This window comes from Pagrus major, chromosome 22 (assembly GCF_040436345.1).
Source record: "Pagrus major chromosome 22, Pma_NU_1.0".
NCBI lineage: Eukaryota > Metazoa > Chordata > Actinopteri > Spariformes > Sparidae > Pagrus > Pagrus major.
In genome coordinates, this window is record NC_133236.1 from 29,392,844 (window position 1) to 29,509,974 (window position 117,131).

The 117,131-nt window shown below is 43.7% G+C and overlaps 4 protein-coding genes across 5 annotated transcripts; 1 reads left to right on the forward strand and 3 right to left on the reverse strand.

Moving 5' to 3' along the window:
* The first annotated feature begins 499 nt into the window (after window positions 1-499).
* On the forward strand, window positions 500-75,882 carry disp1 (dispatched homolog 1 (Drosophila)). 2 transcript variants are annotated; one of them, XM_073493156.1, is made up of 12 exons: window positions 500-670; window positions 4,214-4,300; window positions 21,852-21,931; window positions 51,918-52,650; window positions 66,532-66,561; window positions 67,232-67,355; window positions 68,055-68,182; window positions 70,593-70,687; window positions 70,957-71,054; window positions 71,338-72,927; window positions 73,068-73,331; window positions 73,504-75,882. In XM_073493156.1, the coding sequence occupies exons 4-12, from the start codon at window positions 51,959-51,961 to the stop codon at window positions 75,319-75,321; spliced, it is 4,839 nt and encodes a 1,612-aa protein (XP_073349257.1). In that variant the 5' UTR covers window positions 500-670; window positions 4,214-4,300; window positions 21,852-21,931; window positions 51,918-51,958; the 3' UTR covers window positions 75,322-75,882. The 2 variants fall into 2 exon arrangements, with proteins under 2 accessions (XP_073349257.1, XP_073349258.1); XM_073493157.1 differs by lacking the exons at window positions 500-670; window positions 4,214-4,300; window positions 21,852-21,931 and adding an exon at window positions 44,601-44,842.
* Window positions 75,883-81,027: 5,145 nt separating this feature from the next.
* Window positions 81,028-86,781, reverse strand: LOC141018127 (toll-like receptor 5). The gene is made up of 5 exons (XM_073493022.1): window positions 86,566-86,781; window positions 85,280-85,339; window positions 82,042-84,325; window positions 81,881-81,969; window positions 81,028-81,708 (listed from the first exon to the last, which is right to left on the reverse strand). The coding sequence occupies exons 1-5, from the start codon at window positions 86,746-86,748 to the stop codon at window positions 81,472-81,474; spliced, it is 2,853 nt and encodes a 950-aa protein (XP_073349123.1). The 5' UTR covers window positions 86,749-86,781; the 3' UTR covers window positions 81,028-81,471.
* Window positions 86,782-89,749: 2,968 nt separating this feature from the next.
* Window positions 89,750-91,789, reverse strand: thbd (thrombomodulin). The gene has a single exon (XM_073492926.1). It carries the CDS (start codon window positions 91,693-91,695, stop codon window positions 90,043-90,045), a length of 1,653 nt encoding a protein of 550 aa, XP_073349027.1. The 5' UTR covers window positions 91,696-91,789; the 3' UTR covers window positions 89,750-90,042.
* A 333-nt stretch (window positions 91,790-92,122) lies between these two features.
* Window positions 92,123-96,522, reverse strand: LOC141018540 (thrombomodulin-like). Its single transcript, XM_073493543.1, has one exon. It carries the CDS (start codon window positions 96,445-96,447, stop codon window positions 94,831-94,833), a length of 1,617 nt encoding a protein of 538 aa, XP_073349644.1. The 5' UTR covers window positions 96,448-96,522; the 3' UTR covers window positions 92,123-94,830.
* Window positions 96,523-117,131: the final 20,609 nt, after the last annotated feature.

Here is a 117,131-nt window from a genome sequence, read left to right on the forward strand (position 1 = left end):
AGGAGGCTAGGAGGCAGGAGGCAGGAGGCTAGGAGACAGGAGGAAGGAGGCAGGAGGCAGGAGACAGGAGGCTAGGAGGAAGGAGGCTAGGAGGCAGGAGACAGGAGGCTAGGAGGCAGGAGGCTAGGAGACAGGAGGCTAGGAGACAGGAGGCAGGAGACAGGAGGCAGGAGGCAGGAGGCTAGGAGACAGGAGACAGGAGGCTAGGAGGCAGGAGGCTAGGAGACAGGAGGCTAGGAGACAGGAGGCAGGAGACAGGAGGCAGGAGGCAGGAGGCAGGAGACAGGAGGCAGGAGGCAGGAGACAGGAGGCAGGAGGCAGGAGGCAGGAGACAGGAGGCAGGAGGCAGGAGACAGGAGGCTAGGAGACAGGAGGCTAGGAGACAGGAGGCTAGGAGGCAGGAGGCAGGACACTTGGGCACTCGGTTTCCTCCTAGTTCCCTCCGAAGTTCCCTCCTCTCTCCCAGAAACCAGCTAACGGCTCCGGGTGCAAACAGAAGTTAGTGCGCAGCTGCCCGCTCAACACGGTCTGATGCTGGCGGAGCGGATACTTCAGCATCCGGCGAGACAAACAGCCCAGTGGAGGAGCGGGGACACTTTGTCACCGTCCGTTCAGCTTGTCAGCGTGTGTGTCGCCGTCCTGCCCGGCGTGTGGGTCCGTGTGAGTCCGTGTGAGTAGCGTGTCTTTGCTGTTGTTCAGCCAGCTGTTTTGGTCAGCGAGGTTAGCTGGCGGCGGCTAGCGGCTAACGTGAACTTAAGCTAGCATGTCGAGAGCAAACATCAGTGTTTGTGTGTTGTTTCGGCGGTAAAACGGAGCTGAACGATCGGAGTTAGCGGCTCTCGGTGGTGATGAGCCGCGGGAGGTGGACCCGGTTCGGATAGTGAAGCCGTGGTGTTGAAAGGTGAAGGCTAGCTCGGCTCAGACGGGTCCACTGTGATCTGATATCACGTTAAAGGCCGAAGCTAATATCGATAACGTCATCTTAATTAACACGAGAACACACACCAGCCTTTAACCAACAGTGACAAACTTAAACACAACACGTTCACACGCATGCGAGCGTGTGCGTGGTTGTAGTTGTTACAACTAGCCGGTAATAAAAAGTGTAGAAATGTCGATGTATCGATCATGTAGCAGCTCTCAGTCTACTTTCCAGGCTCAAATGTTGAAAGTGCTATTGTGCAAACTCTTCCTGTGCTGTGCTGTCCTGCTGGGTCCTGCTGGGTTCGGCTGGGTTGCTCCAGAACATGTTGGCTGACTGGAAACCGAGCCTGCTCCCACTCAGGCTTCAGTTATTTGAACACCTGCATGTGGGAGCAGGACTTGTGTTTGCAGGAAAGGGAGGTCCAACTTCACTGTCTGCATGTGACTAATGCAACTATTTGTCGATATTATACCGATTCTTTGGACAACGATACGACATTATACCGATTCTTTGGACAACGACATGATATTATACTGATTCTTTGGACAACGATACAATATTATACCGATTCTTTGGACAACGATACGACATTATACCGATTCTTTGGACAACGACATGATATTATACCGATTCTTTGGACAACGATGCGACATTATACCGATTCTTTGGACAACGGTGCGATATTATACCGATTCTTTGGACAACGATGCGATATTATACCGATTTTTTGGACAACGATACGATATATGACGATATCACAAAGTCTGCATGATACGATTCGATTCAATACAGGCGCCTGTGATCGATATGAGATGATATATGCTCAGGCCTTTTAACAAAATAATAACACAATGAGATTTTTGATAAATCATCGTCACTATAATGGATTTAATCATTAATCATTGGAACAAGTAGAACATTCTGGTGAGTTCAGAAAATGGTGTCACTTCACTGTAATGCAGCCGTTAAAACCAGGCGAGGACGACACTTCTGTCATATCACAATATAATGAACAATATACAGTCTCAGATCATTATGATGGTTTAGTATCAATGTATCCCCCAGCTCTGCTTTTAACGGGGTTGTAAATTGCAAGTTTCATCACGATACGATATTATATTGATTGGATATTTGCCGATATCACAAAGTCTGTAGGCGTATCTTAGCGATGGCGGCGATATGAATCGATGTTTTCACTCTGCATCGATGCTATTGGATGGTTGATCATTGAATCGATATATCGATCCAGATCGATGTATTATTGCACTGCTATTAGCCACTAGATCTACAGCAGTCTAATTAAACCCACATTATGTAGGTCTGCTTTTTTATTGTCTTTCAGTCTCTTAAAGTAAATAGTTTTCTTGACTTCTTCTCTTTTTTCCTAATACCTGCAGGCTACAATTTTTTTTTTTGACTAAATACATTTGACCTGCTCCATAATTTCTCTCTTGCCCTTTTAACCACTCTCTTAAATAATGTGTGCCGCTTGCCTCCAGACGAGGGCTGCAACTACCCACTATTTACATTGTTGTCTTCGACTAATCTGCCAGTTATTTACATGACTGAAGGATTAAGTGTTTAATCTATAGAATGTCAAAAATGTGGAAAATGCTCGTCAGAGTCCACAGTGACGTCCTCAGATTGCTTCTTTTGTCCAACCAACAGTCCAAAACACAAAGACTCTTCATTTACTGTCATAAATGACAAAGCAAAGCAACAGGTGTTTGTTTTTGCTCAAAAAATGAGTGAAATGATTAATAGACTATTTAAAAAGTTCATCAGTTATATGCTTTCAATCGACCAATCTATTAAATTAGTCATTGTTGCAGCTCTACTTGCCTCCAAACACTCCTAAATCTGCCCCATTATATAACATGTATGTATCCATTGGCTTCTAGAGATGTTGCATTGCACTGAGGTCAGTACTTGAGATCTACAGTCGTGGTCAAAAGTTTACATACACTTGTAACGAACATGTACATCATGGCAGACTTAAGTTCAAGTGATTTCTACATCAGGCTAGAATGGAGGTTTTGGAAAAGTCCTCCTAAAGTCGAGCAAGTGGACCGTGCTGAAGAAACAAGTCCGGTCAGGAAGCTAATGGATTTAACTGAACTTGGCTGATTCTGTCTGGAGAAATCAGCCAGAGGACGACCAGAAGCTGGTGGATGTAGATCAGAAGCACCTAACTGAAGTGAAACATTTAACCAAATATTAGAATTACTGTCTGTATATTTGGTTACATTTTCAGAAGACCTAAAATAAATTAAATACTGAACCAAACTTCATGAATGTTTTTGTGACAAAGTAGTTTGTGTTCACAGACACGAGAGCTGTAGAAATCATCGGGACTGAAGACTGACATGACGTCCATGTTCTTCACGAGTGTGTGTGAACCTTTGACTGTAAACAGCGACTACTTTTAATATGAAACGAAATCTCATTCAAGCTTCACGGTCGCAGTCAAGTTAACTTCAGATTTAATTACAGAGGAAAAAGTAAAAAGACTTCTAGTACTGTGTGCATATAGACCGGTCACTAAGCTCTGTGTCTGTAGTTTGTTGTACAAGTTTTTCTCTCACGAGCATTAGTGAACTAATCCTCTTCTTATAGCTTCTCAGCATCATATGAACGTGACCAGGAGCCAAACAACTGTTTAGGAACAGAAGTGGAAAATGAAGGCAAAGAGCACTGGGTCAGTGGGTTGGACTGAGGGAAAATATGTGGCTTCAGCACAGCATTAGTGCTGAAGCTGTCCTCTGGTCCGGAGTAAGATGTTGATTGGATTCGATACAGGAGCCTGTGATCGATATGAGATGATATCATATGTCCATTTAACACAATCAGTTACATTTATATCAACTCACAAAAAGCAACTAAAATATGATTTGACAGTTTTATTACTGAACTCTTCCGTGTAAATGTTATTTTATCAGTGGGTCCAGACATTTAAATGGAAACAATCTGTTGTCTTTAATAAAAACAAAGCTCTGTTTAGAAAGGAGCTGAGCATGGAGGGAAACGTGACACAGGCGTGCCGTGGGAATTTCAAAATAAAGGCGTATCTTAACGAAGGCGGCGATATGAATCGATGTTTTCACTTTGCATCGATGTTATTGGATCGTTGATCAATGAATCGATATATCGATCCGGATGGATGTATCGTTACACCCCTAACTTTTAATATGAAATATTTTATTAGGCCACATATTGCTGCCTTGTTTCTAATGCAGGTCTTAGGTAACAGTGTTTTTCAGTGTTTTGTCAATGCTTTCCTCCTATCAGAGCTTCCTGGAGGCTGCCAGCCGAGATCAGCACACTGTTGTCAGAAACAAGGAAACTCAAACACCAAACTCACCTGAAGAATTTACAGTAAGTAACACACACACACACACACACACACACACACACACACACACACACACACACACACGTCATAACTAATGGGATAACTGTCCGCCATCTTACCTTGGTATCCTTTACAATTGCCACTTATGGGCAGTAACTGTGGTTGTGCAGCTAAGTGCTTTACAAATAGGAAAGGACTGCCTCCTCATATCAGTACAGAGTAAATGAGAGGTTTATCTTTTTATTTACACGTCAAATAAAACTAGATAATGTAGGTGCCCCCGCCTCTTTGCGGCCAGATTATCCACCCTTTGACTGGAAAAATGGACTTGGAGACGCCCTAACCGCACTAGCATCTTGCGTCAAATAGAAAATAATCCTTTCTCTGTTCTTTCTGTACTACACACACACACACACACACACACACACACACACACACACATTTAGGCTTAATTCATGTTTTCTGAAATATGTGAGAGCATCAGAATGGCCTCCATGAGATAAATACTGTATGTATTTGTCAGTTTACACACAAGCTAATTGCAGCCACGTTTTAATTGAATTCTGCTTGTTTTTCATTACTTGGTAGTGACAAATATTTTTTTTTTCCCTCATCATTTCATGCATTTGTACTTTCTTCACTGAAGCTGGGCTGACCTCAATCTCTGTGATCCTCTCGTAGTTGCATGCATAGTTCAAAAAAGGCCACTAAGGGGCAGTCTTATGCTTGCTATTCCCCAACATCAGCCCCGTTGTCCCACTGTACAGATGCTTTCCTGTCATGTTGTGTGTCTCATGTTTGATGTATAGAAGAAGTTTGTGGACACAAGGCTAATCTGCGAAGTCTTTTAGCTATCTAGATGCCATTGTGCAAGACTTACATTTAAGTCCTTTTACTAAAATGATAATATTTACTGTAACGTATGTCGGGCCACGAGGGCTCTCATTCAGCACCATGTCTGTCCCTTGAAACTTTCTGTTTAAGAAACTTGTCTGACGACTACAGCAGCTCTGTTGTTACCTCAGGAAATGCACAGAAGTCCATTATGTGGTAAATGAATTTTGTCCCAGCAGATGATATTTTGTGGCCAGCCTCCCGTTGAATGAACTCTGTTTGGTCTTTAAGCCATCACGGAAGTGTTTTTACACGTTCCATCAGTTTTGGCTTGTTTAACAAACTGTAACTGTAACAATCATCTCATTGATGTTTTGTTGTGATTTGCTGCTTTTTTAAACACCGTATAAGGAGCTGGAGTCTGTTCTCAGAGCCGTTATCTGTTCAGTTTCTGCAATTTAAAGAGAAACTGCAATCAAGAACAGAGCCAAGTCTGGCCTGCTGATTCATACAGATACATGTGACCCCTTCCTTTGAGTGTGCCATGGAGAAACTTTTAACTAAATCCTCTCAGCTCTTTCCACCTTTCTCCCTCGCTGTCTCGTCAGCTTGTTATAGCTTATCTACACCCCCATCTGTCCCCCCTTTTTCTAAATGTCTCTGAATCCCTCCATCCTGGCCTCCCTGCCCTTATGAACAACTGGCCCGGACAGCTGGCTTTAACAGCTGCTTGCCATCTCATTTTTGGCCTCTGTCCATCTGGGCAAGATTTTTCCATGGCGTTGTCTTTTTGTAAGCCGGCGTTTCTGTTTCTAAATCAGTCTTTATTCTGTCTTTGTGTCACCATTAAGAAAAGAGCACACTGAAACCAAAATCTAGACTTTTATGTGGTTATTTTTTGACATTGGAACTATTTCTTGATGTTCAGCATCTGTTGTGTTATCTGTGTTTTCTCTCGCTCTATTAACCACCATTACCTTTTGCTAACAACACCAGTATTCATCTCCATTGCCTCAAAATGAATCCCATGTGTCATCTGCACTATAATAGCCTGGTCTGAATTGTCTTTTGTCCATCTGCTGATAATATGCTGTAATCTTTCCTGATTGTACTTGTTGGCATTTAGTTGGGGGGAAATTTCCCTGAGCAATGGCAGTAAAGCAAAGTGAGGGAACGCACGAAACGTCTGCAAAGTTTTTATTTTGTCAGAGTTGGGAAAAGGAGGCAATAAAGTCAAGCTTCAGCTGCATCTTCACATCAGATATCCATATCATCAGCCTCTTAGTTGAATAACGTATGACTATAATGTAAGGACAGGTGGGAAGATGCTGTAATATACATTTGTTTTGACTTCAATCTAAAACAGTAGTAATATAGATTGGCAGAGGTTAAACAAACTGTATAAATTGCTTCAAACCAACGTTATAGTTGAGGGATTGAGTCGTCAGATGACCGGCTGACCTCGGTGACCTTTTGTCCTGTTGCTAATGTGCAGTTGTTGGTATTGTAATTTATCTGGCCTTGCTATGAGCTGTATCCTGTGTTTTTTCTCCTCGGGCTGGCATGGGGGTAATCGGGCCGGGAGTTGGTAGCCACCAGAGGCATGACTGCACATTTGCTGTCTATAATTCAAACTGTTGCGCTGGGTTCTTTGATGTTGAGCTGAAGGATGGAGACACTGGTGAATCTGTGGACCCCTGTGGCACCAGCATGCCTAATCTCTGTCCGTCTCTGCGAAGACTTCAAAATGCTACATCGCATGGATTTGTGTCTTTTGGTGCTGACAGGCCGGACAGATCCTAGGAAGATGTCCTCCATGCTCTGAGGAGATAAAGCCTGTACATATCAGGCCTGTCAGGGACATGGATTTAGATTAGTCTGAGATAAAAACTTTGCTTTCAATGAGGATGAAATTCAACCTAGAACTCATATATCAAAGCTTTACTCTTTCCATGGGAGAACAGTCAAACCGGTCTTTGTGAAGATCCTTTGGAAATAGACCAGAAGATCTTAGTTTAAACCTGCAATAGTTGATCCTTTGTCCACTTGGGGGCAGCGGAAACAATTTGTTGTCCCTTTTAATTTGATATGGCAAACCTGTTAGCAAACAGTGTATTTAAATTTGTTTTAATGACCAACTGGATATAAATAATAAATAATAAATAAATATTCACTTTCTTAAAGCCGTTTTTGTCCTCTACCAACTCAGTGTTTGCCTATTTGGCTGCTTAATGCTCCACTATGTTCACCAGCTGGCCTCTAAGTGTGTCTGTCTAGTGTAGTGTTGGGTGCTGAGCAGGTAGTGTACAGCAGGTTTTTTTTTTACTGGAAACAGCTATGAGAGTAGGGAGAACTGAACCAAATCACAAAAGTTGCAGCAGAACAGCTAAACGATGAGCTGGGACTCACTATAAACTCTGCAAATCTGAGGGGAGCCGCAGATTAATGTGATCATTGCTACAATCGACCCTTTTCCAAGCCTCATTGTTTTCATGTCAGGATTTGATACATTGCTTCTATAGAAAGATATCAGTTACAGCTACTTTAAATAACATAAGCATATTGAGATTAGCTCACAAGTCTAAGTTGTTTAAATAATAACTGTTAAATTGTTAATTTAAATTCAAGAGTTGGCTGGATGATAAATTAAAATGGGGACTGCCATTCAAATCTCTGCTGAGTGTAAACTGCAAAACCAAACAAACTGGTCTTGAATGTGACTGTTAATTGAGATGCTCACTAAACTTAAAAACTGTAACCTGCAGTCAAAGATCTAATAAAGTACATTCAGTTTCAAGACCTCTAAACAGGAATGTCATTTCATGAGAAATGAGATACCATAACTCAAAATGTTATGCTATTGCAACTCAAATTGCTACAGGGGTTATAAATAGCTGCGTGTCACATGTTTCTTAAAAGTCACGAGGTGAAGAGGAAAAATAAAGAGTGACTAAGAAAGAAAAAAGAAGGCGTGTAAAGAGTTTCTCATTGTCCGTGTGTGCTAAAAATGGACGCGAGTTTTCAATGCTAAATCACCGGATGACTTTCTAAAATAGTTTTGACTACTGACTGCTGATGCTGGATTTATCTACCAACATCCGCCTTTACTCACACGCTCACACAGTGATTTAGAGGAAACTCAGCATGCAGGCGTCAGCTATCATCCTGTTCGTTGTATATCCTCTGATAAGATTTATTTCCCTGTGATCAGATGAAGGACCAAAGGTTATTTGGTAGTTTTCAGTTCACATTCATCCATAAAAAATAATATTTTAGCCATTAGTGGCTCAAGTTTGTCTTTTGGTCAATCTGTCTGTCCGTCAGTTGGTCTGCTACTTTAGGTTCATGGTCCCCTGAGGATGAATCCTACCCACTTCACCTCTGCCACCATCAGCAGGTTGACCTATCTGGCTTTTATATCTTGACAACTATTTGTGGCATTGCTGTGCATAGTAATCATTAAACCTGCTAAACGTCAGCATATTAGAATCGTCTTTGTGAGCATGTTAGATTGCCGATGTCAGCATAGTGCCTGAGTACAGCCTCACAGGACGACTAGCATGGCTGTAGACTTAGTCTTGATTTTGTCGTGCTTCCCTCTGTCCCTTTTGAGAATTTTTGTTAATCAGTTATAGTCATCTCTTAGACAAGATATGCTTAAAGCCACCCAGGTATGAAGAGGTATACAAGCAAATACTCAATGGTCAAACCGGATCCTTCCTATGACTTCTTGATTACACCGCTTCTTTGATTGTAGCTGGACTTAAGTCTTGGGTGTGTCTCTGGCATGTGGATAATCCCATCAGGCCAACTTGAGCCTGAGCAGACAGACGCATGGATCCTATCATGGCATCTCACAAACCATCCATCACATCGACTCCTATCTCGGTGTCTTTATGGACCTCGTAATTGAAAGCAGACTGGCCGATAGGCACTTTTCTTTTTGCTTCCTGGGCTTTACATTAAAGAAATCAATAGCGCCTGGTGCTCCTTAAAAAGCATATGTGAAATATTATAAGCTCTGGCTACTGCACTCTGCTTTCAGCTTTTGACCTAGAGAGGGCCTTGTGTGGGAAGAAGTGCTCTGAGAAACAAGCCCCGTCTCTGTGTTTTGCATCACATGGGCCCAGAGCCTTGCCACAGTATCACTGCCTGCACCACAGCTGTCACTGTTTGTATATTTGATATACTGACGGATGCCAAAAGGGAACAGGTGTTGCGTATTAGTGCCACTACTTTATTCAACCCCTGTCTGAAAAAAAGTTGACTGAGGTCGACAGAGTTGTCAGAGTGTATCATTGTAATATATATATCAATCTGACTTTTAGACTGAGCTTTGCTACAAAGTTTTCCTGAGGAAAAGGAAGAGACGCAGAAGGAGAACATGAATTAATGTGGTTCAGGTGGACTAAACCCTGTTGGACCCCAACGACAGATCAGGAACACGGGAATGTCTTTGAACATCGACCTTTTTCCTTCCCGCTGTCTCGGCTCAGGGAGTTCTGTTGGTCTGTATTGAGTTTGTAGGAATACCAACCACAGATGGAAACTTCAGCACGTTTGGTTTTGACATTTATGTCCAATATTCTTTTGTCAGAAATGGATATTATTCCACAACCCTATCTGATTCTTTTTTGAATGATCCCTGGACTTTTTGTTGTCATAGCAGTTAAATTCAATCATTTCTTGAGCTCCACATTAATCTCAAACATACATTACAGACTACCTAACTTTAGGATTTTTGAATCTGCTTGTTCTTTCCTGACCTACTGTCAGCAGCTTTACCAAATAGATATTTTGTCATCTGCCATCACATATCTGTATTTTCTGCTTAATATTGAATATAACATGTCTTCCATCACCTCACCAGTGTTGGTTTGTGTGTGTGATGCAGTGAAGTTGGTTGCTTCACTGCATCTTTCCTTGGTTGTTTGGCTCTTCAGACAAATCCCAGCAGACAGGGCCCTGGTTCCCCCCACAGAGAACAGCCTCATTAGGATTTGTTGCACAAACTGGAGAATGTTGACTGGCTGAGAGAGCAACAAGGCCTTCCCTCTCAGGGACACATGTTCCTTGCTGCGGCCTGACCCTGGAGCTCTGGGCCTTGTCGAATCATATTTGGCTCATGTGCCTCCTGGTCAGGGGCTCAGTTACCCCTGGACTAACCTTATCCTTCCTCGCTGGGACCTGTACGCAGAACGAACTTAAGGTTTTAATAAATGGACAGCTTGTTGATGCAACACAGAGGGCTGATGTTGCCATCACGAGGTATGGAGTTTGGTGAATATTGCACCCTGTACTGTTAGGCTGCTAATTTAGTGAATCAAAAGTTCAGAGAGCAAACTGCACTGAAGCGCTCTATTCACACCGCATGAGAGTAAAGTGGCACACTTCGGGTAATTATGTGACTGTAGAAGCACTGTGCACCTGGGATACATAATGAAGCATACCATGCAACAGCAACATTTGCAGTTATAATTAAGATTTAGCACAACGAATTAACGTCCAACTAAAAAACAACCTCACAAACACAAACGCTGATCTGGATGTGAATCCGTTTAGAAGTTATGTAGCCACACCACCTTTTTGCCAATTGGCCCAAACAGTAAACCAGCTGTCCTTCAGCTCATGACCAGCCTTTTTGCAAAATCTTGTGCAAGTTTGTGAATCCATCTAGAAGTTATGTGCCTATTTGTGATAGGCCTCTGCCATGGTCACGCCCCTTTTTGTAGCCAAATGGCGTGAACAAAAACACACAGCTCCACACACAAAAACTTTACCTCCGTGCCAAACGCCTCAAAAATTGTGGCCACTAAACGGTGGGGAAATTTTTGTTGACCGACCGACTGACTGACTGACTGACTGACTGACTGACTGACCGTAAGAGCCACCTATAGAGCTGCTGCTAGCAGCTAAAAGATAGTCTGTTAAAGGAGACCTATCATACTTTTTCGCTTTTCCCCTTTCTTTCATTGTTTTATATCAGTTCTTGTGCATCTAAAAGATCTTGGAAGTTAAAAAGGTCAAAGTCCGCACCAGCAGAAGCTCCTCTCTCCCACAGAAAACGCTGCTCATAAGCACCTCGTCAGTAGCCTTTAATTCCTTCACTTTGTCACAGAGTCGCACATTTGCATAATTTATGCCTGACAGCTAGTTTGGCGAGTAGGAGTTGATTTAGCGCAGCTGCTCTGTTGTTATTGTTAGCGGTGCTGGGTCAGGCATGTGTGAGTTGACCAGTCAGAGAAGACTGGGTATTCAGGAGGGGGGGTCCTTAAAGAGACAGGACCGTAGCACGTAGCACCTTTTTAAAAGGGTGGATTTTAAACATGTGAGTCAGGTCATGATGCAACTCTGTAAGACAGAGGTAAAGCTATTCAATTACTCAGACAAGCCACCCAATCTATTTTATAGAGGGTGTTCTGTTTATCACTTCCCCCTTCAACCGTCTCAGCCTGATGTAATATCATCGTCGCTCATGTTTGGCATTGACAGTCTGGGATCTGATTAAATGGGGCGGATAATTAATGAATTGGCAGACTGTAGTTCTTCAGTGTCACCTTCACCTTGGATTAGAAAAAGGACTGAAACAAAAGATCGACACAGCGGGTGAACATAAACACTATCATGGAAACACTCAGTTGTTGTGCAGCAGACACAAATGTTATGTATAATCACAGAACAAAGCCACACAGATCTTGATTGTTCGTTTCAGCTCCCACCTCTGTCAGCTCAGTTTTTCTGTCTCTTGTCCTTTTCCATGCCTGCCTGTTTCTCACCGAACAGCGAGGACTTAATAAATGTCACTTCCCGGCTGACCTTCTCTCCGACACTTTTGTCATTTCTGAACCTCCGCTCACAGCAGCTGCATTATGTGACTGAACCCTTTGCTCCGAGTTCTGTAGTTCATTTTTTTTTTACACCGTAGAGACCCATAATACCTGAGAATGTGCCCTGCGACAGAACTGGATGGAAAACTGGACCTTAATAATCACAGATGGAGAACTGGCTTATCCAAACCCCTACAGAGCAAAGCCTTTTCCTCCTCCGGCTTCTTTTATCACTGCCAGGACATTGGTACGTTCAACAAGTGGTTTGCCATGAGATTTTTGCTTTACCTCATGCTTCCTATGCTACTTCCCCAGGAACAATGATATTCAAAGTTGGACTTTACCATTAGGCAAGGTAGGCAACTGCCTTGGGTCCCCAATTAGAAGGGGGCATGAACAGCTATGGATTTTATTAGGTTTAAACAATGATGTTACTGTTGTAACTCGTATATATCCTGTAATAACTTGTTGGCTGAATCTCTGGAGTGTAAACCTGGAGGTAACAAACACGAGAGAGGAAAATGTGCAGCATTGCTGGTTCCAGTGGTGGAAAAAGTATTCAGAGTAATACTGCAGAATAGGAATTAGGGAATCAATGTATTATTTTACATTCAAAGCTTCTATTGAGGATTTCAACTGAAGCTCAGAATGTCTGTCTTCATTTTATGAAGACATCACCCCAACGTCGTAGGCTGTGCTCCCAATACCACCACCACCACCATCATTGTAGATGACCGTTTTAAGAGAAATTGCACAGAGTTAGTCTTTCCTCTGACACGTGTATCTCTCTCACTCTTTCTCTTCTTCCTCTGCTTCATTCTCCTGAAAGGCGTCCAGCAGTCTGAAACCTTAATTCAATAAGAGATAAATTGGAAAAATGTGCAAATGTAAGGCATAATTTCAGCTCGCCGGCCAGAGGAACATTTTGGGAGTGCATTTGGTACTCCCCTTTTTTTTAACATAACTGGCCTCTTCCCTCCTTCGCTCTCTTTTCTCTGTGTGCTGTAAATTGTCCCGGGGATCCATCTGCTTTCTTGCTGTGGAAGAGTTAAGAGTCTGTTCATTAGACTGACACAAACCAGAGAGGCTTCATAAGGGTGGGAAGGTGCACCCAGGGAGGGGTGAGGCAAGGGAGGGAGAACGAAAGAGAGCAGTCTTGGCCCTGGCCCAAGCCTGCTGATTGGGTCACAATACCGAGGGGGATGGATAGGTACAGATGGAGTGGCAGATGAAGGAGGGTCAGCCTGATCCATTTCTTTTGTTTCACTTAATGAAGACCTTTGTGGAGCTTGGGCCCATCCATAAATTTGACTAAAAGGCTGTAGAGCTGCTGCCAAGCAGAGCGATTCAGCATGCCTCCCTCCCTCTCTTCGTCCCTCCTTCCCTCTCTGACTCCTTCTTTCTTTTCCCTCTTTTTTGCTCTGCATCCTCTGAACCTCTCTCTACCTTTTTATGTTATCTTGCATTGTCCCTCCTCTTCCTTTCCTCAGAGAAGTGCTGCTGATCTGCAGCCAGGGTTTTACTGCTCATTTACTGATTTAACTGTGTTTAATTTTGGTCACATTGAGTTCCATGTCTGTTTGTGTTTTATGCTTTTTTAGCCTACTGGTGTGGAGCCAGATGTTTTTTTTTCTTCTCAGCCAGCAAGTTTGCCTTCTTCCGTGTTGATTAAACTTGACAAAAACCATGTTCACTGCTCTGCATACCAGTTTGATAAAGCTATATGGACACACCTGCATCCAAACAATCACACATGGCACATATATGCACACTGTACAGGTCAACATAGCTGAACTACAGCAGCATTTGGCTTGCATTTCCTTGGCAGCAGCGTCTTTGGAGTAGATTGACTGGGAGCAGACCTTCAAAGCTGTTTTCAGTACAGAGTTTTACTGATGCTCATTTTGTTTTGGAGTAGTGGTGGACGCAGCGGCTCTGTGAGCAGAGCGGACTGGTCCTGGCAGAGCTGGCTGCCTGGCTTCTGTGTCTGAGTGTGTTTACTAATGGCACTCACTGGGCTGCTGGCAACTCCTCTATCCCCACTATCGTCTCTGTGGTCCACACTGCACGATTGTGTTGGGTAGAGGCAGTATGTGTGGAGCTGCTTTTGAACACAGGCCTGAACTATAAGAACACAAGTGAGCGACTCTTGTTCATTTCTTCTTTTAAATGCAGTCTCCAGTCAGTGTTTTCACCTCTGTTTTAATTTCCTTCAGTGTCATTGTCACTGATAATAATTGTGTACTACCATAACAACGTGATATTTTCTGAGACGTTATTGTGCTTTGAAAATCTCGTCCCGTTTCAACCCTCTTGAGAAAACACAACTAGTGGATCTTCGATATTTTTGAAAATACGAACTAATTAATAATCAAAATAGCTGTTGATTAATTTCCTATTAATCAACTGATCAGTTTATTGACTCTGTTACAAAGTTTTGTCTATCATTGTCTGTTTGGCTCCAGTTGGTTTCAGTTGTCTGTGTGAGCTGCTCATGTGCTTTATTAGCATGATGTTTAAAGTGTTTATCATGGCAGGGCAAAACGTACGTATAAATGAACATGAACAAAGCAAATTCCACCAGAATTACGACTTAGTAGAAGTAGTAATGGCACATTTTCAATTTTCAAATGAATTCGACCTGTCTTTCTCCGTATAAAAAGGCTTTGTATGTTGCTCAACTTAAGATTAGTTGGTTGTTCTGGTTGTCTTAAGAGGCCCAGGCCTTTTAGGACATGTGGCTTGAAGCCAGACAGCTCCCTCTCTGAAAGCATGGGAGTCCATACACGTACAGATGAATACACACAACTCAAGTCTGACGTCACCCGGTAGGACTCTACTCCCGATCGTCCCTGACTGCCAGCACAGCAACGAGCCGCTCACAGGATGTCCTCAGCTGTCAAGGCCAACTCAAGAGCATTGCCCTGTGACGCGTTTTACTACAGCTCTGTGTGTGTGTGTGTGTGTGTGTGTGTGTGATGGGATAGCTGTCCTTGTGTTCTCTCCTTGCAGTTTCTGTATGTGAACACATACTACTTGCTCGTCCTGTTTTGTGTTTTGAGATGAATAATCGAGGTTGAAAGAGGAACTGGACTTTTACTGTTTGATTTAAACGTATTTCTTTGTGTTCCATAGATACCATGTTATATAAAAAACTTGAAATACACAATGGTCTTTAGATTAAGTAAATACTGATACTATGCTCTTTAAAATAAGAAGATAGTATAAATGTTATTCTTATTTGCAATAAAAAGAAAAACAAAGATGAGGTATTTCTCATTAGTGATCAATGGAATAGTTTATAATGAGGTCACTGTTACATTTTGGTAATAATCACTGGACACACACCTCTATCTGTGCCTCATTTTCCCCAAAAATCTAGCAGCTTGTTCCCTCAGTATAGTTTGGATGGATCAGAGCTAAGCTGTGCTGAGACGTATTTCCAAAACTTACCAGGTAGTCAGACTTCCTCGCTCACTTCCCGCCACGGCAGCTCCTTATTTGTCCTGTCTGTGTACGAGTATTTGTATGTGTCATCGTACAGCTCTGGGTGTCAGCAAACGGCCACGAGTAGGGATTATTATCCTCTCCACCGTTGTTGTTCATGTTCGATGTCCGGACTTCAGCGACGTTAACGTAATGTAATTCTTATTTGTGCATTGTGATGGAATACAGTGAAACATCCAGAGAAATCTGCTGCTTCATAGCGATCACCTGGTTTATATGTTATCACTGGCAAATTACTCTCTATAAGAGTTTACAACTATTATGTGCCTGATGGTGGAGTATAATCCTAATGACAGATCGTACGTAGAAATACTGTTTGTCTCTCATACGAGTCAGGCTGCAGTCGGGTCTGGTCTACGTCAGCTGTCAACAGTACTCTGGCAGGTCGGACCTGAGCTGTGCCATCCCTTCTGTAACTGTTAGCACAACAGGTTTATAGACCTCAGTAGACTCTATGTAGAGTTTCTGTCTCTGGGGTCAGTCACATTCTCATTTATTCAACAAATATGCTTTAGGTTAATGCTGCGATTGCTCTGGCATGTGATGGATCGGTGGATTTTTCAGTGACTTCGCTTTTAGTCTGATTTAAACGTCACACCCATTCTCTCGTCAGTTTTTGTAGATGCTGTCCGGTGGGAGAAACTTTGAAAACATGATGAATGGATAGGTGCTGATTTCAGTTTTGGAGCAAAAGCAGACACCACATAATATACAGATTTCACATCCATTGCATGAAAACATTGGCTTAGCTCCTATATGCACATCTGTGTCTTGTTTGGGTGTGTAGTCTTCCCAGAATGCAGAACTATTAGTTCAATTGTCATGAATTATTCAAATAATGGCGTATTGCTGCAAACCTGCTGTTACGCTTACTTCTCCTTCCATACACTTCCATCACACCCTTCATCCTCTCTTCTTAGAGAAACAGAACTAGCTTTGTTTTTGTAATAATCACTTGGGCTAAATCACATTTCCAAAGCTTCGAGGTCACAACAACTTCCCCTTTGGGGTTTGATTTAAGTGGCACTTAGGCCCGCTACTGTAGCTAATCACAAGGATTTATAGAGTGCATCACCAAGGGGCCGGACGACCAAGGAATGTTTGCTGGCACCCTGCTGCAGGTGTTAGAAACCTCTTTTCTTTCGTCCTACCTTTCTTTCACCTTGTCTATTATAGCTGCTGATGGAAGGCAGCTGGAAGACCTTGCTTGTTCTCCACTTGTTGGGTTAAAAGTGGGGGTCTGTTGGTGGAACATAATGCTGGCAGCTACCTCCTCCTCCTCCTCCTGTCGCCGGTCACTCCCCAGTCTGGAAAGTCCTCCACGTAAAGCTTTCATAATTACATTGATCTTGAGGGGGCCTTTTACGACCTGCTGACGCATTCAATCACATTTCAGCTTGGCCCTTGTTAAGGGCTCCTGTGTTTTGCATATTCCAAGTTCATGTTCAACCATTAGCACTTCTCGTGTTTCTGTTAATTGGGAGTTTTCACATGGCCCTTAAGGAGAGAGGTAAAGGATGAAGGACATAGGGAAGGACAGAAGGAAGAGGCAAACAAGAGGGGGAGGGAGCAGCGTCGATGCAACGAGAGGGGGTTGTTGCTCTGAGAAAGAGAGACTGTCAGAAACTCCAGAGGCATGTACTACAAGATCCAGATGTTGTAACCGCCTAACATACACCCAGCCCCATCACCCTCATGTCCACTGTACATAACCTTAGAGATGGATTACATTGCTTCGTAGGCATTACAGCACTCTTGGACAACACTTGTGTTTGCACTATTGTCCATGGTGCCTCTCTGTTTTGTTTTCCAGGCTAAATACAGGAAGTCATTATTCGGCTCTGCCTTATCCAAGGAAACGTATCTGTTCCCTCGCACCCCTCCCTCCTCCTACCCTCTTTGAATTTCCACCCAAGCAAGTCTTTGGTCTGGTTTGAGTGAACGCAACAGCGGGCCAGAGCTAATGAGCTTGCTGTGATCTAAGAGCAATGCCATCTATAGGCATTCTCTCCGGCCTGTGCTAAATGCCAAACACCTAGCCTGGAAATACACTATATTAGAACCTTATTTGGGGGACTTGAATCTGATTATTTTGGTATTAATAATTGACTAAAGGAAGATTAATTGCAATACAAAAGTGTCAATCCAGAAAGAAGTAGTCCCAAGATGGATGATGAGGTTAAATGAAAGTGAGGGGTGACGCAGGAGGTTTGTTCTTCGTCTTAACTCTCGCTCACCTTCCCCATCCTCCTCCTCACTAAGTAACCTTTGGCATGAGAGGTCAGCGGTGTGTTCCAGCACGGTGACCTTTGGTAATGAGAAGGCAGGTTAGTGGGCGACCTGGAAGTGCTTTGTCCGCCTCTCCTGGGAACACAAACAGTGACGGTACTAAGGCACACAGGAACAGCTGCAAGGCCGTCGTCTTGTGTGCTCCTGCATGCTCTGATGCCCATTTGTCATTTCACTGGAAAAACAGAAATATAAACAAAAGACGAATCTCCTTGACTGATTCTCCTCAGGTGTCAGGCCACTACCTTCACAACTTCACAGATTCTACATGATTTTTAGCTGAATAGATTTAGAGTTGGCTTTGAAAATAGTGTTAATAATTAATTTATCAGTAATATTCGGTGACGTGTTTCCTCCTGGCTAACATACCAAGTTAATGTCTTTGTCATCCAGTCTTTGAGGCTGACTCACTGCCCAGTTTCCAAAGACTTCTATTGATCTGTGATAAGTTGCACCTTCCTACTTGCCCCTCTGTTTATCTGGGTAAGATGCTCTACTAGCACTGGAGTAATTGATCCACCCACAGAAGAAGGAGGTGACAGGTGTGAATGTGGGTGGATGTGCGCTTGGACATTTCGGACAAAGTATTCTGACAGTCTGAAAGAGGACGGTTCAGTCAGGCGGCTTTTACACTTTGTAATTGGATTAAAAATTGAGGCTTTCATGCGTCCCTTTTTAACCCCAACGACCTCATCCTGTGATCATTTAATTTCTTAAGTCTGCATTACCATTGCCTGTTTTGGTCCTGCTATTGCCTTTTGCAACTCTCTCTCCATACGCCACCGCTTTCATCACTGCAGATCTCCCATGTTGATATCCCTATGTCATCTGATACGGGCTTCATTTTTTTTTGTTGCCTTTTAGAAACCGACTGGCCCTGTATGAGCTCCTGTGTGACTTTCAGAGGCAATTTACATATCTGGCATGAAATCGAACAGCTGAAAAAAGACACAAGTGAAGAGTTGAGTGGGTAGGTCCTTCCTGGCTGCCGTCCATGAAGTACAAAGATTGCTAATCTGCTTGCACGGCCCATTCCATGTCTTTTTTTCTTTGACTTTGGAGTACTGAGGAAAAGGGCATCCTTCAATGCTCTTTAAAGTACACATAGTGTTTTAGTATCATGTAAATTCATGACACATCATTGACCTGCCAGTGGAAAATATCAGGGAGGGCCAGAGAGAAAGGGAGAATGAGCACAAATGGCAAAGCGCCACAATAATTCTTGGCATTGATCCCCTATTAAACAAGCAAAGTTTTCTCAAGGCTGCTTGAGTTTGTGTTGATCCCATCGTAGACAGAGCGTGCTCTGGCTTTTCACGCTTTTCATTTTCTTCTCGAAAGCGATGCAGTTATGAGGCTACTTTGATCCCTTACAATTGGGAGAGACTTCCACTTGTGCGGAATGAGACAGTAAGCCCTCTGGAATCCTATCGGCACAACATGATCTTTGAAAATGATAAAAGACCAGGGATTAGGGCATGTTCAAAGATAAGTTGGTGTCTTCAGATGAAGTTATCGCCTCGATAGCCATTGATTGGGTGCCGCTTATTATGCAGACAAAACCAACAAGCGATGAGTGATCGGCTTTCATCCATGTTGAGTCTGAGGTCACTGGAAAATATAGTTTCATGTAAGTGTTTGCATGTATGAATGCTTCATGCCATTACATGTTTGCTACTCGTTCTGAATCAATGGTTAGGAAAGCAGACGACGTACCCTCTGACAAAGAAACATCAGTGTGTAACATGTCTGCAGGACAGTGGCTGACCTGGAGCCAGAGGCACGGGAATAAACCAGACTTCAGTGCTGTCTTGTCTGTCTGGAGATTGCTCTCACTTGGAGGAAATGAGTCTATGATACACAGGCATTGCTCAAATTCCTCCCCTTGTGTCATCGCCGCTAAAGCAAATAGTGGCTTAGGGGAAAGGATTCTGCCACTGAATCAACAGATTGTTTGTGTCTTCACAGGCTCAAAGGGAACGTTTTCCGAATTGTGGAAAGGTAGGAATTTGAGCAGCAGTTCCTTTTAGCCTAAGCCTATCATTGTGAAACCAATGACTTGAGTTTCTGATCGGCCCCTTCCATGGAGTAGTGCTATTTTCAGAGCTTAGTGTCTCTACCTTTTACACTTAAAGTTTTGAAGCGAGTTCTGTATTGGGAGGGAGAATTTTGGTCTTGAATCTCCAGAATTTGATTGACTCTTTTGGAAACGAGAGCAGACCGTGACTCGAGCCATTGGATTAATTGGTGCACGCATGCTTGACCAGAGCCTACCAGTGACCTGGGGTAGATGGGAATTGTCTGTGAGATGGTTGTGTGCAAATTAATTAGGGTCAATCTGGGCCTTCCTGGAAGTAAATCAGAGTGGAGGCCAGGGCCTTTCCACAATAACACACTACTTATTTCATGTAGTAAGCAGCACTGAAGAAGTTAGAGGAATAAAGATGGAGAAAATAATCCATATTAGCACTTCTGTATTACTCTGAACCTCATAAGTGAGTCCCTGCCTTTAGTTTTTCTCCTTCCTTTTTCTTATCTTATTAAGCCTCATCTTATTTATCCATGTTATACACTTTTTCCATCCTTCTCGCCTTCAAATGTTTACACTTCCTTCATTTTACTGCCCTCCACTACAGGCAGCACTTCATCACAAGTACTCTACCCAACATGCTGATGTCCTCCTGCCTTTAAGAAACCATTCATCACCCATGCAACAGTCGGGAAGACAGGGACGTTTGCCTGGATATTGAATGTAATCTTGAGTACATAGTTTTCTTTTAGCTCACTGTGTTGCGTCAGTGATGTAAAACTAGATTTATTTTTCCTTGAAATACAGGCCACATGGGACACATAGTAAATGCTTGATGTGCGTGGAACATAAAGTCATATCTGAAGGGTTTAAAAAAAAAACAGGAAGCATGTTTTTGATTAAAAAGTCATTTTCTATACAAGCTTACATTATATGCTTGCATTTTGTGTGCCAAGAGGCAAACTTTGTGTGGATTTGAGAAGTTGTTTCTCCCAAGGCAGGTCTCAGTGGCATGTTGTCTACGTGTAAATTATTTTATTTTTCTAGTTTGAATAATTAAGTTGTCCACACTTCCAGTGTTTCAGACAGGGAGCCGGGAAGGTACCCGGAGACATTATGTTTGGTGAAATCGGCCCCTCTGACCTGTGGCTGTTACTCTAAATTGGCTAAAAGTCCCTCCTCTCCTCATATGTCCATATTTCAACTCCCTCTGTGGCTACCACCCTCTTCATCTTGTCCCTATCGACACTCACCTTAGTAATTGGTGATGTGGACCATATGTTGGGTTTGAATGGCCTTCTGTTCTGTTGAGCCATTAGACATTCTCAAGGACATATTATAACCTTGTTATTAGGCTACCTGTACCTTCCTGGACTGGCGTCACAGGCAGGGAGATTAAGTCTCCTAGTTATTTTTCCTCTTATCAAAGCTTCCCATCTCCTCTTCTCTTCCACCTGTCAAATCATCACCTCTTGCCTTCCGTGCAAGTGCAAAATACTCTTCCCTATACTGTGCGAGTGTTCGGTCAGTGTGTGTAATCGTCACCATTAAGTGACCTCCTCAGACCTTATTAACGGGCTGAGCGGACCCAGCAGAGGTGTGACCTTTCAGTCGGAGGGTCGGTGTGTTTAAATAGAGTGGTAGAGGAAAAAGACTTCCAGGTTTAGTACGTGTGTGTGTGTCTTTGTGTTTTATTGTTGCTCTGTGTCTGTGCATTGCAGCCACCAGGCTCTGAGGTCTCTGACAACTTAGCGAACACATTCTCAGTCTTTCTCCTCACTTCTGCCAATTAAAACAACTTCTCGTCCATCACTTGTTTTGCAGACTAGTCTCTGTAGCTGGAAAGTTTTGAATTGCTAATTTCCAAAGGATTTTCATGGAAAATTAGCAATAGGTTTTTTTTTTTCCCATTTAAGAACACAGATGCACCCATTGTAGAAGTCTTGCTTTTAGCATTCTTGCTGCTTCTCCAGGGAACTTTCTTTTTTTAAAGTTGGTCAAAGTCCCAGTCCTGATCCTAATTATGATTCTGCTCTGCCCTGAAAAATCCCAGTGACGGATGAATGTTATCTTTGTATCTCTTTCCAGGTTTACCTGTTTTCTGTGAGGAGTTTTGAGAGTCTGAACGCATGAATAGATGCAGAGCATGGTCCTTTGTCATCCTACAGGTAAGACATGTCATACTGTGTTCAGACATCAGGTGTCTAGTCTCTGAGCAAAGCAAAACATCATGCAGTACATTTGTTCACACAATCCAATTCAGTCTGAGCTGCTGCCATTCGTTGGTGCAGTTCAATGAACACATCTCTCCGTCGACATAAAAAATGCTATTTAATTATTCACATTTAGAGCTAAAGAGTTGGTTTTATGTTGGTTTTGATTTATGTATTTGATGGAGGATGGATGATGAAGACTACCAATCTTGAAGCCTCGAGTTTGGCATTATTCCATCACCATCTTGTTCTTTTGGAGCCAGAAGTGACCATATTTGGATGAGAGGGTGGAGCTGGGGAGGATATGCTGATTGGATCTCACTATGAACCTGATGACATGCCGTGAGCCAGCCACACCCGAAAGCATTCCCTGCTTAATTGTTCATTTTACGGATATATTTATGATAAGAACTAGATTCTGAACCCAAAGATTGGCCCCTATTTAGTCCAATAAGAATTGCTCACCTGGCACAAACCCCCGAAAAAACAGTTTCTAGCTTCCGGGTTTACTTCATGTTTATGCGGCCCACTGAATATGTGCAGAAGGGTTTCTTTCGTGGGTCCCGACCACAAGTTTCCACTCAGCCCATAGACTTCACATTGAGATGACATCAAAACATCTACATTAGGTTAATTCTCCAGTCAGTGCCTTTGACCATGTGACACAAACACAGACTCTTCTTCTTCAGTGGGTCCAACCCGAGGCTAAACAGGGCTTTTAAATGCTTTTATTTTCTATCGTCATTTTTTGCTGAAGACAGTCATGATTTTGATGTTGCCGTTTGATGTTGAAATGTCAGTAAGCCTTTGAAGAACGCAGTTATCACAAAGCCATCATAAAATCATCCCTCCCCTTGGCTCAGCACTGTAGAGACTAACTTAGCCGACGGAAGTCAGTATCCCTTAATCGTTGCCCCTTGATCACAAGCAGCCTAATAAAGAAAACATGCAGCAGGGTGAAGAACCGAGCAGTGAAGCAGCCCTTCCTGGTTCTCCTCCTTTCCCCCGTGCCTCCGTCTGGCAAGTTCAGACAAGCCTCCGGTAAAAGGTGAGGATGTTTGTTCTCCACCTTGCTACAGCTGGGTCAGTGAGCAAGGTAAATGTGTTTACCTACGGCTCATAGCTTGCAGTGCCTTCACAGACCTTTGAGATGGATTCATACTTGGAAAGAAATGGCTTGTATCAGGAAATCATACGTCTCTCAGCAAGCACTTTCTATTGATTATGTGTTCTTATATATATTATTTTACTCTGAAAACATGTTTGTTGGATGATTTATGGTAATAGCAGTGTGTGGGGGTGCACGACTGTTCACAAATTATCCCCACCAAGAAAAATAGTACTAACAGTTCAGGGTGAGCTGTGTCCCTACACCTCCTCCAACACATGACTTCATGTTAAAGTATAAATCTACACTCAGGCAGCAGTGCACGCTCAGGTAATCAGCAGCACACACACACTTCTCTCACTAACCCAATCGCTTTTGACTCGGTTTCAGACACATTTCTCTCTCACACTCACTCAATATGTCTCTCTGGTTCTCTTCGCCCTGACCTGCTGAAAGCCTTTCAGGGCCGCGTCAGTCAGCCAACAACTCTCTGCTCAGAGGCTCAGCAGGTTCACGTTGGACGCCAGGCTGTCCTCCCTCCTCATTCCTTCAGATTGGCTGCCTTGTCATGTTGAGGTGTAAGGAACACACACTGATGTGTGTGTGCAACTATGCGTAAAATAGATGTACTCAGTGTATGTGAATATGTTTGTGGTTGTATTCCTGTTTGCTCACCTTTTCATGCATGCGTGTATGCACATGAGTAAAGGCTCAACTGCGTAATGTGTGCGTGCCTGGATTCATTTATTATTGTGTGTGATCATTGTGTGTGTGTATAATCATGGGTGAATTTGGAGAGCAGCTAAAAGGAGCAGCTGTGGCTGCTTTGTAACATGGACAGCGTCTGTTGTTGATTCTGCTGGAGGCTACAGAACTGGCCAGCCCAGCCTGTTCTGCCTGCAGCTGCTTGGACTCTCCCTCTAATAGACTTCACCGTCTTTGAAAAGGTCCTGAGAGCCCTAAAGGAAGTAAACACTGACCTTAGTGTGGGGCTAACTCTGCTGAAGCCAGGTCAGAGAGAGGAACTAACAAATAATAACAGTGAATTATTACATTTTTTTGTTGATGTGGTGCTCAACAGTTCTTGGCTTCGTTTAGACTCTCAATACATTTTAAATCAACTTTTCCTCTGCATGTGTTCTCCCATTTCAGTGTCATCATTTCCAACAGGAAATTGTGGTCATAGTCAAGTAGACCAAAATTACAGTGATTAACATAGTGGTGGTTGCATGAGGGAAGTAACTTGAGGTAGTTGATAGAAGAGCTAAAAATAATGCGATCAACACATTATGCAGATATTGGTGGAATAATGAACTTTAATCAGTGCAATGCAATGTAAAATGTTTCTTTTCAGTCACAGTGACTCATTCAGTGGGCTGGTTAGACCGGACAGTGTTCTCGTCAATGTTGGCTTTAACGTATTGCAGAAAGAAACAGAAACAATGCAGTGTTGTCTGATAACACAAAACCTAGCTCAACTGGCGCCATACAACGTCAATACAAAGCGCTGCGGAGGGCATTCAAATAGGTGCACGGTTTAACACGAATGCTGTTTTTCTACTTTATATTTTTCAATAATTGTGACAAAAGATAAAATAGTTGCCGCTGTAAGTTGTGAAATCCTGTGTCGTCGTATTGTAAACCAGGCTACAGTGTTTTGGCTTCTGATAAACCTTTTAAACGTCATGGATCTATTAATCAAACTACACTTCCTGGATCATGTTTCATTTATCACTGGTATCTGAAGCAAGATGATCCCATCATTGCAGCCAACTCGGGGCTGGTTTTTTGTAATTGTATTAGCATCTGTGGTGTTTTTGGTTTGTTTTTTTAACTGTGAAAAGTTATCAGCGGTGCACACATCCAAAAACAGTTGGTGCTGCACAGAAGGAAAAGTGAAAAAAAAAATAGAGTCCGCACACTAGATAATATGAATGTTGCACTCGGTACATATCTATATGAATCTTAATTCTTTAATAACCAGATTTAGATCAGTATATATAAAACAAACCAGAGAACAAAAAAAAAAAAAAAACAATTATTGGCTGTTGATTATCAAACTACTGTAACTTCAGCCCGGTGTTTCATCGACAGTGCTGCTTGCACTTGTGGGACTTGTGTTTCCTGATTGTAACGGATGAAGTGGCTGGCTTTTATTTTGTTTCAACTTGTTTCCAACATTTTTTCCCTGATATTGTGATGTGCTGCTCTGATAAAGTATCACAAAGCGTGCTTACAATGTGTTAAAAAAATCATTGTAGCATGCTGAGATAAGTCAGACACATCTGAGACATCGTATTTTGTAATCAGTTCAGTTACGAAATGGTGGTTTAAGGAGGAAGATCTTACTCACGTGTCATAAATGCTGATATAATACATATGCTAATTTTCTGTTGCAATAAATTTGTAGGGTGGTCCCTATTTTGGGTGAGGCAGCTTGCTTCCACTGTATAGGCAGTACGTAACCTGACACCTTTCTTAATATTATAGTCACTTGAATTACGTAATTTTCACTAGATAAAGAATCAGTCCATCACCAAACCATTCTCAGATGGATCACTGAACAATGCACGTACAATTTGCCAACCGAGCCGGAGGGAACGTAAAAATCATTTTGTGATTTATCCAAATGTTTCTTCGCTTGCCGACTAAAACAAGTCTGCCAGTAACCAGCAACTGATCCTCCCTCCCTGTTCTCCGCTAGCAGCTGTGTTGACTGTCTCGTGCCTGGGAACCCTTGATTACTAGGCTGACTGTACACTTGGGTTGATCCTGGCTGCCAGCTCATTGTGCCTCCCCCTCCAACATACTGCACACCAAACACAGCCTGCTTAACTTTGATCGTGCAGAGTTGTAAATGACTGCTGCTCCATCATCCAAGGCCTCAGGTTATCCAGCAGGCTTTATTAGTCTAATGAATGGTTAGAGGATGTTTATCTATACTACAGTATGTCTGTCTGAAGACGCCTCCAGCAGCCTTTTCATGTCCAATAACCTCATGTTGGCAGACAATCGCATGTTTTTCGCTTCATTAGAAGCTTCAGCTGTGATGGCTCGGGATGATGTCTTCATTAAAGTTTATGATTTGTTGATTTTAATAATCTGTTGTGTTTCTTGATGTGATGGGGTGGCGTTAGGAAAACACCACTCCTCGATATAACAAGACACAGGTGTAGTGAAATGACATCAGTGCATAAGCTCATTGGAGGAGGCGGCTCTCCAGCCAAAATATGATTTAACTTGATATACGTCCACAGTTAGATTTATGATTACCTTGCTTGGTGTAATGAAACCACATATTAATAACAGGGGACTATAAATGTGATGGAGGAATGGCTACGTTGAAAAACTTTGGAATATTTGAATAAAGTCTTGATTAGTGATCAATAACAGATGCTTTTAAAAATCACAGTCTTAGTTTTCCAAATATTTTAAATTTGAAATGGACATTATTGCTATAACCCAACATATTTATCTAATCCTATCAGTGAATCTATGGCAAAACACTTTATGTAGCTCATGTGAAAAAATAAGTACTCATACAAGATGTTGTATCCAGCCAAGTTTTTTTGCAGAGGGTTATTATGCACAATAATGGTTCTGTGATACACATTAATGCACACTTTGGCATGATACCAGTGCTCAGGCTGCAGGGAAAGATACAGGCAGGTTTAACAACCTCTCTAAGCTCACTGTCACCTGATTTTACTGTATTTTGGCTGTCCTCCATGGTTCCTTAACTGCCAGCACTGAGTTGTGACTTATAAAAATGAATGGGAAAAAAATGGCAATTTTGGACTGTTGGTTTGTTTGGTCACTTTGGTCCAGTGTGAAATATCTCAACAACTATTACATAGACTTATGTGTCCCCAGTGGATGCATCCAACTGACTTTAATGATCCACTGGCTGCGAGCGTTAGCAATGCGCACTGATACAGCCGAAAAACTACTCAGGAGCAGCTTGAGGAACATAAAAAAGAGTCCAGTGCTTTGACCTGACCTCCAAAAGTTTGTCCAAAAAAATAGACAGATCCAACATGCATGTATAATTGCAATCGCACTTTATTCTGTAATTACTGCGGGAAGTCCTCAGTCTTGCTACTCAAACTGTCCGGTGGTGCTGCACCGTGCTGCACTCAAAACGTAGCTGGTGGGTGTCGACGGAGCACGGAGCAAAACCGTACAAAAAACCCACATATAGATGCTAATTTTGGTGTAAAAATTGTATTTGACAGTGTAGCTCATAAACACCCTCCCTCCAACTGAGGTCAGTAAAAACTTAAGTCTCTAACTGTCACTCTGTATGGTGTAGTATCTGCTGCTCTCTGTTCGCTCATAGATCCACTCTATGTAGTTTTACCAGTCTCATGTATAATTCAGCCCTTCGTCTGAGAAACGTTTGCTTTGAATTAACCGACTGTTCATTTCCAAGTCTTTCCCAGACGGGAAACAGATCTTATAACCAGGGAACCGGAGAGGAAATGATAAATGAAGGAAAGGCACGGACACGCAGCTTCAGATCAATGCAAATCTGAGCTCTGTTTATTGTTGTAGGTGCTGAGGTTTTGTCAGAGAAAGACTGGCCTTGATCACAGTAGTAGGAAGCCCAGCCTATACATCTGTGTTTGACACCTGGCTGACCTGCTGTATAGTATGTGTAAGTGTGTACATGAAATATTGTTTCTACAGTAACAGATATCCAAACACATGGATTTTTTTTAGCCTGTGATTGAAGTTTCCTTTTCCTCCTCACTGACTTGTAGCTGGGAACTTTAATATTGTTCTGTTGGAGATGGTGAGGACACTTAGGGGGGTTGGTAGGTCTGAATAAGGTCTGTAAGTTTGACCCTGAAGCTCAGGCGAGTGAGGACTTACTAATGTTCTTTTCACTGGATTTCCCACAGCTCTCTACCAGCAGCAACTCTGTTTTCTTTTATTTCATAAGGAAACAAATACTGTTGGTTTGACATAGACAATTTGAATTTGGCTGCCCCTGAAAAGCTCTGTTTTGTTCTGCCTTGGAAAAAAAAAAACCTATTGGGTTTCCTTTGTGGAGAAGTGGGTAAGTAGGGAGATGGAGCCTGCAGGGATGTGTGTATTCATAACACTAGTGCCTCTTTTCTTTTAGGCAGCATTGTCTGGTGTTGTGGATCCTCTTTGCTCTATTGTCTCGTCAGTTCCGCTGGTGGTCTGTCATGTAAACAGCTCTCAAAGGGGAACCTTCTCCACTCTCCTTTTCAAAAGCGCTCTCTTTTTTTCATGGCTCTTTCTGTGGTCGTCTTCTTGACTGTCTGCCGGTCTCTGTCTCTTTTACCCCATCCCCTCTCTTTTCTGTTTCTCCACCTCCATCACACACCCACGCAGACAAACGTCCCGGCTCTAACCATCGCTGGCAGTGGATCTGTCCCAGTGCAGAGCCAAGAGTGTATTGGGGTTTTAGGTGCCAGTGGGGTAGGAAGGACCCTGCTGGCTTGTCAGTGTCTCTGACCCCTCTGTCACAATGGGTCCCTCTCCCCTCCCACTCATTTCCCTGCCAAGCTGGGAAGAGTAAATATTTATCAGCCCCCACAACAATGGCAGGCTCAGAGGAGAAAGAGACTTTGACCAGAGCTCATGCAAGGCCTGTAGGCAATGCTGGTGTCAGCCGGGGCCTAAAGATGGGTTGCAGGAAGATTAAGATGGAGCCTTTGAATATTGTGGAGTGATACATTCCTGAAGTTAGTTGTTATAGTACATCACCATGACTGTACTGAAATCATACTTTCCACAACCTGTCGTGTCCATGGGAGGGTCTGCTCGAGTCCATGTGACGTAAATTTCTTTGTAAGAGCTTTTACATATAGTAGGCTCGCTGCTGTAGTCGGTGCACCTAGTGCACCACACTACTCTTGTGGCTGTAGGGATGGCTATGTTGGTTGATCAGTCAGTCCACCACTTTGGTCAAGACTGAAACATTTAAACAAGCACTGTGTGGATTTCCATGAACTTTGGATCAGATATTGTTGGTGCCCAGAGGACGAATCCTGAAGACCTTTGTTGTCCCCTGACTCTTCATGTGCTGCCACCAGCAGGTCAAAGTGTTCACCTATCCATCCAATATTGTAACTTCTGCAGGATGGATTGGTACAAAATGTTGTACAGACATTCATGATGCCCAGATGATTCGCCCCTATGACTTTGGTGATCCTCTGACTTTTCCTCTACCACCACCAAGACGTTGAGATTGCGGTTTTGAGTGAAATATGTCTTAGATTTGATTTTCATGAAATCTGGTTCAGACATGTATGCTCCCTTCAGGACTAAATTATACTATCGCTGGTGAAACCTTAAACTTTACATGGATTTAAACACTTGTTTGCTCTCTTGCATGAATTTCTTATCACTGATCATACCATTATTCAGATTACACATGAAACAGTTTGTCACTTTCAACATTTTGCTTGATGAACAACAAACTCATAGTAGCTATAGTGCAGTCTCTCTATTTGATGGACTGTCTCTTTTCCCTGCCCTTGAGTTTCTCTCTGTCCGTCCTCTCCTCTGCAGTAAGATTAGTGTCTATTAGATTGCGCCACAGTACATTACAATTAATAGCCACGTGTTGAAGAGAGGTCCTGGCTGTAGCTGCATGGAAACAGACGCTGCTGAAGAGGGTCATTGTTCCCTGCATCACGTGCCACCGCTCTCCGAGTGACATTAACGGCCTGAAGGCCTGGTGACTGCTGCAGAGGCGGGCAGATAGATGGACCCTGCTTTGGTGTACAATACATGCACACAGAGAGAATTTTATCTTCCTTGGCGGCTCTTAGTTTACTTGGGCAGGCTGCTCAAGTACGTATGGGAAACAATGCAGTGACAGTCTTTTGACCGGAGGTGTATCCTCCATGAAAGTTTGCAAGGCATGCTTGAAGGAATGACACCAGAAATAACTTCAACACAACAAAAGCAACTCGAGCTCTGGCTCCACTAAAATCTGAAGCCTCACTATATAAAAGGAAGAAGATGTGCCCTAAATCAAAAGATGCATGAAGCAATCTGTATTGAGTCCGTGCAGGCACAGACTTGATTAATCCGGGGAGAACATGTGAGAATCATTCTTCCCCATCGGCTTGAAAAGTTACAGGTTGCTATGGAGACAGTACTAACAATTTAGCATGAATGGAAAATCGGAAATTAACAAATGCATTCGTAAAATGGTCTTGGCACATTGTGAATGAAAGTGAAGCATTTAAGTACAATGTGGAAAACATCAATAACAGTGTGGGTAGATGGTTGAGCATTTAGAGATCAGATTCAAAGGATGTGTTTGTTTTTAGGGACGCATGATGTGGATTTTTTCAGCCGATACCGATAACCGATAATTACCTGCTTCTCACTGCCGATTCCGATAATAATTTCACATTTGAGTTTTTTAAAAATAAGTTCATAACCTGTAGTTTATGGACCCCTGAGGGTAAAAAGGCTCAGATGTGGCGGGCAAAGATGGATGATGGAAGATTTATTGTGTTAAGATCTTGTGGAACACGTATAGTAAGTTACAGTTGTGTCGTCTTGTGTCGGCTGGCAAACTAACTTTAAAGGTGCATACCACCGCATACTGTGTGTAAATGCTGCCCTTATTAAGTCGACTAAAGCAGTTTGGCTTTGTATTATTATTGGTTCTATTTATCGGCTAAAATGTCTTTATCTGCCGAGAACCATAATGTACATTTTCCATTATTGGGCAGATCATTTATCACATAAAACCCTGATGTAAAAAAAAAAAACACAAACATACAAAAACTCCCCCTCACAAATATCCATGTGATGAAGTGAACCACTCGCAGGCAGTGCTTCTCGAGGTGAGTTGTCCTGCGGCCACAGGCAGGACTTCTTTTTTGTTGCTGTGTTAGCTGTGAAACACACCGATTTCAATTTCAGCCAATTCAAGACTTGGCAGGGCTGGATCCACAACAATCCCACAGCTACAGATACCTCTGGTCCTCCCATTATTATTCCTTGTGGGGGAGGCCCATTGACCCTAAGCATGATGTAATTCCATAAGCCTGTCACTAATAATTTCCCCCTCATTTTTAATGACTCTAAGATTAATGCCAGACTGAGACTGGGCCCCAGTCATTTTCAGGGTGTGGAGTTTTTTCCCCCCTCGTCTGCTTTTACAGCAATTTTACACTGTTTATAAATATTTATGGACATATACAGACAGCTAATAAAGTCAGCATTGGGCGAAAGGAAACCAGACAACTTTCCACTTATTTTCATTTTTTGAGCATTACTGTTCCTCTCTGGCACCCTGCTTCCCTGTGCCAAAATGCTCTACCCACCATTTGACTCATAATAATAACAGCTTGTTTTCTCACAGAAGAAAGAGAAGAAAAATGGCAAAAAGACCTTTGGTCCAATAAGGTATTCATGTACATGCCTGCCGAGGACAAACATACCCTCATGTGTCCACAGTTAATGTCTCCTGTGCGAGTGATGGCACGGACGGACAGGGCTGAGGGATATCGCACCGACAGACCCGTACATGCCCGCACGTTTGCACACAGCCTCACACACGTACACTGTGTCACACACACCTGTGCACACACAGGCACCTGTCGGCCCTTTCTTCCCTCGTGGTACTGTATCAGTTTTCTGTTTGATGTGCGGTTTGTTTTTGGTTGTCGAGGCTCGGTGGCGGCGGAGGAGTCAGATGCTGCGTGAAGTGGACGAGCTGTCAGGAGGAGAAAGGGGCTCCGATATTGTTTCACTGCAGTTTGTTTTTTTTTTGAAGATGAGCAGAGAAATTTCATGAAGTAAGGTTTAGGAATGAGAAAACTGCTGCCACTCTCTTTTTCTTTCATATAGTCCGTCTCTTCTTTCTTACTGCTCTCAGTCTACAGTATCGAACCACAATGTGTGTGTGTGTGTGTGTGTTTGTGAGACAGACACGAGGACTTACATGAGATTATTTCTAGGGTCCATTTGTCAAAGAGCACATTTATCATGAAGTCCACTGGTGTCAGACCTGCTGCTTTCCCACCACGTCTCTATTACGCTGTGCTGGTACTCGCTTTGACACTCAACACCTGACCCGACACACACACACACACACACACACACACACACACACACACACACACACAGTCAGAGACCCAGACGTAGAAGATAAATTAATTCAGATAAATTACCCGACTGAGAGACAGTTCACAGTCCCAACCCTGAAAGTCGAGATGAATTCTCAACATTCCTTTTTTTGTTTTAAAGTTGTTTTGTCATTTTCCCCTTTTCTTCTTTTCTTCTTTTCCTTGCTTTACTTTGATCTGCGGCTGGACCCTACACACCTTGCAGGCTAAATTGTAATCAGTCCCTGCAGTGTATTTCAATAATGAGACGAGATTCCACCGTGTCTATTTACATCATTCATATTGTGCGTTGATTATCATGAGCCAGAACCATGAAGACATCTTTCAGCTGCTGCTCAGACAGACCGGCTGGTCTCTGACCTACCTGTGAAAACATTCAGTCGTCTTTTAACAAGACTATCATCTTGAACATTTATGAGTGAGTTTGGTCTTCGTAATTTTTGCGCATTACTTATCTGAATTAAAAATCCAGTATTTTTTATATGTATGTATGTATGTATGTATATATATATCTCCAGTATTACTTTTATTTTTTTCTTGACTTGTTTGTCAGGCAGTATGACGAGTCTCTCTTAACTCTGATTATGAAAGATGAAGAGAAAGGGAGGGTGAGACAGAGGGAGAGATGAAGAGGCAAGGTTATGAGAGAGATGTGAAATGAACATTGTGTTAGACTGTCGTGTGTGTGTGTGTGTGTGTGTGTGTGTGTGTGTGTGTGTGTGTGTGTGTGTGTGTGAGTGTGTGTGTGTCTGGAGAGGAGAGCAGCTGCAGAGGCCCTGGTTCCCGTCTTGCTGGCGCACACCTCTCCGCAGGGAGCGGGACAGGCTCCAAGTGCCCTGAGCTCGGCTCTAACAGCCCCCAGACCCAGAGACAACACACACACACACACACACACACACATTAATATACACTCTAAGTTACTTGTATACAGTTAGGTCCGGAAATATTTGGACAGTGACACAATTTTCATACTTTCGGGTCTGTATGGCACCACAGTGGATTTGAAACGAAACAATCCGTTTGGATTTTCAGTGTGATTGAAGTGCAGAGTTGTACTATACACAGTCACAGCTGGACAAATGAACATAATCATCATTAAAATGTTCATTTTTGATATTTAGTGGAGAATCTTTTACAGATAATGAAATGAATGATAATGCCTGAAACCTGGAGCTCATTGCTCTTTACTGCAGCTTTCTTCAGCTGTTGTTTGTTCGTGGGTCTTTCTGTCTGTAGTTTCTCTTCAGCAAGTGAAATATATGCTCGATTGGCTTAAGATCAGGTGATTGACTTGGCTATTGCACGTCTTTGCCCTCAAAAAAGCTCCTGGTTTGTTTTCACAGTATGTTTTGAGTCATTGTTCATCTGTGTGGTGAAGTGCCATCACAGCCTCTCTGGTCTTGGCTGTATTTGGCTGAATCCTGAATAAATACTGACCCAGTGCCGTTGGAGGCCCTGCATGCCCATCCCATCACGCTGCCTCCACCCTGTTTTACAGATGATGCGCTATGCTTTGGATCATGCATCTTTCCAAACCTTCATTCGGGTACAAGCTGATCTAATCTGTCTGAACAATGCTAGTCCAGAACTGGGCTGGGCTGGTTTTTTGCTTAATCTTATCAATGATTTGCTCTTGTGAGGTCTGTGAAGATCTGTGCTCTCTGAACATGGTAGACTTGGTTCAATCCGATTTCCAATTTTTACCCCATCCCTCATTTTCGAGTGCCTCCTTGCCCCTCAGGACAGTAACAAGGGGAATCTCTCCTGATGAAATGAGACAATCCTTCATAAGTCATCAGTTGTCATCAATGGCATTTATGTAGACAGATGCTACTGGACATTTCCAATATGCCGTCTTCAGCCGCGGTGATTTCGCTTCTATTACTGTGGCATTCCCGGTATAATCACAATGCAATTTGCCATTGATCTGATGGAGATGGAGAAAAGCATGGATGCAGTTTTACTGTGCCGAGCTGCACCGAGCCGGGCTGGCCATAGACCTGCTCCGGAGTAAGGCCAAACTGCGGCCACCCCGCCTCCAAGCCGGCCGCGGTGACGACTCACTACTGTGACCAACCCGTAACAAGCACCCGTCTCCCCCTAAAATCGTTACTGAACTCACGTCTGTGCAGGAAACCAGAGAGAAAAAGGTTTTTGAAAGTCAGTGTGTTCAGCTCTCAGTACTTCTGCAGCTTCTGACTGAATCTCTTTAGTTTCTCTCGTCCTGTTTGTTCTTTCAAACATCTGCTGTGTTTTACTGTTTCATCGTGTTCACGTTCAGCTGGTTCAGGAGTCGTGTTTAGTTACTGCTGCTGAAAACACAACGTTTCCTGTGATGCTGCTTCATAATAAAAGCTTTTAAATTACTAAATAACAGGGGGCTTTTATTGTGAAGTTATAGGAAATGAAACGTGTTGTGACTGAATTTGCGGAGGCTTTTTTGTGTTGCTGAGCTCACAAGTGTGTTTTTTCTCAGAATCTACCAAACTGTTGATTTAGCCACTCCCAATGTTCCAACATTGGGAGTGGCTAATGATGATTTTTGTTTTTTGCAGCTGAGAACTGCAGAGACATGTCAGACCTTTACCTGCTTAGGAGATGAAGAAATGACAAAGGAACAGCCCACACCTGTACATGAAATAGCGTTCGAGTCCTGTCACTTACTTGTTTTTTGGCCTTATCCCTTCTCTACTTTACTATCTGTGCCCACTGCATGAACAGTGTAACAACAGCATCCAGGGAAGAAATGACAAAACCTGTAGAATGTATCTAGATGATGTATAAATTATGCATCTAACATGCATTTAGAGCAGCTATCTGGAGCCAGAAAGCCTTTTTAGTGAGTCTAATTGATCTCCTCTTTACCCCCCCCCCAAACCCTCAGAGGGCCCTCCAAGAGCCCACTTGTACTTCAGTGAGATGACACAGGATGAAGTCACTCCATGTGCCTTGGCATCAACATCTTTGTTTCAGCGACTGTGGTGATGTGCCAAGGGCTATGTTCTCACAGCACAGCGTCCTGCCCAGTCCTCTGTGAGAGGGACATGGCCATGAAAACTCAAGCATCCTCTGCGTAGAACAACAAATTGCCATGTAGGACACAGCGTGCCAAACCCAACAGGGCAGGAAACTCGTCGTCCAGAAGGGACATTGCACAACTCAACAATGTTACCGGCCAACTTCATCTGAACAGAATAGGGTGTGACTGGAAACTGATGGTTCAACTTTGATGGGTGGTTGTAGGCTTGAGTTCTGATCATTTGTTTATCCAGTTTCAATTCGGTAAAAATATTGGGATTCATTTATCTTATTTAATCTTCAGTAAGTAGGGAACATTCAGCTGGTCATTTAACTTAATTGCAAATTCATATTGTTTTATGGTGGAAGTGCCCCACCTCGCCTGAAATTAAGGGCAATTCATATATTAGAAGAATATGTTTCATATGAAGTTTTATTAAAGCAGCTACAAGAAACTTTCTGTTTTTGTTGATTCTAAGAGCAGCTGTGGACAACCAGTAAGAGCGCCTCCGCTTTCCTGTGATAAAGATCTTGTTCTGGCTAGCATGTGCAGTTTTTGGGGAGCAAAGTGAAAGAGAGACGCGACAGCCGTGGACGGAGACGTTTTGGTTGTCCCTCCACCCAATCTCATGAACACTGTACCTTCAGAAACTCAGTGAGGGAGTTTCTTCAAATTTGGTGGAAACATTTTTGGCCATATCTCAAAAATCATACGATAATCACTAAAAGGATAAAATTGTGACGTTACAGAACAGACTCTGAAGCTAAAAGTGGACCCGACATCGTTACAGAAATTCTTTTGGTACCGACAGTAGAAACAATATCGTGTAGAGCAAACCAAAGCAGATTATGCGGTACTGTTTGGGAATCGACAGTTTGAGTTGGACGTGTAAACAGTAAAAAGACACCTGAGGTCTTTTAGTCATTTGCAGTGGTTACAGCTGGGCTGAACAAAATACCAACAGCCCACAAAACAGCGGAAAACGTGTGATGAACGTCCTGTGGAGTAAAGTTTAGCTCGCATATTAAGCTCATCTGTCTGCGATAAGATCGGCAACATGGAGATCCTCGAAGCTCAGATGATGATGATTGAGATGGACAAAAAGCTTTGAAGTGGCTGGAAGTCACGGACGATCTGTGGACCGGCCCTGTCTGCACTCCAGCTGCTGAATGTGGCGACACATCAGCGACGCTTCAGCTTCAATATTTCTCGTATGTCTGGAGTTTTATTTGGAGAAAGAAAGGGAGAGTGTTGTCTCTTCTCCCCGTCTTCCTCTCCGACACTCCCTCCCTCATCCGTCCCCCTCACCCGAGTGCCCTTTCCATCCTTCTTTCTCACAGCTCGTTCCCCTCAACCTTCGTTCTGTCCTTCCTCACGTCTCCATTTCTATCTCAGTATGTCTAAAAGTTTATGACAGCAGGATGTGATCTCACACCTCCCCCAACATTTTCAACCACACAATAAAATGTCATCATTTTTTTCCTTTTTCCTCCCCGAGGCTATCTCGTCCCCCACCCTCAGAGGCCTCCAGAGAAATTTGACACACAGATGCGATCCTTCAAGTTTTATCACAGTTTTCCTTCAGACCCATTTTTGCTCTGTACTCTTTGCCCCAGTATCCAGGCCTTTGTTTGAGCTCTTGAAATTTAATTTTAAATCAAATCAAGAATATGTTTTCTTATGTTTCCTTTGTGTCTCCGTGTTCACCTGTGTGAAGATGACGGTGGGGGAGACGAAACAAAGTCAAGGGCTCTTTAACCAGACAACATGCAGGCTATTTAAATGCTGTATGTTTTATATTTTTACCTCACCTTTTTTTCTGTGATTGTAAGTATTAAAACATATTTGGGCTCGAGACATCGGTCCTGACAAATAATGGATCAATTCTGGAGTGAAACATCAGTCAAAAATCATTTTCCTTCTCTGAGTAATAACTTAACAGTCATGTGTGAACACACAGCCAGTAAGTTCATATTGATATCATCAATGTGATTTTTTTTTTTGGGACAAGGATAACGTATGTGTTATGTGTTGCCATAAACCAAAGGACACAATAGCACAAAATTCTCATTATTTCTGTGAATGTGGGGGTTTGGTTGGTCTGAATTGAGGGTCTAAAGATAAAGTCGGTGTTCTCTTTCAGCATATCTGTGATTTGTGATATTGGGCTTTAGATGAAGTTGACTTGACTTAACTTCCTTCCCAGAGGTCGGGACACACACACATTGTTTGTTGAGTCGGGGCTGGAGAAGTGCTGAGTGTAAAAAGGCTTCTGGCTCTGTGTATGTTTGGGCAGTTCGTCAAAGGCTGCTCTCCTTATGAGCAAACGTTAACTCTGGTCCCCTCAAAGAGGAACTCTCTTCCATTAATTCACACACACAAACATCTGTCCACCAAATTCCTCCTAAACAGTCCTGTGAATTGTCCGTCTCTGTCTTCTTTGCATGTCTGTCCATCTGCCTCTCGCCCTCCCCTCCCTCTGACTCTCCCTCCTTCCGCTCTGCATAACTTCCCTGTTGCCCTGTTTGTGTCCGAGATCAAACCAGGACTCTGTTCAAACAAATTAAGATCTCTTTTCTCACTCCGCTCTACAGACTCTTCTTCTGCTCCCTCTCAGCTCCCCCACCATCCTTCTCCCTCTGAAGGACAACAGAAAGGAGAGTTTTGATTCAACTGTGTCTTTTCCCAGACGAGGAAGTTGCTCAGGCACTTGAGTGAAGGGAAGAGGGAGCTGTGGAGTGGAGGGCCAAGAAAGACAGGGTCATCTGTGTTGACCAACGACAAAGGCTGCTCCAAAGCCCCTGACACCATGTGAAATCCTCAGGAAAAACAGCCGTAATTAGAAGGCTGGGTCTAGTTTTGCGCCAAAAGTGTGCATGTTTAATGTGATAAAGCAACAGCAGTAAAACAACAGGCCTCTTTTTTCCCATTTTCAAACATTCTCTTGTTCTTCTGCCAAATAATTGCAGCTGGCCAGTATCGATCCTGCATCCAATTTAAAAACTGGATGGTACATTTGGTCTGAGGCTAATGGCAAAAAAAATACATTTCATCTTAAAAATCAAGTATCTCTGTGAGCGGTGCTGATCCACTTTTTTATCTTCAGCTGAAGGAGAACATTTTCCAGACACAGTCTGCAGACGTTTTCACATATGAACTCAACGTCCGGACCCAATTCTTTGGAAATTGTCCGGAGTTTCCCTTTCACGCAGTTGTGTAGCACACAACAGGAGACTGTCCATGTCAGACGTGTTCTCACCTACTGGAAATATCCTGTTTGGTTTAGGCAAAGGGTGGCGAGGAGGAGGAAGAGGAGGAGGACTCATCCATAATGGTGTTTGGATGTATCCGCAATATCAATGAAAGAGTAGAAAGCAACGTACCGGCAGGCAGAGAAGAACACGAAGTAGGTAAACTCAACATCAGCACGCCTACACGCTAGCTGCAAATTGTCCGGATAATGACCTGCTCTCAGGCGTGGGCTCAATCAGGCACGATGCAGACTTTGTACTGGGGGGCTGGCAGGGTGATAAATTGACATGCTGCTCGCGGCTCTAGAGATGGATGGGCCATCAAATTTGATACAAACATTTATGGCGGCCAGATGATGTGTGGTCCAAACTACTGGATGGAGTTCTGTGAAACATTCATGTTTCCCTCAAGATGAACTGTATAACTGTGGTGATCATTAACCTTTCATCTAGCGCCATCATCAGTTCAGGACTTTAATTTGTCCACTACTCTGGTTTTTGATTAAAAACTTAATGACAGTCCCGACTGAGTTAAAGAACGTGGGCATGTTGTCGTTGTCATTGCGAGCATGCTGACATTAGCGTTTAGCTCAAAGTACAGCCTGCTAGCTCTCTAACATCTATTCCTTTAATTGTCTCATGATCCCCTTGGAGAGGTCCTGACCCTCATGTTGGAACCTTCTTTCTTACCTCTGTAGTAATAATACGTAAAAAACACTTGAGTACCGACTTACACAGCTACTTATGATGGAAACATGAACTGTGTAGGAGATCTTATCTTTGATCACTTATGCAGTCGTTTGTTTGTCCCTGCTGGATAGATTCAGTGTTCAGTTAGCTTTTGGGTTAGCAGTGATAATGATACTTTCTTACAGCATTAAACAGGCCAGGTGATGTAAGGGACAGCCTTTCGGCTCCGCTTTGATTTATTTGGCACATTAAAATATTTTCATTATCAACAAATCAACAAGTGTCCTCGTCGTGGGGTTTTGCACCTGCCAGACATTGTGATTCAGACACGGACATGTGATGTCATTCACACCTTTGAGCTGGCAGTCAACACCTCGGAGAAGAATGTTGACTAGACGTGCAGCTAAAGCGCTCTGCCAGTCTCCTCTGAGCCAAGCGCTTTCTCTTCTTTATGTTTTTCCTTCATACTTGTGTGTCATTTTCTTTTATCTTTGTGGTGTGAATGCAAGGAAATAATAAGAAACAGACATCTGGATACAGATGTGTCTCTGCAACAGCGTTCTTACAAAGTAATCTGTTAGAGTACTCGGATTACATTGTTGTTGTTGTTGTAACGAGTAAAGTAACGCGTTAGTTCTGCAATTCAAGTTTTCCTAAAAGTAATCTGTTACTGGAGGGAATTGCTGTCAATTGCCAGGAGTCACTACATCACCGTGCTTCAAAGACCACATATGTCATGAGGTGCACAAGTGAATTTCAGTTTCACTTGGCAGCTCACTGGTGTGACTGGGCCCTGAGATGGGATTTCAGTGCCCCATTTTCAGAAACGTAAACAGTCAAAGAACTTATGGATGTTAGACTCCTGTCTGCTTCATAAAGTCTAAAAGTCATTCCTCTCATATGGAGGGTTAAATAAAAGTGGAGGGTGATACACAGCTAATTAGCTCTGGTAGCTTCCTCCATTTTGGACTCTCCGTTCCAAAGGTCAGCATTTCTGCAAACCACTGATATGTACACATTTGTACGTGTTATACACACCATATTGCGTTCATATCACATTTACATTACATGTTTATAGCCTGACTTTCATATCAGTAGGTGGAGGGATGATGGTGGGGTTGGCAGCATAGTTAGAGACTGCTTTGGACCATGTCTGTATACACACACACTCAAAGGTACAGCTGGGCTCAGAGCGGCTGCTCTACTTGGAAACATAACAAAGAAAGTGTACATTAGAAAAGTTAGTGGAATAGACCATCGACCAGTAAAACGTGCACATGTGCGTGACACATGGCTCCTCGTGAGTGCTAAATCAAACGTTCATCATGCATTTTACATTACATTACATTAATATTTATAGTTCTTCATCAGATTTACAGTAGAGAGCTGAAAGTAAATATTATAAATACAGTATAACACACACAGGGCCTCCTGTTCCTACATTTGATTGTAGGGTAACTCAGACATTAGCTCTCTTTTGGGTTTCAGCCATTCCTCGGCCCCCTCGGGTCCTTCTGGGCAGACGTCAGGGGGCTCATTGCTAATCGGGTGGGAGATGTCCGTCTTCACCGCCAAGGTGTCGAAGGGATAGAGTTTCCCTGGTTTCCGCATCTCAGACCTACAGAAGCCAGCGAGCAGTGAGAGCAGAGAGCGCCTGTTTGCCCCCCCCCCATGTTTCTAGTTCATTCAATCAGTTACATTATCGCCTTTTTCTTTTCTCTGTGTTTGTTCCTTCTTTCCACTTGAGAAATCTTCATTTCACCTTTTTAACGCACTCTTTCAGTGCTCCCTTTTTCTTTCACGGTCCCCCCTCTCTCCTCCTCTTTCTCGTTAGCCAGACATTATCACATGCAGGGGTAGCTGCAATGCTCTGAGGGCTTCTAGGATTACCTGCTGCCTTCCTGCATTTATGTCGAAACACATTACGATCCAGCATCTGCACGCTCTGCCATTAGATCACTGTTAATGTGCTTTCAAATCACACAACGAGTCGGATCATGTTTAAACTTACAGGACTGAGCCTTTTGTGGAGAGTTTTTTTTGCCCTCCCCTGTTTTCTCCTTCTTTTTTTTTTTTTTTTTTTTGCAGCTGTTTGAGGTTTTATGCCCGTCTCTCTCTCTATGTTGAGAAAACAACAATTTTCAGTTTGGGCTGCGTGTCTTTCCTGTGTGCCACATTTGCTCCAGTTGAGAAATCCACAATGAAAGGGACTGAGAGTTATTCTAACCCCAAAATTTGGAATTAGCCTCGGAAAAATGATTTTACAGGAAGTTCCAAGGCGCATTAAACATTATTTTTGACATGCCATGCAAAAGCCCTTCAACGGTTTCGAAACATCTATCCCTCTCTCCCTTATTTAGTTGTCCTCCCTCCGTTTTTTTTGTTGTCCGCTAAACCTGTCACTTTGATGAGTTGTGTGCAATCATCCTAGGGGCCGTTGGGCTTTCACCGGGGCCTCCCTCCTTCCTGGTACAGTGCAACCTTTGATGTGGTTCCCTTTTCAGCTCCATGCGGGCAGACCTCGGCTCTGGCTAGCTGAACCCAAACTCAGCTTCTCTATTGCGTTTTAACACCACATATCAACCGAATGTTGATCTTGGTGGAGGTAACAAGCTGGATACTGGTGTTAGTGCTGAAAAGCCTTTTGTGTTGTTATTTCGGAGGAAGGCATCTTTGTCCTAAGCTGACCGGCCGCATGACCACCATCAGTGGGCCGCCGATGGGCTGTGTTATAACTCACAGGCAGCTCCCTCGCTGCTGCACCCGCAGGGAGCTGGCCCTGAGCCTCAGCAGCATGTTATGGAGGATTTTAGGATCCTGAAAACAACAGCAGTGAGATATTTCTGTGAGGCAGCGGTCTGAAAACAAGGCTACTTCACGAAAATCAGAATGTGTTTTTAAACGGCAATAAATGTCTCTAAATTGCGTGGAGAAGCACATCACAAGTAACAATCTAACAGACAGAATGAGAACTGAACACATTGTTATTTGTATGACCAGAGAGAAACGCAGCACAACGCAGTGACCTCCACACAACTTATTAGTCCCAGGTTATTATTATTAGAGACAACTACAAAGCACTAAATGGCCCAGGCTTCGGCCGGCCTCGGGGCCAGCTGCGAAAGAGTGTCTCACTACTGCAGATGATTACAGCTTGCTATATGAACTGTGTCCTAATCCTGGTGGACAGCTGAAATTAAAGCCAGGTATGGCCCTCTGCCTTCCCAGCATTCCCTGTGATAAACCTCCTCCCCTGCTGAGAAGAATCAGTTGTTTGTGCATCCACAAGAATTTCTAGTCTGGAACGATTGGGTTCTTCTTTTTAGCAAGTCAGAGTCCACTGAAGAAATAAAAAAATAAAGATGACGTGGTGCGTTTGATTTTAATGGGATTTCTGCATTGTGCCCAGTATGAGCTGACAATCTGTGTGTTTGGCACTCAGTAAAATCAGGCATTGTATCGTGCATGTTTCCTGGCTTTGTAGTCTCTGTTACATGAATGATTTAATTCATAATCCTTTAACACTTTTATTTATGTGGCTCTGTTTGGTTGAAACGTGTCAGCAGGTTAAACAAATTCCTCTCAGTCTTTAACTGTGTGATCGTTCATAAAATGTCACCAGTTATTCTAAAATGAAAACACTAAGCTGAGGCTGTATTGACTTGGACAGCAGCGCTCTCTCTGAGGTTTGACTAAACCCACAGTTACGCAGGGCTTTTGTTGCTTTGGGTGGGGAGGTGCAGAGAGGAAGGAGAGCAGCCGACACATCTGAACAGTAATCTGTTATTAAAATAAACTGATGAGTTCAGAGAGGGTGCGGCCTCATTAAAGAATTATGTCCAATTTCACATGATTAGAGGCCGTTTACTAACTCTGTATGATGAGTTGTTGAAAGCCTCCTCTGTTCATTTATTTTATAACATTTATTTTACATTATAACGTTTACCTCAGCTTTAAATACTGTTCAGTCTTTATGTTCCAGTGGTCGATACCTGCCTCATAAAGTAATGTTATCTTGAGACTAGCTTAGCCTGACACTGTGGGCGTGACGGTTAGCTGTCTCGTCCAGAACACTGCTTTTTCAAGGATATTATGCAAAAATATTTTTTTTCCTCTGTAAGCTCTGCCAGCAGCATATCTGTATTCTAGCCTATTCTTGTATAGTTGACTTTAGCAACAGCGCAGGTGAAATGAATCAATTAAACGGTGACGTTTGGTGCGTCAGGAATGTGTTTTGAAGCTGAATTGAACCGTCTCCATTGGTTTGTTTCATGAAGTCCGCATACATTCGCTTCTACATAAAATGAAGTTCTGAAACTGTTTTGGAAAAGTGAGTTTTTGTCAGTAAATCTTTATATCTTCATATATTGTTGTGTTTAACTCTAATTTGTCCAACACGTCCTTATTTCTTGCTCCCTTTTCTTTTTTTTTAAAGAGGTCATATAATGCTTATTTTCAGGCTCATACTTTTATTTGGGGGTCCTTGTAGAACAGGTTTACATACTTACATTTTCAAAAAAACACATTATTTGAGCATCCCTTTTTAACACCGTGTCTTGAATGCCGAGCAAGGTAGTGTGATCAAAAATAACGGCGCTACAGCAGTAGCACAACTCCCAAGGAAGAGCGCCAGGCTTTGAAGCCAGTTTTCGTAGTGGCCAAACCGTGTAATGACATCGTCACGTGATGCTCTGGGACCTCTTCCTATAAGCTGACATTGTGAAAGAAGCGTCTGTAGAACGGTGGATACACTTTTTTGAGCGTCACAACCCCGAGAAATGACTCAGAATTTGAGTCTTTCGGTCTGATAAAATTTGCAAAGTCTAGATTATTTTATCTCCATTCAAGTTAGCTGGGCGCCAATCCGGAAATTAGCCGGCTCGGTCGGCAGAAGTCTCCAGTGAAGACTCGCGGAAGACAGCCGAGTCTAAAGTCCTGGCTACGGCCCTGCCAGCCACCCTTGGTTACTGGTGTTCATGCAGCTGTGGGTAATACACTGTAATTCATAGGAGAAAAGGGCATTGGGGGTTATAAATTAATTAACTAAGAAAAATATTAGTTTCCTGTCTGTCTACCAGCCAGATTGTCACTGGAAAAGTCCTGGAAAGGTCCTGGAAAGGTCCTGGAAAAGAGTGTGACCCTGTATTTGTCAGTAAATGTCTACAGCTTCATATATTGTTGCATTTAATTCTTATTCGTGCGACATGTCTGTATTTCTCTCCATCTTTTTTCACCATATTTGATGTTTCTCTTCTTATAAAGTGGTTGTAATGCGCGTGAGTGGTGGCGTGACGCGTGCCGTCGGTGCGGCAGTGAGCGGGTTAACGCCGGCAGTGTGACCGTCCTATCAGTGCGTAATGGCGCAGTCCCAGCCCACCGCCTCCTGCCTCCTCCGCTCCGTCCCTCCGGAGAGCAGACCGGGGCAGCCGGGGCTTGTGTGTGTGGCTGTTCGTCATTGTGGCAGGACGCGCTCCCAGGAGAAGCAGCCCGCTCGTCCCTGAGACCTGTTGTTGCCTCCCCGGGTCGTGTTGTTCGTGTTACCCCGCAGATCTTTTCATTCAAACCGGAGGATCATTGTTTTGTTTTTTTTTCCTTCACGACGCGCCGCGTGTTGCCGATCCGACCGGCGGTACCGAGCGCACAGCACCGGGAGACACGAGACAAAACACGGTAGGAGCGTTTGAACGCGCAGCTCTCCGGACTGTTTCCGTCCGGTACATTTACTCTGGTGACCTTTTCTGACACGAGGAAGCCGCCTCGCTGAGTTATTCTCGCAGTGTGCGTTCAGATTGTGTCCAGAAGTAAAAAAGAAAGTGAAGACTGGAGAGTTTGGAGCGGTTCGGGTCCACGCGTTGTTCAGCGTCTGGGCCGGAGAGGTCTGTCATGTAGCCTCGACTCCACTGTTGTTTGTGTCAGCGGTGATGCAACAGTGATTTGTATCATCTCGAGACTCCAGACTATATTTTCTGAATAGATTAACAACACTTACCTCCGCTCATCACTGCTGTTCAGACCTCAGCTCAGTCACCGTGGCTGACAGTAGGGATGCAAAGCTTTATCAGTGTCTTTAATCAACAGTCTGATACCTTACCGATCGATTATCAGTTCATCTTTAATCATGTATGAAATATGTCCTCTCTCTGTCTTCACTGACATGATCTCTGTTGATGCTGCATGAGGAGTTCAGAGAGCAGATCAAGTAAAAGTTCCTTCATTGATTAACCTTAATGACGACTGGTCCAATAAAATCAACCTACACTGATAATTATCAGTTTGTATAGAAAGTCCTTCTGTATTTTTCCATCTGATTGTTGATTAATGCATTTTTAATCAGTTAAATTCTTAACAGGGATTAATCATTAATCATTAATCATTAACATCCCTGTGACAGACCTGTTCAACTGGCGGCCCGTGGGCCAAATTCTGCCCTTACAGAACATTTCTCTGGCCCCTTGATTACTTTGTTAGTCGGCTAATTGACCCAATAATTCGTTGTGTCTGTTGCTGAGCACAAATATACAAAAGTCCAAAACAGTCACAGGTCGAACGTGTTGTTTCCTCAGTCTCTCCTGTGATGACGAGTTTAACCTGTATCCATACGTCTTGAGATCTGCACGATGTGGTCAAAAGTCATACTGCGGTTATTTTGGCAGATATCACGATTTGCAATATTTTTCACATCACAATTCTCATTGTCTTTGAAAAACTAGTAAAATCAAGATGATGTGGCGTTTCTCCTGGTCTCTGCCAGACAAACATGTTTTATTACATCTGGGGAACAAACTCTGCAGCACTACAACACTTCATTCAAACACTGTTTTGGACACATTTATCTTGCGTTTTGGATGTTGCACTTAGTCACAATGTGTTTTTGTGATTGATTGTGCAGCCCTACTGAGATCACAAGTTATTTTATGTCATCACCACAGAATAACAAACGTTACTCTGCTAAACAAGCTCTTGTTTAAGTATGTTTGGGTCAAACCGTTCAGGGCTTCAGTACAAAATACTCTTATTTAATTAAAAAGTTTCCTCCCAGGCTGTTTGAAGGAGCTCTGTGTAGTTTTGTAGAATAAATACAAACTCAGAATTTTCTAATATTTACAATATTACTGAGTAAATGATAGAAACTGTTTTCCTTAAGTGAATAAACAAGCTGTTCTCAGAGCAAAACAAGGTCCCAGAACACTGGCTGAAGCTAGAAAGGTGGCAGGGTCCGCCACATATAAACAAAATAAATCAGCATGAAGCTTTAAGCAGGGGTTATGTACCAGAATCAAACTGACAACCTACTTCACTAAAATTTAAAAAGGTGTACTTTTTTCCTTCACTTTGTTTAATATTTCATTTTCAGTTGTAAAAACTAAAAACAAAGCAGAGAAGAAGTTAAAAGATCAGATACCTTTTAACATGTGGGAGGAAATGTGCCACGTCTCGTACGTACGTGCTGCTTTAACATGGTTGCATAGAAGAAATTGATTTCTCTAATTTGCCAATTAAGTTGGCACCTGTGTGGATGGAACGATAAAAACAGCAGGTCGACTCGCTGTGTCCACCTGATTTACCTTGAGACTTCGCTCTGTGGCCTCGAGCCAGCACCGTCAGATTGGTGAGTTTAACAGCCCAGCTGTGAGAGCGGTCCGAGGGGGTCGGACACATCCAGAACCTCTCCTGACAACCAGAAACCTGTCAAACAGTACGAGTCCTAAAGCCACATGGAGCATGGCAGCGCCTCACAGAGATGACTGCCTGGTGTTGTTATCATTATTATTAGGAGCAATGTGGTTATTAACTGTCTCTTGACTGATTCCTGGTAATTACTGCCTATTAGCTGTAATTAAAGGGATGCAGGATGCCTTGCCTTGTGTCTGTCGCCCAAGGTCTCACCATCTCTCTCACACCCCATAATCACCAACTTCACATGAAAGACGGCAGAAGAAGCGCTTCGTCATCACCTGCGTTATTCCAAACCGCTCATGATGGGAATTATTACTCTTGTTGGTTTTTGGTTACACACTAGATAATTCTTCTTACCGAGGACTTGAGTTGAGGCCGAGTGTAGTTCTCCTTAGCGGCACAAGTAATCCCTTAAAGCTGCAGGTTTTATTGTGAAAATGAGGGGGGAAATGACACTTCATCACTTCTGGAAGTCTAGACAGAGTTTGACCTTTTCGGATTAAGTGGGAGTGATTGTTTAGGACTCAGGGTCGCTTGATTTCATGCTTCCTTTTTCATAAAAGTTCAAAGCCAGACAGAAACTGTAGTTTTGGTCGACCAAAGACTGATGTGAGGTGATCGTGCCTTCTTGCTGTAGTGGATTTAAGATGCTAAAGAGACTTCTCCTTCCCCTCTTCCTCAAAGTAAAGTTCTGCTGACTTAAAGTGCAGCAATCCAGATGTTTTAGACTAATCAGAGGTTGAGGTAAAGAAATTAGAAAGCGGTAGGAACTCCTAATTTCTGCCCCTTCATCTTGTACTTTACCTTCTTCTTTTCTGTTGCAGTTAATTACTACCAGGCTACACTCGCTACAATGCTAATGTACTTTAAATCAGTTATCCCGGCGTGTCTTTGATCAGGAACACCAGCTACGTGTCCTTCGTGAATGGATGGAGCGGTGGAAGCATTCACCGAGCCTCAGTTCCAGTGGTTCTTCGTGGTGCAGCTCGGTCCAGCTGTCAGCTCTTATTTTGAAGAGAGACACAAGACCCTGCTTGTGTCCGCACAGTCTGCCCTGGATGTCTCACCTGCCTGTCAACGCTCTGCTGCGCACACAGACACACACTCGTGCGCACACACAAAGCTGAAGCTAAATTCCTTAAAACGCAAACAGCAGAAAGCTCACAGCGCTCACACACTTCACTATGATCTCTGCACTTCCCTTTTTTAACTCATCCATTAAACTTTGGTAAACTTTCATCTCGCCTCTCGAAGTCGTTACAGGCTCCCGACAGCTGTGGGAGCCAGACTAATGACTTCATCTGGCTTTTCCCTCACTGCTCTGCTATTCTGAGCTCTTCAGGCTCCGCAATTATTCTTCCTCCCAGCCCCGTCCTCCCAGCCACCCCTGACCCGACGCTGGGCCTGTCATGCTCATGTTTCACCGCTCATTCATGTTGAGGTGTCACAGAGCACATTGGTCACATACGCCGCGCGTCTTTCGCTCAGTGTCGGGTGGGAAAAACAGGCCGGCGTGATGTATCGCTTGGCGCTCGAATGCAAGCACATCCATTTTGCGGTGAAGTATTTTTCTGGGGTCATGGTTGGGTTGAATGAAAACCTATGTGAGTGTGTGCATAGGTTTCTAGGAAGGGTAAAGCAAATAGTCAAGGTAAATGGTGCTTACTTAGATAATCCAGCCTAAAAACAGTTCTTAAAAAATATAGTCAGTTTTGCAGTTTTTACAATAAGAGATGTGACATCAAAGTTATTTTGAAGCGGCGTCAGTATAAAGGAGTCACATTTCACGGGATATGGGCGCATCGTTGAAGCACTACAGTAATCGGTTAAGGTCTGCAGCATCTGAAACATATCCAGCATCGTCAGCCTCCAGTTTATCTCTCGATGGCATCACAGATAAGAGTCTTCATACACCAACAAGGAGTTACACAATAGGCACAATACCTGCTGAGACAAACTCAAAGATGTGGCATGAAAATGTTCCACGCAGGGGAAACAGAAACGTGTGTGATGCCTCTTCAGTACGTCACACACCAGCTGTCAAAGGTTTGTTAAAAGTTGTATAGTTGTTCTGACTATAGTGACATTTCAGTCTCATTAAATCAACCCAAAATGAAGTATTTGTTTGTTCCAGCTTCAGATGTGAGGACGTGTCGTGGGCCTTTTGTCAGAACTGTTTTTTGTTTTCAGAGACGAAGGATTAATGCAGTTTCTCAAAGGAATAAGGGACAGATTAATTGATAATGAATTATCATTGCATCACTTCATCTCACAGTCATATTGATCGCTTAACGGATGAATTCAGACAGTGAGATCAAAATCATTATAAAAACTGTGAACCGACGCAACATGTTGTAATAATTGTGCCGTGGCTTCTGTGCAGTGATGGAGGGAAACCCTGAAGTGTGTTCGTTCTGCCTCTCGTGCCGTCTCCTGCTCTCTGCGGCTTAAAATGTAATAATCTTGCCCAGAGCAGAGATGGTGATCTGTTATCAGTAACAAACAGCTGTTTGCACTTCAAGTTATTGTCCTTTACTGACAGTAACACAGAGAAATGAGACATTTGGAGAAAGAGAGGGAGAACGACTGTCAACGAATCAAACCCAACAAATATTCACAAGTGTGAAGCTGCGATTATTTTTGACATTTTTGCTTAAAAGTTTCTTCTTATTTTTAAGATTGTTCTTACTTATATTATTAATTATTTCTATTTAATGAGCACCGCTTTTATTGTCGATTAATCTGCTAAAAAGTTTCACGATTAATCATGTAGTTAATAAAATAATTGTGCAAAATGAGCCCAAGCCTGAACAATACTGGATTTTTGTGGCTGATACGGATATTAGTCAAAATAATCCTTTTTATATACAGAATATATAAATACCACATTTTTGGAACGATCCCTCAAATGTGGTTATCAAACACGTATGACAAAGATGCAGATGTGATTGTTGCCAGATATTATATGATGTTATATTAACCTTCAGCTGGCTTTCTTACAGAAACACAGCCACGTTTCCAGCGTTGTCTCATTCGCTCATGTCGGTTTCTTTTGTCAAGTCCGGACTCTGTTCGAGCAACACGGCCCACCTCCACCCTGCGTCACCTATGAAACACAATTCAGCCGCTTTTGAAGTGCGTCAAGCGTATCATGGCTCAAAGCCGCAGCCACACCGTATTTCTCCCCCCTCCTGCTTTGCTAAAATATCCCACAGAATCACATTTTCCCGTTGCGGCCTCCTGCGAGTGTTGTGTAATTGAAGCTGGAGCACGTATAGGGGCTGAAACTGTAGCATAACTTGAACCTTCTGTTTTTTCTCACTCTGTTGGAACCGTTCTTTTAGCCTCCTAATGCAGGAGTGTCTAATGCTTTGTAATCTATACAAACACGGAAGATTTATGCCGGGTCTTATTCGTGCTCCATAAATCATATTGATCTGAAACGGCCCCCATTTGATGTGACTGTAGAGACTCCAGCGAGATGAGAGAAAATCGGTCGAGTTTGCCAAATATTTCACTGGTGATTCAGTGAATCATCAGAAACCTCCTCCCTATCTAACTTTATCTGGCAGGCGTCTGCTGTGTTTGTCTTTGTTTTTCCAGACAACCTCGGCATTTTTCCTGCAGCATCGGCATCGGTTTGGATTTACACCTTAATCATTTACCTGACCTCGTGTACGTCAAACTTTTAAGCTCACAGTACGGGTTAAAGATTAAAATTTAAAACTGTCAAGTGGATTCAGATGTTACACACTAACTCGTGTGTCGGCAAATCCTAGTTGAAAATGCTACTTTTGAGAAGTTAACAAGGCTACTTTCTACTTTTTGTATTTGCTTTTGCATCCATAATGTCATTAGTGTGCCTCCTCAGTTTGCCAAACAACTTAATATAATTTTTTTTGCTGAGCGTACGCTTATACTGGAACACAGTTTTCAGCCCTCGCTCACATGGCGCTGCTTATTCTGAATGGAAACTGCTCCTGCTCGGTTTCTGAGGACCTGTTGTTCAGAGTTTTTATAAGACTGTCCAATCTAAAAACAAACAGAGATCCCCTGTGTGTTAGATTGAATCTCAGATACAAGATTTTACTTCAATATCACAAATGCACAGCATCTTTCCGCTCCGTGTACCTGGATGAAGTCCAGTCGTCCTCTCAGTGCCGTCCTGTCTGACCCCATGTACTTTTGACGTGTATCCTGATAATTGGACGGATCCACGATTTGTTTCTCACTTTATTTAACATTGTGAGATTTTTGGACATTTTTGTTAATTTCTCTCAGGCTTATTTAGATGGCTGGTGTCTGTGAGTAAGAACAACATGATGCAGATCAAAACAAAAATCAGATTTGAATGTTGTATTTGATATTGAAGTTGCCATTCTGGTTTGAGGTTTTTATTTGTGGACTGTTTCTTGCCCAGCAGCAGTAATTTCCTTGAGTCTCTGCTGGTTGCTGGGAAACGTCTGGATGATTAGAAGACTAGAAAAAGTTTTTCTCATGGCCAATAAATAATCCAGCTCATAACTCTGCGTTTAAAGCACAGAAGTTGATCTGGTTTGGTTTGGATTAAACAAACATGACATTAACATTCTGACAGAGCCAGGCCTCCTCTGCCTCCAGCCCCTAAGCTAAGCTAAGCTAAGCTAAGCTAAGCTAAGCTAAGCTAAGCTAACTGCTTCTTATTGAATGGACAGACAGTAGATGGATATTAAAAGCAAATCATTTTAAAAATGTTCAACTATTCCTTTAATATGAGAGCTGAACTATTCTCCTCCTTATTCATAGTCCTATTTACTGCAGTTGGACGGCGGTTTGGGTGTTTGTGGTCCCACCAGTCCTCCAGTCCACATTCTTCCAGTCCCATCCAAACTTTCTTCAAATACTTGTCAGCTTTACTTTTTTTAACTTCTGAGTCCTTTATTTTGAAATCTGGAACCACTTTCACAGAAAGCTACTTTTTGGAGGCCTTTCTCTATATGTGCTCTTGTATATTATATGAGCAGCATTTAACCTGATATTTTATCTCTAGAGACTAAACTTTTCTCTCTGTTGTCTTCTTGTCCCTCAGAGGAGTGACAGTGTCCTTGCCAGGCCCGCTGGGAGAGGACCATGGCCCTGAGCGATGCAAGTGGCGACCCTCTAGCCCTCAGTAACGGAGGGCACCACCCTCTCAGCGCCAACGGAAACGCCCCTTCAAACGCCAGCACACCAGTCAACACCGGCCAGGACCCTCTCACAGCAGCCTGTAGCGGCGACTCCCCGACAGCAGACGGAGAGGAAGACGTCACAGTGAAGGATGCAGCGTGTAAACCGACGCAGCCGAAGCAGCAGAGATCACACGTTACCCAGAGAACGAACAGGCCAAGCCAAAATGGCGGCGTAGTCAAACAGAACGGCTCCTTGAGGAACCTGCCCTCATCCTCCGTCGCCTCTTCCTCCCCGGCCATCACAGACTCCCAGAGGCTGGCCAAATGTGACCTGCCCTCCACCCTCGCTCCGTCCTCCTCCTCCCCTCCTCTCCAGCCCCCGCCGCTCTGCTGCCAGCACTGTCACTTCCACTCCACCCTGTGCTGTCCCTGTGGGCAGCCGGACTGCCCGCTCTTCCAGACTCCAGGCACAGGACCAGGACCCGGCTCCGTCCCCCACCCCGGGACCGCTCCATCCTGCCCCTGCTGCCTGTCTGCCTGCACATACTCTCACCCACATCCCCATCCTCCTCACCCATCCTCTCCTCTCTGTCTCCATCACCACCATCAGCAGCGCTGGCAAGAGCACCTCCAGAACCAGACGCCTGGAAGCAGGTAGGGGGAGGAGTAGTTCTTTGTGATGTTCTCAGTTTATTCAAAAGCATTACTCAGCATCTGTCAAACATGGTGTACGATGGGTTAGCTTTCTGGTGTCTCTCTGATCTGAAATTCAGCTAATGATGCTGCTTAAGAGTCTAAGGGCCCGTGTCCACATACCTGAGAGACAAAATACCTGGAATATTATCGCCTACGCCAGGAAAAAGAAAACGGGTGACATCACCAGCGCCTTTTCAGAAAAGTTGATTGATTTTTTTCAACTCGAGGCGCTCAGAGCAGCCGCACGAAAAAGGTGGAGGCTCGGAAAAAAGTAGCTGGGCTCTCCGCCTTTTTCTCTGGGCGGCTGCCTGCTGCTGCAAATGCTGAAAGAAACGCTCTGTGGCCACAGGCCTGTAGACACCACTTTTGTCTTAGTGTGGATCCATACGTGTGCTCTGTGTTTCTTTGCATACTAGTTCCAGCTTGACTGTGTGTATGTGTGTGGATGATTGTGTATTTATTGACCCCAAACATTTGATACCTGGCTTTTAAAAACAGGTGAAGCTCCTCTATCATGCATCCATGACACACACTCACTGAGGTTTTTGTCTATAGTTGAGGCTGGTGTTTAAAGGCCGGCTCACAGTAACACTGGCTCATATTTGTGTTTTCTGTGGTGATTTTTACAATTTTCTATGGCTTGTGTTTGCTCAACCCTCCTGGCTGTCGGGGTACAAACAGCCAAAGCAAAGTTTATCCACAAGATGAGAGGAATGCTGCAAGTTTTTCTTCAGATTAAATGAAACGTGCATGCAAAGCACACTCATGTATACACACATGGCGACCATGCCTTCTCCGGTCGAAGCAGAATGTTAGCATTGAGCGCATTTGTTGGCAGACGCCTTTTTCTTTTCCTGTGATCCATATATAGTGAGTTGGCTCTTTCCCTTCCACTCCAAAACCACAGGCCCGCCACCGCATTTGAAACTGGAACCATTTAATGCCTCGCATGATCATTTGCATAATCCTATATTTACCGTCACCACAGAGAAGGGCAGGCAGGAGGTGAAAACTCTGCACAAGTAATTATTTACTCATGTCTGCTCCTCTTAATGGCAGCAGCTCGTTGTGGGGAGTCTGATTTGCATGAGACTTTATTTACAACGTGGAATTTTCCTCACTGAAACGAAGTCTTCCCTCATCATTTTCATTAGTAGTCGGGACGTTGTGGGTGGCGCTGAAAGATAAGGTTTGTGTAGCCACAGCGGGGACTGACAACCAAACCTGGCGAGCACAAACTGAACCCTGGGTGGGCACAGACCGGCCGAACAGGATTGTGTTGCAGGCGTTAAGATGCATTTTTCCCTCCTCCCTGCTCTCGGCTACTTAAATTTTTTTTTTCTTTCTCTCAGTTTTTCTCTCACTCTATTAACACTCTTTCTTTCTCCATGCCTCCCTCGCTCCTCTGTCTCTTGTTCCACGTCAGAATGCAGAGCAGATGTGGACGTATGCGTCTCTAATGTTGAACCACTCTCTTATTTACCAACCAGGTCCCTCTTGTTCTGCGATGACAGGTTTGAATTACAGAGCCTGGATTTGCTTCAAGACTGCATCCCCAAATTCCCCCTTCCCTGGTGTGTGTGTGTGTGTGTGTGTGTGTGTGTGTGTGTGTGTGTGTGCGTGTGCGTGTGCGTGTGCGTGTGCGTCAGATGGTGAGATTAGACGTAGGAAACGATATACCTGCCTCAGTCGTATAGTTTTGCCCTGAACCCAGACGTTAACAAAGACCTTCAGACCTCGTCTCCCTTCTCCAGTCCTCCTCCCTGTACCGAGAGCTGCTGGAGTTTGGTGGTAGTTAAATATAACCTGGAAATATAACACACACACACACACAGACACACACCCTCCCGTGGACATAAACCAGGATCCTATATATTCCTAATAGCCTCGATAATTTGAGGGTATGGAGTCAGACAAGATGGTGTCAGATATCAGTTTGATCTGCCTCTGGGCTGTGATCTGCCAGATTAGCCGAGGGATTATGTCTGTGATCACACACACACACACACACACACACACACACACACACACACACACACACACACACACACACACACACACTGATTGTAACATTAGCTCTTTGGGGAGACCTTTTTATGTGCGTTTCACAACAGGGGATTTTTATACCTCTGTTCTCGGCTTCACAAAACATTAATCCATGTAAAGATTAGCCCATACTTTGTTTCCAAATGTTTCTATTTTGAGAATGATCAAAAGCCTTTAGTCTTTATCCTCATATGAATTAAACCAACTCTTTTGAAAAGGCAAGCACAACTCAGCAGTTTCTGCAGACCGGCTGAAGGAACAGATTCAGCCCTCCGTTGTTTATCGGCCTGTTTTTTTTCCCTCTCTCCGGGTCTGTTAAAAGTATTAGTAAGACGACGTCTGTGTCTTCGCTGTAAGATTATCTCTCACTGCCATTTTATGTGTATTATTTAAGATCGGATGGAAACAGTGTGTCCTTGGGATGTCAGCTTTTTGGCCCCGGGTCAGCTCAGTATGTGCCAGCAGGTTTAAAGGCTTCAGGTGAAAGCCTTTAAACCACAGTGCAGCAGAAACACTGGACCCCATTTCCACACTGCTGCGTCTTTAGTGGTTACCAATGAGTTTTACCAGTTAATGTATGTTAGATTTCTATTGTAGCTTGTATGTTTATCCGTTTTACACTTGAGTATTTGTGTTACAATTGTGAAACCAAGGCCATCCAGTGTTTCCCCTGTTTGTTCCCATCACCCTCTCCTCCAGCGTCTATTCTCAGGCCTCTTCTTTAACATTTACATGCTTCCCCATTCTCAGATTAAGAAATGTTGTAACATATCCTATTACACAGAACTCTACATGACTACAGTCCCTTACAATTACTAAATAAGTGCATCAAACACATCAGTGAGTGGATGTGCCTGAATCTTCTACAGCTGAACACCAAAAGAGAAGAAATTAACTTGAAACTAAAACGTGAATCTGAGACAATAAGATGCAGATCAAACCAGAACCAAGATAACAAACTAACAACAACAAAAAAGAGAGTTGTGAACTGAACCGTGTCTGAGAAATCGAGGCCGTAACCAACCTGTGAATCTGGAGACTTTTTCCATCCCTACACTTGAGTATGTGTGTAAAATCATAGGTATCCACAAGTGAAGAAGAGTGAAGCACTAAGCATACAGCCTGAAAGTGTTAATCTGGAGTTTAGTGTGCACACTTACACCGTTGCTACAGTTTCACGGCTTCACTTGGGCTTTGAGTGCACATTTAGAGGATGAACACAACACAGATAATGTTGTACCTGAGGTTCAGCTAACCTGCTTCTACCTCCACTCATGACCCTGCAACAGCCACCGAACAGCTCACTGACACTCAACCATCCGGGGTCACGTCACGTATTTAACCTACCCCCCCTCGCTCTCCGCTCTCCTGGAGCTAAATGTTTCGACCATTCTTCACAGATGCCTCTCGCAACAGCTCTTGTTGTTTGGCAACCACAAGTTTGGTTTAGATTCATGCCTTGTCAGATAGCAAGAATTCCTGTCTCTCACTCCCTCCTCTCAGGAAAAGGTCAGCTTTCATTATCTTGAGCAAGTTTGAATTTTGTAGTATTTGTAGGCGCCAGGTGGTTTGGTTGCTACAACACATGAGAAAAACTGTATGAAAACATGACAACTCCAAAGATCGGAGCAGTTCATCACGTGTAATTTAGCAGCTTTTTTATCAGCAGGACGGGTCTCAACATTTTTGTTGGACCATGTAAGTCTGCACAGTTCTGAGCATCATGAGCAGAACATTTCTCTTTTCTCCCTCCGTCTTTCGCTTTCTGTCGGACAGCTGCAAGCCTCAACCAGCAAGAGTTTGTCTGACTGTGAGCGGTGTGCTCTGTATTTCAGGGTGTCAGCTTGACAAGGCTTTGCGCATTATCAAGAGTAACAACTGTTTGCGAGTCCTTTAGCCAGTCTGGAACAAATAAGGCCCGCTGGTGCTTTTTTATGATCCATGTTACCTGGATACCTCGTTTAAAAGCTGTGGCTCAGCCTTTATATATTCTGAGTTTGCTGGGGGGAAATCTTCAGTCACATATTATCTGTCTATTATTGAGTCTTAAAGGTCCCATATGGTGACGTTGGGATTTCCATGTCTTTGATTATGATATAAAGTATGAAGAAGCTCAGTCCACAAGAACATGCCTTTAAATGTCTTAATAAAGGTTCTGATGTCACGACTATACAGTCACCGTCCTCAGCCCGGCACCCTACAAAAAACACCGGCAGAGCGGATGCAGAAACGTGGTGGGTGGTGCCTGCTGAGGTGCTGCTTAGGCCTGTGAGAGCTGACCAATCAGAGCAGACTGGGGGAGGGACCTTAAGGAGAGCAGAACTCGGGTCATGCAGGGTTTTTAAACTGTACAAGGGCGTGAAAGAAAATCTTGTCGACTGCGCATCCACACAGGATCAGCCCAGTAGTGACTATACTCAACGATACCTAACCTTTATTTATAAAAGAGGCATTGCATCAGAGATATCAGGGAGTGCTTTGTTTTTTAAAGATGACATTAAGACTAATCACCTGATTGTGCGCCACACATTATTAACTCTCCAAGACGCTTCTGTTAAAGATCATTAAGCACATGATGATGTAGAGTAAGCAGGGCACAGTAATTAGACATGCTTATTATGAGAGATGAACACACAAACACTGTTGAGGGTACGACACTCTAAATGTGGCGCACAAACACACACAGTCACACACCTACACGTCTGTTTTGTGGCCCCTCGGGCGGTGAAAGTTCGCTGTGTTGAACAGTTGTGTTCACCTCGTGCATACCTCCACACAGGGCCATATATCACCTGCTTTGACACCTAAAAATACTTTTACTCTCACATTGTAGGATTTAGCAGAGCTCCTCAAAACAAATGATGAGTGCAGCAGCAGCAGAGAAAGCTACGACATGTCGCTGACTGCTCAAAGATCAAAGAGATACAAAAGGGAATAAGAGAAAAGGGCTACGAGCGGTTATTATTCTGTCGATACAATTAGTTATTAAAGTATCAGACAAAGATGTGGAGGAAGGGGGGTTACTTCTCAAAGAGAGACACCTCAGCCGGTTGTAAAATGGTGATGATAAGTGACCCTCGGGGCTCTTTACCTTCACAGTTAATTTGCGACAAGAGAAACTAGCAATCTGGGTCTTTTAAAAGCCTGCAGCCTTTTCTCTGATTCTCACTTTTTTTTTATACGCAGAGCACATTCAGTTAATAGCCCATGTTACATGCTGTTAAACTCAACTGAAATTAGAAGATTGCATCAGAACAAAGTGTGTGTGTGCGTGTTGTGGCTCGTGGGGCTTGTGTTGTAAAGGCTCAGTGATGGATGGCTGAGATTTACTCACATCCTGCATGTCTAATACTCGCTTGTCCTGGAGGAGAACAAATGGAGCTACAAGGTTAGCCCGGGATAAATGTACGCTGACGTTTCCAACGCAAAGCTAAGATATACGTGCATGACTTGACTGTGATATGTTGCCTGTGTGTTGGTTTAAAGCAGAAAACATGTGGTCGCTCTCCTTTCTGCAAATTAAAACGTTATTTAAGATCTTTTCTTGAGGGGGACGGTTGAGTGATTTTAACATGTCATGCACTGGTGAGCGATTTTACTCCAGACTTCAAGCCTGGTCTGGAGGGACACTCGTATTTTATGGTCTGTTATCGAGTAACATCAGCTCTGCTCACATTCTGGGTTCTGTGGGAGTGTGTAAGCAGACTGCGGTCTCCGGCATCATAGCGAGAAAGCCATTACGATAGCAAACTGAACTGGTTATAGTGGCCTCAAGTATAATTTCTGTCCAAATAATCGATAAATAAATGAGCATTGTATCCAGGAACGCACTCGTCTTCACCTGACTCTGTTTCCCTGGCAGCTTTCTTTCTTTCTTGTAGCCATTTTCATTTCTCCATGCGCCCCCTCGTTCGTACAGCGTAGGTCCTGAGTGTGCAGCAAAGCCCACAGAGAAAGCCATCCCAGATCAGAGGCCCGAGCTGCCCCATAGAGCCGGATCAAAGCCCGATGTGTGAGCATGACGTCCTGACTTCTCATAAGCTGAGTGAGCAGCTCGCCGGGTCTCAGCTGGACGAAGATGGCTCGCTGCTGCTGACTTTGAAGGGGATGAACTGCTACATGTGAACTGTAGTTACGGCTGTAGGGCTTTATTTTCTTTGATCCACCTGAAGTGGACAGCATCAACAATATCAGTTATCAGTTATAAGCATCTTATTTTCAGGCTGCTGCAGGAAGCTCTAATACGCTGGTTTATGGTTTAAACTGAAAGAATTACAGAACCAAGGTCTTTTCATTTCTGACCTAAATAACGTTGCAGTTCTGCAACACTGAGCATCTGTCTGCTCTGTCTTTGACGGAGGTGAGGCTCAGTAGTTTTTCCTAAAACAGGAGGCGTTTGCTGTTGCGGCCGCAGCAGGCACATGGATTAATAAGCAAGACCGGTGCGAACAAGTCTTTACTCTTCTTCCAAATGAGCTGACCAAAAAAACCATGACCGGACTAAAATAAGCTAACCGGCTCCACCACACGTGTATCAATTAGTGAGTGCGACAGAAACACAGTCAGTCTCTGAACTGCTGGTTCTCTGAATGCTGCTGTGGGAATCCTCACATGTTTTTAAGGGCATCTTGTATATTTTCTGTTGCATATGATATTTTATGTGTTAATAAAACAACAGAACATTTTGTTCACAGATAATTGATGCTCCTTCTTTTAAATTAAATGCAGAGTACGGGCGTGTCTGTTATGAAGAGGTTTTCATTTCTTCTTCTTCGCGTTCACATGAGTGTTTGATTGAATCAAACCGAACCAGCTGTCTGATGACGCACCTTTTTCTGAGCTTCTTCTTCCTCTTGTGCACTTTCTGAACCTTCACTTGGAATTTTCCAGACTCCAGCACTCACCCTTCCTGTCACAGACACTGAGGGAGTAGACAGGACAGGGTTTGACTCAGTTATCATCATTAAGGCTCCTGGCCTCAGGGTCTCAACAGGAGCCAGCTTTCCTAAAATCATACTGTTCGAAATATCATCTAATATCATCTTCTATCCAATATTTTACCGTTGAAAGATGAGGCAGCACCAGGTGTCTTTACATCACCAGACAAACTTGGGATGTTGGGGAAACATTAGCCTCGTACAAAACACACCTTCTTTCTCGCCCTTTTCCACCTCGGCCGGTGAGGTTTGAGTGCTGACTTTTGGCTTTGGGGTCATTTTAAAGTTTACCTGTTCTCCAGCGGCACGATCAGTAGCTATACCATCTCTCAAATGAGAAATGTTGCCCTTGCCGAGGCATGCGTGCGTCTCTATTAATGCATGAAGTGCTGAGCTTACACAAACCTTTTTGTTAATAAGCTTCAGTGACTCATCTTGTTTTAATAAGGTGAGTTCGCTCCAGAAGGGGAATTCTCTCTTTGCAGGAGAAAGTTCCAAGTTTCTCCTCCCAGGCTGAAATAAACATGCTTTGTATGGGGAGAGGTGGGGTTCTGCTTCGGGTTGAGCCAAATGTCTCGGTGGACTGTAGTTTGTCTTCTTTGTTTGTGGTTTTGCTTCACATCGTGACTCCCTCTCCACGGTCGTCGCCTCCGCGTCTGCCTGACCTCTTTTTTAACGAGCAGTATGAACAGACACCTGTGGGAGGAAGTTGAATGGTCTCTGGTGCGGCATCAGATGAAAACCATTGGTTCCACCTCTGGAGGTCTTCGAGGAAGCCCCGCTGCTCCCACCGGCCACACACACCCGCTCAGAGCTGGCTTGCTTACAGTTGCAGTCAGCCATGCAGTGTGAGGTTGGCAGGTTGGGAAGGATTTCTGGATTCAGATTTTTCTGGCCCGGCACATTCAAACCTTGTGGAATGCAGATCCCTGCTGGCACCTGTTGCAGACTAACCTTGTAGTAGAAAGAGTTGTACTAATCACATACATGGCTACAACTTTTATAACACAAGATCTGAAATGAGTTTTTTTCTTCACTTGCAAAAGAAATCTCTTGCTCTGCGAAGATGTTTCACAATGTTTCTGTGCTCCACTCCCTTGCACCCCTCTGGGTTTGTGAGCTCAAAGTCATAAAGATGAGTGGAGGCGCAGCCATAATAAAGACGTCACACTGACTGACAGCTTGTAACTATTGGCTACAGTGCTGAAATCCCGCCTGTATGCTTGGAATTTGAGCGCCCTCGTATTTCACCTCCGAGAATTTAGGGGAATGGCAGGTGCAGCCGGCAAAGGCCACGCTCGCCACTGGATCCGCCCACAGGACATGGAAACACATGGACGTCCAGCTTCACTGCCTCAGAACATACATATAAGGCAGTTAATCGATTAAGCGACGAGGCAAGTGACAGAAAATTCAGCGGCAGCTATTTTAAAAGCAGAATTTTGTTTAATTTATGAGAATTGGCCGATTTTCTTTGTCTGATGTGATCATAAATTAATTATACGTTAGTTTTGGACTTGTGTTGACGTCACCTTTGGTTTAAGTAGAAGCTTTTCTGAGATTTTTAAAGATCAAACAATTTATCAAGTAATCGCAAAAATATTCTGTAATGAAAATAATTGTTATTTGCAGCCAGAGATAGATAAAAAAAATAGATGTAGCAGGTGAAATGACTCTAACACAAAGACGTATAATAAACACAATAGAAGTTTGACCTCACGGCGCTCCGTACACTTCTTCTGTGATAATGAGGGAAGAGTGTCCCCGACTGACCTCCATTTAAACTTTGTGTTTAAACAGCACAGGCCTGTTCCCGTGTTTATTGGAGGCCTGTTGGAAACATGATGCCCCGTGAATCACTCTGTGTTACTGCTGAAGATAATATACCTTCCATCATCCAGCTTTCCTCTAACTTATTATCTCTGCTTTTGTTTCCTGTGACAGATTGTATATTCTCAGTTGTCACATTTTTCAGGTTAGAACGGGCCGGAGGAGTGTGCTGGAGAAAATATTGAAGCCATTGGGAACCACAGAGTGTCCGATTTATAACCCTCGTTCTGACTCTGGTCGGGTGTCTCTCTCATGTGCTGAGTTGTAGTAGTCAAAGTGTTTACACTGCTGGATTTTATGATTGTTTACAGAAGCGCTGCTCAGCTAATTTCATCCTAATTCATTTTATTTAGACAAACACACACTTTCATGTGCTTCTTTAAAAAGCCCCATTTGGACCTCAGTGTGAATAATGGCAAAGGTAAAAAGTTCATTTTCAGACATTAGAGCTGTTCATTGAACTGTTTGTGCGTCACAAAGTGTTAACACTGTCGTGGTTTTATTCCCTTTGGGCCTATTTGATATTTACAGTCTTGTTAATGTCATCTTGTGTACACGGAGGCTCACTTTGGAGATTGTTAATATCCCTGTCAGTATTCTGCTTCAGCCATACGAGTCTTTGTATAGATATACACACACACAGGCCTTCTGTCAGGCACAGCGCAGTGTTTTTCTGCCTAACTAGTCTCATGATGTCATTTAGAGGAGAGTGCCGGTCGCTTGGACCTATTTCATGGCTAGGTCGAGCCTCTAATTGTGTGCAGCGTTCCAGCGAGGCACTAATCAGGCCGAGGCGGGCCCAGCAGCCCGACGTTTGACAGTAATTGCTCTTGCTCCGACTTGAAGGCCTTGTTCATGAAATATTTACCTGCCCGTCTGTTGACAGTTAACCCCCCTCCCCCCTGTCTCTGAACCCTCAACCCCCTCCGGCACACGTGCACAGTCCGGTACAATAACACACACACACACACACACACACACACATACAGATACTCGTGCGCATTCATGGGCAAATACAGTCACATTCACTCAGATCAGAAAACTGCTCACCTCAACATCAAAACAGTCAAAATGAAAGTTTTTCAATATGATAACACCTACTCTGATGTTTGTTTGTTTTTATTTGTTTGGGTCTGAACATTGTTTGAGACATCTAAGTACATAATAATTAAACAAAATATACAGCTTGTCGTTTTTTAAGATATTCTAATGCAGAATTGTTACTTATTATGCAAAAGCAGTGAGACAGAATATTTTAAGGTGGACAAAAAATATTGTCGTATCCACACATTTCCTCCCCTGACACACTTCTCTGAGTGATACACTTTGATGCACTTAAAGCCACTAAACTCTGAGATTTTGCAGGTTTATCACGTGTCAAACTTTATAAGATCGGTCTCATAAATCTTGTCCCACACACATCTGAAAGCCTTCCAACCTGCAGCTTTCCAACTTTGGATTTGGAGGCTACTTCCGACAATATTTGTAACTTTTCTGAAACTGACAATCCAGCGATCATCAGCACCGATTGGCCCGTGTGCACACAAACACATCACTGGGAGAGGCTGTCCGAAAGGGTCCGGCACGAACGCTTCTCCCTTTAGATGTGGTCAGACGACACTTTGGCCTTAAAGCTCAAAATCAGCTCTCTCCGAAAACACCATCTCTGACCACCATTTTGGATCACCTTGCAAAAGTTCTCAACTGTTGGTGTGTAGGTCCTGTAAGCAGACCCACACATGAACACAGCTTAGCCTCACACACACTCCGCAGCCCCCGACTGCTTCTCTGTTTCCCCACTCTGTCAGCACAGCGCTGAGTGAGCGGCTGGCAGTCTGTGTTTACCTTATTAATTAGCCCAGTGATCCAGAAACACTCTCCCTCTGGTAAATAGAATAACACTGAAAGGTTAGTCAGGGCCGGGGGAGAGGGAATGAAAATAAGAGAGGGGGCAGAAGCCGCGAGAGGGAGGAGGTAGAAAGGACGAGAGAGAGTCTGCGCTTTAAGTTTTCTTTCGAGGTGTCATGAGCGTCTGTGATCAGAGAGTCGGGGAGGAAACCTGACGCGGTGGGTTGTCATCCTGCTGAATTTAAAGCCTCTGTAACCATCAGTCAACACTACCTCTACACACCAAGCACCCCACCTCCCCCCTCTGGCATTTTCTTTATACATTTATTTTCATGTGAATAAGGTCTGCTGTGTGTTGGTTTATGACCTATTGACAGACTGAGGCCAAAATAAAGGTCCCAAAGTTGCCAAATCTGGATTTAATCTCCTAAAATCGTTACAAGAAAGGTCACCTGAGTTTTAAGAGAGCAGAATAAGTTATTGCTGCTGGCTTGACGGATTTTTGATATATGTCATCTTCATCGCTTAAATTTCTGGGGGCCAAATGGCGGGGTTCAGGTATGCTACGCTTTCGTCCAATTGGCTGAAATGGACTCAGATTGAAGCGCTGCAGACCAAAATTCAAAACAGACGCTCAGCAGACAAATAGATATGCCTGAAGGCGCTTTTATGAATCCATTCCAACTATTTCCAATAACTCGTCTCCTCCATTTTGGGCCATATCTGTGTCCTGAGGTCTGCAGTTCAAGGCCATACATGGAAAGACAGGAGACAGAGCGAAAGGAATTACATTAGCAATACAGAGTTTTCCCTTGGCTACTAGTTCAAAGAAGGGGAAACGGAAAATGTGGTTTTCATTAAGCATTGTTGGTTTAAACCGGGTCAAAGGTCACTTTGTAAGTTGAAGGGAAAGTCCAACTTAAGGAAGAAGTCAGTAATATTATTATAATCAAGAATAATTTGATATTTGAGTTAGAATATCAAAAACAGATTCTCATCTATAACTCTGTCAAGTGACATTTACATATTTATCACATTTGCAACATCAACATCATCATCAACAACAACAACAACGTCCAGACAGTTTTTCAACAACAACAAAAAAACAAACACTTGACATCTGGCTGTCATATTAATGTGTCCAGTGAAGCCTTGAAAGGGATTTACAGCCTTCCTACCCTCCCCTCCCCCCGTGGAGTAAAATTCCTCACCAATAGCTCCGGATCATTTGTGCGTCCCATTACCACTAATTATAACATTCCCCACATGTTGCTCTGACGGGCGAAAATACAACAGCAGCCTCTCCGGCCTTAAATCACAGCACTGATATCCTGAGTGCTAATAACATGACTGGCTGCAGCAGAGAGCGACCACTGAACTCTCTGTGTCATTGTTGAGGGTAAATTAAGGGCAGATTTCACACAGTGGAGATGTGGATACAATCTGTGATGCACTGAGAAATACACTTAGCTGTTAGCTGGGCTATTAAAGCAGAACATTTATCTTTACAAATGTCTTTTCTGATGGGGTATGTCTGAAAATGTCCGTCTAATCCGAGAAGAGGCCCATCTGCTGCGTCTGCCCCTCGTCTGACGGGGAGTCGTCTGGGTGGTTATTGATGCCGTCTCAGTGAAGCGAACGCTCTCCTCTGTGATGCCCTTCATGTTTTTGGAGCTACCTTTGACGGGTGGCTTTAAAACGGCCCGAAACACGGGGTGTATAGGGCTGAAACGATACATTAATCTGGATGGATATATCGATTCAGTGATCAACGATCCAACAGCATCGATGCAAAGTGAAAACATCGATTCAAATCGCCGCCATCTTTAAGATACACCTTTATTTTGAAATTCCCACGGCACGTCTGTGTCACGTTTCCCTCCATGCTCAGCTCCTTTCTAAACAGAGCTTTGTTTTCATTAAAGACAACAGATTGTTTCCATTTAAATGTCTGGAGCCACTGATAAAAATAATTTAAGTAATAAAACTGTCAAATCATATTTTAGTTTCTTTTTGTGAGTTGATATAAATGTAACTGATTGTGTTAAATGGACATATGAGATCATCTCATATCGAAATCATCTCGAATCGACATCGTATCACTGCAGACTTGTGATATCAGCAAATATCGTGTCGTGGTGAAACTTGAGATTTACAGCCCTTACACTGAGATCTGCTGACATGAGCAAGACAGTGAGATTGCATTTTAATACCAGTTGTAAATGAGAAGACATTTAAATCTTTTGGAGCTTCCTTTCAGGAAATAACAGTATCTCCTGGCACGTTGTCACTTTCCTCCCTCCTCCTGTATTCTCTCCACAAACACTAGTCCTCATATCCCCCCCGACGTCTTCAGCCCGTATCATTTATCTGCCACAGCCACGCTGTGATCAGGCGGCCATATCTGCTTCTCCTACTTCCTCTCCCTCCCTCCTCTTCCCCTCCACCCGGGGCGTTTGCTGCTCCCGGCATACCGGACGCTCCCCACCGCTCCCAGGAGGAGCTGACGAGAAGTCCAGATAGGCCCCGAGTGTGTGTGTGTTGGTGTGTGTTTGGGTCCAACGTGCCAATTTCAGGAGGCCACATCACAGGAAACGAACCAGGAGAAACTGTCTGAAAAAGTCTCAGTCATGTGCGTCTTTGTGTTTCTGTATGTCACATTTCTCGTGTAGCTGCATGGGTTTAAGCTCAGATCAGATTGAAAATTGTTGTTATACAGTTATTTGGAGCATTTGGGGCTTTACTTTGGTTTGAGCTGACCTGAAACCCCCTTCAGATGTGGTTTGAGTTCAATCAAGAAATCCCTCAGGGTCAGTGTGAGCCAGGCAGGAGTTTTCATGTCTGTTTCAGTCTTTAGTGTTAATGTATTTGTTTTATACTCGGCCTCAGTTGTCTGTGTGTGGCACATCTATGTTAGAAACACAAGCACTTTGTGAAAAAAGAGCCAGGAGCATTATGATAAATTCACTGGAAAGTGGTTTTGACAGCCACGTCAGTTTTAATGTTTGCAGTGGTCCAGTACCCCAAGGTGTGCTCGCTGCTGGGGGAGGAAAAAACCAGGATTATGAAGAAAAGATGTCCACTCTTGCTCAAAAGTCTCTACAAATCTGTTTTTGATTGGCTGTTGCTTTGACTTCAAAATGTAAACCTGATTTATCTCCCTCTTTTTGTTTTTCAGCCCTCCAAGGCCCTTTCGATTCCCCAAAAGGTAAGACCTGCCAAAATCTGTTTCTTCTGTGTTGATGCTCTGGACTACAAAGCTCTCTCCTCCTCCTCCTCCCTTTATTCCTGTCATCCATCCATCACTGCTCCCGTGGAGCTGTCATTCCTCAGCAGTGAGTCATGAGAGTTATCGACGGGAGTTGTGCGTCTCTCTCTCTGTACCTGGCCTCTGTTAGCCAGCGACTTGGATCTCCTCATCTTTCCATTATACTGCAGTCTCAAACCTAATCCAGGACACTGTTTAATAAAGGATTAAGGCTTTTCCAGGGCTTTCAGAAAGGTTTAGAGCCAAAATCACAAGTGTTATGAGTATTGCTTAGGGATGGATACTGGTGTACACTATATCTAATCAAGCGAGGCCGAAATCAAGCACGCTTCAACTCATGTTTTCCTTTTCCCTCTCATTGCCCCTTTTTTCATCCAGATGTAATTATTCAGTAATTAAAAGTTCATCCTTTTCTCAGTATTTTGAATTACTCATCAGCCAAATGAGGATCAGCAGGCTCACTGGCTCCGTTTGACTCTTAAGCATCACTTCTAGAGTTTTTGATATGTAGTAAATTTTGAATGAGTAATAGTCTTGTGTTTATCTTTCTATGTATATATGACGGGAGGCGTATCCTGTATGTTACTTAAAGTCTCCTCCTTGTTTCCAGCTATGCCGAGCTGATAGCTGATTGGCCAGTGGTGGTGCTGGGGGTGTGCACAGTGCTCATCGTGGTGTGCGCTCTCGTGGGCATCCTGGTGCCCGACCTGCCTGATTTTTCGGACCCTCTGCTGGTGAGTGCGACCCACCATACGCTTCTTTCATAATAAACTCTCCTGAAAATTGATTTCTGAGGGTGTGTGGTCAGTGGAGTCGGCTTCAGCTCAGAAGATTTAAAATGATAAAAGTTTTTCCACCACACGTATGGACCAGCACCTCCCCAGTGTTCTGTATGAATATCTTATTAGTTTCATTTGGTTCGGTACTGAGCAGGTGTGGTTCTGTTTATGTGTTGGGAGTAATGTTGACAACCCAGATCACTGTGCACGAGATCCACTCGCAGATATGTGATCTGTGATACGTTGTACGCCTCCATGAGCAACCATTCAATCCAGTATGAGCTCATAGAAGCAGTGTGATGGTGGGAGGTGAAGTGTGCAAATATCAAGATGAATAGATATCCAATGAATGACAACTACAACGGTCAGTGTGAGGGGCGTCAAAATTCTCCAAATCCATGATTCGATTTCATATTTTGGTTTTTAGATCAAGATTGGTTTAGATTTTCTTAGCTTTCTTGTCAGCACAGTGTTTGACTATCAAGTCTTGATCAAGAGATCATTGGTCTCATCCCCTGACAACTGTGATTGACATTTCCAAAATACTTCTTCAAATAGAAACTTGGTATAAAGTAAAAAAAAAAAGTGAAGAAGAAGAGAATCCACTGTTTTATTATCAACACTTGTCTCTATCATTTTCTTTCTTCCTAAAAGGGTTTTGAGCCACGGGGAACAGCCATTGGTCAGCGACTGGTCACATGGAACAACATGGTGAAGAACACGGGCTACAAAGCAACGCTGGCAAACTATCCCTTCAAATATGCTGATGAGCAGGCCAAAAAGTACACACACACCTCTCACACTACCCACACATGCTGTTTCTTACGTTCTGTTTAACAGCACTGAAGACCTTCTTCACTGTTTAATCCCAAAAGTGACATTTCCAGAATTATACTAACATACACTGACAACATGGTGTTCAAAAACCTCCCGCTGATGTAGCTACTCGCAGAAAACGCTTCATTTTTTCACATTAATGGGGCAACAATCCAACGGCACTCAGCACCAAAGCAAAAATACTGTTTTCTCACAATAGCAGCCCATATTATAATTATTCGTTCCCTCATTGAGGGGTCGAGGGAGTCGGGATTGGAGACTGGAGTGGGAGGATTGGGGGGAGGGCGGTGGAGGAGTTGAAGGATGCTGTTGACGGACATGCTGAAAAGTCTGAGTCCTCTCTTGAGAGAAAAGGGGAGCAAAGTGGAGATCTGTCCATCCACAAGGTCGTCCACTGTGTGCTGTCAGTGGGAGACTGTTCACTAATCAAGAGCAGGTCTTTGCATGTTTTTCAGTTTCTAACTCTGACTTCACTTTTCTGGTCTTCATGCACGAAGCATTCAAATCACTGCTCATATCTGATATCTGCAAAACCAGTATTGATGTTTACTGTAGTTTAAATCAAAGTTAGGCTTCTCCCAAACTACAAATTAAAGAGGTCATATTGTGCTAATTCTCAGGTTCATACTTTTATTTGGGCGTCCTAGTAGAAAAAGTTTACTTACTTTAATCTTCAAAAACACATCATTTTTCTCATATGGTGCATCGCTGCAGCATCTCTTTACACACTGTGTCTTGAACGCTCCGTTTTAGCTACAGAGTGAGACATCTCACCTCTGTTCTATCTTTGGTGAGAGCAGGATGTAGCCAATCAGAGGCAGAGGAGGGCGGGTCAATGCAGAGCAAAGTAGTGTGATCTAAAATAACACAGCTACAGCAGTAGCAGCTATTTGTCTGCTGACTGACTGGAGTGTAAATATGTTATTATAAATATATAAACATATATTTTTATATAACACATGTTACATAGTGATGCACATAAGTTACTGAAGTAAAGGCTCAACTCCAAACCAGGTGTTTCAGGCAGTGCAGGAGTGTTTTCTGTGGGAGAGAGTAACTATCTTTGGCTTTTTCCACTTTGCAGAACTTTTACATGCACAAAAATGCTTCATAACACAATAAAGGAAAGGCAAAAACACAAAAAGCAGAATATGACCTCTTTAAGTCTCCCATCTGCCTTTATATTGTTTCTCTGCCCTGTTACAGTGACACCAAAATCATGCCTCAGACTTGATGTCCTGTATCTACGTGGTCAGAATTTCTCAAACTTGCAGCTTCACTCTGCAGATTCGAGAATCTGTCCCTCCAGCTGCAGCCTGTGTCTTCCTCTCTGTCTCCTGCTGTGTCTGTGGCTGCCTTTGTCTTACCGTCCGTCTCCCTCCACACTCTGTCTGCAGATGTAATTGTGTACTTATGTGCATACGGTGTACCGAGAGGCCTCTGCTGCTGTCAGCAAGCTTCCCGTGCTTCATCCCCTCCGTCTGTCAACCCCTCAGTCTCTCTCTGACAGCCACCTGATTACTCTGCCTTTCTCGCTCGCTCACTGGCATGTAGGCACTGCGCTACACTGCAGCATTATTCTTACAAAAAGTGCACACATACACACACACACGCACACATACACACATACACACATATGCCAAAGACTTGTCTGCACATCACCCGCTCCGGCCCCCTGTTCAGTCAGAGCCATTATTATGATTATTATTATAATGACACTAGTATGCTGATACTGTAGTGAGTCATTCATCTGATTTCTGTGGGAACAGCAATTACTGCTGCTTATTTCATTACTAAGCATCAGATCTGCTTCCTTCACTTTGTATGATGCAGCCTCAGACGCAACAACATCTCTGTTCACTGTTTGGTGATTTATATCTTTATGCAAACATGTCTTCCTTTATTCCCTCTTGGACTGGACTGATTAGCAACAGTACCGTTTTCTTCTCCAGGGGTACAGTGTTTTGTTTTTATCTCCAGCCCTTAATCTTACAAATAATAATGATAATAAATAATCTTACAAAGTGCTGTAAAACTCAGAGAACAAAATAAATACAATTTAAAACAGACTTCGTACTAAATGCATCAGTCGTTGCTCATTAAAGACTCATTAAGAAACAGTATCAGACTCAAACAGTGTCTGAAGATCCTGGTAATGTTTCAAGTTTAAAGGTGCTCCGACGGGGAAGGTCTCATTTTTCATGTCACGTTACAAACCACTCACATATGACCAATATAAAAGTGATTAATACATGTAAATTGCTACAGATTGTTACTTAGAGCCACTTTTCCACCTTTTTCACCTCATTCTGAACATCAGAGTAATCACAGTGTTAATCTCTCGTTGTTTTGCAGTCACCAGGAGCCGCGGTGGCCCGATGAGCACTTCGATCGAGACAAACGGCAAGCAGAGTGGGACTTCAGTAAAGAGTTCTTCTGTGATGTTCCAGGTGAGAGTTTGAATACAGACATTACATAAAAATATAATGTTGGGCAGCTTCAGATTAATCTCAGACACTGATATGATGCCATGACATGTATAATGTATGTGAGAGGTAAGAGAAAACCAAACAGCAGGTATAGCTGCACATCTTCTACATAGCTTTGGTAGGAGCTGATATCGGGCAGATGGTAGAGTTGTTTTGGTTTCATATTTCCTAACTTTTATTAATCCCGGAAAAATGGTTTTCCCATTCAAGTAATAAAACTCTCTCTGCAGGTGACAGTTACTCCAGACTGGTGTTCACATCAGCCGAGGGGAAGAACCTGTGGAGCATTCAGGCCATCAAATCTATGTGCAATCTGGACAACACAAGGGTACGTACAGTATGTGGGACAGCACGATCCTCTGCCACGAGCAAAACTGAAGATACTGAGACAGTGAGACAGAGTCAGCTTCAAGAGTTTAGTCCAAACTTAAAGAAGCTGCACGGTGCAGCGACTTTGATCACACATTCACCCAAAAGTCTGACAAATGTGACTAAACATTTTCATTGAAACTGAAAATTAGCAGTTGCTTTTTTAAACAAGTTTTACAATTGAAGCACGTAACTCTTTCTGTCTGTTCTAACTATATATTTTTGTTTGTCTCTGTCCCCAGGTGCGTTCCCATCGGGACTACTGGAGTCTTTGTCAGCGCACTAACGATGCCTCCTGTTGTCCCAGCTGGACACTTGGTAACTACATTGCCGTCCTCACCAACAGGTCGTCCTGCCAGAAGATCACAGAGCGTGATGTATCGCACACGCTCAAGATCCTGCGCTCATGTGCCAAGTACTACCACAATGGCACTCTGGCATCTGACTGCTGGGACATGGCCCTGCGACGGAAAGACCAGCTCAAGTGTGCCAGTGTGCCCCGGAAGTGCACCAAGTACAACGCTGTGTACCAGATCCTTCACTTCCTGGTGGACAAAGACTTCCTCAGTCCCAAGAGCCTGGAGTTTCCTCCACCTGTACTCAAGTACAGCATGCTCTTCTCCCCCACAGAGAAAGGAGAGTCTATGATGAACATTTATTTAGACAATTTTGAGAACTGGAACGCCTCAGACGGCATCACCACAGTTACAGGGATCGAGTTTGGCATCAAACACGACCTCTTTCAGGACTACCTCCTCACAGACACGGTGTATCCTGCCATAGCCATAGTGATCGTCCTGCTGGTCATGTGTGTGTACACACGCTCAGTTTTCATCACTCTGATGACGATAATAGCCATCATCAGCTCACTGATCGTGTCTTACTTTCTTTACCGAATGGTCTTCAACTTTGAGTTCTTCCCCTTCATGAACCTCACGGCCCTCATCATCCTGGTGGGCATCGGTGCAGACGACGCCTTTGTGCTTTGCGACGTGTGGAACTACACCAAGTTTGATAAGCTGCATGCCGAGCTGTCAGAGACGGTCAGTGTGACGCTACAACATGCTGCCTTGTCCATGTTTGTCACCAGCTTCACCACCGCTGCAGCTTTCTATGCCAATTACGTCAGCAACATCACCGCCATTCGCTGTTTTGGTGTCTACGCCGGTACTGCCATATTGGTGAACTATATTCTCATGGTGACTTGGCTTCCTGCTGTGGTGGTGCTGCATGAACGCTACCTGCCTAATGTGTTCCCCTGCACCAAGCCTCCGCACCAGGAGGGAGGTGTCTGCACCCGGGTGTTCTGGGCAGGTCTTTGTCAGAAGGCCAGCAAATGCCTCTTTACTGTCTCTGAGGCGTCAAGGATCTTCTTTGAGAAGGTGCTGCCCTGCATAGTCATCAAACTGCGCTACCTCTGGCTCTTCTGGTTCCTCGCCATGACGGTGGGCGGGGCCTATGTGGTTTGTGTCAACCCAAAGATGAAGCTCCCGTCTCTGGAGCTGGCAGAGTTTCAGGTGTTCCGATCCTCGCACCCGTTCGAGCGCTACGACGCAGAGTACAAGAAGCTTTTCATGTTTGAGAGGGTTCATCACGGCGAGGAGCTCCACATGCCCATCACCATCATCTGGGGCGTGACACCCGTGGATAACGGGGACCCCTTGAATCCCAAAAACAAGGGAAAGCTGATGCTGGATAGCAGCTTCAACATCGCCAGTCCTGCAGCTCAGCTGTGGATCCTCAACTTCTGCCAGAAGCTCAGAAATCAGAGCTTCGTCTTTCAGTCGGAGGAGCAGGACTTCACCAGCTGCTTCATCGAGACATTCAAACAGGTGAGACCCACTAACCCTAATGCTGACGGCAAGTTGGGCAAGTTTCTTAGCCCACAAAACATTTCTCATTAAAATACAAAGTTAAGACAGTTGAATGTTGAAGACATATTTGTAAAGTATAACCACCGTTTATTTACCAGTGGATGGAGAACCAGGACTGTGAGGAGGCGTCGGTCTACCCCTGCTGCAGTCAGTCCACCTTCCCCTACAAGCAGGATGTCTTTGAGTTGTGCATCAAGAGAGCCATCATGGAGCTGGATCGGAGTACCAACTACCATCTGGACAGCAAGACCCCTGGACCTCGGTTCGACATCAACGACACCATCAGAGCCATAGTGTTAGAGTTTCAGAGCACCTACCTCTTCACGTTGGCCTATGAGAAGATGTACCAGTTCTACCGAGAGGTGGGTCACATTTCACGTTACAGCAAACACACCTGCACACAACCTGATATGAGACTGTACATCTTCTTATATTATGGATGTGTTGTCCTGTCCTTGTTTTAAAGGCTGCATTACAGTAACAGCACCAATATGTTTGCTGCTCCTGCTAACATTGCTTGTGTTTGTGTTGTAGGTGGACACCTGGATCGCTGAGGAGTTGCGCTACGCCCCAGCAGGCCTGAGCCACGGCTGGTTCATCAGCAACCTGGAGTTCTACGACCTGCAGGACAGCCTGTCCGGCGGCACTCTGATAGCCATGGCGCTGTCGGTGGCTGTGGCTTTCAGTGTCATGCTCCTGACGACCTGGAATGTGATCATCAGTCTTTACGCCATCCTGTCAATCGCAGGGACCATATTCGTCACAGTGGGCTCCCTGGTGCTTCTGGGCTGGGAGCTCAACGTGTTGGAGTCCGTCACTATTTCCGTAGCAGTCGGGCTGTCTGTGGACTTCGCTGTCCACTATGGCGTGGCTTACCGGCTCGCCCCAGAGCCGGACCGTGAAGGAAAGGTGATTTTCTCGCTTAGCCGCATGGGCTCTGCTATCGCCATGGCGGCGCTGACCACCTTTGTTGCGGGGGCCATGATGATGCCCTCGACCGTGTTGGCCTACACTCAGCTCGGCACGTTCATGATGCTGATCATGTGCATCAGCTGGGCCTTTGCTACCTTCTTCTTTCAGTGCATGTGTCGCTGCCTGGGGCCCCAGGGGACCTGCGGCCAGATCCCTCTGCCCAAGAAGCTGCAGTGTCAGGTGTTCTCGGAGGTCACGTCCATGAGCCCCTCCTCTCAGGGGAAAGGCTCCGGCCTGGGGAAGTACCAGCTGGACGGCAGGGGTGGGGAGGCGGAGCACTATGAGTTGGAGCCGCTGGCGTCCGGTCAGAAGACTGAAGACAAACCCAGAGAGGAGCAGGAGGTGTGTACTCAGCTTTTTAATGGGATTCCTCCGCACCACCACACCGGCCCTTATTCACACGTCCATTATAAGAGTAAGACTGAGGGGGGCAGGACCGGACCTGAGAACGGGCTTGTAGCCGCGCTCAGCACACCATCCAGGTGTCAGTACTCTCAGAACACTAACTGCACATGTGGGGACCCTCCTCCTCACCTGCCTCAGCAGTGGACCCCCCACTCCTGTGCTCAGCCTCCCCAGGACTCTCCTTCCTGCCCTCCCACCCCTCAGCTCTTCCCTCTCTCAGGAAGCAGCCCGAGCAAGCAGAATGCAGCCCTGTTACCTGCGACCCTGGACCCAGTCTACACACACATGGAGTGCCGAATGCACTACATCCACTGCCCCCCTGTCCATTTCCACCACTGCTCCCAGGGAAGAGTGGTGGCCCCCAGGCAAGGACCTGCCCACAGCTGCCATCTCAGGAAGTGCATCCACGCTGCGAGCCTGCAGGCCGGTTCAGCCAGAGAGCAGAGGTCCACGAGCACAGCTTTGAACCAGGACCCAGCTCCTGGTTCAGTCTCTGGCTCACAGCCCGGGGGACAAGAGGACGATCAGAAACATGAAACAAGGCCCTCGAGCCCGGCCAGCAGCCCGGCCCCAACACAACCTCAGACTCAGTGCCCCTCCCCCCCACCGGACTCACCATACACAAACAGAGGAAGACAGACAGCAAAGCACGGTGAGCACTGTGGTGGTGATAATCACGTGTCCACCACCACGACCACAGATACAACAACGCAGATGGATGCTTGTTGTAAAATCCCTGGTAACCAGGAGAAGCTGGACAGCGTTCCCGTCACACGGGAGGACAGTGTCAAAAAGTGCAAGCAGAACTCCAAAAGACAGCGGGCGTCCTCCGCCTCTCCAAAGAAACTCTACTGTTTTAACAGGACGTTGAAAGTGAAGTGCAATTCAGCTTCAGAGTTTAACGTACCAAAAACTGAAACCAGCGTGCCTCCTATTGCAGTAAACACTAATCCCTCCTCTGAAAGCTTGTGTTGATGATAAATCCATATTTTAATAAGATCTTAATTCAGAACAAATGGCAGACGTCCAAAAAACAAGGAATGACATGTACAGTGTATCTGCAGTCAGACGAGGTCTGTGACGTGTCTGTTGACCAAGTGCCTCAGCGTGTTTCCTTGGACCCGCTCACTATATTCTGTTTACATGTTTCTTGTACTCACCACATTTTGTTTGATTTCACAGTGAAGCACGCACTGTTATTACAGCTACATCATTATGGGAAATTATGGGAAGTTTCACACACACCTCAATGACATGTTGCTAACTGAAGTGTTGAATATACTCACACAGCAGCCGTTTGCACCAACGTCGAGTCGTACAGCATCTGTATTGTGATATTGTGTGTGATTATCTATAAACGTTGTCAGATACGATTACATCAGCGGCGACGGTGGAAACGCGCCACGTTTACAAGCTGGTTCAAAGTTGTTACCTGACACTTCTTGTGTTTGTGGGAGCTCGTGTTAGATTCTCAGTGTGCAAGTCGCCACATGCCTCAGATATACTGTATGATTAAAATGTCTTTTTTTATCACTACTGTCCTGCTTTCTGCTAATGTTTGCTCTGCTAATCACACACACACACACACACACACACACACACACACACACACAGGTCCATAAAATGAGACGAGGATGTATCTTTAATCACAACACCTGTTTCATTGTCTCATAACTGCTGGCGCCTTCAGAGCAGATCTGTTCCCTCTGACCCGAGGTCGTTGAGGTCATGTAGCCTCGACTTACACAAGTATAATAATCATATTTTATTACAGCTTGTGAGACGGATCTCATCTTCTCAAAGCTACAAATTCAGGTCAGTCCACTTCAGTTACCACTCGGTGCCAAAGTGGCAAAACCCCATTTCAGAACCGGGTTTGATAGATGGGTAGAGAATAATAAAACTGGCATTGTGCGCTTCATTTCATGCATTACATCAACTGAAAACTTTAAGGCCTGCTGAGGCAGACGGCGCTAATTACAGGGAGACAACAGTCTGGCACAAGGCACTGAACAAACAACTCGCCTGCCATCGGCAGTTTGTCTAAAAAAATATAGATTTTAAATGAGTTGCTCTTTCATAACATTTCCAGAGAAGCACTGGAGCAAAATCTGCTGACTGCTCTGCTGGTTTTCTCTTTGGAACAGGACCTCTTCACGACTGCTTTGTATTACAGCCCTCTCCAAACTATTGTGAAAATATTAAAGGAGCACAGCTATAATCAATATGTTTACAACAACAATGGATTAAATGACCACGTGTGTCTGAAGGAAGTTGCTTGAAGGACCTTGACTCCATCTTTCAGCCTGTTGTTCGACTGTGCTGCTGTGTTTCAGTCTCATCCCTGTCATCGTAACATTTTGGGCAACAGCAAGACATTTACAGCAAAACTGATAAACACACGTACCGGTACCAAATCGACAGATGGGCAAATTTAGCAACTAGCTCAGGAAGAAATTGTAGCGCTCAACGGTGAGAGAGACAGATGTTAGAAACAGGAACTACATCATCTCTCATCAGCTGTCCAGAGGGTTATATTCCCTGTTGCCTTGTTTTACAGCTGACAGACGTAGACGTAACGCGCCCGTTTCCTTCTATGACCCCTTCAACTTACTCTGTCCTTATTTCCATCTGCAGCCAGGTGCAGAAACACCTGTTCCCCCCTCAGGTCAGCTGGGAAAAGAAGTAAAGTCAGTCCTCTTCCTGCTGCCTGTCTTTCCTCCAGTGTTCAATCTGGAGGCTGATCTGCTCTAAGTTAGTTAGTAGGTTTCACAGTGGGTGTGTTTTGGGGACAACGCAGCTCATCCTGAAGCACAGATGAGTCTTTTTCACACTCTCGCAGATCTCGCATTTCGTTTTAATGTGTAATTATTCACATTAAATCATAATTTCGGACCCAATCTTTCATCACCATCTTAAAGGGTTGCGTTGACGTCTCAGGCGCTGCTCTGTGAGAAGTCATCAACAGGCGTTAGTTTTCAACATGAAATGTGTTTCCACCTCAACCTTGGCTCAGAATAGCAGCTGGAAACGGGACGGATGACGCTGCTCTGGCTTGAAAGAAGAAAGAAGAGAGAAGGGAGGAAAAGTACCACTGGGCTGCTTGCTGGATCTTTCCTCTCATCCCCGTCATCACGGCCCTTAACCTCAAAACACACTTCCACAAACAAACAAGTCCCATAAAACACGTTACGTAAGTGAACCACCCACACTGGGCTCACTTGATGCTACGGTGTGGAAGGAGCGATCTTATTTTGGCTCACAGAGATCAGCTTGTTCCCCTCGGCCTCAGATTCTCCACGGCCGCCTTTATTCTCCTCCTCCTCTCAACCACTGCAGTGAAGATGAGTCCACTCCCCCCCCCAGAGGATCCCTCCTCAGGCTTGTGTGAGCATCCCTGTAATTATATTTGCTTAAACAGAGGTCAAATATTAGCTGTGGCCGCGGGGCAGGTTTATTACATTTCCCCGTGAGGGAGAATCTCAGAAGCATGTGTGTCTGTTCTGAGTACTTTCTGCAGGCCTGAAATAACTGAAGAGGCTGCTGAGCTGGAGAGTTTGTTTACAAGGCAAACATTTGCTTCCACTTTTCAAATTAGATTTTGGTGGAGCTGCTGGACCGGTCCAGATTTATGGAAGAGAGGCAGGTTTCCCGTTTTTGTCGTTTGATCCGAAGGAGAGCCAATCATTTTTTATCTATCAGAACCCAAACAGACGAAACCAGTGACAGATAACTGATTGATTACTTAAACAATAACATGGAAATTATAACACTTTAAAACTTTTTCTTTATTTTTTTAAAACTAACAAAAAGATAATAAAAATAAAATAATAAATAATAATAAATAAATGTTTGATTCAGTCTTTAATTTATCTTTCACTGGTCACACACTGAGGTGGGTGTGTCCACACATGTCCAACGCAGTCAAGGGTGTGTGTGTGTGTGTGTGTGTGTGTGTGTGTGGCTAATTTACCAGAAAACATTGGTAGCTAAACACACTGAGCATCAGTCTTTTTAGCTAGCTACCTGAAATTGAATTTCATCTTTGCACAGCTGTAGATTTCTGAACATATTAAAGGTGCCGTTTGTCTCACGACCAACTCGTTAAATATTGGCGCTTTGAGACGTCGGCGGACCCGTCCTGTGAATGAAACCCAAAAATCTACCTTTTGTAAATGTGTTGAGGAAAACAGGAAATATTGTGCGTGAGAAAACTGAGAACATGAGCTCATGAAAGACTGTGAGACTAAATTATATTGATTTATTCTGAAGTATTGGTATTCACTTATATTCTCCACTAATCTGATCATTTGTTTACTGGCTCTTGTCACTTTCAGGGCTCCGTACTTCTCAAACCGACCTCTCAGTCAACGACCCAAATGCCAGAACAAACATTAGTAAAGAACGTTTCTGCAGAACCACAGAGAAGTTCACACTGAACGTTTCTTCGTGTTGCAACATTCACGTTTGTTGAGGATGAACTTTCCATTTCTCTGTTGTCTCCGGTTATGTTTACACACAAAACCCACTTGGTTAGGGTTAGGAAAGCATCACGGTTTGGATTAGATCGGGATGGTCCGGCTTGTGTCGCCACAACAACAGCTGTGAATGTTCACAGGGCTCCTTAAAGACATCCGGTGGTGTGAACTGTAGTCCTGCAGCCTTGTTGGCTCGTCGTGACGCCTCCGTCCCCTCCACCTCCTGATGCGAAAGGTGGCTGATAATCTTATAATCTGAACGTGATTTGCAACAAACGACTTCGTGGCCGCTACCAACAGCGTTTTCCGAGTCCAACACTGGTAAAAAATCCCAGAAAATTTTAAACAAGTGCACAATAAAGGAGGCCGGACAGATGTTAATGTTGCACTGCGTTCAGATTAATGGACTGTCCACAGTGTATAAGCAGCAGGAGCCTGCAGACGGGCTGTAATGTTCAGAACAGCTGGCTCATAAAGGCTGGGAGGATGCAGGCGGTGGGGCCAACAGGACGGAAGCTTTCCTCTGCCCAGTAGCTTCCTGTTTTCAGACGCACGGCTCAAATGAAAGGAAACCGGCTGACCTCAGACTCACTCTCATCTTACAGTCCCACACACCAACAGTGTTTCCAGAGATCGGATGGTTTGCAGTTGCTGTCATGATGAAATAGAGTCATTAACAGGAATCCTTGAATGTGACACGCCCACAGAGATTAGAAACAGTCTTGATGTGACGATCACTGAACCCTCAGCAGTGAAGGTGGGTTCTCACTGATCATCCGAGGCCGACAGGAAGAGTCAGTACTCACGGCTGACACTCGCCATCTAGTGGTGAAGACAGTCAGTAAAAATACAAAGGGCTCCTTCTTCATTTTACTCAGTCGGGCCGCTGGACCCCGTGCTTTCTTTCCATACGGTCTTTGGTTGATATCTTTTATATTAGATCTGAGGATTTGATTTTTAAAAACATGAAAACATGAAAACTGTCATACTGTCTTTCAGATAGAGGTTTACATTCGGTGGACGAGAACCACGGCAGAGATCGAGGTAGTTTAGAGACAAAAGATCCCAACGAATGTCGAATCATTTCTGATCGTCAAGTTTCTGCCCTCCCGACAGAATTAAATGTGAGATGGTACAACAGACACGTTAAATGTTTCATAGATTCTATCAACATTCATACAACATGTGTCTCAACACGTTCAGATGACACGTGTATGAGCTGATGTCATGTCCTGAGATACAGCTGTAGGCCACAGTGTCAAGTGAGAGACCACTGTTCAAGACTGTTTTCAACAGGTTCTGATTAATATAAAAAGATATTTTGTGGATCGACTGTAAGTTTAGAGGGTTCTGGTTATTTTTCTATGTGTCCGAACAGGGAAGAAAGTTAAACGAAGCAGGAATTCTTCGGAGTTCAGTGTTAATGTCAGTCAGCAGCTGTAGGTCGTCAGTAGGTGTCAGTATTCCTACACGAGTGACTCCAGAGAGACGTAATGAGAGTCTGGACGCAGACGACGCTGCGACATCATTCTGGTACTTTTGAAAAGCCTCCACGACAATCTGTGGAAACAGAACCAAAACAAGCCACAACATCGTTTTTTACTTCTGTTAACCGAGTGGTTTCTGTTCCTAAACCTGACCGGACCATGAGCGCAGCGTCGTCACATCATGAAGCTGAAATGAAAGTTTTGGCACATCTGTAGTTTCCAGAAATGTAAAATGTCGCCAACTGGTGACTGAGCTGCAATCAGCTGCTTTACATGTACTGCTTTTCTTTTTCAGGCCGGTATAAATATAATCACTGCTCATCAAACCATTTGGAGAAAAAAAAGGTTTATTTTGAGATTCTGGAAAATAATTTGTGCAAACAAACGTAACGTCGGGATCATCAGATCAACAGCAGCTCATCAAATATTAACAAACACAGTTGAACACACACTTCTGTTTACACACCTGTGTTCAGGTCGACCTGGAGCTGCACTCGTATAACACGGTTCAGTGACCGTCTGTGTTTCAAAGACGTGATATCTGCCTGTAGGCTCTTCAGGTGAACAAGTGACGGGAGCCGACTAGCAAGTTTTCAGACTCAGATTTGATTAATTCCAATAATAATAACAGTTATTTCTTTGTACAGTTGTGGAGCGCTGCTGCAAACACAGCAGCAAAAGTATTTTACACAAGCAGAGTAGAATCAGCAGGTTGTGGCAGACGTCACATTAAATACTTAAAATAAAAGGTGAATCAAAAAAGCAAAAGGAGAACTTCTTCCTCATCGTACTCAGGAGCCTCAGTACTAACTTCCTGGCAGAGCCTCACAGATACTCAATTTTTGGGGCAGATGCCAACACCGATAATAAGGATTTAAGAACGTGGATATATCAGCATACATACAAAATGATCCCTCAAATGTGGTTATCAAACACTTGTGACAAATATATATTTAACAGTTAACAATAAACCTGACTGTCTAAATGGAAATCAGTGCCCTGGAATAGTTAAGTACAGCATGAATTATCTCAGGCACCTTCTTCTGCATTATCATCATATCAACACGTAACGGACAACACATGCTGCGTCCTGGTGACACCAGCAGGGTGGAGCAGGTTTTCCAGATTAAAGCGTTGTCTCTTCAGCACACAGTCGGAGTTCACGCTCCGATGTTCTCGAGCTCGATGACGTCCTCATTCTCCAGTGGGACGTCAGACTGTGAATGCTCAGGTCTGTCCTCTGCAAACTTTTTCACTTTGGTGTCTTTGAGCATTTGTGAGACGAGCCGCTCGTAAAACCACTCGAGGTCCTGAGGGTCCTCTGGCCAGGTGACGTACTCCTTCCTCTGGACGAACGTTCTGACTGCGTTGTACTTCATCAGCTGGTAGTGAGGCACCTTGAGTCACATGTCAGAGACACAGGTTGAACAGTTGATTATTTTAAACACATTTCTACCCACACGTAGACGAAACTTAACAAACACAAACAAAAATGACACTTCTAAATACAACTTTTAGCAACTGCCAGAGAACGAATGAAAACAATGAAATTCGGGAACTTCAACACACCTTTCCTACCACCAACATAATCAGGACATTTGTCAGCTCCTCCAGCATCCGGCCCTGTGCAAGACTGAACGCCTCCAAGCACCAACCGTCTGGAAAGAAGCATGACCCGATTAGTTTCTGTTGCCTCTTTGATATTTCAATTAATTATGTGACTCCTGTACCTTCAAGGAACTCCTTGGAGACGACGCACACTGTCTTCCTGCTGCTCCAGATGGCGTCTCTGATGTTGGAAATGTGATCCACGCCTGGCAGGAAGTCTCTGGCCTCAAAACAACAGCGGAAGAGGTTCTCCTCTGAAAACTGGTTATCCAGCCTCTTCAGCAGAGCAGCCTCCACCCACCTGTAGTCACTGTTGCTAAAACAGAAGAAGGCGTCATACTGCACATCGTCCACAGGAGGGACCGGTTTGGGGCCTTCGAGAACCCGACCAACGATCTTCTTGTAGATGATGAATATGCGCCCTCGGAGATGAGCGTAAACAATCCCACTTATAATGACCATGACCACGACGAGAGCAGAGAAGATGAAGAGGACAAACTTGAGCTCTTGGACGTCCTTTTCGTCGTCTTCCTCACACGGCTCGATGATCGTGGAGTAATTCAGCAGAGGAAGGTTATGGACAGCGGCTGGAAACTCACATCTGTACTCCCCAACCGGGCTCAGGAAGGTTGTATTTGTCACATTTAGCCACTGCAGGAAACTCTCCAGATGGCAATCGCAGTGGAACCGATTTAACGCAAGGTTGAGGGAGCTGAGAAACTGAAAAGTCGTGGGGTCTGGTGAGGCTAGGAAGTTGCTCGTGAGGTCAAGTCTTTTCAGACTGACCGGAAAGACGCCAGGCTGCAGATAGGTTAAGGCGTTGTAGGAGAGGTCGATGTTTATGATCGACCTCAGACCTCTGAAAATTCCTTCTGGGAGAGTCGCTAGTGAGTTAAAGCCTATATATAGAGCAAGCAGGTTCTCTAGATGATCAAACAGGTCAAGGCACCTCCCCTGCATCCAAATCATCTGCAGGGAACTGTCATGGAGATCCAACACTTGCAAACTATTATTATAAGGTGCTGAAATGCTCGGACTTAGCGTGCACCACTTGATGAAGTTGCCGCCATAGAAGAACTTCTGGAGACGATTAAAATGAGAAAAAATGACATAAACATCCTCCAAGTTTGTTAATCTGTTTTCTGAAACATCGACATAGATACTGTTCATGGCCAAGTTGGTGAGATTATACAGTGAACTCAACTTATTGTCGGCCAGAACGAGATAATCCAAATTTGGCAACGACGCAGGAAACCCCATGTCTCGGAGTGAGTTTCCTGTCAGATATAAAGCTCGTAATAAAGGGAGACCGCTGAACGCTCTGTCTCCCAAAACACCGATGTGGTTGTAAGACAGGTCCAGCACCCTCAGGTCCATCAGATTGGCGAATGTTTCCGAACGTATTTCTCCGAGGAGGTTGGATGACAGGTTGAGCATTCGTAAATGTCCTTGAAGACCATCGAAGGCATTTCTTTTAATCTGATTGATTTTGTTTTTGGAAATGTCAATAATTCTTGCCACCTTTAGATGATTGAAAACGGCCCTCTGCAAAGCAAATATCCAATTACCAGACAGATCTAACTGGTCGACCGCACTGAGGCCCTCGAATGTACTTTCATCTGGATCAGGGAGGTTGTCGTATGAAAAGCCTTTGCCCACATGTCCGGAGAATTTGAGACGAGTAATTGAAGTCCCCGCTATTGCTTTGAAGAATTGACGCGATGAGTCCAAGTTGAACCCACTGCCAGATAAGTCAAGGACCTCAAAGGTCATCCATTTAAAGGGGTTCCCACATCTTCCCCAGTCAAAATCTTTGCTATTCATGTTGTTTAAGTGATTAGAGTTCAAGTTCAGGAGTTTGAAGTGTATTCCCTGGAAACCGGCGAGATCGTCTTCACATAATCTTTCAATCGGATTCAATTTGAGGTTCAGCTCTTCGAAATGCGTGAGTGCAGAGAAGAACCGCCCAGGTCGGAGTCTCACGATTCGGTTACCAAAGAGGTCGAGCATTTCTAGGGACACGAGCGGTTCCAGATAACTCTCAGCCAATATGGAGTCTTTCAGGTTGCAATGATCCAAAAAGAGCTGCTGTAAATTGCTTAGTCCTTTAAATGCCCGCGGCTCCAGCTGAAGGCCAACATTGTCTCCGAGGACCAGCTTTCTCAGATTTCTCTGCATGAGGAAAGAACCGTTCCTTATGACGAGCGGCACGTTCTGCTTTCCCAGATCCAACCGTAGCAGCTGCTCGTAGCGTCTGAGCGAGGTGCTGTTGATTTCACTGATGTAATTCATCTCCAGGAAGAGGTGGGTGATGTCCGGAGGAAGAGCGGGAACCCAGTAGTGGCGCTGTAAGGCGCAATAAGCTCTAAGTCCATTCAAAATGCATGATTGGTAGCATGTGGATACCTGCAGGTGGGAAGATTAGATCACGTCTGTAAACTGTAAAAATAACTGAATTGTTTGATATTTTAGGAAATCAGCTTATTTGCTTTCTTGCAGAGAGTTAGATGAGACGATGGAAACCACAGACGTTATAAGAGAGGAGACGACCCACTTCAAGCATTTCACAACAACAACAGTTTCGATGGATCAGATGCGGCTGCAGACTTCACAGAATTACCAAGAAAGGTTCGACGATTCAAACATTAGACATTAAACTCGCATTTTGTTCAAGTTGTGTGGATGAACAGACGCCGTCACATCACACAACTCTGGAGCAGAAAGACGTCGGCGTCACGAAACCCTGAACACAGGTAGAAGAATAACCAGCAGTAAAAAGTGTTTCAGCCCTTGTTTTGGGGCAGACTCTCCAAACTTTTTAAGCGGCTTTTATCAAATTTGACCCGTTTTGTCCTGGTTCTCTCCCCATTCATTCAGATAAAGTCCTGCCGGGTCGTGTTAACTTAACCGTGTCTCTCACGACTGTATGATGAATACTGCACTGGAGCCAAAGACCGGATAGCTTAGCTTAGCATGAAGACTCAAAACAGCATCGTTTGGGTTTTTCTTAATTCTGCTTGGCCGGTTTTGTTAGTGTCGGCCAGGCTAGCTAGCTGTTTCCCCCTGTCTTCATATTTTGTGCTAAGCTAAGCTAAGCTAAGCTATCCGGCTGCTGGTGTTAGCTTTATATTTGCTAAACAAATAAGACGGTGGTATCCATCTTCTCAAACGACTCTCGCCAGGCAAGTGAATGAGCATATTTTAAATTTAACATTTTCTAAAACATCAAACTCTTTCTTGAATTCTCGTCTGATTCTCAGATTAGATTTACATTTTTAAACTTATTTTCTGGCTACTAAGTGTTCAGTTTAGGAAGAGAAGCACAACTGATCAGCTCTGAGATCAATATTATTCACATACCTGTAGGTACAAGCCGGCGACGACCAAACGGAGAGCCGGTGTCCACATTCTGTCCTCGCTCTGACAAGATGTCCACACAGAAAGTCAACAGATGAGCAAAGCTTGAAGCCTGAACTGTGACAGAGTTTACTCAGCAGGTTCATGGTTCACTGATGTTTCACTGTCGTCCACGACCACTCAATGATAAACCTCCTGTAAACAGCTGACATGTTTGCTGTGAGCTAATCAAATGTTTCATATCGTCTCATGATTATTACTTCTGTTGCATCTGTCACTTTCTAGGTTTTATTGGAGTTTACACCTTCAGATTTATTAAGTACGGACAGTTTCAGGTTTACTTCACATTATTGTCACATTCAATCTGAGTAAACATTATAATATTTCCACTCTAATACAGGAACTCTTGCTGGGGTCGGCTGATGAGTTATTACAGAGTGAACCCGACATCACTGTGGCCTCTTCCTTGTTTTAAAGGCTGCATTACTGTGAAGTGATGTCATTTTTCTGAAATCACCACATTGTAGCGACTCCTATCAGTTTTATCCACGGCTGCCTGAACTTAAATACCTGAATAGCATGAACACCAGTAACCAAGCTGGAAGTTTGCTCTCATCAGGAGCAACAGGAAATCAGTTCAGTTCAAAAATACTTTATTTATCCCGGGAGATATAAAGCAAACGGCTCACTGGCTTCCTGCTCGTACTGTCCTGCATTGTGTCGTTTTGGGGAGTTTAGATAATCTTCCAGGAAATTCTGCTTTTTCTCTCATGACTGGAAAACTGGTCAGCTGTTTTCCAGCTTTTGTAATTAAATAAAGTTCTGTAATTTCAAGTTTCAAGTTGTCTCTGGTAGTGGATGTTTAGCAGGGAAGTCGCTCTTCATAGCTGATTGTGACATTATATAAATACATATCGTCCTTGCTCCTGTGACGTCATACTGGAGTACTGGTTTCTTGAGACTTATTATTTGTGAAAATGCAAATAAAAGGGCCATTTCGCTGTTTTTCTCACGTCTTCACCACATGAGACCAGGTCCAGGTCCAAAACCACTCAACTCAGACTCATCAGATCTGGACTGTGAACCAGTTTCAGACCGGTCCACTGTGTAATTAAATCTCATTTCATCTCCCCCATATTAATTACGTTTTCCAGTCCTCACGACACATTCACAGACTTTACTGCACGACGAAGCTCCATTTTACAGACCAGACACCGACACGTGAAGCGGCTTTACTGTTCCTCTCCACAGATGTGGTCTGAAGGTGAAGATATAAAGGTGAGTGTTACCTGCAGCTGCTGTTCAGCGCCAGTGTTTCCAGTGTTTCCAGTGTTTGAGCCTCGGTCCTCCTGCAGACTGCCGCCTCTCCTGTCACTGCTCTGCACAGTCCGACACCTTCTCACATGTTCCGGTTGTTTCCGTCCTGCAGACTGAGGAGTGTGGCAACATCCCGAGTGAGCTAATGTCCTCATGTGAAGACAGCTTTCCTGAGTTTCGCTTCAGTTGTTGCGCAACGTCCTCATATTATGTTCTGCTTCACTGGGCGGCACGAAGCCAGAACCAACAGATTTCTGTGTGACGTGACACAATAAACGGACCTGAAGGACGCCGAAATAACGACATCATAATGCTGCCGTGTAAAAAGCCTGAAGTCGTGTTTCACCAGGTGCGTCAGCCAGACGACGAGCTGACGACTTTTAAAACGCTTGTTCCCTGAATGGAGCTCGGATCGATCAGAGATATGCTGCGCTGAGACGTATTTCCAAAACTTACCAGGTAGCCCGTCCTTCTCACTCACTTTCCTCCAGGCAGCTCATTATTCGTCCTGTCTAGTATTCATCCATTCATCCATTCATCCATTCATCCATTCATTCATTCAACCTTTATTTAAATCTCGAAAAATCACTGAGGGCAATCACTCATTTTCAATGATGTCGAGAGCACAAATACAAATAAAAACAGAATAGGTGCATAAATGTGATAACAAACAAACAACATAACAACAACAACAACACAATCACAGCGAATAAACAGAACGAGTACATAAGAATGATAACAGGTGAGAAGCAGAGTGACAGGATACAAATAAAACGGGAAGAAAGTGCTTAAAATGATACGAAACTGCAGAACACAGAACGACAAAACACAGAAAACAGGCGCATAAAAGAGAAATGGCCGACAACAGAGGGAAGCTGGACGCTTTCAGCAGGCAGCAGCAAATATACAGGAGGAAACTCAACAGCTCACTGGTTACTTTAAAGAAACATCTACCTTTTTATAAATAATATAAAGTCTACTACTCATACTGTGTTGTGTCGTTCGGGGGAGTTTGAATAATGTTCCAGGACAACACAAGGTTTTCCAGGACAACACAAGGTTTTCCAGGACAACACAAGGTTTTCCAGGACAACACAAGGTTGTGTATCACTGTTTGCATTCAATGACTGTAACTAAGTACATTTACTTAAGTACTGCACTGTACAGTTTTGGAGGACTTGTACTTCATGTGAGTATTTTCACTTGCTGCTACTTTATACTTTCACTAAGTATTGTACTTTTTACTCCACTACATTTGTTTGATAACTTTAGTTACTAGTTACTCTGCAGATTACATTCTGCATCAGAGCCAAAGTAGCACATTTTAAAATGTATTTGTTTAATCGGCAATCAACTAAAAAAGACACTAGTAAGTAATATTTGAACACAATAACTGAAGTACAGTGTAAACCAGATTTAGTTTAAACTCGAGTTAATTATTCTTGTGTGTTTTGTGATCCACAGATAATTAACAGACTTCCCAGCATGCATTGCTCAATGAGAGTAAAAACCCTCTGGAGACTTTTGTTTTTTATAGTTTGAAGAACTCGACGTGTCTTTAATACGTTTCAATCAGGGCCGTAGCCAGGATTTTAGAAATACTGAGGTCCTGCCCTCCTCCTCCACCTCCTCCTCTTCCTCCTCCTCCACCTCCTCCTCTTCCTCTTCCACCTCCACCTCCTCCTCCTCCTCCACCTCCTCCTCTTCCTCTTCCTCCACCTCCTCCTCCTCCTCCAGCTCCTCCTCTTCCACCTCCACCTCCTCCTCCTCCTCCTCCACCTCCTCCTCTTCCTCTTCCTCCACCTCCTCCACCTCCTCCTCTTCCTCTCCCTCCTCCTCCACCTCCTCCTCCACCTCTTCCTCCTCCACCTCCACCTCCTCCTCCACCTCTTCCTCCTCCACCTCCACCTCCTCCTCCACCTCCTCCACCTCCACCTTCACCTCCTCCACCTCTTCCTCTCCCTCCTCCACCACCTCCACCTCTTCCTCTTCCTCCACCTCCTCCTCCACCTCCTCCAGCTCTTCCTCCTCCTCCTCCTCCTCCACCTCCACCTCTTCCTCCTCTTCCTCTTCCTCCTCCACCTCCTCCTCCATCCATACATCAGGAACATTTTGAAAACTACATTATAAATCTGTTTCTCTGCATTTTGAAATAGTATCAATGCCAACAAATACATGAAAACTGAAGATAAGTAACAAATACGGCCAATTTTGACTTGAATTCATTAAACTTATTTCTGTGCTAAAAAGAACTTATTAACACTTTATAATAACCAACATTAATAAATGGTACATTTATAGATAATTAGATTAAGTGAAGTAATTTTACTGTTCAGAAACAATAAAAATGATTAATAAAACATGTATTAAGTAATTTTAAAGGTTAAAAACATCAGTTTCATCTCTGATGGCGTCAGAATAATGTTTATAAATGAACTACACAGTATTTATTAACCATTTACAGTATCATGAACATCAACTGCAACTTTCCAATAAACAACTGCTCATAAATACTTTATAAAGCATTTCATTGCTTGTTAACAGTTAAATAAAGTTTGATTAACTATAAATATGCCGTTATTAATCATATAGAATTATTTATTTTAATGATATAACACATATTATAAAGTCTTACTAAATAAATATTTATGTATCAAGAGATCAGAGATCAGAATAAATACGGAGGTGGTGACCTCAGTGAACTCTGTGGTGGCTTCGCCCTGACTTCAATAAAGACGTGTTTGTTAATAAAAACATTACTAACATGATCACTATTATATTATAATGTTATTGAATCCAGAATCACATCTGGTGTAAATGTGGAGGAATGTGTTTTTATCTGTGCTCACATGTAAAGTAACTGAGCAGCTGGAGGTTTGTGCTGATGGATCAGATATTAAAGGGTCGTTCTGTGTAGTTTAATATTACTTTATGTGCTGCTTATTTAACTTAACATTGTTATTTCTGTACAACTAAGACTCCTGAAGAGAAATAATTAATGTGAACTAATGATTCTGAGTCAAAACTAAACACGTCAGCAGGAACAAGTCAACTCATTCAGGATCCAAATGTGTCAGTTCGGTGGTTTGTCCACACGATGGCGCAGTCCGCCTGTCTGGAGCAACACGGAGCGACCACAAGAAGGAGACACACGTGTTCGTTCACATGTTTATCATTCAACACAAACTTTAAACAAACTTTAAACAAACTTTACTCTACAAAACAAAGTTCTTTGTCATGTTTTATTACATTGCATCTGTTGTATGTGAGTTGAAGTGCAGATCTTCATCCGTCAGAGAAAAACTGTTAATGTTTCTGTTGTGAGTAAAGTGACGTCACTGTCTTTATTTTTTACATCCTTCCGAACCCGTCCAACACAGTCTCTGAAGACCTGTCTGCGAGGCTTGTCCTGTACATTCACATGTCGCTCCAGCTGCCTCTCAGGCGCTCTAAGTGTCACTCATCACGTGCCGTAGACCGTGCGCTTCCTCCTCCCGCGCCTTGAGCGCATCGGCGCTCTCCGGCTTCCCTCTGCCGCAGAGGATGTGATGAGCCAGAAACACCACCAGCACAATGAAGAAGACGGTGCAGAGTATGATGCCCACCAGCCCCCCCACTGTCACCCCGGAGGGCTGCCTTGTTGGCTCTGGATGTGGCACAGATGATGTCCCGGGGGTGTCCGGGGTCGGGGTCGCTCCGGAGCCCTCCGTCCCTCCTTCTGAGTCCGTGTCATCGTCGGTTTTTACGCATTTGTACTGGTTGACTAGTGTAAATCCCGAAGAGCACGAGCACAGGTAGCTGCCAAATGAGTTCTTACAACCTTGATCACAATAAAAGAAAGAGCACTCGTCAATGTCGATGCAGAACGTCGCCCCCCCCCTCTCCTCTGCTATGTACCCCTCGGGGCAGTAGCACTGGAGCCGGTCGTTCGGGTCGCACTCGGCGGGACATTCCTCTTTCCCGCAGTGAAGTTTACACTTGTTCGGTGAGTTTGGATCCTCTTTGTATCCATCATAACAGGAGCACGTGTAGCTGCCAGCAGTGTTTGTGCAGATGTGCTCGCACGGAGCGGACATGCACTCGTTCTCGTCGACGCACAGGCCGCCGGTCATCTTGTATCCGTCCTCGCAGACGCACTGAAACCCGCCGACGGTGTTGACGCACTTGAAGTTCTCTCCGGGACACTGCCGCTCGTCCGTGCAGTCGTTGAAGTCCACGCACGACCTGCCGTCCTTCGCCAGCTTAAAGCCGTGGTCACACACGCACGCCCAGGAGTCCCCCTTATCGTAGCAGGCGTGTGCGCAGCGCAGCGGCAGGCACGGGTCCTCTATGGCCACCTCGCAGGTGACTTTGTTCGCGGGGCTGACGCTCTGGCCCGGCGGGCAGTAGCAGGACGGCTCCTTGTCGGGGTTTGTTGCGCATTTGTACTCGCACCCACCTTCGTGTATCTCGCAGCTCCAGGGCGCCTGCAGCCACTGCTCTGTGAAGCACACGTATTTACTCTCAGCTGGCATCCTGATGGCCGTGCTTCCAGGGGGCAAAGACAGCAGGTCCTCCCCTCCGAACCCCATGGGGGTCCTGTAGGTCACAGACTCGCCCTCTGCAGCCGCCAGACTTTTGCACGGGTCACTGAAGCTGTACTCGCAGAGGAACCCGGCTGCGTGTTGGGCGCATGCTTCCCGGGTCCACTTAAAGTCGTCCACTGGGGAAACGGAGACGCAGCGACCAGAGGAGCAGCTGCTGTCCAAAGGTGACGCCCAGTTGAAGAAGTCACTCTCGCTGTCTTTGGTGACCCACTCGAAGCCGTTCAGCGCGGCAGCAGCGTCAGGGCAGCCGGCTGTCAGATGTAAACCGATCCAGAACCGCCCTGTGAAGTTTCCCAGCAAGATATTAAGAATATCATGGGACACGGACGAGCGCACTGTCATTAAGTGTCCTCCCAGATCTCCACATTGTCTCCGCGCGGTTTCATAATCGCTGGGATCTTGAAACACAGTGAAACACTCGTTCCCGATGCAGTAACCGTTACTCGGCTCCGTCCCGCCGGTTCTTCCCATCTGGAGAGTCAACAAGACGACACACAGTCCCGTGACAGCCTTCATGTTTCACCCTCGGTGGTGTCCGTTTAGTCTGTTGGCTTATTTGTTGGAGAAAATGTTTTGCGCTTATTTATAACCCCCCAACTCCATGTTAGTGCCCCGGCAGAGGAAGGAAGCAGTTTAATCAGCCTCCAGAAAGTTGCTCCTCTGCAGGCGGACCACATCCCCAACAATTACGCTCGGCTCTTACGCACGAACGCACAGAAGCCGTGCGCACGCAAGGGGGCTATACCCAACGCCCCCTGCTCCAAATAGCCCCTCCCTCACTCCCCTCTGCACAAAGCACCAGTCTGAATAAGCTGTTTACACGTGATCACACTTTAAATGAAGTGAAGTTAAAATTCCGACAGTTAAAGGACATTACAACACATTTCCACTCGTTTCTGACAGAACTCGTTTCTTAAATAAGACAAAAAGGAGGTTAAGACTGTTTTAGACAAAGATTTCTTCTTTATTAACCGTTCTACTTTTCATTTACAGTTATTATTTTTTTATGTAGCCTATAACTATTCTGGTATGAATATTTCTCAGGTACTGTGACACCGACACACACAGTGATCACGCTTGTTCCAGCAGTGCACAGATGAAGGTTTACAGAAGTATAAATACAGCAGAACGTATATAAATACATACAAGCCTTTTGTGGGTCGAACACAAACTATGCAGGTCGAGAAGAAGAAGAAGAAGAACCAAAATTTCACAGGAAGCATCGAAGTACAATGAACCAAAATGTAAAAAACAAAAAAACAAAACTTGATATGTCACAAACCAGTTACATAAAAATATCTGACGTGAAAACAGAGACCAAAAAAACACAATAACGTCTCCAGCTGAAGCGAGCGCTGGCAGTCAGGCTGTTATAAGACGTGTGGCGGGTCAGACTGAGGCGGGTCAGACTGAGGCGCATGTCGTAGCAGCAGTTTTACATTCATGTGTAGTTGAAAGCAGCGTGTTAGACAGGACAGTTAACGACTTTCAACCTCATGTACGTGACAGCAGGAGGAGTGAGGAGCCAGGAGAGCACCTCAGGATTATCAGTGAACACGGCCATCACATTACATTTCTAATATTCTACATTCAACAGAACTGAGACGGTTCTGTTCGGTGTTATTTGCAGTATAAACAGTAAATGTCTCAGAATCAACTCGGCTCCCAAATCAGGCCCTGCAGAGTCACGAGTCAGCGTTTAGGAGGAACAGAGCTTCGACTTTGTCTCCAAAACTAAGTTGACGAACACGCGAAACATTTCAGAATGTGGGTTTGTCCCTTTGGGATGATGCGGGTCAGGTTCAGGCACATGACAGCGACCCGCTGAGCCTGACAACACGCAGCCGGGAGTTAACATGGATCAGAAACAGGGCCGTAGCTCCCACTGAGGACACTGAGGTCATTATAATAAACAATGCTATATGATCAATAATGAAACATTTACAGTCTATTAAATGTAATTTAATAGTTATTTGCTTTTAAATGCTTTATAAACAATTAATGAGCAGTTCTTTAGTGGGAAGTTGCAGCTGATGTTCATAACACTGTAAATGGTTAATAAATCATTATTTGGACTCAGTATTTCTAAAATCCTCGCTACGGCCCGGATCAGAAACAGTTCCTATGGCAACCGATACATCCCAAAACAAACAGCGGTTTGCGTCAAAAGTAGATTTACATTATGTCATAAACCAAAAAAACTATGTAATTTAATTACATGAGCAAAGCATCAGTCACGGTGAGTCACTGTGGCTGCGTGACGCACAGGCCGACACACCGGCAAACACTGCAGGCACAGTTTAAAGAGGTGTTAACAAAAAATACAAAACATACAAAAAATACAAAAAAAATACAAAAAAACAATTTGAACTTTGTCTTTCACAAATACAGTGTGTTTTACAAACATTATGTGGAATGTTACATTTCTCACAGACCACTGGATGAGGAGACATTTTGTTTAAACTACAGCCCAGAACAGTGAGATTACAGTGAGATCACAGTGAGATTACAGTGTGATCACAGTGAGATCACAGTGTGATCACAGTGAGATTACAGTGAGATCAGACAGCAGCAATGAGACATCGGACATCAAACTGATTCTGTCTTTTGTCTTCACGTGAGACGTTTAAAGTTTGCTGGACCTGAACGCTGCAGGATGTGGATCAAAAAGTAAAGGAATAATTTTGAGATTATTTTTAACAGATATTTCAGTTGAAGGTGAACGATCATCAGAACTATTAACGTCATGATGATGAGGCGTTTGTTGGGGTCCGTCCCAAACAAACATGTCTTCTTAAATCTGGAGACAACGTTTGCAGCCCGGGACGTCTCTGCAGCTCTGAGAGGAAGTTGGACAGAATGTAACGAGAGTTGGAAATTAAAATTGGCGTGATCAGCAGAAGTTAAAGCCAACCAGCTGAAAGCTTCCTGGAAATGTATTAAAGAAATGTTTTTATAAAGTAATGCTCGGGGGAACAAGTGGGGATGTGACGATACATCGATCCGGACCGATGCAAAGTGAAAACATCGATACGTATCGTTAAGATACGCCTTTATTTTGAAATTCCCACGTCACAGAGCTTTGTTTTTATTAAAGTCAACAGATTGCTTCCATTTCAATGTCTGGAGCCACTGATAAAATAATATTTAAGTCATAAAACTGTCAAATCATATTTTAGTTGCTTTGTGTGAGTTGATATAAATGTAACTGATTGTGTTAAATGGACGATATCGTCTCATATCGATCGCAGGCTCCTGTATCGAATCCAATCAACATCGTATCGCAGCAGACTGTGATATCAGCAAATATCTTATCGTTGTCCAAAGAATCGATATGATATCGTATCGTGATCGTGAACTTGAGATTCAAACCACCTAATAATTTGTGGGTCATTTCAAAGATTTGTCAGAGATGTTGCTTGGTAACGATCACCTACTTACTTTAAAAAACATATATCATTTTTATTCCTATAGCCATACAGTGTCTCTTCATTTGATTATTCGATACTTCACAGCTTGTGATCGCTTGCAGCTTTTAAAGATAAACAGTTTCCCATTCAGACTGTCAGCGGATAAAGATCCCACACTGTATATCTGATGTCTCTGAGCAGACGAGCACTGTGACATGAGAACAGGGTCAAAGGTGTGTGATTAAGGTATTTGTGAGTCATTCTTCAGAGATTTGTCGAAGGATAACCTCTTGTACGTCTCCGTGGACACCTGCTGCAGATGGAAAATATCAATATTTTGATGTTTCAAGGGGGAGAGCTCAAACCTGCCGCACCGTCTGAACATGTTCAGCACCAGGAGGATCAGCCCGCCACACAACAGCCCGAACATGAAGATACCCAGGGCGCTGCCGGCCTTGATGTAAGAAGGCACTGAGGCTGGGTCGGTGCTGGCCTCTGTGGGGTTTACAACAGCCGAGCCGGATCCATCATAGTCGTCCACCGGCTCTTCAGTCGGTTCACACCTGAACCCTTTGTACAGCGTGTACCCCTCATTGCACAAACACCTGTGGCCACCGAGGAAGTTCTCACACTTGTGATCACACTGCTCATTCTCACACTCATCTATGTCACTGCACATTGCTGTGTCGTTCACCATGTGCAGGATGTATCCATCGGGGCAGTCACACTGACGCATGTCTGCGTCCCCATTCTCAGTGTTTTTGTCGCATCTGGCCAGACAGTCTCTCTCTGTGCAGTGCATCTTACACTTGGTGGGATCTTTGGCTGACACCCTGAAGCCCGCGTTGCACACACACTCATAAACACCATTGGATTTGTTACAGTTCATGTGCTCACACTTGAGACAGATTGAAACGTCCACACACACTCCATCCTCTGGCTCGAAGCCCTCTCTGCACCAGCACTGGAAGCTCCCCTGTGTGTTCTTGCACTGCTCCCCCTCACCTGTGCACGGGTCGTCCTCTTCACACTCATTCACGTCCACACAGCTCTTCCCGTCCTGCGCCAGTCTGTAGCCTTTGCTGCACTTGCACACATACGCGTCGCCCTCCCGCTGGCACTCTTGCGCGCAGCGGGCGCACGGACCTGCGCCGCAGGTGATTTTGTTGGGGTGGAGGGATTGTCCCGCGGGACAGACGCAGGTGTGTCGTTTGTTCGCTTCCGTCGAGTTGCAACTGTGCTCGCAGCCGCCATCCAGCACCTCACAGGCCCAGGGAGCTGCCATCCAAACCCCCGAGAAACACAAATGCCTCGAGTCCGGATATTCACCGCCGACCTTCTCAACTACAGCTACAGTTGCTTGTGGAAACGTTTCGGAATCCAAAACCTCGAAGCCCCCGTACCCCTGGTACTTCACCTGTGCGCCTCCAGCTGCCTGCACGGGACTGCAAGGCGCCTCGAGTGTGTACTGGCACAGATATCCGTTCAGATGCTCACTGCACAGCCCCGACAGCACCTCCAGCTTCTGTTCCGCCGTCACGGAGACGGAGGAGCAGTTTTGGAGACCTGCCGACGCCTCCTCCGTCGTCCTGCCGGCGCCGTGCAGCTCCAGCCAGAACCTCCCGCTGAGGCCGCGGGGCAGAGCCGCCAACATGTTCACCAAGTCCGTCTCACTGTACGTGAATAACTGTCCGAGCGAGGTTTTGCAGCTTTCCTGTGCGCCTGGAAAGTCCTGGGGCTTCTGGAAAAGCGCAAAACACTGATTCCCGACGCAGTGTCCGTACTGAGAGAGGACCGTTTCCTCCAGCCCGCAGAGGAAAACCACGCAGATAAGCAGCGCGTTTCTCACAGGAGTCATGATGTCGATGTTAGGAAAGCTGCCGACGGGAGTTTAAACCTCTGTGCTCGACGATCCGAAGTTGATAAAGCGACTGGAAGCTGACATAGTCCCGTTTATAAAGGCCTCCGACTGAAGTCTGTTTTTTTTGTTGCGTCGGGCAGCGAGGAAGGAAGTCCCGGCGGCCAGCGGCTCAACCCGGCGTGATTACTCAACCCCCCCGCGGGCCAAAATCCTTATCTCAAAGCGAATGGCCCATCAAAACACACACACACACACACACACACACACACACACACACACACACACACACACACACACACACACACGGGTACATGAACTTTTAATAAGAGGAGGATGAAGAAAAATCCCACAATCCTCCTGTGAGCGACCCTGAGTGACGCTCTTGTCAAAGTTTCAGGCCAATTTTGACTTAAATTAATTAAACTTATTTCTATATAACAATAACTTATTAACACTTTATAATAATCATCGTTAATAAATGATACGTTTATAGATAATTAGATTTAGTGAAGTAATTTTACTGTTTAGAAACAATAAAAATGATTAATAAAACATTTAAGTAAGTGTAAAGGTTAAAAACATCAGTTTCATCTCTGATGGCGTCAGAATAATGTTTATAAATGAACTACACAGTATTTATTAACCATTTACAGTATTATGAACATTAATCACAACTTTCCAATAAACAACTGCTCATTAATACTTTATAAAGCCTTTCATTGCTTGTTAACAGTTAAATAAAGTTTGATTAACTTAAATATGCTGTTATTAATCATAAAGAATCGATTGTTTAAATGATATAACACATATTATAGTCTTACCATGTATATGTATATATATATATATATATATATATATATATATATATATATATATACTTTATATATATAAAGTATATATGTATTAAGATATCAAAGATCCATTCACATCAGTGAATAAACGAGCTGTTCTCAGAGGAAAATAAGGTCCCAGAACACTGTTTGAAGTTAGACAGGTGGCAGGGTCCGCCACATATAAACACAGTAAAACTGTATAAATCGTGTTGTCCTTTAAAGTCAGTTTGAAAACAAAGATAGTTTGTTTATTTAGAAAAAAATCAGCCAATGAGGATCTTTCTCTGCTCATTAACATTTCTTCACCTAAACTACAGACTGCTCCTTTAAAAAGTGAAGCTACTACTTGAGCAGGAAGATGTTTTTAATTAATCAAACAATGTCAATGATTAAAGTAAAGTCAACGTCCCAAAAGTGAAATGTTGCACATTTTAATCCGTTACTCACAGTTTCTACTCGTGTTGTAGATATTGTGTTAAAATATTCTATTACTTTGGGAACGGTAAAAGTCGCCGATAGGAAAAGTAACTTGAGTAAAAGTATCCGGTATTAAACACGGAGGGTGAAATGAAGTTAAACGTCCACGTGTATGTTTACACCGTGTGTCAGATGATTACGGGCCCAGACAATCAGCAGAGCCGACAGTGCAGCTTTGGCTCTGATGCAACGTGTAATCTGCAAAGTAACGAGTAACTAAGTTATCAAATAAGTGTCGTCAAGTAAAAAGTACAACATTTGCCTCCAAAATGTAAAACGGAGTAGAAGTACCTCAGAAATACCTCAACAGGTCAGAGCACAAATATGGATCTTTGATTTGGAGGTTAAAGAGAAGAAATGGAGAAAATCTTTATCATGAGCCGATCACGACACGTAACAGTTACAGTAACAGTTACTGCAGGATTCAAAAGGTATCGCTGCTTATTAATAGACATTAACTATAAAAAGCTCTTCTTCCAGGAGAGACGCTGACTCATGGATTCGGTAAAGTGGACCGACTTCCTCAACACAGCATCAGAACTACACAGGTAGACACAATTGTGTAACTTCTCGTCAGTCTAAATCAGTCATCATCGAGAGCATTCAGCATCTTCTCTCAGGTCGCAGCAGAGACGAGCTTCCTTCTGCTTCCCTCAGGGGGGGAAAGTGACTCGACTTGGAAAAGAGGAAGTCAGAACAAGAGGTCCGGACACACTTCCTACGGCCGCCGAACACCACAGGAGCTACATTAGATTGTCTCATTCCTCGAGCTGCTCGGTTTCCAGGCGGAGTCCCGGCTGAGTCGCCTCGAAGGAACGTGATCACGTCCGATTGATTGACCCTCCAAAGTGACACAGAGTGACTCAGTGGCCCTGAGAGGAGAAGCACATCTTTCCATGAAGTCGTAATCGCAAGGAAATTGTTGTGTACATGAGAATAAGCTGTCACCAAATCTGTATTCAGTGATCTGAAACTTGAGGAACCACACAGGATTCGTTGAGGTGGCGGTGCCCTGTGCTATTTCAGTGCCTCCTCACTTCCCTCATAAACGAGGTGTGGTGATGTGGAACGGGGTGGAGGGGATGTGAGCGAGGCTGAGATCCTTTGTTCGCGCTGGAGAAACAAAATAATCAGTTCAGTGTTGATATTTGAGGAATGAACGTTTTAATTTTAAGATTCTGAGCTTTTCCAGGACGCCCAGCATGGATCCGGTCCAGTACAGTGACACACACGTCTGTGTAATCTCAACAAGACGTCACGCTGCCCACGAAAACCAGGCTGGTTGGTCTCTGCAAATATTTATTCTGGTGTCCCTCTTTAATGCCCACAGTGATTTTACGGAGGGGAGCCTTCCAGTCTCGTCTGATCGCTGTTTTGTTTCTTCAGAATCAGAGCCTGCTCCTTCCCGTCATCGCTTTACTGTGTTTTTACAGTAGAAACATGTGAAGTGAGGCCGTCCGAGCCACTAACAACATTCACAGTGCGGTCTTGTTTTTCATTGGATGTTTGTGACATTGCTTCATATTTCTGTTTGAATGTGACAAAGCAGCTTCGCCTTAACTGACCTACGAAGGTCTTTCTGGCGTCCCGCTGCCTGTGAAAGGTCGGATACGCCCGACTGACGCCAAGCGTTGAGCACAACTCACAGGTCGAATGCAGTGGACATCTACACAATATAATCAGGAATGTAAGATTTAAAGGGCATTGACACATTCATCAATGCTGAAGGATACACACACACACACACACACACACACACACACACACACAATTAAATCAAGTTAAATTACAACCCCTCCCGCAAAAAATGATGACTCACTTTGACATCCTTCCAAACAGGACGAACAGCTGAAAGATAAAATATATATAAAACAAGGCACAGTAAGCACTAAAAAATATATATACAACAAAGAATAAATATATATACAAATCATAATAACGTGATAATTCACGTGCAACCAGCATTTTGTGTACCAAACCTCTGTGCCTAATTAAATGAACTGACTTGTACTGTAAACATTTAGTTTCTCTCTGGATTAATTATTCCACATTGTGTTGAAGTGACGAGGGAAATCCCGACATCTTGTAACAAACATAAATGTGGATTATTTTTGAGTTTGGCTGATTTGCCCAAATCTGGATTTCCTGCCTTTTGTAAGTGACGGAGCCGGCAGGGAGTGGCAGACAGCTGTGGATGACATTACAGATGTTTCATGTCTTGTTGAGCTGAAATGATGAAATCGGGTTTAAGGAAGTTGTGTTCTCATTCTCTGCATCCTGGTCCTCCGGCAATTTATTTCACCAGAACGACCGTGTGTGTTGAAATCAACGTTGACTTGCAGGTTAACCAACGACACGCCACCTTCACAGCTGTTCTCTGAGGGGACGGAGAGCCGGAGGGTCCAAACTGAGCGGGACTTAAAGAGAAACTGTGGAGTTACTCTCAGAATGCAATACATTACATATTACTAGTTACCTTCATTTTAAAGTGATATCTTATGTTACGATATTACTGTCTGTGTAGAGTAATATATTACTTATTACACAACCTTTTAGTTACTTTCAACAAAATAACCTCTATAGAACAATTAAACAGCTGAGATCTGTTTAGATAAATGAATGTTGTTGGACTGGAGCAGAGGACATGACGAGACAAACATCTCTTCTTCTGTGCCTTTTTATTTTAGTCCACAGAACAAGGAACACATGGTGTGAAGAGGACAAGGTAAATAAAAGTGCACTTGGAGGATCAGGCTTCATCATTAGTCTTCATCATTAGCTCCGAGCCCCCAGGATGAATGTCAGGCGCTGGAGCCAGTTACCACAGCGCACACATCCGACTGTATCAAGACTTCCCTTAATAAATCCATTATTATCCTACCAGCTGCAGCAGATCACCAACTGGCTCTGTGATTGTGGATGTTATGTCGTCAAGAAATGCACAGGTTGATTTCACTGTCCCTCATCTACCTTACCCTCCACATCAACAATAGCAGGAGGCCCTGTTGGACTTTACCAGCGTGAACAGTGTTTTCCTGACCTTTGCCCAGAAGTGACGTTTCTCTGTCCGTTTCACGGCAGCTGCCAACGATGTTAACGTACGGCCAAGGACTACAGAGAGTGTGAGAGGGCTGCTACCAGGCGAGGAGGAAAAGGGAGGTTTTTCCATGTCCAAGGAGAGTGGAGGTTTATCTACCCATGCCCTCACACACACACACATGCACACGCACATGCACACACGGGCACGACACTTTCGTTTATCACTCGCCCTGATCCACCCACACCCCGGGGAGTTGACTAAGCCCCGTTGCTATGTCATGGGTGGTGACAGTGGACACACACACACACACATACAGCACATGACTGCCCAGGTGACCCTGCGTGCCACACATCCCCTCCAGGGAGCGGCTGGTCATTATATAAACACACACACGTATTTAAAAGTCTGTGAGTCTGTACAACTTATCAGTTTCCTGAACAACCTTATTTTTTTTGTAAGAGTCAGTTTTAAATCATTACCCTGGTTTTAGGTTGTGCGTCTTGATCAGAGCCGTGCGCCCAGGTAACGTTTATTTTCCATGTTCATGACACCTGCAGCAACTCGTGTGTCTGGACTCAACAGCACCGGAGCAGAACCTTTACTCAGTCTCACGCCCTGTTTCAGGATTACTCAGCTCTGTTTACAGAAGCATCATAAGATCAAGATCATAAATTGAATTTGTTTAACATTTAAGCGAATGGTAACGCTAACAACCATCGATGACAAACGGTAAATGTATGAGAGTTTTAGTTATTTCACTGCCAGAAAACAATGAAAAGCTTTATAAATATTTATTAAGGATTGTTAAGGTTTATTAACATCAGTTACAGCTTTATAATGACCATCCAAATAATGTTTATAGATGAACTACACAGGAAGTATCGAGGTCAGGCTGGATTAATCATAAATGAAAAGTCTTATCAGACAAATGAACCTTTTTAAAGTTACACATGAACTTCATATTAACAGCATCACATCTATATATTTGGTGGCGTCCTGAACAGAAAGTAAACTCTTCCACATTGTGTTGTTAAATATCTTTTTAGATTGATCTTCAGAGACAAAGCTCGAACATGAACTGATGAGTTTTATAAAAGGGTCAAGCTCGTGTCAGCAGAAAATATAAACCGAAAAATAAAAAGTTTCATGTAGATGAAACTGCAAAATCCATGAGTAAAACTGACCCTTATTATTTAACATTTTTAATGTTATACTGAAGGATTTTTACAGATTAATAGATGATAACGGAAAAATACAATAGTGATTTACTGACTACCTGCTGTTACAATTAATACTGTGAAATGTAAAAGTAGACATGTTTTCTTTGACGCCGCTCAGAACAGAATTTCATCTCTTTGAGCTCCTGAGTTGAAACTGTTTTAATTAAACATGTACAGCTCAACAACGTCGTCTCGACACAGTTAACAAACTAATGTGGATCTTCCAGCTGTTTGTCCAAACACACTGCGGAGAAGTCGTGTTACAGAACAATGGTCATGTGTTTTTACGTGGACATAACAGTGATCTTACTGTTCTTTCATCGGAACGTAATCACAATGTCAGCAGGTCCCATTCGTCATCATTCTACAGAACTCAGTGAATTCTGGCTTGGATCATTTTCAATATTGTCCATTCTTTAAAGACTTCCACCATTTCTTCAGGTTTCATATTTTCATCCTCGACAGAGCCGAGATCCCCGGTCAGATTAACAGTTGCCAACACTTGATTTCCAGCAGAGCGGGTTCCAACGAAGAAAGCTTTGAGACGCCTTATTAGGTCAAAGCCACCAGAACTTATCAGTGTGCCCGTCTGTGGGGGCAGAAAGAAGTCTGTTGACGCTGAGATATCATCATGAGTCAACGTGGTGAACACATCCAGCATCTTCATCCTTCACTTTCAGTTGTGTTCGTGTCCACAGTTCAATATTCACTCTGCTTCTGGACAGAAATATCTGACTCTTCAGCCACTAAATGCTCACAGCTTGCTACTGAATGGCTCCATCGGATCAGAGAGGATGAACGGTCAGTTTCTGGGTTTGGCGGCAAAACAATGAGCTGAAACTGACACGATCGTACGATTAGAAACACGTTATATCACATAATATAGACAAATTATTATCAAGCACACAATCAGGGAAATAATTCTACTGCTTGGATTTTGGACGCACGTCCTGCCGACACTTTCTGTCATATTTCACTGATCTCCAGGTGGCAGTGATGCACCAAGACATGTCACAATACACAATCAAAGGAAGAGAAGAAGAAGGAGAAGAAGAAGAAGAAGAAGAAGAAGAAGAAGAAGAAGAAGGAGAAGGAGAAGAAGATGAAGAAGAAGAAGAAGAAGAAGGAGGAGAAGAAGAAGAACATGAAGAAGAAGAAGATGAAGAAGAAGATGAGGAAGATGAAGAAGAAGAAGAAGAAGATGAAGAAGAAGAAGAAGATGAGGAAGAAGAAGAAGAAGAAGACAAATGAGAAGATGAAGAAGAAGATGAAGAAGAAGAAGAATGAGAAGAAGAAGATGAAGAAGAAGAAGAAGAAGAATGAGAAGAAGAAGAAGAAGAAGTAGAAGAAGAAGAAGAAGAAGATGAAGAAGAAGACAACAGGAAGCGATCAGTGATGTTGCTACCTTCTCAGATATCACCAGTAAGACTGGTGTGTAACATGCAGGAGGTCGGTGTTGACATCTAGCAGCGGGACATCTGACTTATTTATTTAATGTGTCACGTCGTTCTGGTTAATTTGATCAACTTTAGTTGATTGTTTCTCGTTATTGTCCAGTTTCTCTTTCAGTACTGGACTTGTTCCCCCTTATTTCATGTAATATTATTTGAATCAGCTCTCTCATGTCTGCTGTTGTTCTGGCACTGTGCAGGTTTTTTTGTTTTGTTTTCTGTGATGTAATTTTTATTGAAAACGTGTAATCCACCCAAACATGAAGTTGTAAAAAAAAGGAAGAATCATCCCTTCTTTTCTCTTCATCTTTTATTAAAAGTGGAGGAAACGTATTTCTTCAGTCTGCTGCTGTCACAATCAGTGGTGTATGATTGGTACTGTTGTGACATATGAGACTTTTGTCAATGACAATGACTGAAATGTCATACGTATTAAAAAACTGCCCAATAAACTATTAAACGAGTAGTTTAATATGAGAGAACAGCTCTCGTACATAAAAAGGGCCATGAAGTCGGTGAAACTGACTTCTCTCCTAGGTAACTGCAGCCGGATGATGTTGAGGATCCTGTCATAAATATTTTGGCCTTCGGTCAAACCAGCCGATCTCAGCCAGTCATGCTGTTGAAATTCTGGCAGGGGTGTTCCTCGCTTTCCTTCTCTGACCCTCCTCGCTGACCTGTGAGGAACTCGCTGTGAGGATATTGTGTTTCACCATCTGAGACGCACAGATAAATACTGCTTGTGAAAACCACGTCCTGTGCTGAGGTGCAGGGGGGGAAAGGTAGATCCCCTCCCTCAATAGCAGGAAATGCCCCCTCGGGACTCCTGGGTAATATCACAAGCCTTCAGGTTAAACAAGCAAGATACATAACAACTTTGTCATTTTAACATCTTTGTTCTCTCACTTCCTGATCCACTCTGAACATGAACCACAGTGAGGAAAAAGATTATATATTGTATTCATCTTAATCTAGAAAGGTCAGTATTATACAACGGTACTGATGAAAGTGAGACTATCGTTGGTTTGGCAGAAAAATAAAAAACAGATCGACCTGTCAGGATAAAACTCTCGGTTCTTGTTGTTCTGACGCAGATGGATTTTACTGGCTTTGGAACAGAAGCTCCACCAGAAGCTATGAAGGACATTTTGAGCTGAACACAGGAAATTATTGCATGACTCAGGCTTGCCTGTATAAATGCTTTGAAACCCATTTAAGGTTGGTAATAAATTCTATGATAGTGAACTAAAACATCTTTATTTCCCATTAGAGATACGATTTTTAAAAACTTTCTGTCTTAGATAAACACAAGATAATATAACATAACATACATAATATAACATCTGTACAAATAATAATGAATTTTCCAAGACAACTTAAAGACTTTCAGACAGCTGATGCCACTTTTAAACTCATTTCTTTGCAGAAAAAGTAAAAATGCCAAATTGTCTTTGCAAAATAACTTTACAAAAGCAGTAGCTCAGCTTTTCTTCTTTAGATTCCCAAGACTGCGGATCTTGACAGATTGATCGCGAGGAAAAATCCACCTCATTGTGTTTTGCAGAGCCACAAACTGCCTCCCCTGTGCCTCTTTACAAACACTAGTAACACCAGCGTTTCCCCTCAGATTTCCTCCTCGCTCTTCCACAGTCCCACCTGGAACACTGCTGCCCAGCGACGGGTGAATGCATGGAGGGACGGACGGGAACATCCCTCAACTGTTCCCTCTGCAGTGAATAAGACTGCCCCTCCGAGGAGGCAACGCTGGCACGCTGACAGAAATATTCTGAACTTCCTGTGACCCCAGAAACAAGAACAATCACTCTGGGCCCATGTGAGATGGGTGTAAGTACCAGTTTCTCTCCCTCTCTCTCTCACACATTCATTTTATTATTTTCTGTCCCTTTACACACACTTTGTTGTGCACATGGAAACACTCAGGTCAGCGGACACATGATGTTTTCGTGCTGCTGGCTGGAGCAACATCACAAGAAACAAAAGTATGAGAGTAGGAAGGCTGCGAACCAGGAGGATTAAATAGGATTCAAAGTCCTCCTCCTCACATACAAAGGCCTCGATGGCCCGGCAGCGGCATATCTTAAAGACCCCATCGTACCCGATCAGTACACATTAATACATGTCACTGACTTGGCTTCTTCCCCAGAGTCTCTGCGCTCTCTCGACTCGCAGGTTCCCATGGATTGTGTTGGTCCTTCTTCTTCTTCTTCTTCTTCTTCTTCTTCTTCTTCTTCTTCTTCTTCTTCTTCTTCTTCTTCTTCTCCTTCTTCTTCCTTCTTCTTCTAGTATTATTGACATTCATATCTCAATTATTTAAATCTGTTTCTACTGTTGTAGCTTCTGGTTTAAAGAGCTGTAATGAGTTTTTGGCCCTATTACTCTCAAACAGGATTATTACGTGGTCATGAAATGGCGCCTGAATATTTCCTCAGAAAAACAAATGTTAAGTCTCCATTTTCTGTGATTTTGTTACTAAATTTGAACTTGGACCATGCAGGACTATGTGATGTGGACACATTGCGTTTTCCAGCTAAAAGGGCCAATTTTTGCATAAAACAATGTAGGCGGGAAAAAAAATAATTCAGTGTGTTCAAACTTGAATTAATGCCAGAAGCACTTCAAGTTACTGAAGGTCAGAATTCAAACAGACCTTTACTTTAGCGGAAGCGAGCTGTTCTCCATCCTCCCCCACTTTCTAAAATAAACTGACTCTTCCCATACAGCTCAGCTATTTGTGTAACCTTTGACCTTTCAGGGTTCAGCCCCATGTTTACGTATGTGCATATAATATACAAGGACTTATGAAATCCAGAGACGGAGGTCAACCTGCAGGAGCTGAACTGAGAATCAGCAGCATCGTATCACAGTTTAACTGTTGGAAACAGGGTCTTACGCTTCTAATGTGTGAGCTGTGAGCGCTCAGTGTGTGTGTGTGTGTGTGTGTGTGTGTGTGTGTCTTGCGGAGATGATCAACTTGAAGGTCTTGAACTAATCTACATAGGAATTCATGCATTTTTCCATCCATGACAGAGTTCAGGACCACGCTGTGGGTTGTGTCGCTATTCCCACACATCCTGTGCTCCACGACTTGGGTGTACGTACTATACACAGACGTACTGTAGGCATGATGTGGTGAGGGAGGACAAATACATTAATGTTTTTAATGGGAAGTGACCCATCTGCTCGGATCAGTCTCCCTGAAGTCATAGCTGAAGAACAATAACCTGAGGCGAAATCAGTTGCTTGGACAGTTTTTTCAGGATTCCTTGCAGGAGCCCTCGGTGGGTGGAAATGAGAAGAGGCTGCGATTCCCTTTAATCTGAGTATTTGTGAGTCTGACCTGGTTTTCCCACACAGCGAGACCTCCCCTGTGTAAAACAACCTCCTCCCCGCTGCTCTGACCTGCATGTGAGGTCACAGAGCGACGCTGGGAACGCTGCACTTTTTTTCTCGGTCTGGTTTTGTGGTATTTTCTTTTCATGGCAGGAATTTCAGACAAATACGAGCAGCGAGGAAGTAACCTGCAGCGCAGAGACTCTGGTTGAACTTCTTTCCTTCCAGCTGGATGATTTATTAAAAAGACTTTATATACTACAGGTGCTACCTGCATGCACACGTGGCTCTTTTGCCTCTAAAAAACATTCATGCAATCCTTTTTTTGCATGTTCCTGTGTGTTATTATGTGATTTCCTGTTTTATTTTGATAGTGTGTCCTCATGTGTCGTTTGTTGCTTTTCATTTCCTCCCGTTGTGTGAATTTCCCGCTCTTTTTCTGTGTCCACCTGTGTCTCGTTAGTGAATCAGCATCAGTCTGAGCTCCCTCATGTCACCTGTCACATTTTACACTTCTTGTTTTTGGATTATTCAGCTTTTGTTTAATAAAGCTCCCTTTCGTTCTCTCACCTGCCTCCTCCTGAGTGTCTTGCATTTTTTATTTGCAATAAAAAACGATTTTTATTTGGTAGATGTAACTGAATTCACTGCAGGACATCTTAATATCAAAAGGAATATAAACCTCCGTTACATACATGGATACAAACATGCATCCAAACGTATCACATTTCAGAGAAGCACTGAGCTTCTCCCTCTTTCTCTCTGTCTGTACACATTAATACATGTTACTGTTACTGACTTGGCTTCTTCCCCAGAGTCTCTGTTGTCTCTCGTCTCGCAGGTTGGTGTGTGGTTGGTCCTGCTCTTCTTCTTCTTCTTCTTCTTCTTCATCTTCATCTTCTTCTTCTTGTCCTTCTTCTTCTTTTAATGTACAGTATTGTTTGTACTGGCTACTAAACTTCACTATACTGTCGGGATATCAGACTTCCACGGCACAATCATCGTGGCCAAAGGAATCCATGATAAAGATATTATTGAAGTTGACAGCTAATAATTTTTTATTAGGAGTAAAGTATTTTTTTTAAATAAATGTCAAGAAGAGACATTTGTTAACAGTTACTTAATGCGTAGTATTGTATTAATACATGTTAATAGACTGTTAGATAACATTAATACCCATAAGCATGGACACCATTAGTAAATCACTACGACATGTTGGTCAACTGTGAATTAAATGTGTGTTAATGTTAATTACTGCATTAACTACTGTTAATTATTGGATACTGATTAAATTAATGCATTAAATTATTCACATACTGTTCATTCAGATCATGTGAGTTATCGTAGGGAAAAGAAGACGACACAATAACAGTAACAAGCACAAGACAGCATGACTCAACGTTGTATTTATTTTGGCGCAGTTTGTCTTGTAAGCTGATAAAATGAGTGAACTCTTCCAAATAAAAAAATTCCTCCCAGTTCAAAGATGGCGGCATTAACGGTCAGTGGGCACACTGAAGTGGAAATCTTGTGCAACAGCGTTGGCTTCGTTGGCCCAGAGTGAAGTAAACCAGAATCAAAGCTGTGTTGAAACACCGCTGAGGGACTGATACCGCTGCAGCAGAGCGGTGAGGTTATGTTGGAAATGTCATGGTGTGATACTGAGTGAAAGGAGCCTGAGATTACCATTGTTTGACCGGAAAGATACTGTGTCGAGGTTCAAGAGGAAAGAAGATGTGTCAGCCTTCTGGACGTAAAGATATTATGAGCATTATGAGAAGCTTTCATCTATTAATGCAGCTTTATCTTTGCTTTTTTCTCCAGTGACAGAATAGAGGATTCGTGCAAAAACAGAAGATTCAGTCTTCTTTTTAGATATCTTCAGCACAAATATGTTTCCAAGCACGTAGACGCCATGGCCGATAATAAGTCAAACGCCAATCTTACGCTTCCGTGTGCTTGAAGATGATGGTGACCTCGTCTTTTTTTTTGTTTTTTTTGTCCTTTTCTCTCTAAGCTTTTCAGCTCCTCTTTTACTTTTTGACCTTTTTTCTGATGTTGATGCACGTCTCTAGATTGTGAACGCAGCAGGTGGCAGGCAAAGCCATTGGTCAAACAAATTTCCCAGCATGCCTTCCTTCGTAACCAAATTAAATAAATGGTGGAGGGCCTAAGCCTTAACATCATTTTTGTATTTGTAATAAAACAGTTTTCGGACATTCCCACAGCCGAGGGCAAAAGATAAAGAGATAAAACAGGTTGTAACTCAAAACCAACTGTAATAGTGGCGTCCAACCAGGGAAAGTGGTGTATGTAGCTGCGAGCTTGACAGTTTTAAAGAAAGGTTGATATATTTGGAGCTTTTAATTTGTTGATCGATGATAATAATTGGTAAAGAGCGTATCATCGGCCCAACAATGTGGCCGCCCGCTGGGATTTGTCCCGATGTGCCAGATTTCCAGTCCATGCACGGTAAATAGATTCAACTTGATGACACACAACGTCTGACCCTGAAGTTATATGCTACTAAATAACTGTGGCACGGTGGAGTTTCTCTCTGGTTGAACAGCAGTAAATTCTCAGCCCATATTTTTCCACTCAACACATCTGGAAAGAGGCTAGCAGCTCTCAGTATCAGCCCGAGGCAGCAGCTCGATGCTAATGCTCATTTATGAACTGCTCTGATGTCGAGTTTAACTTCACAATCTGTCTTTCACGAACTTCACAGTCTTTTGTGTTCTGCAGATTCATATTATTTTGTTTGTGTGTGTGTGATCACGGTCCAGGAGACGACTCTGGTGCTGGGAACTGAAGCTGTCTCGAGTGCAGTGGATGCAGTCAGAGCTTCAGTACATGCTGAGTAATCATGTGAACATGTTGACGGGCGTCGTGGCTGCTGTGAGTTTAGAAACTAGATACGTTTTCAAACTTAACGTTGACATTTCAGAGTTTCTGTTGATGTCCTGACCGAATATCTTCGACCTGCAGTAACTGTGAATAATATTGTTTCAATAAAAACGCATGAGTGCTGCTGAAATAAGCTGCATGTGTGGCGTATTTCAAACTTTTAAGTCGTTTCAGCTCACATGCTAGCAGGTTGTCATGGTTTTCGGTGTTTGGTTCAGTTATTTCCTGCATTATTTTGTTCCCCATGTGTCATATTTGCTTTACGCTTCCCGTCTTCGTCTTCTTCCCGCCTGTTTCTGTGTACACCTGCGTTTCATTAGTTACTCAGTCCCAGTTTAGGTTATTGTTTTCCCTTTCTCCTGGTCAGTTGGTCGGTTTTTCCTCCTGGTGTCGGTTAGTCTGCGTTTCCTGTCTGATCCTCGCGTGTCCTGTTTTTCATCGTCTTCTGCCAGATTTTCCTTTGCCTGCATTTTGATGATTGGATTCCAGCTTTTCTTAATAAATCTCGCCTTTTTGTTTATTAAACTGCCTGTTTGGGTCCTCATCACACCAACAGTTGCTTATTTACACATCCAGCAGACACGAAGCAACGTTAGCATTCATTTGGGGTCGACCTTTCCATTTTATGTGCAAGATACACATAATGCATAGCCAACACTGTAACTGCGAAACAATTATCACCTGACTTGTGGTTTATCCAGCTTTCCTTTCTCGAATCACATGTTAACGACACGAGTTACAAGCTGACACCTTATTTGACAGCAGACCTTCATTGTTCCTTTATTTCTTGCCAGCAGTTGAGCCTTTACATTCGCTTAATCCTCTATTAATTCACAACCTCTGTTTGAATGTGTGCCCCACGTCTTGGCCCGCTCTCCTGCATTGTAAACACACTGGTTCCTGGTCATGTTTCCTTCTATTCACATTTTTTGGGAGATTTGAGGGCGTCAGGAGAGCGAGGAGCTGAGGGTACGCAGGACTTGGCTGGCGTAGACAGTGCTGAGTACACACGCCTCTCTGGAAATGTTTAGAGAATAAACTAAGTTTGAACAGAGGAAGTGTCAACGGAGAAAACTTATCTTTTAAATTAAGACTTGTGCTGATTGAATGTTTTTTTTCTTTTATCTCAACTCTTCTACAGGAACTGTGGAAGAAGGGATGGATAACTAGTCCTAAAAAAAGAAAACTTGACATTATGAGTTCATCGCCTGTTTCAGTGTGAACAAAGCAACACATGGACCAGACTCAAGAGCATGAATGAGTAAGTTCGTTCAAACACTAACATGTTTGAAGAGTTGTCTAACACATTTAGTTAAAAATATAAATGTTGTTGAAATAGAAGAAGCACGCGCAGCAGCTGGATGCACTTGCTTTTTGTTGATGTGAGATGTTTGCATGTTAAGTTCTTCCTCTACTCGAGTCATCAGACACAGACGTGCTGAGACATTTTCATTTTCACGCTCATTTAACTCAGAGCATTTTGAAATTGAAGACACAGAAGGAAATAAAAAAAGTGGCTGTTGGTTTTAGTTCCTGAAAAAGTGCAGACTTAATGTCTTGACCTTAAAATAGCAAAATGGCTCAAGGCAAAAGAAAGTGGATGAAAGAGAAAAACTCAAGTAGATTGATAAGGTGGTCAGTTATGTTCACTGTTGTAAAATCTCTTATATGCACCAGTATCTTTTTAATTTGAGGTCTGGCCCAGAACTGTCGGCCTGGACTGACCTCAGGCTGGTCCAGCTGCAGCCGTCGCTCGGCCCAAAGCCAATTTCACTGCACAGTCATCTTCTCCCGACTGTATGATGACGCTCCTGAAGCGTCAGCACTGAACTGACTCAAGTCAATTCTCAGTAATATTATAATTCTCAGTGATAATTAAACAGATACTCAGTTGAATAAACTCTGACCTTCTTGCTGATCCATATATGGTTGTGGCACTCAGTGGGAGTGTCCTTACAGAGTCGTTAAGGACACGTGTGGGTCGTTGGTCCAACCGACCTTCATGTGGGCTGCTGAGCCCAGGTGAGCCCAGGTGTGAATTGGTGTTAAGCTGTCTGAGAACTCTGTACGGCATTGTAGGTGGGTGATAAGTAATGTCTTAGGCCTCCTCCCCCTTCAAACCATCTGTCTTCTCTGGACAAGATGTTTACATTGTTGTCCTCAGAGGAATGACTTGTCTCCTTCAGATGTAGGTGGACAGCAGAGTCTGGACCCGAGGAGCAAAAATTACAGTCAAACCTCTCTGCGACTCGTTGCACCTGTCCAGACGGCGTGTAGCCGACTGGACATGTGTCGACTACCATCGTGTTGTAGCTTCTTTACGGCCCACAGTCAGTAACTCCTCAGCCTGATAACAGGAACGACAGACGCAGTATAACATTTACATCTTTATTCTGCTACAATCTGACAGTGAACTGACTACTAGACACAGCTGCTTACAGCTCTTAAAGTATATGATGTTTAAAAATGAAACTAATGAACCTGTAAGCTATGAGTGTTAACACAGAAACGATAAAAGCACAAATATGATAAAAGTGCACAGGCTTTTTTTTCTCTTTTCAAAACACATTCCTTTGTTGCTCTCGTCCTCTTCGCCCAAAAATAAAATAATGGGAATATTTCCACAAAGTTAACGCTGTCCTCGCTGCCATCTCGCTACACTGAATTAGCCAGCTACTCGTGTGCACTGACACAACTGTAGGTTTATGTAACGTAACCTGACGTACGTGGATATAATAGAAATCATGATAATTGCGTCACCTGTAACACATGAAGACGACACGTGCAGCTGAGAGCAAATGAAAACCAGCCAGCAGCCGAACAGAGCAGTGGAGGCAGTTTGCTACAAGACGTCGAACAGGAAACTCCACACTGACCTTGGTGACTCTTCAGTGTCACAAGCGGTGTTATGAAATCTAATTCTGACATCACAGTGAACATTTTGGAGACATTGGTGGTTTCCATGACATCGTGTGATTAATATGTGTATTAACATTATGATCTGAGACGACATTGCATCACTGTGGAAACTCCTTCAGTGTCGCTTCAGTGGTGACCACAAAGTCCAGCTGTGTCTGCGGTGACACTCGTCTGTCTCATCAGCTCCCTGATCATCAAATATAGCAGAAATATTCACTGTTACATTGGATTTGCTGAAAGTTGTTGTGTTACAAGAAGAAAGCTGTAATATTCTGAGATACAGTACACAGTGTACAGAGCAGTGCGTCAGCTCTTATGTGCCAAACGAGCACCTTATTATAATATTATCATCATTAAAGGAGCACTATGTAGTTTTGAGGAGGACATTTTAATCAGAAGAGCTGAAACAAACTAAATTACTAAAGTAGTAAAAAGTAGTGACTGTGGGCTGCAGTGTGGACTGTCAGGAAATGCTAAAACATGCACATATAACCAAGTCAACCTTAAGGGAAACATAACACATTTATTTTGGCAATATTATTACTTTATAATGTTAGGAAACCAGTCCCGAAATCTCAATTCTTTATTTTATATTTGTTTTAGCTGACAGTGGTCTGATTCAGTACTCTGTTGTAACCTGCAATGTGAAAGTTTTCACAACATCCAACAGAATATTGTCTTTGGAAAAGCAGAACATTTCCAGGTTTTCGTACATCTCATGTGACGAGTGATTAGTCGCATCATCAATATTGAGATTTCACTTGTGGGTCACAAAACTTTTCCATGTGTGTTGTGTTCAGCTGGAGTCGTCCTGGACAGTGAGCAGTGTTTGAGCTGGCGGCCTCGTCACCACCCTCCCCTTTTACGAAGCAGTGGAAAAAAGTGGAAACAACACAATCCGTGAGAGGAGACGAGAAAGTCCCCAGAGTGAAAACGTTAACGGTCGAGCCTTTGGCGTCATCTGTGACCCGCCGCTTCTGTCTGGCTGCATCACCGTGTGTCAGTGAACGCAGCACGGGGAGAGAGTGTGAGTAAGTGGATGTGTGTGTGTGTGTAACTGTGCAATTCATTAGTCAGATATGTTGTATTAAAAAGAACAAGAGGGATTTATTATGACAGGCAAATTATTTGACGTCAATAACCATTTTTTGAGACGCACTTCCTTTTTACTCACAGGAGGAAAAGTCACTCTCAAGTGCTGCGTCTTCCTTTGGTCAGCTGATGATTGATTTACCTCTCCAAAATTAATGAAGACATAAAGTTCATTTTGTCACGAGGGATTCTGTCTGACCTCACAATGAGAAAGAGTCAACTGAAAATATTTCGGGGAACATCTTTTTTTTGGGAAAGAAAATCCTGGGAAACCAGTTTACTGGCATCGAGCATGAGACTGTTCAGTTTAATGTCGTCAAGTCAGAAGTAGTTTGAATTTATTTCTGTACTTTCTCAGCAACAAATGCACATGTGGAAACCTGCAGAAAGACAAGCCCACCTTTATTACCAGTGGGTCTTATTTTTGTAGTTTTGGACAACATCTTTATTGGTTATGTTGACACACCAAATCCAAGTGAGTGCTGAGATCTTGGACGAGGAACGTATCCGAAGAAACCCGATGGGACCGGTAGCAGCAGTCAGGTGGACAGCCAAGTTGTAAATAATCTGCAGTGTAGCAGAATGATCTAAAACTCTCCATGAGCCGCTTACATGCACACTAACAAAGAGATCATTATCTGATTTATGGAGTTAACAGATTATTCAAGTGGTCATATAAACAGCAGAATGTGATACGCTTTGTCTGATTATAAACACACCTAGTTTTTTGCCCCATATTCTGTTTTATTTGGTGCATGTAAATGTTAATCTGGTGTCTTTTGTTCTTTTACATCAGCGCACATGTAAAAACATAAAAGAAACCGGATGTTGTTAAAACGGATGCGTTTTCTGCTCATATGCATAACGTGAAGGAGGAGATTATATTTTGCATGTTTGCAAACCTAACAAATCCCACATAGTGACCGCCCTGAGCGACCACGACAAGCGACGCCATGTTGACAGGATGTTTTTGAAAACAAAACAAAACAAAGAGTTTTACTGTTAACGGTCGAGGCACGTGGCCGCCCACCACTGAGCCCGGTTCTGCTGCAGGGTTCTTCCTGTTAAAAGGCAGTTGGGTCTCTGTGAATGAAATAATCAAGGAGTTTGGTTTAGACCTGCTCAATTTGGAGAGTGTAATGAGATGACTATTGTTGTGAATTGGCGCAGTGCAAATAAAGATGAACTGAATCATGTAAACCTGTTTTTTCCACTATCGCATCACTACAGTGAATATAAACACTGCTGACGCTAACGCTTCAACATTAATGTTAACAGATGAGCTGTTGGTGAAAAGTTTGTTAGAATTGAGGGAATCTGAATTGTGAAATTTCCAAAGAAGCAGCTTCTCTAATCTGGAAAGGAAGACATCACACTTTCATCTGATGAGTAATGAACAGCTGCCTGAGAGATGCAACACAACAGCCAAACTCTTTATACATGAATATACGACTCTTACAGGCTGAAGGAGCTTTAATGCAACATTATTAAAACCCAGTTTAACTCACAGGTTCCAGTATTGTGCTCCTCATCAGAGCTGAAACAATCGCCTCCCCTCGTTAAGTCCAGTCTACCGTTAATTTTCATGACCTGGAGTTACAGCACTTCAGTCTTTCCATAAGAAATCTGTCATCGATCTCAGTGTTCTCGAGTATTTTTAGCCGGTCAGGTTCCACCTTGTCAACCGCCGGCTCTCCTGAGTGGCCTTGAGCCTTTTCCCCAAATGTGTGAGCCAGCGCTTGTTAAACAAAAAGTGACAATAACTTTTCAATGCTTGTTAGTCAACATATTCAAGGCCTTGGGAAACTGCCGTTCCCTGATGAGGTACCTGACTCTCGCAGTCTTACAGTACTTGGATATGTTTTTTATGAGCTGATGATTTGAGAGGAAAATGTGTCTTTGTCCAGACATCCCCTCTGGCAAGAGCATTGTTTGTGTCACCGTGGAGGCCATTTATTGGCTGCTGCAGTTATATTATAATAAAATACATTGCTGATATGCCAAGTCATAAATCCAGTATGACAGTCGCTGCGGTGCCAGTTGTATTCATAGATGTTCTCCTGCGCTGCTGGGCTGATTTAGTTCTTCCTCCAACCAGGGACCATTGTTACTGAAACCCCACAGACGTCAGCCTCTGGTTGTTTTTCAGGGGTGTCTTTTGGGAAACCGCAAGAACTTCATAATACGTTCACAATGAGGCAAACCACCAAAACAGTCATCATCGCTGTGGAAAATATCTCACACTGAACTTGTGGAATAATCGGCAGTAAGGTCTGTGTTGATCTGAAGTCAGAAACCCTCCAAAGTGCAGGGTTTGGTTAATTGGCACAATGACTCTCCTTATAAAACTTCCCAGAACACCACAGCTCTGGAAGGAGCTGTGCTCGGTCTCTGGACCGGTGCAAAGTCAAAGTTGAACCCACTCCCAGCGTAACCATCCAGAAACAAAGGGCTCAATCAGAGCAGCGATTTAAAGATGGATTATTCAAACATCTTCTTTAAAAGCTACGTCTCAGTGACGTGAGCCGGACTTTAATTGAAGATACGTGGAAGTTGTGTTACGTCCGTGTTCATTTCCTGGTGCAGACTCACAGTTACGCTTAGTTGTAGTCTGAATAATGACAGTTTAACGGGAGCGTTTATGGTCAGCACATTCGGCCGTCTGCTGCGTGATCCAGCAGCCTTTAAACAACTAATGACACGCTCATTCAAGTGTGTGTGTAGGATCTTTGTGTCTATTGGCACAATTGGAATATAACCTTCATAATTATGTTTTTATTGGTATATAATGATCTCAAAGAGCCAAACACTGGGCCTTTTGTGTGTTTCACATAGCGTCCGCTGTAACGGAGGGTAAGAAGAGGAGTGTTCATTTGGTTGCAGTCTGCGGCCTCACGGACAGATTCAGCTAAATCCTGCACACTGGTCCTTCAGAAGGCTGCTCCACGTATAATACGAGCATGTGGCCTGTACTTTACTTGCTAGAGGTGTAAATCTCAAGTTTCATCACGATACGATATCAGATCGATTCTTTGGACAACGATACGATATTTGCCGATTTCACAAACTCTCTAGAAAGGACAGAGACGGTGACACAGACGTGCCATGGGAATTTCAATATTAACGATGGCGGCGATATGAATCGATGTTTTCACTTTGTGTCGACGCTATTGGATCATTGATCATTAAATCGATTTATTGATCCGGATCGATGTAGCCTTAAAATGTCCTCAGTGAAAGGCTGTGGCAAAGAGAAAGGTCTTGATTTAAAAGAGGTGAGAGTTGGAGCAGACCTGCAGTTTTCTGGGAGTTTGTTTCAGATATGTGGTTCATAATATATGAACGCTGCTTCTCCATGTTCAGTTTTGACTCCAGGGACTGAAAGCAGACC

What these genes read in the sequence shown, in the direction of transcription:
- LOC141018127 (XM_073493022.1), bottom strand. Translation starts at nt 86,748, where the DNA reads ATGAGGACATTAGCTCACTCGGGATGTTGCCACACTCCTCAGTCTGCA. An exon ending in GCGCTGAACAGCAGCTGCAG is followed by an intron (nt 85,340 to 86,565) that starts GTAACACTCACC and finishes ACATCTTGTCAG; the next exon opens with AGCGAGGACAGAATGTGGAC. An exon ending in TCGCCGGCTTGTACCTACAG is followed by an intron (nt 84,326 to 85,279) that starts GTATGTGAATAA and finishes TCCCACCTGCAG; the next exon opens with GTATCCACATGCTACCAATC.
- thbd (XM_073492926.1), bottom strand. Translation starts at nt 91,695, where the DNA reads ATGAAGGCTGTCACGGGACTGTGTGTCGTCTTGTTGACTCTCCAGATG.
- disp1 (XM_073493156.1), top strand. Translation starts at nt 51,959, where the DNA reads ATGGCCCTGAGCGATGCAAGTGGCGACCCTCTAGCCCTCAGTAACGGA. An exon ending in CCCTTTCGATTCCCCAAAAG is followed by an intron (nt 66,562 to 67,231) that starts GTAAGACCTGCC and finishes CCTTGTTTCCAG; the next exon opens with CTATGCCGAGCTGATAGCTG. An exon ending in GCTGATGAGCAGGCCAAAAA is followed by an intron (nt 68,183 to 70,592) that starts GTACACACACAC and finishes GTTGTTTTGCAG; the next exon opens with TCACCAGGAGCCGCGGTGGC.
- LOC141018540 (XM_073493543.1), bottom strand. Translation starts at nt 96,447, where the DNA reads ATGACTCCTGTGAGAAACGCGCTGCTTATCTGCGTGGTTTTCCTCTGC.